Source organism: Salvia splendens, chromosome 4 (assembly GCF_004379255.2).
Source record: "Salvia splendens isolate huo1 chromosome 4, SspV2, whole genome shotgun sequence".
Classification (NCBI taxonomy): domain Eukaryota; kingdom Viridiplantae; phylum Streptophyta; class Magnoliopsida; order Lamiales; family Lamiaceae; genus Salvia; species Salvia splendens.
Genome location: NC_056035.1, coordinates 10,180,427 through 10,318,749, shown reverse-complemented (window position 1 = coordinate 10,318,749; position 138,323 = coordinate 10,180,427). Strand labels below are relative to the sequence as shown.

At 38.4% G+C, this 138,323-nt stretch overlaps 11 protein-coding genes, 3 non-coding genes and 1 pseudogene across 22 annotated transcripts; 10 read left to right on the top strand and 5 right to left on the bottom strand.

Moving 5' to 3' along the window:
- The first annotated feature begins 26,271 nt into the window (after nucleotides 1-26,271).
- Nucleotides 26,272-29,513, top strand: LOC121798494 (F-box protein SKIP14-like). Its single transcript, XM_042197531.1, has 2 exons — nucleotides 26,272-27,828; nucleotides 28,539-29,513. Exons 1-2 carry the CDS (start codon nucleotides 27,070-27,072, stop codon nucleotides 29,064-29,066), a joined length of 1,287 nt encoding a protein of 428 aa, XP_042053465.1. The 5' UTR covers nucleotides 26,272-27,069; the 3' UTR covers nucleotides 29,067-29,513.
- Nucleotides 29,514-29,808: 295 nt separating this feature from the next.
- Nucleotides 29,809-31,859, bottom strand: LOC121798491. Of its 2 annotated transcripts, none has more exons than XM_042197528.1 (2): nucleotides 31,655-31,859; nucleotides 29,809-30,913 (listed from the first exon to the last, which is right to left on the bottom strand). In XM_042197528.1, the coding sequence occupies exon 2, from the start codon at nucleotides 30,897-30,899 to the stop codon at nucleotides 29,970-29,972; it is 930 nt and encodes a 309-aa protein (XP_042053462.1). In that variant the 5' UTR covers nucleotides 30,900-30,913; nucleotides 31,655-31,859; the 3' UTR covers nucleotides 29,809-29,969. The 2 variants fall into 2 exon arrangements, with proteins under 2 accessions (XP_042053462.1, XP_042053463.1); XM_042197529.1 differs by lacking the exon at nucleotides 31,655-31,859 and adding an exon at nucleotides 31,480-31,570.
- Nucleotides 31,860-32,257: 398 nt separating this feature from the next.
- Nucleotides 32,258-36,465, top strand: LOC121798490 (trihelix transcription factor GT-4-like). Of its 2 annotated transcripts, none has more exons than XM_042197526.1 (5): nucleotides 32,258-32,903; nucleotides 34,442-34,480; nucleotides 35,456-35,590; nucleotides 35,761-35,985; nucleotides 36,127-36,465. In XM_042197526.1, the coding sequence occupies exons 1-5, from the start codon at nucleotides 32,372-32,374 to the stop codon at nucleotides 36,327-36,329; spliced, it is 1,134 nt and encodes a 377-aa protein (XP_042053460.1). In that variant the 5' UTR covers nucleotides 32,258-32,371; the 3' UTR covers nucleotides 36,330-36,465. The 2 variants fall into 2 exon arrangements, with proteins under 2 accessions (XP_042053460.1, XP_042053461.1); XM_042197527.1 differs by having other exon boundaries at nucleotides 35,761-36,020; nucleotides 36,127-36,269.
- A 1,227-nt stretch (nucleotides 36,466-37,692) lies between these two features.
- LOC121801464 (40S ribosomal protein SA-like) lies at nucleotides 37,693-39,751 on the bottom strand. Its single transcript, XM_042200962.1, has 5 exons — nucleotides 39,551-39,751; nucleotides 38,820-39,082; nucleotides 38,523-38,720; nucleotides 38,245-38,446; nucleotides 37,693-37,970 (listed from the first exon to the last, which is right to left on the bottom strand). Exons 1-5 carry the CDS (start codon nucleotides 39,681-39,683, stop codon nucleotides 37,864-37,866), a joined length of 903 nt encoding a protein of 300 aa, XP_042056896.1. The 5' UTR covers nucleotides 39,684-39,751; the 3' UTR covers nucleotides 37,693-37,863.
- Nucleotides 39,752-60,034: 20,283 nt separating this feature from the next.
- On the top strand, nucleotides 60,035-65,958 carry LOC121798488 (putative ABC transporter C family member 15). Of its 2 annotated transcripts, XM_042197523.1 has the most exons (10): nucleotides 60,035-61,034; nucleotides 61,393-62,816; nucleotides 62,910-62,996; nucleotides 63,137-63,733; nucleotides 63,811-63,975; nucleotides 64,097-64,391; nucleotides 64,513-65,033; nucleotides 65,121-65,184; nucleotides 65,268-65,507; nucleotides 65,589-65,958. In XM_042197523.1, exons 1-10 carry the CDS (start codon nucleotides 60,143-60,145, stop codon nucleotides 65,702-65,704), a joined length of 4,401 nt encoding a protein of 1,466 aa, XP_042053457.1. In that variant the 5' UTR covers nucleotides 60,035-60,142; the 3' UTR covers nucleotides 65,705-65,958. The 2 variants fall into 2 exon arrangements, with proteins under 2 accessions (XP_042053457.1, XP_042053458.1); XM_042197524.1 differs by lacking the exons at nucleotides 65,121-65,184; nucleotides 65,268-65,507; nucleotides 65,589-65,958 and having other exon boundaries at nucleotides 64,513-64,727; nucleotides 64,810-64,979.
- A 474-nt stretch (nucleotides 65,959-66,432) lies between these two features.
- TRNAV-AAC lies at nucleotides 66,433-66,506 on the top strand. Its single transcript has one exon. It is a non-coding gene; the product is annotated as a tRNA-Val (tRNA).
- A 4,940-nt stretch (nucleotides 66,507-71,446) lies between these two features.
- LOC121798489 (glyceraldehyde-3-phosphate dehydrogenase, cytosolic-like) lies at nucleotides 71,447-73,687 on the top strand. Its single transcript, XM_042197525.1, has 9 exons — nucleotides 71,447-71,582; nucleotides 71,704-71,804; nucleotides 71,895-72,010; nucleotides 72,114-72,213; nucleotides 72,461-72,668; nucleotides 72,762-72,859; nucleotides 72,944-73,086; nucleotides 73,167-73,340; nucleotides 73,425-73,687. Exons 1-9 carry the CDS (start codon nucleotides 71,447-71,449, stop codon nucleotides 73,468-73,470), a joined length of 1,122 nt encoding a protein of 373 aa, XP_042053459.1. The 3' UTR covers nucleotides 73,471-73,687.
- Nucleotides 73,688-74,621: 934 nt separating this feature from the next.
- On the top strand, nucleotides 74,622-74,695 carry TRNAV-AAC. Its single transcript has one exon. It is a non-coding gene; the product is annotated as a tRNA-Val (tRNA).
- A 412-nt stretch (nucleotides 74,696-75,107) lies between these two features.
- TRNAS-UGA lies at nucleotides 75,108-75,189 on the bottom strand. The gene has a single exon. It is a non-coding gene; the product is annotated as a tRNA-Ser (tRNA).
- A 1,975-nt stretch (nucleotides 75,190-77,164) lies between these two features.
- On the top strand, nucleotides 77,165-80,070 carry LOC121798487. Its single transcript, XM_042197521.1, has 2 exons — nucleotides 77,165-78,428; nucleotides 78,677-80,070. Exons 1-2 carry the CDS (start codon nucleotides 77,751-77,753, stop codon nucleotides 79,958-79,960), a joined length of 1,962 nt encoding a protein of 653 aa, XP_042053455.1. The 5' UTR covers nucleotides 77,165-77,750; the 3' UTR covers nucleotides 79,961-80,070.
- Nucleotides 80,071-83,605: 3,535 nt separating this feature from the next.
- LOC121799585 lies at nucleotides 83,606-85,458 on the top strand (annotated as a pseudogene).
- Nucleotides 85,459-91,119: 5,661 nt separating this feature from the next.
- LOC121800627 lies at nucleotides 91,120-92,025 on the bottom strand. Its single transcript, XM_042200156.1, has one exon. It carries the CDS (start codon nucleotides 92,023-92,025, stop codon nucleotides 91,120-91,122), a length of 906 nt encoding a protein of 301 aa, XP_042056090.1.
- A 4,488-nt stretch (nucleotides 92,026-96,513) lies between these two features.
- LOC121798314 (3-oxoacyl-[acyl-carrier-protein] reductase 4-like) lies at nucleotides 96,514-111,044 on the bottom strand. Of its 2 annotated transcripts, none has more exons than XM_042197243.1 (11): nucleotides 110,745-111,044; nucleotides 110,457-110,599; nucleotides 109,746-109,799; nucleotides 109,153-109,233; nucleotides 109,025-109,070; nucleotides 108,852-108,946; nucleotides 98,180-98,212; nucleotides 97,706-97,840; nucleotides 97,526-97,619; nucleotides 96,994-97,076; nucleotides 96,514-96,850 (listed from the first exon to the last, which is right to left on the bottom strand). In XM_042197243.1, the coding sequence occupies exons 1-11, from the start codon at nucleotides 110,905-110,907 to the stop codon at nucleotides 96,818-96,820; spliced, it is 960 nt and encodes a 319-aa protein (XP_042053177.1). In that variant the 5' UTR covers nucleotides 110,908-111,044; the 3' UTR covers nucleotides 96,514-96,817. The 2 variants fall into 2 exon arrangements, with proteins under 2 accessions (XP_042053177.1, XP_042053178.1); XM_042197244.1 differs by having other exon boundaries at nucleotides 108,894-108,946.
- A 4,333-nt stretch (nucleotides 111,045-115,377) lies between these two features.
- On the top strand, nucleotides 115,378-121,589 carry LOC121798485. 4 transcript variants are annotated; one of them, XM_042197517.1, is made up of 8 exons: nucleotides 115,378-115,844; nucleotides 116,137-116,182; nucleotides 116,273-116,470; nucleotides 116,571-116,676; nucleotides 116,977-117,097; nucleotides 117,204-117,935; nucleotides 118,663-120,502; nucleotides 120,865-121,589. In XM_042197517.1, exons 3-8 carry the CDS (start codon nucleotides 116,275-116,277, stop codon nucleotides 121,281-121,283), a joined length of 3,414 nt encoding a protein of 1,137 aa, XP_042053451.1. In that variant the 5' UTR covers nucleotides 115,378-115,844; nucleotides 116,137-116,182; nucleotides 116,273-116,274; the 3' UTR covers nucleotides 121,284-121,589. The 4 variants fall into 4 exon arrangements, with proteins under 4 accessions (XP_042053451.1, XP_042053453.1, XP_042053454.1 ...); XM_042197519.1 differs by having other exon boundaries at nucleotides 116,259-116,470; XM_042197520.1 differs by lacking the exon at nucleotides 116,137-116,182.
- Nucleotides 121,590-122,039: 450 nt separating this feature from the next.
- LOC121798484 (ATP-dependent DNA helicase Q-like 5) lies at nucleotides 122,040-131,878 on the top strand. 2 transcript variants are annotated; one of them, XM_042197515.1, is made up of 19 exons: nucleotides 122,040-123,208; nucleotides 123,297-123,350; nucleotides 123,548-123,660; nucleotides 123,783-123,995; nucleotides 124,092-124,170; nucleotides 124,319-124,372; nucleotides 124,480-124,554; nucleotides 124,664-124,717; nucleotides 124,937-124,981; nucleotides 125,095-125,189; nucleotides 125,287-125,416; nucleotides 125,710-125,808; nucleotides 129,525-129,580; nucleotides 129,676-129,778; nucleotides 129,910-130,038; nucleotides 130,471-130,640; nucleotides 130,930-130,954; nucleotides 131,029-131,144; nucleotides 131,230-131,878. In XM_042197515.1, exons 1-19 carry the CDS (start codon nucleotides 122,042-122,044, stop codon nucleotides 131,315-131,317), a joined length of 2,865 nt encoding a protein of 954 aa, XP_042053449.1. In that variant the 5' UTR covers nucleotides 122,040-122,041; the 3' UTR covers nucleotides 131,318-131,878. The 2 variants fall into 2 exon arrangements, with proteins under 2 accessions (XP_042053449.1, XP_042053450.1); XM_042197516.1 differs by lacking the exon at nucleotides 125,710-125,808.
- The last annotated feature ends 6,445 nt before the right edge of the window (nucleotides 131,879-138,323 follow it).

Genomic DNA, 138,323 nt, shown 5'->3' with positions numbered 1-138,323 from the left:
ACGTTGTCCAAATACAAGAGCTGCAGTAATTCGTCTGGGGTTGCACATAATGTACATTTTGTATAATATAATGCGTAGTTTATATTTTGTAATGCATTCTTTGTGATATGTAATGAACATTTATCCTGACCCGATTAATTTATGTTGTGCCGTGTGTCATTGTTTGGTGAACGTTTCTTGTTTTCCCTAAGGGTTTGACAAGCATAGGGGCTAGGGTGTAGTATGTTCTAAGTCTAAAAAACGTTGTCCAAATACACGAGCTGTAGTAATTCATCTGGGTTTCCACATGCATAACGCGTAGGTATATTTTAAAACAGATATACATAATGTACATATTGTGTAGTATAATGCGTAGTTTAGTTTCTGTAATGAATTATTTGTGCTTGGTAATGAACATTTATCCTGCCCCGTTTAATTTAGGTTGTGCCGTGTTTTGATGTTTAACGCACGTTTCTTGTTTTCCCTAAGGGTTTAACAAGCCTAGGGGCTAGTATGTTCTAAGTCTAAAAAACGTTGTCCAAATACACGAGCTGCAGTAATTCATCTCGGGTTGCACATGCATAGCGCGTAGGTATTTTTTAAAACAGATACACATACTGTACATATTATGTAGTGTAATGCGTTATATAAGTTTCTGTAATGCATTATTTGTGAAATATAATGAACATTTATCCTGACCCGTTTCATTTAGGTTGTACCGTGTTTCGATGTTTGACACACGTTTCTTGTTTTCCCTAAGGGTTTAACAAGCCTAGGGGCTAGGGTCTAGTACGTACAACAGCAACCACGTGATACCTAAAACATTATAAATATTGTATTCAAATAGCCAAATAATATACAGAATCAGTCAAGTAATTAACATACAAATATTGCATTCATTCTTAGACTCATGTACAACATTAGTCTAATGATGCATAATACAGGATAACTAATGCATAGAAATAGCTAAATAATATACAAATAATGATTCACTCCTTGCAATTCCTACTGGCAGTATATCATCGACCGCCTCGTTGATGTCCAATTTTAGCTGCTTTGATGCTGTACAACATACAGAATAATAACATACAATTAGTTACATAATGTACAGACTGAATAAAATAATGTGGATAATTATACTGCATTCACTTATACACCCTTGCACAGAAGCATCAAAATAATGCCTAAAAACTGATACATAATGCATTTTAATAATCAAATAATGTTCAGAATAAATCAACAAATGCACCATGAATATTACAATCACCCATTGTCACATGTCCAACTACAGTCACATAAAACATAAACCATGATAAATACTGCACTAAAATAACTAAATAATGTACAGATTCGGTCAAGTAATAAACATACAAATATTACATTCACTCTTTGACACATATACAACAACAGTCACATGATGCATAAAACAGGATAAATAATGCATTCAAATAGCCAATTAATGAACAAAATCGCTCAAGTAATGAATATATAAAAATATTCCATTCACTCTTATACTCATGTACAACAGCAGTCAAATGATGCATAAAACATGATAAATAATGTATAGTAATAGCTACATAATGTACAGATTCAGGCTAGTTATGAACATAAAAATATTTCATTCATTCTTTAACACATGTACAACAGCAAGCACTGGATGCATGAAACAGGTATATAATGCATAGAAATAGTTAAATAATGTACAGATTCATTAACACAATTCACATATAAACATTGGCTTCGCTCTTCGAAGGCTTTACAGAAGCATTCATATTATGTATAAAACATGGTAAATAATGCATTCAAACAAGCGAATAATGCACTGAGTAAATCAAGTAATAAACATACAAATATTCCATTTACTCTTTGACCATATACAACAGTCACATGATGCATGATACATGATATATAATGCATAAAAATAGTTACATAATGTACAGATCCATTCAAGTAATGGCCACACAAACATTGCATTCAAGTAATGACCACACAAACATTAAAACATCTTCTATGTTCATCCTCAACTGCTTTGTCCCTGTCCAGCAGCACCAACATGCATCAAGAAATGTGCAATATAAGGAATACCAAATAGATATATATTGTAGAAATAAATGTACCAAATGAACATTAAAATTACAACAAAAAAATTTCCACTGCCCAGCAACATATATAATGTACTCATTTAGGTAAATACTGCAGTGACATATAGTTATATTAAAAAGAATGTAACAATTACTTCCTTTACTCTTTGACTATACAAAACAACAAAAAGGAGAAAAATTAAAAAAAATGAGGAATTCATATCAGTATACTAAACCTGCTTGAGCTCAGGTTTCGCTAAACCTGACATGGCAAAGAAACTCGTCGCGTCATTTCCAGTTAACCGGCCATCTCGATCTGTAAACACAAATGATAACTGAACTAAACGGCTAATATTCCATAGACGGAAACATTTCAACTTGGAAATAAAAACAAAATTTGAAAAAAAAAGGAAAGAGGCAACAACCTGTATCTGCAAAGTTGAACCAAGTTTGATACATTTTGTGTTGCTCTTTGGAATACAAGTTTATGCCTGAATCGATTTCCATTTCTCGGCGAGAATTTGAATTGCTTCTGTATGCAGTGCGCTAGTGATAATATTGTTCAAACCAGGAAGGGTTATTGGAAATCAAGGCAAACCCCGGTGAATTTCCGAGAAAACGGCTTGATTTTGAGTGGCTGCGGGTAGGGTTTTTACAGGAATTGGGAAGACGCGTCGAGAGAGAGAATCGGGAGAGATATTGTGAGTAAATTTCGCACAATACGTTTTCATCAGTTTTGAGTACATAAAATGACTACTTCACCCTCATGATGCACGAAATTGGTCAAATAATGAAGTGCGGGATCATAATTATGATTTTAATCAAGAACGTCCATCCTCCTGATCCAACGATCCAGATTGCGAAGAAACTTAAATCTAAGGGGAGAAAAGGAGTTTAACACTACCCTATATATATATATATATATATATATATATATATATATATATATATATATATATATATATATATATATATATATATATATATATAGGGGTGTGATAAAATACAAACTCTCTAAAATACAAACTATACAAACTTTAATCATACTCACTTAATACAATTAATCAACGGTTAATATAAGAGATTTTTCTAATGTCAACATTTTGACATCGAAAAATCAGAATTTGGACACCCCCGTCGACAGAATTTGTACAATCCGCACATCCCCCGGTGACATAATTTGTACATTCCGTTGACATCGACCCCCGGTGACAGAATTTGTACAGTCCGTTGACATAATTTGTACACTCCGGTGACAGAATTTGTACACTCCGGTGACATAGTTTGTATAGTTTGTATTTTAGAGAGTTTGTATTTGATCACACCTATATATATATATATAGAGTCTCATTATTCACAAATCTAGTCTTAAAGACCGAACTAGAGACCAAATTAGGGCCCTTAGATCTAGTTTTTAGTGGATGAGATGAGATGATGTAGTGAAAATTTCCGTAGTTCATTACATACACAAATTACTTCAACACGGGGGTATTTAAGTCATTTTATAATTAGGGTAAAATTTAGAATTCGTAGATCACAAAAAATTCACTCATTTCATACCCCGCCTCTTCTTCTCTCAAAACCTCTCTGAAAACCTCTCTGAAAAATCAAGGATTCTTCATCTTCATCGATCAACTCTGACCGATTCAACTGAAATCGGTGACAACCATCCCCGATTCAGCATCTCCATCGGTCGATTCAGCATATCCATCGATCATCTCCGGCCGATTTCAACTGAAATCGACAACAATCATCCCCGATTCAACATCTCCATCAGCCGATTCAGAAATCTCCATCCGCCCGAGATCGACATCTCTTCAGCCTAACCTGAAATCGGCGTCAATTCGAAACGGTTGACACACGCAAATCGTCGACCGAAGGTGAAGGACGCCTATTACATTTTGGTCGTACGTCTGGTTCAGGTAATACACATTTGATTTTTGGCTTTGATTTTTCTTTAGGAGAGATTACTTCAACATTTGATTGTTGCATAAATCGATTACTTTAGGATAGATTACTTCACATTACTTCTCTGATAATTAAGAGAAATATATCAAAAAGTGTGGCTACAGAAATCATCGATTTAGTTCATTTCATGAGGATATTACTTCATTTCATGAGGTTATTACATCATTTCATGAGGCTATTAATTTAGTGTTTGATTTTTCATTTTTTTCGAATTTATGTGGTTAATGTGTGCTTCTAGCTCATTTCTGGACTCATTTGAATTATGTGGCATAAAATGATATGCATCTTCTAAATGTGATTTATTACTTTATAATTTGGAAACATTGCTTCATAACTCAGATTTCAAAGCACAATACTTTAGCCGCTGATTTTAATGGTTGACACAAGAAAATCGTCGATGGAAGGTGAACGACGGTGATTGCGTTATGGAAGAACGTCTGCCTCAAATAATACACTCTTTTGAAGCTTTATAGTTTTTGAAATTCTAATTTACTTCATCTGTTTGTAATTTGGTTTCTGATTTTCGTCCAATTATTTCATGAAGCAGAGCGGAGGAAGGTCAACGTAGGCGTCAAATATACTCGTAGGTCAGTAGCTAAATCACAACCGGTGGATAAATCAAAACACAAGAAAAGTTCGTTTGGTGTTCAGTATTGCAAGCCAAATAAATCCATATGCCAGAAGGTAAAAATAAATTTATGACCTAGTCCTAATTCATGAGATGAAGTTAATTGTGTTGTATGAATTTTATTAACTGTGTTATATGCATATTTTGTGAAGAAATAACAGTTGAATGAACTAACTAACCTATTTGATGAAGTAATAACCTCATGAAATGAAGTAATATAAACTAACGTGTTTTGTATGCATATTTTGCTAGGAAATAAGATTGAATGAACTAACTAACTAATTTGATGAAGTAATAACCTAATGAAATGAAGTAATATAAACTGACTTGTTTTGTATGCATCTTTATAATTACATTGAATGAACTAAATAACTTATTTGATGAAGTAATAACCACATGAAATGAAGTAATATAAACTGACATGTTTTGTATGTATATTTAGTTGGGAAGTATACTTGTAATGAACTAAAGAACCTAATGATAATGTTACAAACTATTTTAATGATGATATAAACTATGTTTCGAATGTTGAATTGTTGTTATGTGTTTCTTATATATAGGTGAAGATAACACAGGGGAAAATCCTCTAACTCACAACGGGGTGAAAAATCAAATCGGAGGAAAGGGATGAAGAGTTTCGGAAGATGTAGTTGAGGCATGGTGACATGGTGATAAGGACATTTGTGCAATCACTGGATGGGTCGTCCCCACGCCCTAACAAATGGGCGGTGCCCAGAATCACGGCTCAGCCCATTGAGATGAGTTGGTGTGTCAAATTTGGATGATTTCTTGTATTGGACAAGTTTGTATTTTTTTCTCTTTTTTCAAATGGAGAGTTTGTATTTGGTTATGGGGTTTATACAATGAGGATGGTGTGGTTTACCAACTTTCTCCTATAGTGGAAATAGTTGTCTATTTTGGAGAAAATTCAAACGATTTTATTCACCATAGTAGTTTAATGAATAATAAACTACTACAATGATGTAATGAACCTCCTGGGATGAACAATAAATACTAATAAATATTTGATTACTAAAACACTTTACACAATCTATTCAATTTAAAGTTTGCCAAAAATTTAAACAAATTCAAATTCAGAGTGTGATGAAGTAATAAAACACATGGAATGAAGTAAATAAATACAATAATGAATTACGAAACCTTTTTACAAAATTTGAATTACTTCATTTCAATAGTTAATTACTTCATTCCAATAGATTATTACTTCATTCCATTTTGAATTTGAATTTGTTTAACCTTTTTACAAAATTTAAAGCGAATAGACTGTTTGAAGTGTTTTCAGTTTATTACTTCATCTAGTAGATTAATTACATCATTCCAATAGATTATTACTTCATTCCACTTTGAATTTGAATTTGTTTAACTTTTTTACAAAATTTAAAGCGAATAGACTGTGTGAAGTGTTTTCAGTTTATTACTTCATCCAGTAGATTAATTACTTCATTCTAATAGTTAATTACTTCAATTTAATAGTTAATTACTTCATTTTAATAGTTAATTACTTCATTCCAATAGTTAATTACTTCATTTCAATAGATTATTACTTCATTCCACTTTCAATTTGAATTTGTTTAACCTTTTTCAAAATTTAAAGCGAATAGACTGTGTGAAGTGTTTTCAGTTTATTATTTCATCCAGTAGATTAATTACTTCATTTCAATAGTTAATTACTTCATTCCAATAGATTATTACTTCATTCCACTTTGAATTTGAATTTGTTTAACCTTTTTACAAAATTTAAAGCGAATAGACTGTGTGAAGTGTTTCAGTTTATTACTTCATCCAGTAGATTAATTACTTCATTCCAATAGATTATTACTTCATTCCACTTTGAATTTGAATTTGTTTAACCTTTTTAAAAAATTTAAAGCGAATAGACTGTGTGAAATGTTTTCAGTTTATTACTTCATTCAGTAGATTAATTACTTCATTCCAATAGTTAATTACTTCATTCAATAGATTATTACTTCATTCCACTTTGAATTTGAATTTGAATTTGTTTAACCTTTTTACAAAATTTAAAGCGAATAGACTATGTGAAGTGTTTTCAAAATGAAGTATTTATTCTTTATTATGATGTATGTCAATGTTGATGAAGTTATAACCTCATTTAATAAGGTTAATGGACTAAAGTAATAACTCAATTGAAGTTCAATGAAGTAAAATCCTATTGGGATGAATTGGCATAGTTGTTGAATGAAATAAATCAATATCATCACTTTTCACTTACTTTCAAGCAGTCGCTCAAATATTCTAAGTCAACAAATAAAATGATTGTCACTTTCGCTAATTTCTGAAAATAGAAAATCCATGGCCACTACCGGAACTGCAGCATTCGCCGCCGGTATTTGTCCGTTGACCACCCGCCGCGATGACCCTGAGAATCAGTCAAATCCTCAAATCCCAATAAGAATTCTGAATACTTCTGCACTCACATCATCCAAATGAACTATTAATTCATTATTGACTATTACTAGTACATTCTGTTGAGTTATTGCATTAATTCAGTAAATGTTTCATGCATATGCAAGTTGATCACATCAATAATCATTTCATTATAAACAACATACTGTTCGTACCTATTAGTTGAATAGGTTGTGCCAACGATACTATATCACCGTAGAGATGGAAATTCTTCTTAGCAATGGGATCACACCAGAAAAGATGAGTGAGCCTATCCTTAGAGTTCACCTCAAAATCATAGGTGAATGCTGGACAATTCTTGTTCTTTCGGCTCATCCCATTAAGTACCATTTGTGCATCTACCCCACTAGTATATGCTCTCAAGTCGCGCCTATAGTTTCTAACTTCTACAACCGTGCAACCAACATAATCCAGCCCAGCAAGAACTTCATTCAGCAACTTAAAAGTCAATGTAGGGCCTATGTTTGCACTTGCACAATCTAGTATAAATTTCTGATGCAATAGGTCAATGTTGCGATTCAGCCTAATGAATCGCTTATGGCATAACTCCACCATATCATGATTATGTATTTCATCAAATTGATTGACAACATAACCAATTCCTTTACAAAACTTAAAAGCAATTTTAGCAACGTCTACGCTTTGACTCATGCCCTTGCATTTTCATTTTCCTCTGACCTTCTCTACTGCACACAACATACAACCATGTGACATGATCCCCCTTCTTTTTTGATCCATGTTTACGAGTGACAAACCCAACATATCGTGCACACTTATTATAGAACTCAATAGCATCATCAAGTCTAAGAAAAATCTGTCCAATGTAAGGCTTCAGCTCGGATGGACAATCAGGTAAGTATGACACTATTATAAAACATTCAAACTTCTGTTAGTGGAAAATTTAAACAAAACAAAACAAAACATATTCATTCAACAAGCATATAAGTTCATTCGGTTGTATTACAACTTCATTATAACCTGAAATTAGTTCCTTATGTGTCGTATTGATCGCATATAAACTACTGCTAGTGGAAAATGAAAACTGAACAAAACATATTCATTCAACAAGCATATAACTTCATTCGGATGTATTACTACTTCATTAAAATCCCATATTAGTTCATTATGGTTCATATTGATAGAAGATTGCGTGAAGATTGTATGAATTGAGAGAAGGAAAGAGATTCACGTTTTTTATGAAGATTAATAAACTAATTTCCGAAAATACCCCTCGGTATGTTTTAATTGAATAAATAATTAAATTAATTGTAAATTAATCATAACCACAAGATTAAAAAAATGGAGGGCCCTAATTTGGTCTCTAGTTCGGCCCTTAAGAATGGTTCGACATTGATCACATCCCTATATATATATATAGGGAAGTGATCAATGTCGAACCAATTTTAAAGACCGAACTAGAGACCAAATCTCATCCACTCATTAATCACATCTAATGGTTATTAATAATTACACATTATCTAATTTTTTTATTAAATTAAATTGGTAAAAGGGTATTTCCGGAATATGCAACTCTTCCTCCCTTCCCAAATCTAACCCACTTCTCTCTCTCTCTACAATTCTCTCTCACCGTCCCCGACCCCAATTCCCCTTTCACCTTCAGCATGTCTATCTGCAAGGACAGCCCCTCCGTCGCCATCGCCGGAGTCACCGATGCTGTCAGTCAGGAGTTCCTCTCGTTATTTCAGACAGAGACTTCCCTACGGATCCCTCAAGTTGCTCGCCTCCAAGCACTCCGCCGGAAAATCGATCAATTACGAAATCGAGATTACATCTGTCACGACCGCATTTTCTAAGGATAGAAAACACGGTTGATCGCGACTAGGGGAGGATTAAAGAAGCGGGGAAGAAAGGGGAAAACAACACAAACCGACCATAGCTCGAAACAAATGGGAATAGCTCGAAATAAAATCAGAGTTTTGAACAAAATAGACTTGAGTCTTTTAAGATGCACAACGGAAGCAAATGAACGCGGTTTCATGTATGAAGACATGAACCTCCGAGAGTCAAAATCTGACTGAATTAAATGTCTCGTCTCAATAGCACTTCCTCCACCACTTCGCTGCTCAACCTGCACATTTAGAAATATATGCAGGGCTGAGTACAAAAAGTACTCAGTGAACACATTGCCGAGAATACAAATATACTTTTGAAAATATTGTCAAGCCATCATCACAGTGACACCCAGGGGTTTTATTTAAAAGACCTGAGCTTACTAAAAATCTTTATTCGACTGCGCAGTCTAAGTTCTTTGCATTCTTTGCCATATCTGATCACATTGTGCCGTGGAGATGGTGTTCTCCCACGGTCACCTTGCATTCATGTGCCGGGAAGGTGGCCACCTTCCTCGGTCACCTGCTCTGCCCAACATGACAGAGGTAGCTTGTGCCGGGAAGGTGGCCACCTTCCTCGGTCACCTGCTCTGACCAACATGTCAGAGGGAGCTTGTGTACACTAGTCCGAGCGGGAACACCACCCTCACTGGGACCCGAATTCGTCTTATATCATCATTCATAATTCACTTGGCCGTAGCCAACAGATAGGCATCATACACAAAACATTTATGGCAAGACAACATCACTTGAAACAGCAACGAACATAGGTTCGAGTTTTCATAACACATCACCTCAAAATAATTTGCATTTTTATCCACATTAGTATGTAGGATAAGAAAGTTCACCTTGATCGCTTAGTTTCCTTAACTTGAATCTTTCGTTCCGACTTTACTTGCGAACGAAACCTTTTTGAAAACTTCATGATATAATAATACACTAATTAGAATCAAAGACAAATCTACTTAAATTAGAATGCATGCCTCATAATAATTCTCATTTTCTTACTTCACTTATCTTTAAGAAATTTCTTAAACTCATATATTATTTGATGCGTCTTCATTCACTATTCGGGCTTCTATTAAATTGGATCTATGTATCTTTTTACTTTGAAAATTTTACTCTTAACCAAAACTCTAAAATAAATTGAAAGATCAATTATTTTCGCTAGTTATATTAATGGAAGAAATCATAAAAAAAAATTAACTAAAGATTTAATTAATGAAATCTTATTTTAAAACTTAGGCTAAAAGTTAATATAAATTTTTGCTTTCAAAAGATATCATTCTCTATTTCTTTTAGCCCAAAAATAGTTAAATTTCGAAATAGGCTTAATATTTCCTATGCATTGCAGCCCCAAAATAATTTGAGGTAGTTGGGCTCTCATTTGTAGTTGGGCTCAATTAATTGTATAACCCATTTAATAAATTCATGAGCCCAAGTTTAGAAAACCCACATTCAAAATACCCTACTATTGTCTTCCTCTATCATTTCATCAATTACGCAGCAGCCTCTCCTCTCTCACTTGGACTCCGCCGCCACCAGCCTCTCCGCCGCCGCTCGCCAGCGCCAGCCTCAGCACCACAGCCCGCCGCCGTCTCCTCTCTCTTCTCCCCCCTTTCTCTCTTTCACTCTTCTCTCCCTCTCACCACCGGCATGCAGAGGCAGCGGCTTCGCCGCCCTCCTCCGGCAGTCCGGCCGTCTCCGGACAACAGAACGGTGCTCCCTTCCTCCTCGTCTCTCTCTCTCTTCGCCGTACCGTCGCCACCACCGCTGCGGATCCGCCTCAGCTGCCGTCGCCGAGAGCTTCCCCAGCCGCCGTCCACTTCCTCCAGTTGATAAGAAATTCATCCTAGTTTCTCTAAATTCTTACTTTGTTAATTTATACATATATAAGGATCTTGGTGTTTGAAACATGTAGATGGGTGAAAGTTACGATTTTGGTGGTCGATTTGGGGTTATGGAACTGTTTTTATCGACGACGGAGTGCCGAAGCTTGCTGCCGGAAGTCGGGCAGATTCATCTTCTAAGATAAGTATTACTAGCTGTCCTTTGTTAGTTCTATTGTTCAACAGTTTGGGGAAAAACTTGGTTTTAGCTTGCTACTTGTAAGTTTTGGTGAAATTTGGAGCATTTGTTGTGTTATTGAGAGTCTTAGATGTAATATGTGGTATGGTGGTGCCTAGCATGTGTGTTTCCATTTTCATTCCTACTGTAAATGGATGTATATGCATAAAGAAAATGAAAGGAGGCTTGTGGTTACCTTTTTGATGTGGGGACGAAGAAGTGTTGTTGGATTGGGGAACTTGATCCTACAATTATCTGCAACTCTCCTTCCTCTATTCTATGTGGAAACTTTGGAAAGCTTGATTGTGATGTGGGTGGTGAAAGTGATTGTGAAAAAGAGCTGCCGAATTTGCTTCCTCCTCTTGCTTCAGCTTTGTTGGGAGATTGATGTGGAGTAAAATGTTTGTGTGGGGGGTTTTGTGAAGGGAAAAATTATGACATCCGATGGTGATGTCTTATGGTGAAAGAAAGTGATTTGCATAAATGTATCTATACATAAAAGATTGCAAGTGGCGTATGTTGCAAATATTTTGTCAATTTCTACTGCAAATCCATTAATGCACATTTAATGTTGTATATGATAAGGTTCACATTTAATATTGTATATGATAAGGTTCATTAATGCACATTTAATGTATCCGATAAGGTTGATCCTCTAGGATCCGCCCTCTCCCTTTTAATTTTATTTTATTTGCTTATTAATTTAATTATTTGAGTACTTGTTTACTTATTCATTTAATTTGGTGTAGGAAAATAAATAACATTCATAGTCTTCCCTGATGATGTACCGGACTTTCTTGGAGTACGAGCACGACCGTTGAACGGGCTGCGTGAACTTTTCCCTAATTGTAATAGATAGGGATTTTATAAATTTGTATAATAGTGCCAGACATTATAAATTTTTATTTGGTGTTATATATATATTTTTTTTTCTCTCTCTTTTTTTAGTTGTATTTGAAATATTCGTTTGAGAACGAAGCAACGATTATTTATAATTTATCTTTTGGCTAATAATAATAATAAGGTACGAAAGTTCGGGTTGTTACATTCTACCCCTCTTAAAAGAAATTTCGTCCCGAAATTTAGAAAGTATCTAGGCAAAAACTCGAGATATTTTTCCTCCGTTTTCTCTTCTAGTTCCCATGTTGCTTCTTCTTGTCCGTGGTTTTTCCACAAAACCTTCACTGTAGTAATCGACTTATTCCGAAGCTGCTGCGCCTTTCGATCTAGTATTTTTACCGGCTTTTCTTCGTAACTCAGGTCAGGTTCTAGAGCGATTCCTTCGTGACGAATCACATGTTTTTGGTCGAACACGTACCTTCGAAGTTGGGAGACGTGGAATTCATTGTGTACGTTTCCAAAGTTGGGTGGTAATGCCAAGCGATATGCTACTGGGCCCACTTCCTCTAGAAATTCATAGGGTCTCCCGCGAGGAAATATAGAGTTGATCTAACCGTTTTAACTTCGATAGGAACTGAATTTGGGATTCCAAGAGAAATATTCGAATCGTTCTTGTTTGTGTAGGCTCCAGGGTAGCCATGAAAATAAAACGATTATAATTATTTCAGTTACGTGAGTGTTTGGTTCACCACAACTCTCACCAGTAGCTTGCAACAAAATTTTCATGAAGTGCAAAGACTAGGCTCAATTGGGCTCATTATGCTCACTCCCAGAAGAGAAAAGATACAACTTCAAAGGGCTTGAGCTATACCCATAGAACTTGAGAATTTCATTGTGGGCAGAGCTTGCCAGATGGAATAAATTTCGAAAGTGATGGTATGATGAATAGAATGTAGATGTCAATAATAGGTTGCCAATAATATTCAAAATGAACAATCAAGTAGAAAAGTTTCAAGTATCCCCAGGTGGTAACAGGAAAACCTGAGATGGTTGGTTACAAATGGATTTGAAAAGAATAGAAAAGACAAACAATTGCAATTTGCTCAACAACACTGTGATAGAAGATCATATCAACGAAATTTTTAGAGTTTATAAGCAGTTCAGGGAAACTGACTAATAAAGAGGGCAACAAGAGGAAACTAGCCAATGGAGAAGTATTGTGCCAGCTTTAACATGAAGCTTGCAGAAAAGCTCAAATCAAGAGACAACAGTCATATTTGAATTCAGAAGATGAGAGTACTCATGTAAAACAAAGAGCTTGTCAATAAGTATGTCTGAAAACTCAAAGGGTCAAATTAAAAGGTTTAAGGTCTCACCAGATGACTGCTCCAATATAGTAAAACTGAAATTGATTGGGATCAAGTGGATTTGAGAAAGAAGAATAACAAGGACTACCCTTTTGGGTCAACAACATCGTGATACAATATCACGTTAATGAATTCACAAAGTTTATAACCAGATCACGGAAATTAACTAGTAGAGAATACAATCAGAGCAAACTAGTTTGGGAAGAGAGCAAATTACTTTAAACTTGGAGTTGCTAAAGAGCTCAAAGCATGATGGAATAATTATAGTGGGATTAAAAAGAGGTGACTATTCCTTATAAATTAATGAGGGTCAACAAGCACATTTGAAGACACTGAAGATCTACTAATGATCTTTGAAGAATATATTATCATTGAAGAGACAATAGTTTAGGGAAACATGGTCATTATGAAGGCTATAAATAAAGCAGCTCTGAGTATAGGAGTTTGGTGGCAAGAATTCAGAGAGTCAAAGTATTGCTTTTATACAGATTGAGTAAAGAAGGACCTTAGTCACTGGAGGTTATCAGAAAACATGAGGGAGCAAGCTCAAAACTGAAAGTGATTCACAACCTTGACATAGAAGAGGGAAAATAATGACACATTACCTTGCAAAAGAAGTCATTTAAGATCTTAATTCAACAAAAGTATTTTGATCAGGGGGATTTGAGAAAATGGAATTCATGGGAATCCAAGTAAGCGTTGCTGATGAATCTTCTTGGTTAACTACAATGGTGGTACTCCCTTGTTTAATTCTTTATAGAGAATGGTAAATGAGTTATGGGAAACTTTGGTCACAAGCTACTTGCACCTTACGATCACGTCAGATGACCATATGTGGCGATTACGACTCTCTGGTACTCTTGGTTCGTCATAACGCTCATCCTCGTAACACGTCGTTTCTGTTTACTTATATTGTAAAGCTAGGCTCTTTGTTTACATTGTAATCATATTCTCTTGCTATGTATGTGTACATCGCTTAGTTGGATCAAAGGTATGATTCTTTGGAGTGATTGGATTGTCCAGAAAGACAATGGTTAACCCAGACTATTCATGTCATTGGGACGTAGAAACATCGTTTTGTTCTATGTTGGATTACTATTCTCGTGACGAAGTTTCTTTCTTATCGCGCCCTTTTCTTTTCGTCGCTCGGGAAAGCGAGAAATGTTCATACTGTACTTCTAAGTTCGAGTTCATATTGTGTTCTAGAAGGAACGCATAACTAAGTATTCTAAGTTCTTGGAAATTTCGATTTCCCCATACTAGCAATATGATTCAATGACCAACTCAAAAAGAGATGTCATTTCACCAATTGGTGCCAGACTCGTATACTTTATACTTTCATATTTCAGTACCTTTTTCCATTTAGGAAAGATACTTCTTTTATTCATACATTCACAGTCTTTAGCCAAGAAAAGACATACTAACTCTTTCTTTAAGCACGCTACCAAATCAAGAAACATCAACTCTTTCTTTAGACTTAGTATTTTCATCTGTTCACTCAAATTAACTGCATGAGTTATTTCTCAATTTCAAACTTTCAAACATCTTGACTTTCTTTTGAAAAAGGGACAAGTTACCTTTTTTTTCCTCGTTGAGTGCGATTGGTGGGAGTGCTAAGAGCATTTTCATCGATTATACAGTCTAGTGGAACAAGGCTAGACCAAAGATTTTCAAAAAGACTCTCGGGTTCAGAGCGAGAAAGAATGCTCTGATACCACTCTGTCACGACCGCATTTTCTAAGGATAGAAAACACGGTTGATCGCGACTAGGGGAGGATTAAAGAAGCGGGGAAGAAAGGGGAAAACAACACAAACCGACCATAGCTCGAAACAAATGGGAATAGCTCGAAATAAAATCAGAGTTTTGAACAAAATAGACTTGAGTCTTTTAAGATGCACAACGGAAGCAAATGAACGCGGTTTCATGTATGAAGACATGAACCTCCGAGAGTCAAAATCTGACTGAATTAAATGTCTCGTCTCAATAGCACTTCCTCCACCACTTCGCTGCTCAACCTGCACATTTAGAAATATATGCAGGGCTGAGTACAAAAAGTACTCAGTGAACACATTGCCGAGAATACAAATATACTTTTGAAAATATTGTCAAGCCATCATCACAGTGACACCCAGGGGTTTTATTTAAAAGACCTGAGCTTACTAAAAATCTTTATTCGACTGCGCAGTCTAAGTTCTTTGCATTCTTTGCCATATCTGATCACATTGTGCCGTGGAGATGGTGTTCTCCCACGGTCACCTTGCATTCATGTGCCGGGAAGGTGGCCACCTTCCTCGGTCACCTGCTCTGCCCAACATGACAGAGGTAGCTTGTGCCGGGAAGGTGGCCACCTTCCTCGGTCACCTGCTCTGACCAACATGTCAGAGGGAGCTTGTGTACACTAGTCCGAGCGGGAACACCACCCTCACTGGGACCCGAATTCGTCTTATATCATCATTCATAATTCACTTGGCCGTAGCCAACAGATAGGCATCATACACAAAACATTTATGGCAAGACAACATCACTTGAAACAGCAACGAACATAGGTTCGAGTTTTCATAACACATCACCTCAAAATAATTTGCATTTTTATCCACATTAGTATGTAGGATAAGAAAGTTCACCTTGATCGCTTAGTTTCCTTAACTTGAATCTTTCGTTCCGACTTTACTTGCGAACGAAACCTTTTTGAAAACTTCATGATATAATAATACACTAATTAGAATCAAGACAAATCTACTTAAATTAGAATGCATGCCTCATAATAATTCTCATTTTCTTACTTCACTTATCTTTAAGAAATTTCTTAAACTCATATATTATTTGATGCGTCTTCATTCACTATTCGGGCTTCTATTAAATTGGATCTATGTATCTTTTTACTTTGAAAATTTTACTCTTAACCAAAACTCTAAAATAAATTGAAAAATCAATTATTTTCGCTAGTTATATTAATGGAAGAAATCATAAAAAAAAATTAATTAAAGATTTAATTAATGAAATCTTATTTTAAAACTTAGGCTAAAAGTTAATATAAATTTTTGCTTTCAAAAGATATCATTCTCTATTTCTTTTAGCCCAAAAATAGTTAAATTTCGAAATAGGCTTAATATTTCCTATGCATTGCAGCCCCAAAATAATTTGAGGTAGTTGGGCTCTCATTTGTAGTTGGGCTCAATTAATTGTATAACCCATTTAATAAATTCATGAGCCCAAGTTTAGAAAACCCACATTCAAAATACCCTACTATTGTCTTCCTCTATCATTTCATCAATTACGCAGCAGCCTCTCCTCTCTCACTTGGACTCCGCCGCCACCAGCCTCTCCGCCGCCGCTCGCCAGCGCCAGCCTCAGCACCACCGCCCGCCGCCGTCTCCTCTCTCTTCTCCCCCCCTTCTCTCTTTCACTCTTCTCTCCCTCTCACCACCGGCATGCAGAGGCAGCGGCTTCGCCGCCCTCCTCCGGCAGTCCGGCCGTCTCCGGACAACAGAACGGTGCTCCCTTCCTCCTCGTCTCTCTCTCTCTTCGCCGTACCGTCGCCACCACCGCTGCGGATCCGCCTCAGCTGCCGTCGCCGAGAGCTTCCCCAGCCGCCGTCCACTTCCTCCAGTTGATAAGAAATTCATCCTAGTTTCTCTAAATTCTTACTTTGTTAATTTATACATATATAAGGATCTTGGTGTTTGAAACATGTAGATGGGTGAAAGTTACGATTTTGGTGGTCGATTTGGGGTTATGGAACTGTTTTTATCGACGACGGAGTGCCGAAGCTTGCTGCCGGAAGTCGGGCAGATTCATCTTCTAAGATAAGTATTACTAGCTGTCCTTTGTTAGTTCTATTGTTCAACAGTTTGGGGAAAAACTTGGTTTTAGCTTGCTACTTGTAAGTTTTGGTGAAATTTGGAGCATTTGTTGTGTTATTGAGAGTCTTAGATGTAATATGTGGTATGGTGGTGCCTAGCATGTGTGTTTCCATTTTCATTCCTACTGTAAATGGATGTATATGCATAAAGAAAATGAAAGGAGGCTTGTGGTTACCTTTTTGATGTGGGGACGAAGAAGTGTTGTTGGATTGGGGAACTTGATCCTACAATTATCTGCAACTCTCCTTCCTCTATTCTATGTGGAAACTTTGGAAAGCTTGATTGTGATGTGGGTGGTGAAAGTGATTGTGAAAAAGAGCTGCCGAATTTGCTTCCTCCTCTTGCTTCAGCTTTGTTGGGAGATTGATGTGGAGTAAAATGTTTGTGTGGGGGGTTTTGTGAAGGGAAAAATTATGACATCCGATGGTGATGTCTTATGGTGAAAGAAAGTGATTTGCATAAATGTATCTATACATAAAAGATTGCAAGTGGCGTATGTTGCAAATATTTTGTCAATTTCTACTGCAAATCCATTAATGCACATTTAATGTTGTATATGATAAGGTTCACATTTAATATTGTATATGATAAGGTTCATTAATGCACATTTAATGTATCCGATAAGGTTGATCCTCTAGGATCCGCCCTCTCCCTTTTAATTTTATTTTATTTGCTTATTAATTTAATTATTTGAGTACTTGTTTACTTATTCATTTAATTTGGTGTAGGAAAATAAATAACATTCATAGTCTTCCCTGATGATGTACCGGACTTTCTTGGAGTACGAGCACGACCGTTGAACGGGCTGCGTGAACTTTTCCCTAATTGTAATAGATAGGGATTTTATAAATTTGTATAATAGTGCCAGACATTATAAATTTTTATTTGGTGTTATATATATATTTTTTTTTTCTCTCTCTTTTTTTAGTTGTATTTGAAATATTCGTTTGAGAACGAAGCAACGATTATTTATAATTTATCTTTTGGCTAATAATAATAATAAGGTACGAAAGTTCGGGTTGTTACAACATCATAGAGGAATTGACAGAGAACAACTCCGACGACGTCGACATTATCGGTTTAGCACATGGAAGATTGTGAATAAGGAGATGCAAAAGGAGATAATTGATAAGGTCATGGGGCCATAGGGAATGGGTTGGAGAGGATGTCGGACGAGCTGCCATTGATGGCTAAGAAGAAGAAGCTGCAAGAGCAGCGTGGAGAAGGCTGATTGAAGGTATTCCAATGGGGAAGAAGCGTGGAAATCGTCATTATTTAGATTTCTATATTACTTCATTTGATTAGGTCATTACTTCATTTTATTAGGTTATTACTTCATTTGACTAGGTCATTCACCTATGTCACAGATTTAGGGCAAACAACAACTATGATGTAGTTTTACATCTACAGTTCTCGATTGTTTGCAGATTATGAAATTTGTTTGCTTAGACTCATAATGAACTAATCTTTGATTATAATGAAGTAGTAATACAACTGAATGAACTTATATTTTTGTTGAATGAATATGTTTTGTTTTGTTTTGATTTTCCACTAACAGTAGTTTGTATGCGACAATAGTTTGTATGCGATCAATACGACTCATAATGAACTACTATGTGATTATAATGAAGTATTAATAGAGCCGAATGAACTTATATGCTTGTTGAATGAATATGTTTTGTTTTGTTTTGTTTTGATTTTTGTTTTGATTTTCCACTAACAGTAATTTGTATGCGATCAGTACGACTCATAATGAACTACTATGTGAGAAAAGAAGTACTTGGTGAGGGAAATGTATTGTCCATAAGTGAGACAGATGATTGAGAATTTTTATGGCTCACAATTCCCTAGTGAAATAGAAGTTCATCCACCTGATGTTGTCAGCACCAAGGGTTCTGGTCGACGTCTTTCACACCTTGAGAAACAATTAAGAGAGTTGTCCAAGCTTGGTCGAAAGTGTACCAAATGCGGCGAGGTTGGTCGGCATGATTCAAGGAATTATGACAAGATACAGGAGGAGAAGAAAAAGAAGAAAAAGAGGAAACAACAATGTTGAGGCTTGTTGTTCTGTTCTGTTCCAGTAGTTCTGTTCAATTGTTTATTACTTCAGTGGGATATGTTCCGCACTTCATTCTTTAAGTTCTGTACTTCAGTCCCGTAGTTTCTTATTTCATTTACACTTTGAATTTGAATTTGTTTAAACTTTTTGCAATCTTAAAGAGTATAGACTAAAGTGTTTTTATAATGGCTTATGTTGTTCTTTATTATGATGTTTTTTTATTGTTGAGGCTGAAAATATTTTATAAGTTCTATAGTTTAGTTTATTAATTGACATAAAGTAAAATGTCATTATTTAATTTAGTACACAAATAATTTCATTATAGCAATTCAGTACTTCACTACATCTAGGTTATAGTTAATATGAAAACAGATCATTTGCATTACCTCATCACATGAGGTTATATATAGTTCATAATTAGAGTATGTTACTTCATTATTAGAGTCCGATACTTCAAATTTGTAGTTTGTTACTTCATTCTACCAATTTACTACCCAATGAACTATATCCATTACCCAATGCAGTATTTAAAGCTAATAATGAATAACATTAAAAAGCGTGGTACTTTATTTTCAATTGCTCAAAACAGATGTATGAGTATTACAAAACTTAATCTGCTAAAATCATCATTTCTTCTTTAAACATGCTGCAATCATTTTCTCAACATCTATTACATGGTGTTTGTTTTCCTCCTCGTAGTATGTTGCTGTAACGTGTTTTCTGTTGAAGCTTTCATGGCTGTTATTTGCTAACATCAACGCTGAGCAATATTTGGCCCTCAAGCTCTGGAGCACACTTAAACTTGATTTTTTAAGCCACGGTTCCAGCAACCTCCACGCCCACCCTTGTATATTTCCATGTGGCGCATTAGAAATACTCCACAGTCTTCAACATTATCAGAAGTTCTCCATGGCATTTTGAATCTTTGTATTTTAGCATTGGATATTGTCTTGCACTGTGTATGAAAACCAGTTTGGGTGAGGAAGTGACAAAAATATGATCTATGCATGTATAAAACAAATATATGTTATTTTTAGTTGTGTATCAATTTCATATGGAAGTCTAATAAAATTCAATCATATGAGAATAATACAAACCAGCGTCTCTGGAATGTCACCATAATTGATGGTGAGATCATTGTTGTTGCTATTTCCAGAGTTATCTAGTACAACAATTCCACTTCTTTTTGAAGCAAAAGCAAATACCATTCGCACATATGGGGAAGAAGACCTATGTAAAGAAGTAACAGACCACACGAATGAAGTAATAAACTGTGAGAATGAAGTACAATAAAAAATTTAGGAAATAGAATATTTCAATTTATAATAATAATATTACTCCATCAAAATATATCATTGCTATAGTACTATGTGCATATACTTCATATAATTTCATATAATAAGTACAACACTTCATTATCTTAATTTATTATTTCATTTTAGTAATAAACCCTACTGTATAAACATGTCATTTATATTACTTCATTATCATAATTTATTACTTCATCTTACCAATTTACTAATTCATTAAAAAGAATATGTAGTTCATTTTAATGTGGAAACAACACAGTAGTTAAGTTTAATCCTAAAACCCTAAACCCATACAACACAGTAAATAGATAGTTCATTTTTAGACTCTGTTACTTCATTATCATGTTTTATTACTTCATTTTACGAATTTACTACTTCTTAGCTTTATATAGTAGAAGTAGGGCTTTAACTTCATTACTATCTATTTACATGTGCAATAGATTATTACTTCTAAACCTTTTACTTACATCCAGTCAGTGTATATTACTTCATTTAATACATAGATAACTTCATTATATCAATTCAATACTTCACAACAACTAGGTTATAGATAATAGTAAAACAGATTACTTGCATTACTTCATCACATCAGGTTATTATATCATAAATTAGAATATTACGTTCATTTTTATGTGGAAACAACACAACAGTTAAGTTTAATCCTAAAAATCATATTAAGACTAAAATCATATTCCAAGTTAGGAATTAGATGACGTAAATTAAGACTAAGAACTTTGCAAAGCTTCAAAGGTGTATTACCTTCACCAGAAGATCGGCCAAAACGCAAGTGGAGGCCAGAATTTTCGGTCGAACTTTTTCGAGTATCAACCATTTTGAATCTGTGGATTCGATGTAGATACTAAATCTACCGATTTAAATGCTGAACAGATAGATCGAAGTGCTGAATCGTCGATGAATGTCGTCGATTTCAGCCGTTTTTGCTGGAGATGACCGATGAAAATGAAGATTCTTCGTCGGATTTTAGCTAGGTTAGTGAGAGAAGTTTTGAGGGAGAAGAAGCGTACAACTGAAGACTCGTAAGCGGGACGAGTAAATTTTTGGTGATTTTGATTTTTTACCCTAATTATGAAATTACATAAATACCCCCGCATTGAAGTAAATTGAGTATGCAATGAAGTGCGAAAAATAACCCTTGATTATCTAATCTAATCCATCAAATTTAAGATCTAAGGGCCCAAATTTGGTCTCTAGTTCGATCTTTAAGAGTGGATTTGCTATAGTGGGACTCATATATATATATATATATATAGAGGGTAGTAATCAAGGTATAACTAATCTTAAGTGTATAACTAGAGAACAAATCTCAGCCACACATTATCTTAATCCAATGACTAAAATAAGCATACATTTTTAACTCATACAAATTGCATAGGGACATTTTGGGAAATCAAACACACACACCATTCCTGCATATACACACACCATTCTCGTAGACACACTATGCTCTCTCTCAAAGGAGGTGACGGAGCACGACTCCACTTCCTCTCCGGCGACGGGATGAAGAATTAGCCGGCGGCGCCGGCGTACTCCATCTTGGACACGAGCTTCGACTTCTCCAACTACACGACCGTCACAATCCCCACCGTGTCGTTCGCATTCGGCGGCGGAGTGAAGATCGACCTCATCCCGTTGGGGATACTGATATCGGTTTGCTCCACGGTGGCGTGCCTTGCTTTCGCCGGAAACGGAGACGCCACAGACACCGGAATCTTCGGAAACACGCAGCAATTGACATTTGAAGTGGTGTATGATGTCGTCGGAGGGAAGCTGGGATTCGGTGCAGCTGGATGTTGATTCATAGTAGTAGTTTCTTACATTAAAAAAAAGCATATGAATTTTCTCCAAAGAATGGAAATATGTTAGTGTGATATGTATATGGTATGATTTCAGAAAATTTTAAATAAAAAATTGTGTTTCAAGAAACAGAGGTGAACTGTTGGAGTGATTGTCAAATTGAATTTGTGATGCACGATGTGCGTTCAATTACATCCTTGAACGACATTTTTCAATGTCTTTAACCCGGTAACAAAATACATCACTCTTAGCATGATTTTACTTCACTCTTGTTTACAAAACACATCACTCTTAGCATGATTGTACTTCACTCTTGTTCACAAAACACATCACTCTTACTTAGATTTTACTTCACTCTTGTTCACAAAACACATCACTCTTACTTAGATTTTACTTCACTCTTGTTCACAAAACACATCACTCTTACTCAGGTTTTACTTCACTCTTGTTCATAAAACACATCACTCTTACTCAGGTTTTACTTCACTCTTGTTCACAAAACACATCACTCTTACTCAGGTTTTACTTCACTCTTGTTCACAAAACACATCACTCTTACTCAGATTTTACTTCACTCTTGTTTACAAAACACATCACTCTTACTCAGATTTTACTTCACTCTTGTTTACAAAACACATCACTCTTACTCAGATTTTACTTCACTCATATTCACAAAACACATCACTCTTACTCAGATTTTACTTCACTCTTGTTCACAAAACACATCACTCTTACTCAGATTTTACTTCACTCTTATTCACAAAACACATCACTCTTACTCAGATTTTACTTCACTCTTGTTCACAAAACACATCACTCGTAGCATGACTTTACTTCACTCTTGTTTACAAAACACATCACTCTTATTGTGATTTTACTTCACTCTTGTTTACAAAACACATCACTCTTATAGTATAAACAACAACAAAATAAGTAATGAAATCATTATAATAATAACATCAAAATTGGTAAGAACTTACGGGCAATATGATTTGGAGAAAATGGCAATTTTATACTACTTATCCTAATTAACATCAAATGCACAGTATGAATATCTAATAGTGTGATACACACTGTTAGAAGTCACACATAAAAATGTCGAATGAATATTACAAACCGAAAAAGAATTTCAAAAACCCCAAACACAGCAATTCAACTGATCCAAACCCCCAAACACCGCAAATCAATATATATTACATACACACTCCGCCATATAGCCTAGAAAGGAAAATAAAAACTCAGGTGCTGAGCGCCGCGCCGACGACGAACGAAGCTACGGCTACGGCGACGGCGACGGCGAGCGACGGAAGCCAGTGCAGGTGCGGGACCTTCCTGCGCGGCTGAGCTACCGATGAGAGCGAAGACGGTTTCGGCAACCGCCATTGTCGCCACCAAAACTCTCTTCTGCGACACCGCCAACTGCGACGAGAAGAGGAGAAGAGAGAAGAAGAGAAGAAGACGCGACACGGTTTGAATTCAATTTTCAAAATTGGATTTAATTCGCTGTGCAATGACCAAAATACCCCTGACTTGTTATTATGGAGTAAATTTGTGATTGGGGGAGCTAATATCTCATTAAATTCGAAAATTAATATTAGCCCTTGATTTTTTTGATCTTGTGGCTATGATTTGTTCTCTAGTTATTTGCTTAAGGAGTGTTTGCCATAGATCACTACCCTATATATATATATATATATTGAAATACAAAATATGGTATAAATTGATTAGAAAGTAAGTGTATTGATATATTTAATTATGTATATTGGTATTTGTGGTTCATGGTTTTAAAAATTCATTATACTATATGATTATTAGACCCATTGGTGGGTCGACGAATATTTGATAATTTCACCTAACTCCAAAGATATTTCAGAGCAATTGTATTGATATGTGTATACATATAAAATATGGTCTACGTAGTCACAAATTCACAATACAAATTCACAATACAAATTAGCAGTTAACGATGATATTGGATGGCTAGTCCTTTAATTAAAAACGCTACGTTTAGTGTATAAAAGGCTACATGTGTAAAGTGTAATTAAACTCTAATTCTATTAATCAAATTAAATTTCGTATAGTTAGACTTTATGCCGAGTAAATGCAAAGGCGGGCACAATCAATATAGAGAGCTTCTTCCATATTTGCATCATGTATATGTCACAATAAACACATTTAACGATCAAATTAGCAAACACATTAATAGACATGCTTCGATAAATTTGATGTATCTGTCTTGATTATAAATAAATACTAAGTAGAAATTGAAAATTCATAATATAAATATTAATTGAATAATAAATATATGCACCAGATATTCAGCGTACACATAATTGTGATGTTGAATCAATTTACCCTTTGCTTCTCGATAAGGGGAAACTCAGATAAGTGAAGTGATAGTGTTATTTTATTATACTTGTGCTCCGTTCTAAAAAAAAACTTCTAGAATATACACTAGTTTAGTTAGTCATCTATTGATGAAAAAAAGTCAACACTAGAAATTGTAGAGTAGTTAAAAGAATCCTTCTTACATTATACAGAGATAAAATCCTTGAATTGGTGTGAGGCTTATGAGTACATAGTGTCATAGTGACAAAGTACGAGTGGTATTACTATTATCTACAATATCAATTGTTAACCAATCATGAGTATATTATTTTTGTAAAATGCGGTTATTTTACAACTCCTACTAATACAGAATATTGAGCAAATTCCTTTTTCTCTATATAGACTACATCACAAAGCCTATCAATTTTTTTTCTTCCTAATATATTTATTTCTGATTATAAACAATGCCAAATTTACAAAAAAAAATATTCATTATATATTTCTACCCCAGTTAAAAATAACACCCCTTATTTTATGATTCAGTTATTCTAACAACACCGGAAAATAAGGTAAATTTAGAGCATCCACTATAGGGGCGGCGCGCCGGCCGGCCCCAAACCGCCGCCGCCGCGCCTACCTATAGCGTGGGAAGCATCCGCCCCGAGGTAGACGCATTTTTTGGGGCGGAAGGCACATCGGTGAGAAGACGCCGAGGAAGCGCCGGCGGTAGCCGAACAAATTTTTTTTTCTCGATTTTTTTATAAATACCACTTCCACACACACAACTTCACAGACTCTCCAAACTCCATCCATTTATTCACTCTCTAAATTTCAGTATTACCTCGTTTTCTAATTATTTACAGTCCGATAATTTTAATTATAATTGAACTAAAATAAACAAAAAATAAAATAAAATGAAAAGTGGCTAAAAAATAGTGTCCTGCAGACACTTTTTTTTATGAGCGCGGATAAATAAGAAGTGTTTGTGGACAAAAAAGTGGCGGGACTATTAGAAGTGTCCGCTTTATTGTAGGGCTGGCAATTTTCGACACGACACGATAATCCGACACGAATCCGCACGAAATTATTGGGTTGGGGTCAAGTCTTATTGGATCCGTGTCCTTATCGGGTTGACCCATTAAGAACCCGATAATTTCGGGTTGGGTTCGGGTCGGATGCGGGTCGGATACGGGTAACCATTAAGAAATAATATTATTATTTTTATTATTATTTAAAAAAATATATATTACTTTAATGTTTTAATTTCTTATAAATTAGGTTTAAATAGTATAAAACGAATTTTAATTGTGTAAATTAGGTTAAAAATTAAGGTTTAATCGTGTAATATTAGGTTTTAATCGTGTAATATCAGGTTCGGGTTGTTATCGTGTCGTGTCAACCCATATTATATCGTGTCGATAACGGGTTCGTGTCGGGTGCAGGTCGTGTTCGGATTTGAAGGTAGCAGGTCGGGTTCGTGTTCGGATTTACAGTTTCCTTAACAGGTCGGGTTCAGGTTAGGCCTTATTGGGTTGGGTCATTATCAGGTTGACCCGATAACGACCCAATCCGCACGACTTGCCAGCCCTACTTTATTGTGGATGCTAGGGGTGGGTAAAGGTATATATCCTTTCAGTTTTTTCGGCTATTTTCCTCTCCCGCCGCCACTTTCCACCCGCAACCACCGCTCAAAACCAATTTTCGCCCCCACACGTGTCGGCCGCTCCCCCTTCTACCTAAAATTGTACCTTCACTCCCCCCATTTTCCCCTCCACGAAGTAAATTTCCTTTTCTTCCCACTATTCAATTCATTCATACTCACATTGCAATTTTCTTTTTTTTTTTCTTCTAAATTTTGCAATTCCCCCCATCAATTCATTTTATCCATGTTCATGCTAAAGGTTTCATTTTGAACCCCAATTCAAGGACCCCGTATCTCTCTGTGGTATATAAAAAAAGATAATAGAAAAGAGAAAGGTTTTTGGGTTTTGAAGAAATAGATCAGGTGTTTTTGTTTTTCGCCCTTTATAATTTGATCGTTCTTCAATTATTTCTTAGTGTCATAAATTTTTAGCTCTTCCTCTGCAAATATGGTGTGATTCTTTCAAATCCTAGCTTTTTTTTAGTATTCTCTTCAAGCTCTTTTTATTTATTAGCCACATTAGGAATTCTTTGATTCTTTCTGTATATAAGGAACCCAGTTATGGTTGACAAAGGTCATATCCTTGTAGGATTAGTTGCAGGATCAACTCTGTGATATTTTTGGTGCTCCGTTTTAGTTTGTCATTGAAAAGTTGAGGGTTTTCTTGTCTGAAATAAATTTAGCACGTCCAGTCACCTAGAAAATAAAAAAGGAAGCAACTTTAGTTGGTTGGAGTTTAGTGGTTTTCATCTCCTATTCTTTTAGTTTATTGGGATAGTGAAGATAGAGAAGGAACTGATTTAGTTATTGCTGTAGAAATATTGAAATGGCCTTGAACTTCAGCTGTGAGAGGGACATATTTGATTGCAGCTCATCGGAACCTGCATCAATGGACATCGTTGACCGTTTGCCATCTGATCCTTTTGGGATGGATATTGAAACTACTTTCAGTGCCATCACTGGGTGGTTGGAGGACCTGCAGGTTGATTATGGTGGTTTCATGAGGAGAAATAATGACATGTCCTCTCAAGAAGGTTACCATTCATCTGCAGGATGGAATATAATTTGGAATAATTCTATTCACGTAGAATCATTTCCACGCAGTATTCAATTGAATGAGAGACTGAGTGCGGGTATGCAGGATTACATACCCAATGGCTTTCAGTTTGACCACGATCTTGATGCAGCTCTTACATTGAGTACATATGAGAACATTGGCTTCAACAATGGGAGTGCTAGCTGCAGTCATGAGATGGGATCTGGAGGGGAAGTGGAGGGTGCATCTGCATTTGAAGGAGCACCCCACGAAGCTTTTAATTATGTTCTTAGCTATCTAGGAGTGAAGGACCTTTTGTCTGTAGAAAGGTCTTGCAGTTTCTTGTCGTCTACTGTCCGAGGGGATCCCTTGTTTTGGAGGACTATCCACATTGATCAGCCTCTAAATGAAAGGATCACGGATGATGTTCTCGTGCAATTGTCTGGTAGGGCTCAGGGTAAACTTGAAAGTTTGAGCTTAGTGGAGTGCCCTAAAATCACTGATGATGGTTTGAGGCGAGTGCTTGAAGAAAATCGACGATTAACTAAGGTTAGTGGTCCAATCATACTCAATTATTCACTTATTTTTATCGGTGTTGTATTTCGACCATTCTATATTCATGATTGGTTTTCGAAACATGGACTATTCTGATGTTTTGTAGCGGGAGGGTGGGGTTGAGGTGAAGTTAATCAACAGAAGATGTTTTTTAAATGGTTATTGAATTTGTGGAAGTTTTGCATGCATGATCCCTAATGATGTACGACTAGGAATATGATGATGCATTGTCATGTGTACTAAAGGTTATTTGTCCTCCAATATTTTGGCATCATGGGACCTTTTGCTAGGTTATATGAATCTGGTAAATTTTTTTTGTTGTCTAAATCCAGATTTTGAGTGCTTCAAGTGAACTTTGGGATCTTTTTATTAAGGTAGAACACACAATAGATGTGCCGACTCCACCGTATTTATGACTTGAATCTCTCCATGAGGACTTGCTCACTAAAGGCTTGAAGTCTAGGTACTTAATTAAAAGCAAACACTTCTAGAGAATATAGTAGTACCACTCTCCATGTGTTTGTAGAAGTCTGACGTCTTTAACCATTGACAAACCTGGTAACAACATCTACATCTCTATGCTGTCAGCAAATTTTATGAGATATTTTTGGAATTATAGAAGTGGTATGATCATGTTTTTTTAAGTTTGTTTGACTTATTTGATGGGATATTTAGCAGTAAGCTAATGCGTTTGTATTTTGTAGCTGTCTGTTCCTGGATGTACAAGGATCAGTATAGATAGCATAGTGAATTGTATCAGAGCCTACAACTGCAATAATGAATTTGGAGGTATAAAACAAGTTAGAATTGGTGGCCTCTATGGTGTGAGCCAAGAGCATTTCAAAGAGTTGAACTCATTAATGGGTTCCATGGACAAGAAGTTTGAAACTGCGCACAAGCCACATTTCTATCACCGAGGGAACTTTTATCTTCCATATGATGATGATCGAACAATCGATATTGAAATGTGTTTGAAATGCGAGAAGTTCAGATTGGTTTACGATTGTCCAAGTGAAGGCTGCAGGGCCAAAGATAAGTCACCTGAGGTTTGCAAAGCTTGCACTCTCTGCATAGGAAGGTGTGCTCAGTGCGGCCGATGTATTAATGATACTGAATTTGAGGAGACGTTCTGCCTAGAATTGCTATGTTCGGACTGTTTTAAGCAGCTGCCCTCTTACCAGGACAAGCTTGATGAGGAAGACAACTTTATGGAGCTTGATGATGCTGTGTAAGTTATCACTTCCATCTTCCATTAGTATGTGGTCTTTAAATCTAGGAGCAAGAGGATGCCGGGTAGTCCGATTCAATTCTCTACTGCAGAGAGGATGGTGATCTTGTTGGGGTGAGTTGGATGCTCTACGGCAGAGGGGATGATGGTCTTGTTGGGCTTGTAGCTTTTTCAGTATTGGTACAAAAAACAGAAGCCAAATTGGGAAGGATAAAAAATGAAAAAAAGCATAAAGAGTATAAACTCTTGAAAGAATAGATGGCTGAAAAACTAGAGACAGAATCTGTTGACATGGATAATAGCATTGGAAGCTAATGTTTAGTTGTTAAACTTTTCACTATGTGAAAGGCATTCTCTATAATCTTGTTAATGGTTTTATTACTGTATCCTGTAAAACTCAAGATTTTATGCATATTGCAACTGTTGCAGTTCTTGGATGTATCTTGGTGCATATGCTGGTGTCGTGCATAATTATTTTATACACTTGAAATTATAAGAAATTTATTTTGCTGTAGTTGAAAATCACATCTGGGCAATTTGGCATTGATTTGAATTGTGTTAATTCGTTATAATTAAGAGCTTCTTCTTCTTCTTTAAGAGGTGTCCTTATTTCACCTAAATTTCACCCAACATCAACATAATATGCGTGTGATATCACGTCACGACCACTCAAAATCGAGACCAAAAATATTTAGGCTAAGTGTCAAAATAAATGGACAATAATAGTCTACAATATGGCAAGACAATGCTAAAATGAAATTTCCATTAAAAATAAGCTGAATGATTAGCACTGGAGCCAATATAAATTATCAAGATATAAAATATCGAAACTAAAGAATGACAGATGAGCCAATCTATCACCTGCAAGAACAACTCTGAATATTCTTTGCACTCATCGAAAAACCACTTAACGGAAGAACTCCACGTGACCTGCTATCTCCCGGCACAGCAACTTTGCTTCCCCGGCTAAATTTAAGCTTTTTGCTATGATAAGTCCTGTTAGTTTGTGTGTTGATGTTGGCTCGAATGATTTGGCTTCTTCCTCCATTCCCAACACAAGGGCTTCCCTTGCTGGCATGACGTTCTCCCACCAAAACTCTCGTAAAACTCCGTGCATCAATTGCCAATAGCCACGCTCTCTATAAATACGAAATATAGTGCTTCCATTTGGAGTCCAACAATACAAATCCACCCAATCCCTGTCTATCACCTCCATTTGACCTTGTATCTGAGGCATGTAGTAAAATGGAACAGTCTTCCATGGCAACATTGTCTCTGGCTTCCCTTTGTTGAACGGGCATTTCACTTCAAGAACTCCACCTCCCTGAAAGGATCCAAGCAGCCCGTCTGGGGAAGCTCCAATCCAATCCAATCGGTCCTCTGAATGGATGGCAAAGCTCAACGAGCTGACATCCCGGCCAGTAATGCTCTTGTACCGCTCTATAGCTGCAGCTTCATTAAGAACACCCCATTCCATAGCGCTTTTTTTAGCTCCCTCAGCCGCCTGCACGCTCGAAGGGAAAACTTTTTCTTGCCATAGCTCATACCGACGTTTGCCTTTCCACATTCCCAATGCTGTGCTGAAGGTACTCGTTGTTAGCTTGTCCTTGCGTAGTGCAAACCATTCTTCAGAGCGTTGCGGAGTATTTGATGCTGCGAGTTGGGCATTTAACACAAAAGCAGTAGGGGTATACACGGCATATGATGATGAACACACAAATGGTGAAGCACAGGTTGAAAAGTCTCTTGTAAATGCTATTTGGAACTTTCTCCTACGAGGAAGTGGCAACACTGCTCTGTTAATTCCACTAAATCTAGCAACAGAAGCATTTGTCATAGCTTGACTGCCACCTACAAACGAGTGCCATTAAAAATCAGACCAACGACAACAAGATGGGAAATTTATAGTAATTCAGATTATCTTAAGATGCATACTACAGCAAAACAATATAAAGAACAACATGATTATAAAAAATCATCTTAAATACAGGTATACTATCGAATATTAAAGCTAAATTGGAGTAATAGCCAAGGAGAATATCTGAAATTTTATTTGGAAAACAATAGCCATCCTCAATATGCAAATTGCTTCTTGTGTTATTCTAATATATAGACAAAGGATAGACTTTGCTATCATTCAAAACCAGCTTATGAACTTGAAAAGATGAGCAAGCAAACAAAATTACAACCTCTAGTGCTATCTAAATCTTCTATGTGTCTAAAGCGATACAACAACTTCAAGAGTAGGAGAGTCTAGATTCCCAATTAACTACAAAGATAACCAAAAGTTACAGCTTGTGAGGAAAGATTCATGATTTTATCCATTATTTCTCAGAAAAGATTCAATCTTTAAACCAGATAACACTAACATATGAATGCGCCGAATTGCTGAGAGCTATTGGAACAAAAACACATACTTGGTCAGGGAAATAACATAAAATGGGAACGGACAAGTAAATGCTGAAAAAATCAATTGATAAAACTTAAATAAATGGGCACCAATAATAATTGAATGGAGTGAATGAACGACAAAGATGTGTAGAGTTTAAACCCAACACAAATACTGCACACAAGGTGCTTGTGCAAACGTACCTTAGAGACGAAACGGTGTTTTACTAAGATGAAAGAATGGTCCGTTGAAACCCACCAAAACACACAGCATGAAATTGATAAAGATGGTCTCGAGTAGGCTACAATTGGATTCAAATTCAGTTGTGTGTGTTGTTTTTACCGCAAAAAGTTGAGGGACGGTGGGGGTGGAGGAATGGGGAGGGATATTGAGACGATGAGGAAATAATGTTTTGTTATATCCTTTGTTAGGTCCTTCTACTTTGATAATTTATTTATTTAGATCCATGTATATTTTTTTTGTGTTAATCAAGAAATCCTTAATTAATGGAGCAATCAAATTTATTAACTTTGAAGGTTAAGAATAAGTTGGAGAAGAAACCTGTGATTTTTGATTATGTGTGGTTTTTTTGCAGAATGTATATTAGTTTTATTTAATAATTCTATGTCAATGAGTTAAGTAAGATTGTCTAACAAAACTAAAAATTGAGTGATCTGCAAATACTACTACAAAAACAGAAGCACTTTTTAAAAAATTGTCTAACAAAATAAATGGTAGAAGTAGAGGGACGTCAAAAGAAATTAGTTTTTGTATACGTTAATTAAAAAGAGAATCGACAAATGAAAATAAATACTCTACTAAACGAAAATCAGATTATCTGAGAGGCCTGAGCTACACTTCACATCGCAAAATCTCAATTCCCCTCAATTCCAATTTCAGTTTCAATTTCAAAAGGAAAAATGTTCTCTGAAAAAGAAGAATCCGCCATAGATTTCTACAATAGCAAGCATGGGTCACCCAACGAAAACAAGATGATCATCCAAATCAGCGACGGCGGCGGTGAAGATCCCTCTATCGCCGCGAACCAGAACCCACCGCCGCCTTCACCCGCTCCCAAGAAACGGGCCGAGACATGGGCTCAAGAGGAAACCAGCGCCCTCATATCTCTCCGCAAAGAAATCGATTTCCTGTTCAACACATCCAAGTCCAACAAGCATTTGTGGGACAACATATCGATGAAAATGAGAGAAAAGGGTTTCGATCGATCGCCAACTATGTGTACGGACAAGTGGAGGAATTTGCTCAAGGAGTACAAAAAATCCAAGCAGAACAATCCTGATACGAACGGGAATTGTAAGATGAATTTTTATAAGGATATCGAGGAGATTATGAGGGATAGGAGCAAAAATGGTAACTGTTGGAAGAATTCTGCAACTTCTAGTGATGCCGCGGGTTCTAAGGTGGAGTCGTTTATGCAATTTGCTGATAAAGGTCGATTCCCCCTCTCTCTAAACTTTCATCTTTTTCACGTGCTAATTTGGTTAAGGGAAGCAGGTGATTTGATTTTTCTATGGGTTTCTTTGTTTTATTGTGCTTGCTGGATAGTAAAATGTGGGCAATGTGGAAGCATATAAGTGTATTTTATTTGTGCTTGATTTTTGGTAGTGCTAGGGTAAGTAGATGGGCCAAAATTGACTTTAAAGAGCTAAATTGCTGCCTCGTGCCATAGTTTAGCAGGGAATTATATCACTTCATTTTATTTTTTTGGTACAAGCTTGCAAGGGGAGTTAGTTCCAATGGGGTGCTGTGATGGTCTTCATCGTCAGCAGATGAGTTCTATTGCATCAACAGAGACACTTTATTGTCAATGTAGGGTGGGGATTGGCTAAATTCTTTCGTAGATATATGTAATTGTAGAGTCTCCTTCAATTTTTTTGAGTGGCTGATCCATCTTAATTATAATTGTTGAAGTAAGTGTTTGATTACGATTATGTGTCCACAGAATGAAATGACAACAGTAGATGCATTATGTAATACAGTATATTTATTTCGCTGTCTGTTCAAAATCTCTTATCCACTTATCTCCACCCATCCTGAATACCGATTGTCCCTCTTCTTTGTGACCCCCACTGTGGTGGTGACTTGCAGGCCCACATGTCCACAAAAGCAATAAAACCTAACTCGATTAGATGGAGTTTTCAATTTATTTGGTTTTTGTAAAATGAAGAGTTTATGTTATATGTTGGAATGTAAGAGGGTTTAATTGGATTGAAAGAGTTTGGGGGCTTATTGTTCCCAATAAAATAAGATGAAGGTGTAACTTTACCTCTCATCCGCAATCTAGTCTCTCCCTTCCCGGCCACCAAAGCCACTTTGGTGTTCTTCACTAGGGTATATATAGTCATATGATCCCCTTCTTCCCTCTGCTGCTGGACTTTTGTGGGACAGTAGGAGAGAGTTGGTTAGGGTTGATGAACTACAGCATAGGTGCTGTTTTGGTGGTTTCTTCACTTAAGTAATATGGAAAGACAGAGTCTAAGTATGATATGTTTGTATAAATGTTTTCTCAACCAAGGTCTATTTGCACTAATCTGCCTATGAAGAATTTTAGTCGAGATGGAGTTGAGCATTGCATGAATGTGTTGATTTTGTTTGCTGTGTTTATAATATTCTCTTGTATACTGCTCAGTTTGATATTGTCGAGGGTTGTGGTAGTGGATATGCAAGTTCTTTGACATACTGACATTTTGTGGGCTTTGATTGATGGTCATTGGTTTTTCATCATGGATAAATGATGACTGCTTCTGAAATCTGAATGATGACTGCTTCTGTAGTATAGTTGAAGCTGTACATCTTAGAAATTCCTCACTGCCTAATTGTGTTCTATTGAGTCATTAGTGCCACTGTCTTCTATGTTTTCGCCTTTATATGCCCACATATATATGATAAACATTTGAAGTAGATAGTCTCTAAATCAAATGCTTCCATCTAATCTGCATTAAATTTTCAATTCTACTTGGCCTATGCAGGTATTGATGATGCTAGTCTAACTTTTGGACCTGTGGAAGGTATGTGTATTGGCCATAGAATCTTTGCATGCTCTTAAGTCTGATAAAAGTTGGTTTAATCAATTTATACACATACATCCTGGTAGAAGCCGATTGTGTGTTGGAATGTGTAAGTAATGCATAAAGTTGCTGATTAGATGGTGCTATTTCTTCTTCATTGTGCTTTATTTGTTGCTTAGGAGCGCTGGACAATTGTTGAGGGAACTTATCTGACTGGAATGAAAAGATGCTAAAATATGGGTTCTAACTCACCCCATGAGTGATCTGTTGCTAATTTAAGCGTCAAACCAAAATTATAGAATATCTGTTGGTGGCATTGAAGGAATCCAATTTGGGAGTTACCCTTCCACTACACAAGCATAGGCTGGAAAGATTATACCATTCTCTGACGTAATGCTGACAGCTGAATGAATGATTTTCGAACTAGTTTACTGGAACAATACCTCTTTTCATTGGCATACACCAAACACTACATTAGCTACAACTTTGCTCTGGGCTTTTCTTCTTGTGCTATTGTCCATGTCCCTCTATGATGGTTATATATCTCAACACACACATAAACATTAATAATTCTAGTAATGTCTGTTCATATTGGTGAGTGTCAACTTTAAGTTCTAGTCAGTGGTCACTCTAGTTGATCACAGTCCATTACTAAGAAATCGAACCCACATTCATCATCACACTTTTGGTTGTGAAAATTATATTGCATTAATTTATGTGGAATTGTCATTGTTATCATGGAGTAAGATAAAGAGGCCTGAAAATCTTATTTTATTCCTCAATGCAGAACGTGTAAAACTAAAACATGTTATCATAGCAAAATTTTGTATGCCCCCTTTCTTATTAGGAAATCACTATGTAGCGTTCTAGGGAGAATGTTGCCTATGTTTATTCCATCACTCTGTAAAAATTTGTAGTCTCTCTTACTAGCAGCATTGATTCATTTATTATGCAAAATATATCTTCGGCATACAGGGAATGGAAGATCAGCACTTAACTTAGAAACGCGTCTCGATCACGAGCCACATCCTCTTGCCATCTCAACAGCTGATGCAGTTGTAGCTAGTGGAGTTTCTCCATGGAATTGGAGAGAGACTCCTACTGAAAACGGTTGGTCCACATTTTGTTTTAGAATACAATTTGGTTCAATTAAGTGATCTACCTTTATTAGTGGATCCCCTCCCACGTCCAGCCACCAATTTTGTCTATGACATGAATTTTGTTATATTTAAAACAACTGTAATTTCTTGCATAGATGATTGGCATTCCATTTTCTGCAGGCGAGGATAGAAACACTTTTGATGGGAGGGTAATAACAGTAAAATTAGGTGACTATACAAAGAGGATAGGAATTGATGGCACTGGAGATGCTATAAAGGAAGCCATCAAATCTGCTTTCCGGTTGAGGACAAAACGTGCGTTCTGGTTGGAAGACGAAGATAATGTTGTTCGATCACTGGACAGAGAGATGCCTCTGGGGAACTACACTCTGCATGTTGACGAAGGTACTGCACCAAACGTCACATTAATTACTTATAAGGTGATTGCATATTGAAGTTCCCTTGATCATGTCCTAATGTTAGCATAAATAATGAACCTGTGCAAGGGCACCCTTGTTATCTTGAAAATGACAACCCTGATTGCAGGATTGACGATTAAAGTTTGTTTGTTCGATGGGCCAGAGCACTTGCCAGTGCATACGGAGGAGAAAACCTTTTATACAGAGGATGATTTTCGTCAGTTCCTCTCACGACGCTGCTGGACTTGTTTGAGAGAGTACGATGGCTACCGGAATATCGACAGTATGGACGAGCTCTGCCCTGGAGCTCTATATCGTGGTGTCAATTGAGGACATTCTAGTTTAAAATTTGTGTGTTGGTTGAATGCTTAGTTAGATTCTTGTGACAAATTGCCATTTAGCCATTTTCAGCTGTAAAACACTGAACTTTTCCAATATACGGGAGACCACATTTCTTAACTTGAAAGTCGAAGCTTTCAATCCACGATTGTACAAATTACTATACAAAAATTATTTCTCAACTAATATTTTGTCTCTCGTCCCCACAAACTCAATGCGCGAATATAAATGGAAGATTTCAAGCTACACTCTCACTACACACTTTACCTGTAGCTGCATACGAAAAATAGGTTATTAGTTGAAGATCTAATGAGAAGAGGGAAAGCAGAAACCTAATTAGAAGAAGAAAAAAAAAATAAAAACTGAAGAATTTTTGTAAATTTTAAATAGAAGAAAGAGAGTGCATACAAAAAAAATCTAACAATTGTAGAGTCTGTAGTAGCAGTTTTTCACGCCATAAGTCTCGAGAGTTCTATTCCTTTCTCAAATAGTGATGACATGAAAGTTGGACTCGTTTCTGCTTTGAACAATGGACAAATTTACCAACTCGATTTGAAAAAGCAACAACAATTTTGTAACGGATTCTTCCATATTTTTGTCTGAAGATATAACGACATTTAGTTTTATAGGTTTGGTAGAAAATTCATCACATGTAATCTCAATCTTCCTGAACGATCAATAACATTGGAGATTATGGAGTAGCCACTCTCGTGCTCTACCACCAACATTGCATTTATCTACAATTCGTACCCTTTTAAATCGTTAAATGATTTGCTTTTTGGATAGTATTTTCAGAAACCACCGACAACAGCATTAATCATCACTTTCTTGGCTAATTTCCGTTTCTTCCTACAGGATTTCCAAAAAGTATGAAGAAACAAAAGATGTACACTAGGCACATTGCAACTTCCATACAACACAAATTATGCTTTGCCATTTCAAAGGCTAGAAAAATACTCTGTACTTACTCCCTTCGTTCCTCTATGGTAGATGCGTTACTTTTCGACACGAGATTTAAGAAATTGCGTTAAAAGTGAGTTAAGTGAATGGAGAATAAAGTAGGAAAAGAAAAATGCAGAGAGACAAAGAAAGAATAAAGTAATAGAAAAAAATTTGGTATTTTTTTGCCAAAATAGAAAATGACTTAACTACACTGGGACAATCAAAAAATGAATACAACTCAACTACAGAGGGACGAAGGGAATAGTACAACTTCCGTTGCGCAATAGTGGAAGCGTTTCTTTTCAGCACACGACTTAAGAAAAATTGTGTTAAGTAAGATGTATCGAAAACAAAAACAAAAACAATATTTAGTGCATGAGAGTTGCATAGGAATAAACATCTAGGCAAAAAGTTGAACCAGAAACAAGTGAAATCTCAATCCATAAAACTAGACGAAAACAGCAGCTGCTAAAACATTCTACAAAAATTCAGGACTGCCAAATAACAATTATAGTATTTCCGTAGAGAAAAAAAAAGCACAGTTGTTCAAAGACAGGTTAAATGAGCATGAGGCACAGCTCTTTCATTCCCAGCCAGATGGAGCAATGTCAACGGGAGCAGATGTCGGGGCAGCAGCAACTGGTGCATCACCAGCAGGTGGAGCCACAGCTGCATCCCATCCATCAGGACCTACACATGCAATTCAACATAAATGTTTATTTCCAACCAGATACACTTTTGTAAATCAAAAATCAAATTAGTTGCAATACAAAAGCTGTCAAATGACCAGTTATCGAACTCATCACTTCAAACCAGAGCTCAATTACTTGTGTTTTGAATTGAAAACATATCTAAGGAAATTGTTTCTGAACAATTCAGCTTGATTAATTTTAAAGTAAATCTTCCACCTGCTACGCATATTTACATACTACACAACCAACAATATCATAAAAGAAATGCTAACCTGCATCAGCAGCTGCCCAACCACCGGCAACTGGTGCAGCTGCAACAGCCAATTCAGGCGCCCATTGGGCATCTGGGATTTGAGCACTAGACCAATCACCTCCAATTGCAGCAGCGCCATAATCAGCATAATCCAGAGCTGGAGCTTCCTCCTGTTCCTCTTCCTTGGCCTCTTCTGGCTCCCTGTAGAAGAACAGGTCAACCTGCCAGAAAAAGATATGTTAGTGTAAATCAACCTGCATAAGAATTAAAAATACATAATTTCCTTATGAATATTACCATGATATCCCATTTATGACCAGGAGCAATAACCCCACGCATCTGCAGCACCATCCTAGCCAAAAGCCAGAACAGACAGCCAATGCTGTGCTTTCCCTTGTTGTTAGCAGGGATTCCAATATCCACATATCGCATAGGTGAGTCAGTATCACAGAAGGCAATTGTGGGGATATTGTAAAGAGCAGCTTCTTTGATAGGCTGCAGAAAAAATTAAAAATATTAGAGCCATACTGTATGCAATAACCCATACAGCACCAATACACATTCACAATATGCAACAAGGCTACTAAAGCTTGCCTGATGGTCAGTCCTTGGGTCTGTTAGAATGAGAAGTCTTGGCTCACTGAATGTTGTCTGAAGCTGGTTGGTGAATGTTCCAGGAGTGTGACGCCCGGCAATTGCATTAGCACCGGTATACTGAGCAAATTTCAGAACAGCTCTCTGACCATAAGGTCTGGCAGATTGCACAATGATATCTTGAGGATTCTCAATACCAACAATAACTCGGGCAGCCATCTGCAACTTTTCCCAGGTCTTTCCAAGATTGATGATATAAATTCCTGGTGAAAATATTAAACTGAATTACAGCCAAACAATAGAGCAAAAACGAATGACATTATGTATAAAATGTCAATAAACTAATTAGTGGATTACGCTAACCCAGAATTACAGCGAAAATTCATCTTAACGGATAAGCATTGCTCACAAAAGCAGAATGAAAGGAACTCCATAAGGCAATTTGGCGATACCCATATTAACGGTTGTAAAAAAACACACAAGAAATACAAATACAGTTTAATTAAATTCCTCAAAGTGAGTACGGGTGAATCAATACGCAAAATTCGAAAAACATTGCAAAAACATAATCTAAAGACCATTAAAACTAAGAAATAAACTAATATATCGTGTAGTTACATTATGAGGCAAACAAAACACAGCCGCGCTTCAACAACAGAAAAAATAACACGATAAGCAGCAGATCTAATTACGACAGTGAAGTAGATATCTAGAGCTAGTAAAAAGCGTACCATCGTTGCGGCGCTTGAAGACGTATCTCTCCATCTGGAAATCGCAGTTTTTTGTGCCGAGGTGGACTTCGGCAGCCAGCATAAGCTGAATGTCGGTCTCCTTAGTCGTCAGAATCCTTTGAGGGGTGGCCATGATTGAATCCTTCAGCCGTTGTCTCCTTCGCGACAGAGATGAGTTGCAGAGAAGGAAATTGGTGAAATGCAGCCGATTATAAGGAGTATAAACCCTAGATGAACTTCTCGTTGTTGGGCCTAAACAGACATGTAATAATTTTTTGTGTTGGGCTGTTTAAATAGCGGCTTACCAAAAATAGTACTGGGCTGGCCCCCAACTGCAATTCTCGTCTCATTTGTTGAAAAACTAAATACAAAAGCTTTTATAGAAAATTTTCTTGATTGTTACTAATATATACTGCCTCCGTGCCATAGTAATGGAGACGTTTCTTTTCTTTTCGGCACGGAGATTAAGAAAAATTATGTTAGGTGAGTTAAGTAAAGGGAGAATAAAGTGGAAAATGAAAAAAAATTAGAGAGATGAAGAGAGAAAAAAGTAAGAGAGAGTAAAGTAGGTGTAGAAAAATGTGTTGACTTTTACTAAAAAGGGAAATGACTCTATTATTCCATACCAAAATGGCAAAACAACTATATTACTATGGAACGTAGGAAGTAGTATACTCCATAAGAGATGACAAAGCTCACCTCGTTTGCTAACATATTTTTCTATTAGCCAGTCAATTCGAAGTTCTAATCATTTAGAAAAGAGCGAATAAATATTAATATACATGTGAATTTCTTCTATTAGTATTTTTAATAGATGCAAGATATTGTATGTATCCAATGGCATATATACATAAACATCTCAATTAATAAGTCTTTGAATGTATATCCAACCCTACTATGTGATGCTCAACCTTTATGGAAGAGGCAACGGCAAGGATTAGCTGAATGGAGAACATATGATGACAAATAGAAGTACAAATGTTATAGTGCTTGAGTGAGAGAGAGAGAGTTAGTGAGATGAGAAGAAACGTAAACATACACTTATATATGAATTGGGCTGAGTGAGATGGGTCCGTTGATGTACCCTTTGTCTAACATGTAACAACAAAAAAAAAGTATAATTTTCGACCAAAGTGTTTAGCAAGGCCATCCATCCACAGTGGGACGGACGATAGCGCGTCCGATGCACCACTATGGCTCCGCGGACGACGGACGATGCGTCGTCCGCGCCCTACGCTTAGTCCGCGGATGAAGAGCGGACGATAGGGCATCGTCCGCGCCATCGTCCGCCCACTGTGAGCGCCGCGGACGATGCAACGCGTTTTTTTTAATTCAAAATTTGTCTATTTAAACCTCAATTGCCATTCTATTTTTCATACGAACATTTCTCGCATCTCTCATTTCTCTCATATCTCACGTTTCTCCATCTCTCACAAACCAAAATGAACGACATGGTTGAAGAAGTGTGGGCCCGTAACCGCCGTCGCTGAGTTTGCATATTTTTTTTGTAATCCGTATTGTAATGTATTAATTTTATAAATGAAATGAATGTTTTTCCCAATTTTTGTAGTTATTTAAGTATTCAAATAGAAGAAAATGCTTAGGGCGTCCCACTGCAGGTGGAAGGGCAGGAGGATAAGATGTTGACGTGCCGGTGCATAGGGCAGGCTTTAGGGCGTCCCTTAGGGCAACCCACTGTGGATGCTCTAACTGTAGATGCTCTAAGCTTGATCAAAATTTAAAAATTTAACCAATTATGAGCTTGGAAATTAAAAGGAAAAATTAGTTAAAAGTAATGTAAGTATTTTGCTTGCACTTAAACCAGCCCATTTACTCCTCTTACTTCTATTTGCTTAATATAAGTACAAGACAAAGATAGTGGTGAGGAGAGGCAACAACGAAATAAAAGCTCCCACTTTCCAAACTTGACGCTGGTGGTAACGACATTCAACAACTCATTTCTACTTGCTTTATTTTCGACCTCGACAATGACTAACTTTTACTCCTCTTACTTCAATTTGCTTATTTCTAAGCTCAAATAATAACGAATCCATGACGATATATTTATTGTGTTTAATTCCCCGAGTTTCAATTTTTAGATATGTCCATTTGTGTTATGAATTAAAAATGAAACTCTCACTTGTCATGCTTACAAAGTTTGCAGATGCAAGCGGCAAACCTGCAATCGTCAACTCTTATTATAAGAGCATCCCCATTCATACTCTTTGGCCTCATCCATGCTCTTGCCAAAGAGCATGGATGTGGGCCCGGCCCCATATTTATTAATTTTTCACTCCTTACTCTTCCTAAGAGCATAACACCCATATTCATGTTCTTCCGTAAGGACATGCTCAAGGGTCTCACCATTCTGTTCAATTTAAATTAAAATATTTCCACAATATTAAAATGCATTAAAAATATCCAAAATACTATTACTAATTACTAAAAAATTAAAAATTACATAATTAAAAGCTTAAAAATTGTCGAAGGGCACAAGTACACTTCTGCAACTCCGAGAGACTTTGTCGACCGGTTGCGTCTCTACGTGATTGAAAGTATTCAACACGATTTATATAGTTTGATCAAATTGTACATTTTTATTCCCCTAACTTTACATGATTTATATAGTTTGATGCTTGCAAAAGTAGGTTTTGTGGTGTAGGAAGAGAAGTAAATGGTGAAACAAAGAATGAAGCTCGGAGGGTGAAAAGCTGTGCAGAAAGCTCTCAAAAGTGGCCACCCGGCCAGGTGTATTTTATGCCTAATAATCCACCCGGCCGGGTATGATGTTTAGAACACGAAAATTCCAGCAAGTCCTCAAAATTGGTCACCCGGTCGGGTGAATTTTGTGCCCAATAATACACCCGGTCGGGTGGATAAATTATAACTGTAATTTTGCAGTTAAAGGCGGCGGTTTTTCCTTTCCCAAGGGAAAAAGTGGCAGCTTAAAAGATGGAAAGGGAGGTGACGTGAGAGCATCTCCAGTAAGACTGGACGTCAAAATAGCCCTCACATAGCCTTCACACTGCCACATCATCAGCACTACAATTCTCTTACCACATCAACTGGACATCAAATAGCCCTCACATAGCCTTCACACTACCTATCCACATCACTAATAACAATTATATAATTTAATTTACACTCGTATCAACATACAGAATTTAATTTACGAGACAAATACATTTAAATTGAATAATACTATTAAATTTAAAAAAGTACAATAATTTTAAAAAAATACATTTAAAAAAATTACATTTAAAAAAATTCCATACATTTACATAAAAACTAACACCTTGCAATCCTCCGCGCCCACAACTCTTCAACTAAATCCTTTTGGAGTCGAATATGAGCCTCTGTCTGACGCATGTCAGCATGTGCTTGGAGGAGAGCTTCTTCATCGTGAGGTACCCCACCTCGTACGTTGGCGGTGGCGACATCGTGGCTTGGACCGGCCTCATTATCGTCGTTGGCCCAATCAGTCAGTTGTATACCTTCATCTTCGACAATCATGTTGTGCATGATAATACAGGCGTACATTATATCAGCAATGCAGTCGACATTCCACAAACGCGTTGGTTCCTTAACTTCAGCCCATCGAGCCTGAAGCACACCAAATGCGCGCTCCACGTCCTTTCGCGCCGACTCCTGCCGCGTCGCAAAGTAGGCCTTCTTCGCATCTGATGCGCACCGGATCGTCTTCACAAAGACGGGCCACCTAGGGTATATCCCATCCGCCAAGTAGTAGCTCATATCATGCTGGTTGCCGTTGGCGACAAAACTGATGGTCGGACCGACGCCCTGGCACTGCTCGTTGAAAATGGGCGACGAGTTGAGGACGTTTAGGTCGTTGTTCGAACCGGCTATCCCAAAATACGCATGCCAAATCCACAACCGGTAATCAACTACGGCCTCGAGGATCATCGTGGGATTTTTTCCCTTGTAGCCGGTCGTGTAAAACCCCTTCCAGGCAGCGGGACAGTTATTCCACTCCCAATGCATACAATCTATGCTGCCTAACATTCTCGGGAACCCATGCTGATCCCCGTGCATCCGCAGCAGATTCCGGCAATCTTCGGGGGTAGGCTTTCGGAGATACTGATCACCGAATACTTCGATCACGCCCTGACAGAAAATACTTCATACATTCGATGGCAGTCGTCTCACCGATGTGGAGGTATTCATCCCACATGTTTGCCGCGGTGCCGTAGGCCAACTGCCTGATTGCCGCAGTGCACTTTTGAATAGGGGTGTGGCCGGGTCTGCCAGCCGCATCGTGCCTGAAGCGGAAATACAGATATCGCTGCTCCAAAGCGTTAACAATACGCATAAACAAGTCCCGCCTCATCCTAAAACGACGCCTGAAATGGTTGGCGTTAAAACGCGGCTCCTCTGCGAAGTAATCTGTGAACAGGCGCTGATGTGCAGCTTCATGATCACGATCAACCACTTGTCGACGGTGGACAACTGGTCGTGGGCGAGGTGCCGCCGGCTGCATATAACTCTGCATCCATCGATCAACCTCACGGCTCGTATAGGCATCTAGCTCTTCGTTCATCATACGCTCGTACTCATCTGCATCCCCACCACTACCACCGGCATTACTCATTTCTTAAATTGATCTTGTACAGAAAAGTAAGGTAGAGAGAGAGTACTCGTTAAAACAAGTGGTGCGAATGAAAATGACGTTCAAAGCGCGTATATATAGTGTTTTCAAAAGAAAAAAAAATAAAAAATAAAATCTGACGCCAGTTTGACGCCGATCTGGGACCCACAATGGCGCCGTGAGGATCGGCGTCGGAACCGGCGTCATCGCGCGAATCGGCATGGCCACGCCGATTTTGACGCCGATTTCGCCGACGCCGGTTCCAATGGTTCGGCGTCAGAACCGGCGTCGGCGAAAAATCGGCGTCGCGATTTTGACGCCGGCATTGGAGATGCTCTGATGGGAGGAAAAAGGAGGACAAAGGGGGACAGAGGAATTAATTAAAAAGCAAGGCATGAGAGAGACGGCTGGTGACAGAAATGAGAGAAAGAGAGGAGGAAGAAGAGAAGGAAGAAATTCCGACCAACATTCCGACGATCCATCTCCATAACTCCATTCTACTCAACAAGAGCAAGCTTCCTACGGTTTTAATTGTTATTATTACCATGTGCTTAGGCTAAACTCTTACGTTGCTCCTAATGTGTGAAAGATGTGAATGACTTTTGGATTCTATGGATTAGTATTATTCTATGATCTTTTCTACGGTGCTTTTTACGTTGAATTATAATTCCGCCTGATTTATGATTCAATCTTGTCTTTTAGCCAATGTCTCTTTAACTTGGTTAAAAGGTGGAAACGTAGATAAAGAGTTTGAGATTTGTATCGTGTTCAGCATATGAATCTTGGATAAGTTGATTTACATGTCGTTACAATAATTTGTGGACATTTACTATGCGTCTGTAGGAATGTTTAATTGATTTTGTAAATGAATCATGTACGTTGGAACGTAGAAGTTGGATTAGAGCTTACTATGTGTCTGTAGGAGTGATAATCCGACGAGTACGAATTTGATCTTAGTGTTCAGCAAGGTTAAATTCAAGCATCTACGAACATGTTCAGTGTGAGTAGAATGAACGAGTTTATTACAACTTTCATTAGATTAATCTTTAATCCATAGGTTAATTGGTCAATTAAGTTAATTCACATCTGGAGCATATTAGGAGCAATGTTCTCAATCTCTTGAGTTTCTCCATTTCCATACTTTAGTTTTTAAATTTAGTTTATTAATCTTGTCAATTCTTATTAAATAATCTACGCCTCCCTGTGGTTCGACACTCGAAGTACTAAAGCTGACTTTGTACTCTTGCAGATAGGTTGTAATATTAGAGCTATTTAATTAAACTTGTGTGTTTTTAATCCATTAATATAAAAGCTCGAAAATTACACATCAAATACACATAAACAACAGTTTTGACATGCGAAAACGGCGCCGGAAATAATCTTCCGAAAACCGCGGCGAGTCGGAAAAATAGTCGGCAAGAGCCTTTCGTGGGCTCCCTCCCGGTCACGAGGGATGTAGCGGCGATTTGATCTAGTTGGTCGAGGAGGAGGAGCGGGGGTAGCGGAGGCGACATAGGCTTCATAGGCGGCACGATATTGTTCATAGTATTCTTGTTCTTCGCGCTTCGCTTCCACAATGATATCGTTCATATCCATCTTTGAATTTAGAGAGTGTTTGAGTGAAAGAGGAAGATGTAGGTGAGTTGTATGAAAAAATATGAATGAGAGATAATTTAATGTGAAAAATGGATGATGAATGTGTGTATCGTTATAGATGAAGATATTGTTCAAGTATCACAGCCGAGCCGGGGCCTTCACAATGTTGAATCGGGCTTGAAGGACCCCAAAGGCTCTTTCGACGTCTTTCCCCGCGGACTCTTGACGCAGCACAAAAAGAACCCGTCTCGGGTCTTGCGGGTTGCTGAGCGTCTTCACGAAAGTCGATCACCTTGGGTAGATACCATCGGCGAGATAGTAACCCATGTGGTATGTATTTCCGTTGACGGTGAAGTCGATCGCCGGTGCTACACCATTCAACACATCATTGAAGAGGGGTGAAGAGTAGAGCACGTTCAAGTCGTTGTTAGATCCGGCAACGCCGAAATATGCATGCCAAATCCATAGGCGGTAGTCGGCAACCGCCTCAAGGATAAGTGTTGGGCCGCCTTTGTGGCAGCTTAAGTGTTGCCCCCTCCAAGCAGTCGGGCAATTCTTCCACCTCCAATGCAGGCAGTCAATGCTGCCAAGCATTCTGGGAAAGCCATGGACTGATTCGTGAAGACAAAGCAACCGTTGGTAATCATCGGTGGTGGGTGCCCGAAGGAATTCATCACCGAAAGCTGTACGAACGCCCTCGCAAAAATTTTTAAGACAAAGGATTCCCGTGGACTCACCGACATGCAAATACTCGTCGAAGAGGTTGGCCGTTTGCCCAGTAGCGAGTTGTCGGATGACACACGTACACTTCTGCAACAGCGTGATACTTTTTCGGTCGGCTGCATCTGGACCTGTTTGGAAGAATTCAACACGGGCGGACAATGTGTTGACAATACGCATAAACATGCGCTTTGACATGCGAAAACGACACCCGAAGTAATCCGCCGGAAACCGCGGCGGATCGGCAAAATAGTCGGCAACGAGTTGATCTAGTTGGTTGAGGAGGAGGGGCGGGGGTATTCGCTGCGACATATGCATCATAAGCGGCACGATATTGTTCATAGTATTCTTGTTCTTCGCGCTCCGCTTCCGCAATAAGATGTTGGTGAAATCCATTTGAGGTTTTGAGTGAGAGATGAAGGTGTAGATAAGTTGTATGAAAAATATGAATGAGAGATGATTTGATGTGGAAAATAGATGATGAATGTGTGTATTTATAGATGATTTTGGGGAAAAAATAAAAAAAATAAAAAAATACAGAAAAACGGGCAAAAAACGACCATTTTTTGGGATTGGAAAAACATTTTTTTTATTTTTAATAAGTTTTTATAATTAAAAACTGATTTTTTAAAAAAATAAAAATAAAAATATTCAAATGCAACGGCATAGCCGTTGCCCAATCATCGAGCAGCGCCATGCCAGCGGCGGACGAGCAGCGGCACGGACGGACGGACGCCGTCCGTGCACCGTTGCAGATGCTCTAAAAATATCGACATTTTTTACTTTGTTTCGTCTCATAAAATTAGTCCATTCTACTGTTGGTAACTTCCTTCTTTCTAATGAGGTAGGCCTCATTATCCAACAACAATATTTCAATTACTTTTTCTTTATATATTTTAATTAATAGAGTATTACTTTACTAATTGTTCATTAAAATTTGTGACGTTACAAATGTCTATTTTTTATGGAAGAGATATTTTTAATATTTTAAAATTAAATTAAATATATAAAATAAAATAAATAACGTTAAACATATATCAAATGAGGATAATGTTCATATAAGATATGTAACATATTATTTTCCTAAAAAAGAATATCATAATGCGAAAAAAATATCACAATGATATAGTTTAATTAACACTACAAAAAAAACAAGGTTTGCCGAGCACCAAAGTGCTCGGTATAAAGTAAAAAATGCTCGGAAAATCGTGATATACCGAGCACTCTCCGAGCATCGAGAGTGCTCGGTATTTGCTTCGTCGGAATTTTTATGCCAGCATCTTATTGTGCTCGCTAATCCGAGCACCAGTTTGTGCTCGAAATTTTCCAAGCATATATCGGTGCTTGGAAATTTCTGAGAACTTTGGGGAAATGGAATAGTTCCGAGCACTTTGGGGCAATGGAATAGTTCCGAGCACTTTGGGGCAATGAAATAGTTCGAGCACATTGGTGCTCGGCATTCTGGTTTTTAAAAATTTTATATTCTATATTTTTTTGTTGAATTATTAATAAACTATATTTCAATTTATTGTATTTTCCTAAATTAGCAGTATTAATTAAATAAATAAAGTAAACCAATTGGAAATGACATTTTATTGAATTAAATTAAATTGTTTTACAGTGCATTTGAATTGAAATGCAAAAAATTTATGAATTTTAATACAGAGCATGATCCTGGGGACGTGGACGATCACTAAGCCCGGGTCAAGACCTAGAATCCAAGCCAGCGAAACGTTGCTATGCATCTCAAACGGTAGCGCTTCAACGTCTCATAGTGCTAGTGAAGTAACGAAGAAAATGAGTGTGGTAATTGATATATCACAATCCCACAGGGCCCAGAGGATTCGCTAGATCACAGGGTCTAGGAGATCGTGGAAGCTTCAGAATTCGGTCGTTGGACACACACTTTTCCCGCTTCAAAACCTCAATCCACTACACTATTGGCTAGTATAGGGAAGTAAATGATCGATCCCACGAGAAAGGATGTGTTAGCACGCATTAAGAGGGTTTTGGGAGAGTTTGGCTGCTGCCACGCAACAAGTGGGTTGAGAAATTAAACTATTCGACTTAGGAAATCAAAAGCAGGTTACTCCATCTACTGGAACTAAGAAACAGAAAGAGAACGTAAGCATGCATGGGTACAGAAATGGTGATTTAACTAAAGAAACACAACGACTAAGCTACTTGACCGGGTAAGCTGGTTTCCTAAAATGGCTAACAAAGCGTGAATATGCAGTGGGGACCATTTTCTCGAATTACGCAGTACGATGAAAAACTGCAAAAAGTAAACAGCACAGATGACAGATCCGACTACTAACTAACTCCTACCTTAATCTTCTCCAACAATTGAAATAACATAGCTGAAAACAGAGTATCAAGCATACGAAACAGAGCAATCACAAAACCTGTTGCAAACATTATGATCGAACACGAACGACTAGATCTAAACTACTAGGCCGAGCAAACAAGCAGAAAACAGTAATTATCCATAACCATGCAAAATTCAGAATGTCACAACTCAGATCCACAACTCCTCTTAACAATTCTACTTACATCAACGGAGAAAAACTCTCCAATATGTCAAACCCATACTCCTCAACTCCGATTCAAACAATTCAACGACAAACCAACTTCGATCAACCCGATCTACACTCTGACTCAAACATCAGTTGCGAAAAGCACCCAAAACAGTAAATACCAACAATCAAACATCAGAAGCAGCTAAACATAAAACATGAAATTCCATAGCAACGAGTCAAAGTTCAACACAGAAGCAATAAACGCCGAGCTTCTAAAACGGTGAAGTCTCGGCTTAAAGCAATGGAAAACAACAGAAAATGATAAATTGTATCTTCGCCCTTCACGAGGACGGTGTTACACCACAAAATCCAAGCTAGACCACCACGAATTCCCAAAATTTTACCCCATAAGTATCTAAGTGTGCAGAGAAATGATGTGTGTGAGTGATGAGCTAAGAGCGGAAGGTGAATGATGATGATCTCTCTTCATGTTATCTCTATTTATAGTTGAGGCTCGAACTTCTAAGGTAGTTCCTCTACTGAATTGTCGATTTTGCTCTCCTAGAAAGTCCTTTAAACAAGACACTTTTATGCTCACAACTGCTTCCTTGTTCTCCTGGATCAGATTGCAACTGGCTTCTTCACTCCACTTTTCCTTCAGTTTCCTTTGCCTGGTGGATTTTTCCTTCTGTTCCCTTGAACTGGCAAATTCTATGCGCACTTGAACTTGAAACATATATTAGTTCACAGAAATCATAGAATTTAACCTCATAACCGATGCATGAAATTGGCCTTATCAGCTAGCCATACACGTACTTGATGAAGAAGATGGCATCAGCTATCAGGTACCGGGCCTAACCACCTTGATCGACCTTGAAAAGCACAGCAGAAAAATGCATGCATTCCACCACGAGCGCAACAATCAACAGGAGGAAGATCCACTGACAGTGTGGTGACAAGCATATGACCACGACGATAGTGGTACCTGTTGGTACAATAGGTTGTAGAGATGACGAAATCAGATGGAATATATCATTATTATCAATATTTTCTCAAACAAGAATAAACAAACATTAGAGAATCCACGAGCGGGGGTATCATGGCGCTATCGCACGACATTTTAGAAGGACGATTATTTTTTAGTTTTTAATATATTTTCTATTTTGAAGTACCGTCATTCTTCTTATATTTGTATTTTTAAAATCATATTTTGTTTTCAATCTATGTTACATATTTCCGAGCACATGTAAAAGTGCTCGGTAGTTTCCGACCACAAGGAACGGTACTCGGTATTTTTTGAGTACCAGTAAGAGTGCTCAGTATTTTATATAAATGATTTATAATTGTTGGTATAGTTGATATGATTGCGTTCAATACCAAGACCAACTTTTTCAATGAAACTAATCATTCTCTCATAAACTTGAATCAATTAATTTGTTTATAATTGGTATCAGCCGTGCGGGCTGCCCACGAGCGGGGGTATCACGGTGCTATTGCACGCCATTTCAGAAGGACGATTTTTTTTTAATTTTTTTTAGTACATTTACTATCTTTATGTACCTCCATTCTTCTTCTATACTTGTAGTTTTTAAAATCATATTTTGTTTTTAATCTATATCACAAATTTTCCGACCACAAGGAACAGTACTCGGTAAATTGCGACCACATGTAATGGTACTCTATTTTCCGAGCACTAGTAAGAGTGCTCGGTATTTTATATAAATGATTTATATTTGTTGGTATAGTTGATACGATTGCGTTCGATACCAAGACCAACTTTTTCAATGAAACTAATCATTCTCGCAAAAACTTGAATCAAATAATTTGTTTATAATTGGTATCAGTCGCGTGGGCTGCCCACGAGCGGGGATATCACAGCGCTATTGCACGACATTTCAGAAGGACGATTATTTTTTAGTTTTTAATATATTTTCTATTTTGAAGTACCTCCATTCTTCTTATATTTGTATTTTTTAAATCATATTTTGTTTTTAATCTATGTTACATATTTTCGAGCACATGTAAAAGTGCTTGGTAGTTTCCGACCACAAGGAACGATACTCGGTAATTTCCGACCACAAGTAAAGGTACTCGGTATTTTCTGAGTACTTGTAAGAGTGCTCAGTATTTATATAAATGATTTATAATTGTTGGTATAGTTGATATGATTGCGTTTGATACTAAAACCAACTTTTTCAATGAAACTAATCATTCTCGCATAAACTTGAATCAAATAATTTGTTTATAATTCGTATCAGCCGTGCGGGCTGCCCACGAGCGGGGGTATCACGGTGCTATTGCACGCCATTTCAGAAGGACGATTTTTTTTTTAATTTTAATACATTTACTATCTTTATGTACCTCTATTCTTCTATACTTGTAGTTTTTAAAATCATATTTTGTTTTTAATCTATATCAAAAATTTCCGAGCACAAGTATACGTGCTCGGTATTTTCCGACCACAAGGAATAGTACTCGGTAAATTGCGACCACAGGTAAAGGTACTCGGTATTTTCCGAGCACTAGTAAGAGTGCTCGGTATTTTATATAAATGATTTATAATTGTTGGTATAGTTGATACGATTGCGTTCGATACCAAGACCTACTTTTTCAATAAAACTAATCATCCTCGCAAAAACTTGAACCAAATAATTGGTTTATAATGGGTATAAGCCATGCGGGCCCATGATCGGGGAGTTTCGTGGCGCTATTGCACGACATTTCAGAAGGATGATTTTTTTTTTAATTTTTAATATATTTTCTATTTTTAAGTACCTCCATTCTTCTTATATTTGTATTTTAAAATCATATTTTGTTTTTAATCTATGTTATATCTTTCCAAGCACGTGTAAAAGTGCTTGGTAAGTTGCCGAGCACGCGTATACGTACTCGGTAATATCCGAGCATAGTTAACTGTGCTCGCTGGTGTGCCGAGCACAAGTAAATGTAATCGTTGGTTTGCCGAGCACAAGTAAATATGCTAGGTAATTTTCCGAGCAAATGTTAAAGTGCTCAGTATTTTCCGAGCACTATTATGGTGCTTGGAAAGTGTTGGTCGGCAAACAGTGATTTTTTTGTAGTGTAAGTGACCTTATTATTTTAATTTACATTTTAAGCATTTGATATTATTAGAGAGACCGTTTATACCATATGGAATTTTCTAATATTCTCTATGTCCATAAAAATAATCCGGTCCATAAAAAATAATCCGATCTTTTCATTTTTTTCTATTCACTAAAATTTGTCATATACTAAAAATGAAAAGTTACTCTCAATATATTACTCACTTTTTATCATTCATGTTTTATTCATGTTTTTTTATCTACTTCTCATGCTTTACTCACTTTATATTTTTTTAATTATACTTTATTAATTTTATAAGTACTACATTAAAATGTGACTCATCCGTGATTATTTTTTATTTAATTTGCAATAGAAGCAGTTTGAACGCTAGCAAAGGTGACCGCATACTCAGTGGCGGATCCAGGATCCGAAAATGACCGGGGCAGAACTTATATTTAAATATTAAATATTTAATTTAATATCATTTTTAATAATAAAATAAATAAAGATTATATAATATTTAAGTAGCACTAGCTTCATTAATAAAATATAAACATGCTTCAGCTTGCAAATATGTATTATTCATTTTAAAATAAAAAATTATATAAATATAAACATGATTTAGCTTGCAAATATGTATTATTCAATTTAAAATATAAAATTATTGTAAATATATGTACATTTAAAATCACTGTAAATATTATATACAAAAGTGATATAAGTATAGCACAAAATATTTATACTTCAAAAATATTTAAAATGTTTATTTTGTTACATAGAGAATAATTAAGATGCATGGATCACATTATAAGTACTTTAGGATAAAAAAGACTTTAACACAAGATTAAAAATGATTTTAACTAAAGAATAAATATAACAATATAATATATGCTACTTAGTAAAAGTTTAGATTACATAAAGTATTTAAAGGTATTATTTCGATAATAAGAAAATATGAATTCATAAAATAAAAAAAAAATGAAAAAAAAATGTTTTTGTTGAGGATTGAACCCTAGACATTTTAGTTAGAAATCCAACAACCAAACCATTGGACTACTACATTTTATATGACCTTTATTGAAAATAAAAATATTTTTACACTCTACAGATGGGGCGGATATGCTATTTTCGGTTTGATTCAATGAAAAATTTAGGCTCTCCGGACGGTCGGGTAGGGGCGATCGCCCCCTCTTGCCCCCTGGATCCGCCGCTGCGCATAATGCGTTCGTAACACATATACAAATTACTTAATCATTTAGGTTGACTATTCATAAATCATTAACTTGAAATGGTCTCCGTCTTTGCTGCTTCGCCGTTCTTCCACATTGCAAACCCAAAAGAAAATTCTCGTGAATGGTCATAATTATTTTTTGTTTGATAAAAGAAAATTTTCAGAAACCGAAAATGAGACACCGCGTGGTTTCGTCTCACTTAAGTGCGGGCCACCACGTACTCCAACCTTATCACAATTCGTCCATACGATTATATGCACGAAGCTTACATACATTGATTCAATGATACACATTGTAATTTGTGATGTAAAAATGTGGCACCACTTGCATTATAGTACTAGTAATTCACTAAAATTCATTCCATATGTTGAATCAAGAGATTTACGATCCCCTTATTCGAACAAATCTTAATTTGTGATTGATCCAATATTCTTGAATTAAAATACGAGACGTTTCTTATTGGAAAAAACATCACATTTTGAGTTTATCACATTTTTGACACGTCTTCCATGATTTGGCTTGCCAGTGAAAGTGATGATGATCATAATGGCAGGGCCGGCCAGGTGGGAATTGATCAAGAAAGTTCATTGAATAAAACCCGTGGAAAAGTAATAAAGATTACAAACACATTATTCTTGTTATGAATCAAAAGCCAAACATGATAAGTAATCATGCCCACTCCACGTCTATGGAATTAGTTTTGTCGGACCCCGTTTCACACATGTTACAGACTCTTACAAATAAAGATTAACACTCATTTTGTTTAATCAAATCAAATTCATATCAGCCTTTGGATCTGGCTCAAACATCATATGTACTGTCAATTATTTTCAATATAAGTTATACTATTAACATTTTTGTGAGACCACTATTAGCTGTGGACTCTGGGGAGTCACACTTCCTCAACACTGATTTGGTTCAATCCTAAAATTAATTGGTGATAAGAGGAGTGACTCATTAGAATTATATAGTGGAAGTCTATGTGAACACCGATGTGTGATAGTTGTAATATACTTTATATAGAAATTCATGGGTTCCATCCTAAAACTAATTGGTGATAAGAGGAGTGACCCATTAGTATTATTTTAGTTTCAATTGCCAACTCCCTCCCCCAAACCCTTCAAGGTGAACCTTGGAGGGGTTTGACTTTTTTCTGATCGATTGGACGACTTGTCCAAAAAAAATTTTCTGATCGGTTGGACCACTGGCCCAAATTTTAAGCTCAGATATACTGCTGGGTCAGTCATTTTTCTCGGTTTCAGTCCAGATATACTGCCGGATCAGTTAAATTTGATCCATGAGTTCCATCCCAAAACCAATTGGTGATAGGAGAAGTGACTTAGTAGAATTATATAGTGGTTTCAAGTATACGTAAACACCAATGTGAGATAGTTGTAATATAGTATTATTTTAGTTTCAATCATCAACAAGTTTAATAAACACAACAAAAAATTCGCTATTTAGCGACGGAAAATCAACAAATTTCTTCACATAACATGTTTAGTGATGGATTGAGTATTGATAGATCCGTCAATAATTAGCTTGTCACTAAAAATGTTAGTGACGGATTTGTCCGTCAATAATGTTACTAAGCAACTCAATGACAGAAAACACAGGTAGTAAATTAGTATTAGTGACGAAATAATATATCACTAATTAGTGACTGACATATTTCTGTCAATAATCCGTCACTAACCATTGAGCTTTTGGCCCACTAATATGCGATTTTTTTTTGTAGTGATACTTACTCCTCGTTATCCAGTCAAACTAGCTAGGAGCGGAAAAATTGATATTGGTGGAATTTAAATCTATATATTTGGAATTTAATATTTTATGTCAATCATGGTTGGGCATATGGCCCGTATCATTGGCTTAAAAGGGGGGATATATATATAGGGATATAGTACGAATCTAGATATATGTTGAACGGCAACGCTAATGAAATGGATAAATCCAATGGATTTTGATATTATGGGATGCAGTTTCATAACCGCTGTCCAATTTTTACTGCTTAATTTTAGTTAACGTTGGAAGGGGTGAACAAATGAAAGATCTAACCAAAATTATTAACGGCAGTGATAATCATACATAATTGTGCATACATAATCTAACTTTTTTTTAACATTTTATATTGAAAATCAATTTATAAACATTAATGGATTTAAAATAAATTTTATACTAATCATTTTGCAACACTTTCAAAAAAATTTGAAATTTTAACTTATATATTTGTATACTTAAGAAAAAAATTATTTTTTTACTAAATATTATATAATGATTTCAAATCAAAAATAACAAAAATAATTTTTAAATAAATTCACTCCTTTCTATATCACTCCTTTCTTATTGCTACATATAATACAATAAATAACAAAAATAATTTTTAAATAAATTCACTTAAAATTAAAAATTTAAGGATATTATGTACATGTATAATTTAGGTACATTTATGTTTTCTCAATTACTAATCCACTGGCTAAATCTGAATTCCTATTAAATTTTGCTCAGAACTTGTGTTTGTATAAAATAAACTTCTGTAGACATTAGGCGTGTTTTAGTTAATTTGCATAAATTATGTAATTATAAATAATGATACATGTTTGAGTAAAAGTAGGTAGATTCTCCCACTATTGTTACATAAGTAAATTTTGAATTAGTAGTTAGAGCATCTCCAATGGCGGACGTCCGGTCGGACATCCGCCACGGGTAACCGGGACGTCCGCCATTGTAACGAAGGCACTCGGATACGGATGTCCCGTATGGACGTCGCATGTCCTCGGACGTCCGGGCGACGGGCGGGCGGACGTCCGCCATTGTGGCATGGGTCGGACGTCCGGGTCGGACGTCCGGTATTTATTGTGATTAAATAATTGTGATTTTTTTAATTGCGGGAAGTCCTAGTGGGAAGGGCGATGGGAAGGGCGGATTGTGCAGGGGAAGTCCTAGTGACGTGGCAGGAGGTGTTTTTGAGAAGTTCTAGTGGATGTCCGAGTGGGACATCCGTGCATTGGAGATGCTCTAATAGCATCAAAACAAAAGGGTTGGTTGAAGATGTGTGAATCACCTGCAAAAGTAATTGAATGATTCCAATGATGTGAAAAAGGAGTAATTAGGTATACCCTTTAAAATGTAATCACATCCTAATAGAGTAGTGAATAAAGCAACTACCAACTTGAAAGATGGCAAAATGAAAGGCCCTGAGAGGACTGGAGTGGAGCACCATTCCAAAAAGCAAAAACCATAAAAATGTGATAGTGATAGTAGTCGTACAAGAATCAAAAAAATAAAGGAGCACCACACCACAGCAAGTGTAAAAAGTAGTGGGCGATGGCCATGTGAGTGTGAAGAGTGAAGAAGAAGAAGAGGAGGAAGCCTACAAAGCTAAAGTAACACCAAAAACATTATATAGAGGCAGAGAGAGGCACCACGCGATCGCCACGACCCTACACTACTCCTCCTGCTACCTCAATTCACAATCACGCTTTTCCTCCAACGTCGTAAATATTCACTCCATTGCCTCTCCTAATTTACACACACCCACACACACATCTAAGCGTGCGGTGCTTAAAACGCACAAATTTATAAACTAAACGCAACATTTCTGCCACCTTTTTTTATGTTTTATTCACTTCGTTTTAAACACTTATTTATACTATTAAATTGTGAGACTTGAAAAGGCGTTTGCATATATAAGTATTTTATTATACATGTTGACTTTAATTACTAGTGAATTTAAATGCAAGAATATAATTCATAGTCTCTCAAAAATTGACAAAGTTGTGAATAACACGGGTTTTAATAAAAAATTAATAAAGAGAGATGGAGAAAAAAATATTGGAAGTAGAATTAGTAGATTGTGGGGTCCACATTATTAGTGGCGTGTGTTTGTTCAAAACTTTCTTTAGTTAGACTTTGTCTAATTTTAGGGGACGGTCGAAAATAGAAAAACTAATCTATTTTTTTGGAACGGAGAGAGTAGTTAACTGGAGTATTTATTTTAATATTCGCATCTTTTTAGATATTCGCTCCATCCCAATTCAAGTGATTGACTATTTTTCGGTACGGGTTTGGCGAAAATGAAAATAAATAGTTAAAGTGGAAAGAAAGTAAAGTAAAAGACAGAATAATGTATAAGAAATTTACTAATATTATTTTCTTAAAACAAAGGCAACATAGAGAATCAATCACATGAGCTTGGAACGGATGGAGTACCTCTTCCTAGTATTTTAAATTCTAACATACTTTGCACTTGGAAATATTTGTATATATGCTTTCTTTAATAATTATATCCTTTTAATTTTTTTGGATTAATAATTTCAGACGAGCTAGAGTTAGTGTTATAATTTGGTTTAAACTATTTTTATACCTAATCCTTTTGTTTAAGGAATGATGGTCATAATTAGTTATTAATAGTAGTTTTACTTATGAAAAAGAATAAAAGAGATAGTGCCAAAATACTCAACAATCCTATATGATTCTATTATAAATATAGGAACTCCATAATTCACTTGTAACTAAAGCGTAAAATACTCTTATATGCAAACGCCTTTTCAAGTTTCACAATTTAAGTAGTATAGAAAAGTGTTTAAAACGAAGTGAATAAAACATAAAAAAAAGTTGGCAGAAATGACTAAAGCGTAAAATACTCTTATATGCAAACGCCTTTTCAAGTTTCACAATTTAAGTAGTATAGAAAAGTGTTTAAAACGAAGTGAATATAACATTAAAAAAAAAGTTGGCAGAAATGTGCGTTTAGTTTATAAATTTGTGCGTTTTAAGCACCGCACGCCCTGCTGGAGCATGGGATCCTCCCCCCGGAGTGTGGACAACTCTTCTTCTGTCTCTCTCACACAGACACTGACACACACACATTATAATTTTTTATAACATTTCTAAATTTCTAATTGGAGGGTAGAATTTGTAGTGAAATAAGGCAACCCAAAATTCATCACAGCTACTGGATTTGTGGTCACACAAACAAAATAAGCAATGCCTCGGTTCAAAATGAATACACCATATTTGAAAGAGTACTCAAATCTACAAAGAGCTTTTTAACATAGATTTTAACCTTTATGATGGTCATTAATACAGTTTTTGTAATAATAGTACTAATACTAAACGACATACACTCACATTTTGCTAATTATGCATTAAAAGAAACAAATAATGCCAGTATTAATTTTTAGAAAATTAGGAGCCTCTTTTGATACCTTATTAACGTTGAAAATTATAATATGCATGTTCTCGGCAAGGGCGGTTGGGGGTGCAGCCCTTCTTCCTCCTGTTTATTAAAGTAAATACAAAAATGGTGGGTTCAGACTTATCGCTTAATTCTTTTCCATACATGTAGGATATTAATATTAGGTAAAAAACAAAAATGCTGTGTTTATGCTTATCTACCGCTTTTGTAATTCATATATATCTATCTATAAGTAGGATAATAATCATTTTAAAATGACGACATTGCATCTCTGACGAAATTGTTCAGAGTGGCCACATTAAATAAAAGAGGGAACATCATTTTAGGTCTACGAACTTTGCCAAAGTATCATTTTAGGTCCGTGAACTTTGAAAATCTTATTTTAGGTCCGTGAACTTTGAGTTAGTATCATTTTAGGTCCTTTTTACTATTTCCAAGTTTTTTAGGACGAAAATACCCTCAATACCTTAAAAAATATATATTTTTAATAAATTTATCATATACTCATATTTTTTATAAATATATTTACAATATATTTTTGACAAATTTTCTAAATATAATTTGACCTTAAATATTATCACTTAATTTTGTGACATGCAAGTAAAATTGCTTCTTCAATTTTTTATATTAATTTTTTTTTAAAATTGAATAAAGAACTTTTCTTTAATAATAAAAAAATTGAATAAAGATCTTTTTATAAATATCTTTACAATATATTTTTGACAAATTTTCTAAATATAATTTGATCTTCAATATTATAATTTAATTTTGTGACATGCAAGAAAAGATCTTTATTCAATTTTTTTTATTAGAGAAAAGTTATTTATTCAACATTAAAAAAAATAAGATAAAAAATTGAAAAAGCAATTTTACTTGCATGTCACAAAATTAAGTGATAATATTTAAGGTCAAATTATATTTAGAAAATTTGTCAAAAATATATTGTAAAGATATTTATAAAAAAAATTGAGTATATGATAAATTTATTAAAAATATATATATATTTAAGGTATTGAGGGTATTTTCGTCCAAAAAAACTTGGAAATAGTAAAAAGGACCTAAAATGATACTAACTCAAAGTTCACGGACCTAAAATAAGATTTTCAAAGTTTACGGACCTAAAATGATACTTTGTCAAAGTTCGTAGACCTAAAATGATGTTCCCTCTAAATAAAAAGCAAAATTCAAACTGGGCTCTGTTGGGATTCTGGTCCCATTATTTTTTCGCCTTATTTGCAGGATAAAATAAAATAAAATAAAAAATGAAATCACAGGTTAAGGAACGTGATAGTCTCCAAACTTACTCAAGATTCCTGATGTGATTGCATTTGTTCAACATTTCAAATTTCACCAATTTCATTTCATGTGATATATAATAATTCTATGTAAGAATACAGGCAGAAAGCAGCAGCCTATTTGTCCCACCATCCTCTAAAAGGTTGGATTCCATACCACTGTTTCACCAACCTTGAACTGCCCACGTGCTATCTTCACATTTGCTCCAGTTTTGGATATACATTTCACCATTATAGTATGTACCCTATTTGATATGAGTATTTGGTTTTCACAACTACTCCACTTGTGCTTAAAATGGAATTTTAGTTGCTCTACTCTTTGTAACTCTGTTTCTAATATATATTTTTTTTGTATTTATGAATGCAATTTTTGTTATTGTTTCAGGTTTTTTTGTTGCGGTGGAGAAACTTGTTGATGAATTCCTTTATGTTAATGGATGTTAATCTGAAGTTGGTGGATGTGGCATTTTGCCTGCTGTTTTTGGTATGGATTTTGTGGGATTCATCTGGGAAAAGAAAAGAAGCTGGCGGTGATGAACATTTTGTGCGTAGAGAGAGGTCATCACTCTCTGCCAAAGTTAATGTTCTTTTGAGCTGTGTAGTAGGAGTTTCTTACATCATCTACTTGCTTCATGAGTTTTGGGAGTCAGTGAATTTTCCTATTGATGACATCTTCTCTGCTATAGCTTGGTGTTGTGCATGCATGTTGGCTGTTTATTCTGTGAGCATAGGAAAGAAGAGGTGGCCTTTACTTCTCATTCTGTGGTGGGTTGTTTCGAGCATTTGCTCTTCGGTTGCAGTCTCCTTTTACTGTCTCCGTCATTTTAGACACGTAGTTGAGCCTAAGTTTGTCCCAAAAGCCAACACGGTTGATTTTGCTGCTATGCCGTTGTCATTGCTGATGTGTTTGAATGCTCTACTTAACAATACTGCCAAGAAAAAGAGCGATGCAGCGAGACCTTTGCTTTCAGAGCTGGAGAGTGACTCGGGATGTGAGAGTGATCCTCCTTTTTCCAGTGCTGGGATTTGGAGTCTCCTCACATTCAGGTGGCTTAATCCTCTCTTTCACAAGGGCCGTTGTGAGAAGCTCCAAACGGAAGATGTACCACCAATTCCTCAATCAGAAACTGCAGATGAGGCTTCTTGTTTGCTCGAGGAGTTTTTCAGGAAGCAGAAGACTAGCATGCCCTCCCTTTCGAATGCCATACTCCACTCGATCAAGACGCCCCTCGCCATAAATGCGGTTTTTGCAGGTATTCTTCCGCCTTCAATCCAAACTCGTTGATACTTTAAAATGAAATAATTAGTAGTTATGTTTATGTCCTAGCAATGATTTTTATTTTTGGTATTCTTCTGCCTTATTTCAAACTGGTTGATACTAGAGGATGGAAAATATCAGCCACTAAGTGTGACAGCCTACCTACCACTTTACATGGGCTAGGATGTTCTAATCAATAGTTTTATGAACAACTTTGATTGTCCTTAGTGAAGTGTCATATAATCTTGTCGAACTTTTTTTGTAATGTTGACATGATAAAAATTAATTTTATTTTGAACATGACTTTCTATTTTTAATTTTCCTAATCTGGTGTTTTGCTGATGGTTTTTTAGGAGTCAATACAATTGCTTCTTATATCGGTCCACTACTAATTACAACATTCGTAAACTTTATGTCATCAAACGATGAAAATTTGAAATGGCATCATGGTCTGATTCTTGCACTGCTCTTCTTCTTTGCGAAGAATGTGGAGTCACTATCTCAAAGGCAGTGGTACTTTGGTGCTCGTCGGCTTGGCATCAGGGTGAGGGCAGGTCTGATGGCATTGATATATAAGAAATCTCTGGCCTTGAAGTATGGTGGTACGAGAAGTGGTAAAATCATTAATTACGTTAACGTTGATGTTGAGAGGATTGCAGAGTTCTGTTGGCACTTCCATGGAATTTGGTTGCTCCCGTTTCAGGTCACCTTAGCCCTGGGCATCTTGTACAGTAACTTAGGGGCTGCTCCCGCTCTTGCTGCTTTCTTCACCACCATATTTGTGATGATAAGCAACACGCCGCTTGCCAAAGTGCAAGAGAAACTCCATACAAAGATAATGGAAGCCAGGGATTCGCGGATAAAAGCTACTTCAGAGTCCTTGAAGAGCATGAGAGTCCTGAAGCTGCATTCATGGGAACCGACTTTTCTGAAAAAGCTATTCCATCTCAGGGAAACAGAAAGAGGTTTCTTGAAAAGGTACCTCTACACAAGCTCAGCTGTGACTTTTCTTTTCTGGGCTTCGCCAACAGTGGTTTCAGTTGTCACCTTTGGGGTGTGTGTCTTGTTGGGGACGCCATTAACATCAGCCACAGTTCTCTCAGCTTTAGCCACTTTCCGAATTCTTCAAGAACCTATCTATAATCTGCCAGAGCTTATTTCGATGGTGGCTCAGACTAAAGTCTCAATTGATCGGGTGCAAAGTTTCATTAGAGAGGAAGATTCGATGAGATCTATGCAAAGCCATACTTCAAGTGCACCGGGTGTTGCCATCGAGATTGAAGCTGCAGAATTTGCATGGCAAGATAGAGATGCAAAAAAACCAACCATCAAGATAACAAAGAAGCTTAGAATCATGAAGGGGAGCAAGGTGGCTGTTTGCGGTTCAGTGGGCTCTGGTAAGACGAGTTTTCTATGTAGTATACTCGGTGAAATACCTAGAGTATCTGGGCCAAGTATCGAAACTTATGGATCAAAGGCTTTCGTGCTTCAAAGTGCTTGGATACAAACTGGTATTGTTCGAGACAACGTACTGTTTGGTAAGGATATGGATAGATCTTTTTATGAAAATGTGGTGGAAGCATGTGCACTGAACCATGATATTGAGATGTGGGCTGATGGTGATTTATGTGTCGTGGGCGAGAGGGGGTTGAACTTGAGTGGAGGGCAGAAACAAAGAATTCAAATGGCGAGGGCGTTGTATAGCAACTCGGATATATATCTGCTCGATGATCCTTTTAGCGCTGTCGATGCACATACTGGGGCTCATATGTTCAAGGTATGTGATTTTTATTAATCTTCATCCCATCCCATCAGTGAAAACATTCCTTTCATGATAGGACTGAGTTCCTTCTTTGATTGATATATACAGAAATGTGTAATGCAACTCCTGCACGACAAGACTGTAGTCTATGTGACTCATCAGTTGGAATTTTTAGATTCCTCCGACCTTGTATTGGTACGTTTTTTGTACAGATTCATAGCCTAAACTGTGAGTGATTTGTATGTTACCAGATTCTTTATGAGAGATGTATGTATAGTTGTAATGGTTATTAAAAAAAAACTATATTCTTATCCTAGTTTATACATTTGTAACAGGTCATGAAAGATGGAAGAATTGTGGAATCAGGAAAGTACAATGATTTAATTTTGAATCCTGATGGGGAACTGATGAAGCAAATGGCAGCCCACCACAAATCTTTAGATCAAGTGAACCCTTCCAAGTCGAACCCCCCAATGAAGCACCGCCAGGCTAACAGCATAGAAGCTTGTGAAGTAAAATTCATCGACCTTAGTAGAAGCAACCGGGTTTCAAAGATGTGTCTGTACGAAGAAGCGGAGAGTGGGAGGGTAAAATGGCACGTATATGCAGCCTTTGTGACAGCTGCATATAAAGGAGCTCTTGTTCCAATCACCATGTTATGTCATGTGCTTTTCCAGTTGTTGCAAATGGCTAGCAACTACTGGATTGCGTGGGCGTCAGATAAAGAAGAAATCGTTACAAAACAACAGTTGATTAATATGTTTGCTTTGCTCTCTGGTGCAAGCTCCTTGTTTGTTTTGGGAAGAGCATTTCTCTTGTCGACTATTGCTATAGAGACCTCTCAGTGTCTTTTCGTTCGAATGATGAAATCGGTGTTTCGTGCACCGTTGTCGTTCTTCGACTCCACCCCTTCAAGCCGGATCCTGAACCGAGTAAGTTGATTCACAGTGCTGCTATTTTCATTTTCAGTACATAAATTGTTGTTTAAAATGTTGTTCTTCATTACCAGTCTTCAACAGATCAAAGCATAGTGGACACGGATATTCCATACCGGTTAGCTGGACTGGCCTTTGCGATTATCCAGCTATTAAGCATCGTTGCGCTCATGTGCCAAGTTGCCTGGCAGATCTTCTTCCTCTTCCTCGTGGTCTTTGTTGTCTCCATATGGTATCAGGCAAGCACTATTTTCATTTTTTAAGTGCAGTCATCACTACAAACTAGATATCAATAGATGCAATGAGTTAGCAGCAAGCAATGTGTGTCAACTACTAATAATAATATCTTCTTTGGTGCAGGCATACTATATCAGCACCGCGAGAGAGCTAGCCAGAATGGTTCCAGTTCAACAAGCTCCGATTCTTCATCACTTTTCCGAATCAATAGCTGGAGCAACAGTAATTCGGAGCTTTAACCAGGAGGGCCGATTCTGGAAGACTAATGTAGATCTTATAGACAACTACTCTCGCGTTGCATTTTACAATGCTGGTACGATGGAATGGCTTTGCGTCCGGATCAACTTTCTCTTCAACCTCGTCTTTTTTCTCCTCCTCGTCATTCTAGTCAGCCTTCCGCGGTCTGCCATTGACCCAAGTAAGCACTTCAAATCCTCTATGTTTTTATATCTTGATAATCTAGCAGTAAAAACAGCTTTTTTATCCAAAGAGCCAATACATAGTTGAATATCTAAGTGATCTGTTTTTCTCGATCGCAGGTTTGGCTGGACTAGCAGCTACATATGGTTTGAATCTAAACGTGCTCCAAGCATGGGTGATATGGAACCTGTGTAATGTAGAAAACAAAATGATATCCGTGGAGAGGATCCTTCAGTTCACTGGCATACAAAGTGAAGCTCCTTTGGTCATCGAAGATCACAGACCAGAGATGGATTGGCCTTGCAATGGAGAGATCAACGTTGAGAATCTCCATGTACAGTACAACCCCGTTCTTCCTAAAGTTCTCAATGGAATCAGCTGCACCTTCCCGGGTAATAAGAAAATTGCTGTTGTAGGAAGAACAGGAAGTGGCAAGTCGACTCTGATCCAAGCACTCTTCAGAGTGGTCGAACCTTCACAGGGACGTATTCTGATAGATGGAGTCGACATTTCAAAGTTGGGCCTACAAGATCTGAGATCGAGATTGAGTATAATTCCTCAAGACCCGACTTTGTTTCAGGGAACGTTGAGGATGAATCTTGATCCTCTGGAAGAGCACACGGACCATGAGATATGGGAGGTAAGAAGCCACGCTGAGTTTCCCTTGCCAGCATTCTAATGAAAGAATTCTTAACTTATTCCTGTTGCAATGTTCTAACTTTCCCAGGTTATACACAAATGTCACCTTGCTAAAAATGTCAAGCAAGACGAAAGGCTTCTAGAAGCACCAGGTTCCATTTCTTCCGCTGCCTTGAATGGGTATATTCTTCTTGTTATCCGTGTAACACAAGTATGGAAATTATATTTTTTGCAGTTGCTGAAGATGGAGAAAACTGGAGTGTGGGACAAAGGCAGCTTGTATGCTTAGCTAGAGTGTTGCTGCAGAGGAGAAGAATACTAGTCCTGGATGAGGCCACAGCATCGGTAGATACAGCAACCGATAATTTAATGCAGAAGACGATAAGAGAGGAGACAAATGGATGCACCGTTATAACAGTGGCCCACCGGATTCCCACGGTAGTGGACAACGACCTCGTTTTGGTTCTTGGTGAAGGTAACAAATGATCAAGAAAATGCAACTAAAATCCCTTGTGTTTTATTGTCTGAGATACATATGATGTGCTGTTTCTTGCAGGTAAGGTTGTGGAGTACAACTCTCCTTCGGAGTTATTAGGCGACAGCAGCTCGGCCTTCTCGAGTTTGGTGATGGAGTTTCTACGGAGATCATCTATAAAGGACGACTACCAATGAGACAAGTTCAGAGGTTCAATTTAGGTGGCTCTTTGCACACTTGTATAATAACTAACTAGCAAAAGGAAATCATAACCTAGCAGTAGCAGTGACTTTATAACTTAAGAAGAATAGGTAGGTAGTTCCATTCACGGCTTAGAGAATCTGCATTTGGAGAGCGATCAGTATTGTAAATATAGGATAGAAACTATTTCATGCTAGTTGTATTTTCTACTCCCATCTTTACACAATGACTAGTAGTCCATTTTGAGTTATCCACAAAAAATAGCACCTTTAATTTTTTGTAAGTTTTTTTCTCTCTGACAATGCTACAATCAATTTTTTGTTCCCTATACCCCTCCTACTTTACCAATTTATGGTAGGGGATTAATAAGAGCACATGTTCACTTTACTACTTCCAAAGTTGCAGCAAAAAAACTGCCTCTGTGAGTTGGATCCCCTCTGAAAATTAATGCATGCAGTGCAGCATCATATTCTCTGCTTAAAGTAGATAACCTTTTCCAGATTCTAATGATTATATAGGAGTATGATATACTAGTTGATAACCTCTTCCACCTTCATTAGTGTTGTGGTTTCGGGCATTGCTATTTAAACTAACCATATAATTAGCTTGTTAAAGTTACAGAAGAGGTGTTAATCAGGTGATGTTTTTTATATAATCAGATGGACTAACTTTGTCTGGCTTTCAGAGTTGTTGAATATTCAGGAAATAATCGTAGTGAACAAATGGTTTTGTGGTGTAGTTGGTTATCACGTCAGTCTAACACACTGAAGGTCTCCGGTTCAAACCCGGGCGAAGCCAATTTTTTATATTAACTTTTATTTAAATCACACTTTTTCGTTTCCTATAGTATTTATGTTCAATTTTCGTGCAACAGAGCCTTAAAAACATAGTTTTGTGCCTTACATACAAATATACAATTTTATTTTTACAAATAAGTGTGAAATACATCGTAGCTATGACGTCCACTCTCATGCCTCCCAAAATTGCCATTTAAATTTCTCGTTGACATTTATTCAACATTATTTTATTTTCTAAAAAAAGTCTTATTTGGATTAGTATAGTTATTCTCACAATATAAATATTGTCCAATTATTATGTAGTATAATATTTTTTTCTTTACCAAACAATAAAAAGCAAATCAAAGCCAAAATTTTATCAAACTTAAAATCTACTCCTCATATAAATACTTTATTTAATTGATATTATATATTGATATTGATTTATAAGATCGTCAGATTATTGTTTGACATCAACATATAAAAAAATCAGTAATGACCTCATATAGTTGGTATCAGAAAATGTGGTGGACCACGTTTTATGTTGTTATGCATGCACCATAATTGGTCAATACTCCACTATTCATTGTCTTCTTTTTATTATCTTTAATTATTTCCGTTACTGTTCTTCACAAAAAATTCAAAAGTAGCGAAACCAGAAGATTGAAAAGAAGCAAAAGGAAAAACAAAATTGGTGTACTTGTATTGAAAAGTGGCATTTGAAAATTGGAGGTCATGAATTGTTCCTACGAATATTCCAATAGAAACAATCGCTAATAAACGAGTATGTATAACTTTTGATGACAGCCATAATAAGTGGAGTCTAATAACTAGGAGTATATATTCTCAATCAATTTACTGCACCTTGCAAAACTGGAGTAATTGATAGTAATACGTAAGAGAAAAAAAAAGAAGACTGAGTATGCCCGGAGCCAAATGTCTCGAGTTTGAAGGGCGCGGTTTGTAAATTTATATTTATTTATTCATAAAAAGAATTGATTCATCTTCAATGATTTAATTGAGGGATTAAGCATTACTATCTAATGTCTATTATTCCATCAGTCTATTAAAATTGTTTCATTTTATCATTTCGGGATGCCCATGATATAAAATCTGATTTGCTTTTTTTCCCCTTTTCGGTAACAAACACACCATTTAATTAAACCATTATACTCAAATTCTATTATAAAATCTAGGTATAAAAGTGAGTCATATTTCATTAACTCGTACAAAGTTAAACAATTTCTTGAAACCATGCCGAGTCAAAACGAGATTATACTCTATCATAGTTGTACTCTAGAATGACAAATCTTGATTCATATTATAAATTAGATTCAGTATAAAAGTGTTTCAGTAATATTTTCAAAGTTTTAAATTTGACTATTTTACGTTTTGCTTTAATTTGATTGAAGCCTTTTAAAAATCATTTTTCAAAGTAGTTACTATCTCTTATTCAAAAATAGATTTACCCTCCATAAAATGAAATGTTTGATCCAAATCAATAATAGTATATAAATATAAAAATAATTTAATTTTGAAAATGAAAATATAAGAAAACTAGAAAGAAAAGAAAAAAATGAAAAATCAGATTATAATGACAAGACACATTATATCACGAAATTGGGAAACTTCATCTTGAATAATAGGGTTGATTGACGTCTTGATTAGGAATTTAGGGTCTACTCAAAATTATGCTGGACATAGTCAATAATAACGATGATGTATTTCTATTTGAATAAATAAAAGTATAGAGTAATGTGAAATGATAGAGAGAAATATGCATAGAGAAAATGAACTTTGAAATATATAAAAAAAAGGTTCATGCTCATAATAATAATAATAATAATAATAATAATAATAATAATAATAATAATAATAATAATAATAATAATAATAATAATAATAATACTCCCTCCGTCCCGGACTACTTGCACTTATTTCATTTCTGGGCGTCCCAAGTTATTTGCACTCTTTCCATTTTTAGTAAAAATTATCACCTGCAGCCGCAATTGTTGACTTTGCTATACACTCATTCCTTAATCTCCGTGCCGAAAAGGAAATGTGCAAGTAGTCCGGGACGGAGGGAGTAATAATAATAATAATAATAGTAGTAATAATAACAATACAATAAAATTGGAGTACTCATTGTCAAAATCAGGCGCAGCCCGTATTGTATCTCATTTCTTGTATCTCATTTCTTGAAAAAAAAATCAATACTATTCGAATTTTCAAAAGAGTAAGAGCATCCATAATAGTGGACGAGCCGGCGGACGAGCGACCGGCGAGCCGCTCGTCCGTCGCGCTCGTCCACTATTGAGACCGGCGTCCCGCTCACGGACGAGCCAAACGGACGACCCCTCGTCCGTCGGTTTTTGTGCTCGTCCGTCGCGGTGTCCATCGTCTCGTCAGCTATTGTGGGCGCCCGAGGATGACCGCACGGACGAGAGCAATTTTTGATTCTTTTTTATTTAAAAAACTCTATATATACGGTTCGTTTCGGTTCATTTTCATTTGCACCACTTGTATTAACGAGTGTCTATCTCTCTACTCTCATTTCTATTCAAGATAAATGGAGCACCATGACAGCGACTCCCCAGCCACTAGCGAAACACAAACACCCTCGGTCCCGGTTGGAAGTGGAACGGGCGTCCAGATGCCGGGGATGATGCCCCAGATGTCGGGGGTGATGCCGCCACAGTACTATAACATGTACGCTTGGCCCCAGATGGCAGGGATGATGCCCCAGATGATGCCCCAAATGGCGGGCATGAGTGCCGGCACGGCCCAGATGAGCGGGATGATGCCGGGGATGATGCCCCAGATGATGACCCATATGAGCGGGATGATGTCTATCGCCCCACTACTGGGTCACCTGGGACAATGTCTATCGCCCCACTATTGATTTATTTACCGGAGCATCCCAGACCTGTACTCCACTAGAGTCTTAGTACACTTCTGCTGAGACTTTCTCACTGGAGAAGTTGGGTCTATCTCCGATTAGGGTGCCTCCCACTGAGAGTCCACCGGCTGCAGGCCGTCGGGGTGGTTCGAAGAAAGGCAAGGGTAGAGGCAGGGGCCGCGGCAAGGGCAAGGGGGTGGCGGGTGAGTCCTCGCAGTCGAGGGCTGGGGCGGAAGAGGCGGGGGCTGAGGCGGATGACGACTACGAGGAGACACGGCGGACCGTGTGGAGTGAGGAAGAGTGTGTGGCTTTGTCAAAAGCCTGGATCAATGTCTGCGATGATCCCATTCGCTCGAGCAACCAGAGGATCGACAACATGTGGAAACGTATCTCCCAAGCCTACTGTTCGTTTAAACCGGCAGATGGAAGGTATCACACGCCTGAAGAGTGCCGGACCGAATGAAGACCGCTGTCTCCCGATTTGCCGGCCTATACGAGAACAACGACTGCATGCTTACCAGCGGCCAAACCATGGAGGATGCGAAGCGAATGGCGATGGCGGAGTTCCCCGAGCGCGACAAGCACGACATGTTTAACCACTGAGACTCCTATGTGGTGCTGATGGAGTCGGCAAAGTTTCGGGCGGGTGTCGCCGCTGGCTGGCCGTAGCGGCAGAAGATCAACTCCAGCGGCGACTATAGCAGTAGCGCCGGCTCCACCGACCTCTCCAACGATGTCGAAGATATCCCGAGTCCTCCCTCGTTTAACTGCCGCCGTCGCCGCCCGATTGGGCAAAAGACGACGATGTGGGCGTCTAGGGGAGGCGCCAACAGCGGGTCCCAGGAGGTCTAATCGGCAACCCCTGCAGCATTCCAGCCGACCCCCGAGTTCTCCCGTATTGCCCATATCCAACATCATACGAACATGATAGAAACCATCAAGGAGTGGAGAGCGACCGATGACCCCATACACAAGGAGATGCTGCAGGGGGTCATCGACTCGATGAGGCGTGATGCTGGGCTCCCACCCATCAGCGGTGGGGGAGCATCTGGGGACTCCGCCGCCGCCGCGACTGGCCTAGGGGACGACGAGGAGTGAGAGGGGGCAGCGTGTGTCAAAGCTTGGGGATCGTTTTTTTTTCTCTTTGAACTATGTATTTTTTTTATTTCACTATGCATTTTTTTTAATTATGTATGTTTTTTTTATATAAAATGTTCACATTTTCTCCGTATTCGTGTCGAAATTTTAATTCCGTATTTAAATTTCGTATATAAAATGTGAAATTGTGTTGTTGGGATGTCCTAGTGCTAGTCCACTATTGTGCAGTGAGAAGTTCTAGTGATGTGACAGTGGTGTAGGAAGTCCTTATGATATGGGAGAATGTGATTTTGGAAAGTCGTAGTGCTAGTGCGTGGGGAAGTCATTGTGGATGCAGTAAAGATTCAAAAATAGCAAAAGAAGAATTCGGAAAGAATTCAACGCTCCGAAATTCTATGGGTGCTAAATCTATGTACTCGTCTAGAGTTGAGCATAATTCGAGGTGAATGATTTCATTTGTTTTCCCTTTTATATTTCAAAACATTTCTTTTTCCCCAAGACAAGAAGTAAACCGCTCTTCCAATTTCCAAACCACCAGTTTTGACTAAGAATAAAGTGATGCGGCGACGTAATGGCCATCCATAAATTAATTAAATAATAATATTTTTTTTTTTTCAAATTTTTAATTTAATACTACTTGATTTTACTTTTATATCATCTTCATTATATGTTGCTCAACATGTTAGTGTTGCTCTTTCGTAGTTTTTGCTCAACTTATTACTACTGTCATTTTTTGATTGTTGCTCAACGTATACAGTAATTCGTGATATTAATGTGTTTTACGTAATGGAATTCAAAGATAAGTATCAACTCACAGGTCCATTCACACACATATAACTTTATATCGATAATTCTAATTTTTTTATACATGTAAATGAACTAAATCAACTCTTTATGGTCGGCCATGTCATGGCCATTTAGCATCACCCTTTGACAAAACCGGGTTTTGCAACACACCTTTAAATATGCCCCCCAAACGCTCATTTCTCTTCACTGCCTTCTCACGAATCGCACCACTCTCTTTTCTCTCATACACCAGCCAAGTTTTCAGTTCTCGTTTTACTAACCAGCAAATGGCCAAGATCAAGATTGGAATCAATGGTATATCACTAGATCTACACTTCAATTCTAGATTAATTTCTCAGTTGTTTCAGTTTTTGCTCAGCTTCATCTGCGTTGTTCTGATCTGTTGATACTGATTGTTTTTATGTTGTTTGATCAGGATTCGGCAGAATCGGCCGTTTGGTCGCGAGAGTAGCTCTCCAGAGGGACGATGTAGAGCTTGTCGCTATTAACGATCCATTTATCACCACCGAGTACATGGTAAAATCTCATTTATTGACAAAATAATACTAGTAGATTTCGCGATCTGTTTCTCCTTGAGAATAACGGTGGTTGATTTATTTCCTGCAGACATACATGTTCAAGTATGACAGTGTGCACGGCCACTGGAAGCACAGCGATGTGAAGGTGCAAGACGAGAAGAGCCTTCTCTTCGGCAAGAAGTCGGTCAGAGTCTTCGGATGCAGGTACTAGTTTGTTGCATGTTGTTGACTATGTTAAGACTAATTTTTGGTATAAAAACATGAATCGAATAGCGAAATTGATTTAATCATGGCTGTTGGTTTGAAGGAACCCTGAGGAGATCCCATGGGGTGAAACTGGTGCCGAGTATGTCGTGGAGTCTACTGGAGTCTTCACTGACAAGGACAAGGCTGCTGCTCACTTGAAGGTAGGTCTTTATTCTCTTTCTGGACCAATTTTATAGCCTGTATATTTTCATTCGTGCTTTCTTTTCGTTACTGTTTGTTTTAACTTCAAATATGTGTATCTTCTTAAGATCTGAATTTACTATGCGTTGTCAAATGAATTAATGATTAGATCTTAGACTTTTGTGATGCCTAATATTTAATTCGGATTTGCTCCATGGCGTTTAAGTTATTGATTGAGCTGCTATTTGTTAATTTTATGGGGATCAGGGTGGTGCCAAGAAGGTTGTTATCTCCGCCCCTAGCAAAGATGCCCCAATGTTTGTTGTGGGTGTCAACGAGAAGGAATACAAACCCGAGTTGGACATTGTTTCCAATGCCAGTTGCACTACCAATTGCCTTGCTCCATTGGCCAAGGTTATCAACGATAGGTTTGGCATTGTGGAGGGGCTTATGACTACCGTCCACTCCATCACTGGTACTTGGTTATATATCCTGTTTGCTTATTGTTTATAGCTTGAGATTGTATTTAGTTTGTAATATGTTTGTTAACCCAATACTTGTCATTCAGCTACCCAAAAGACTGTTGATGGTCCATCAAGCAAGGACTGGAGAGGTGGAAGAGCTGCCGCATTCAACATCATCCCCAGCAGCACTGGAGCTGCCAAGGTATTGTGTTCACTCAAGCTTATCTACTCATTTGATTTGATAGAACATTGTAGAGATGTATTTGATGTGTCCTTGTTTGTGTAGGCTGTTGGTAAAGTGCTTCCAGCTCTTAACGGAAAGTTGACCGGCATGTCCCTCCGAGTCCCCACCGTTGATGTCTCAGTTGTTGACCTGACTGTCAGATTAGAGAAAGAGGCCACTTATGATGAGATCAAGGCTGCCATCAAGTGAGTTATTGTTTCTAACAATGTGAGTTTGGAGTTTGTTGAGAGTATAATCTAATGTTGGTTGTTAATGTTATTCACAGGGAGGAGTCAGAGAACAAGCTCAAAGGCATCTTGGGATACACTGAGGATGATGTGGTGTCCACTGACTTCGTTGGTGACAGCAGATCGAGCATATTTGATGCCAAGGCTGGAATTGCATTGAGCAAAAACTTTGTGAAGCTTGTCTCGTGGTATGACAACGAATGGGGATACAGGTATGTAAAGATTTCATTCAAGCTTTCCTAATCTTGCGAGTTGAATTGGTTGTTGTTAACATGAATGGTGTTGTGGTGTTGCAGCTCAAGAGTGATCGATCTGATTGTTCACATGTCATCTGTTGCATGAAGATGAAGGCATATTTTCCTCTTGGAAATGGCGACGCTTTAGTTTCAGCTTCCGGCTTTGTTTTATGGCATTTTCCTTTCTAGTTAAAACTTCAGAGTCGAGACTAGTAATAATTCCTGTTGTCACTGCTACTCTGTGTTGCAGTTATGTGTGTCATTATCTTTCAAAGAATTTTCCCTGAGATTCAATATCAATATATCACCTCTTCTTCTACTAATGTTTCTCAGCTACGGCTAGTGTTATTTATAAATATTACTGAATTACTTTGATTTATTCATCTTGAATACACACCAAATTTTGGTTCTTCCATGTAATTTAATTTTGTTGGAAAAATTAAAAAATAAGAGACTTTAAGGCTAAAACAAAAAATGGAAAATGGAAAAGTCTAGTATATCTAGTTATTTATATTAAATTCAAATTTATTATAGTGTAAATTCAAACTTATTTTAGTGTGAATATTATTTACTCAAATCATTTATATTAAATTTGAATTCAAAATAATATTTTCTGTATTATGTTTTTTTTATTTATTTATAAAATTTGAAAAAAGTTTTAGGTTTGTTTTAGTTTAAATTTAAAAATAGTTATATTTACTCAAAAAAAAAAATACGACCAATATTATTAGAGCTAATTATGTACTCTCCCATTTTAGATTATAGTGTATCATTGGAGATATCTAAGAACCATTTTAGATTCCAGTGTATCATTGGAGATATCTAAGGACGCACATGTTAGCATTAAAAACATAATATTGATACTAATATTTTCAATTGAGTTAGACAGGCTGGAAATTTTCAAAACATAAATAGCGAGATTAAAAATACCTCGTATTAAACAACAAATTGAGTAGTAAACTAAATTATTATGATATTATTATTATTATTATCAATATAGTAATATAGAATATCTAATTATTTAACAGATTGATTATGGATTGTAAATACTTTTTCACACCCAAATACCAAATTTATTACTCCATTTCATATCCATCATAGGCAAGAAATAATGAGTTAATAGGTGATATACTATATACTCCTTACAAACTAGAATTAAATGGCAAACGAAATACGCAAGTCGGTAGTGCCTGTGTTGTTTGTTGTGATTTCTAGTCTAATCGATACTTATATCATTCTGAAAAACATTAACATTAAGGTTTCGTGGTGTAGTTGGTTATCACGTCAGTCTAACACACTGAAGGTCTCCGGTTCGAACCCGGGCGAAGCCAATTTGTTGAGTGTCGTATATTTTTGCATTACAATTTTATATCCAAATGGGCCAAATAATCAAATATACGACCGACTTTCACATGTTCTGTAGTGGATTATTTGTTAAAATCTTCAAGGATTCTGAATTTTGACATTTCACATGAATGTTTGAATTTTAAATATGGCATCTACAAACTTTCTGCAGAGTTTAAAATAACATTGTGGCCTTCTTACACAATAAAAAAATATCCATGTGGACGAGAGAAACTATTATGACATAGTAATAAAACCCAACATATTTGAATCCAAGCACATCCTTTTTTCATTAAGCTGTGGATGAATGAAAACTAAAATTTTATTTATATGCATCACCACCATAAATTAGTTTATCCATAAAATAAAAGGTTAAGAGAGTAATACAGAAAAAATGAACGTCGACAGCAGGGTTCGAACCTGCGCGGGCGAAGCCCAACAGATTTCAAGTCTGTCTCCTTAACCACTCGGACATATCGACCTGTCGAGTTCTAGTTGGAGTTGTATATTTACTATACAGATAACTAAGAATGAGTTGATGATTTGTTAGTACAATTGGTCACTGTGCAGCAATCCTGCTTTAAATGAACATTGAAGAATGTAATATTACTCATTAGTTTTCACCATTCTAGTGTTGTATTTCGACATGTGGTATGTTTGCAGCAGGTATTTTATATGCAGAAAATTTGAAGCCAAAGACAAAAGCATCAACTTCATGTGGAATGTTTGGCGTTAAGTTCAAGGGTTGGCATAGTTGAAGATTCTCACCCCCAAAATACTACCTTCCAAAATCCAAACATACTATACATACCTCTTCATATGTTGACAAACAAATTACTCCATTTTATTCATTTCGATTTGGATTAGTGCACCTCTTTTCTTTGCCAATTGGAGCAACTTTTTTGGATTATTCTTGATCAGCAATTACTTCCCAAAAGCCACATCAAATCTCTTTTCACTTAATTTGAATATTATAGAAAAACCGCCAAGATTTGTTCCTGACTAACTTCAAAACTCAAACGACCCAGAGATTAAAAATGAAGAAAGATAAATTATAGACAAGTAATACATTTTTAATTTAGTTCTATTTTTAGGATATAATTTCATGTCTAATATATCAATATTATATAATTTTGGATAATTTTTTTTTATCATTATCATTCTAGGAAAAAATCATTGATTTAGATTATAAATTAATTATGGTATACACACACTACATAATTGAATTACTATATGTAATTGTAAAATAAAAAAAACAACTTAATATAACACTATATATTTTTCAAATAAATTTTCATTTAATTATTTTATGGGAGTATAGTTTAATTTCCAGTTTTTGTCTTTGTATTTAATGTAATTCTCCCATAGCTTGTTTTTATTTTTATTAGATTTTATAAAACAAATCATCGTTTATAAATCATCAATGTAAGAATGAAATCCTTTGTCTTCATATATGATTTTTTAAAAATATTTTCCATGTTGAAATGTGAATTACTAATAAAATAATATATAGTCAAAATAATTAAACATTTTTCTTAACCCAAATTTTGAAATGTCAATCCTATTTTGGATGTCTCTCTTATTTTCCAAGTAAATAATACTTTTTTTATAGTAATAAGTCCATAATAAGATAGCTAAATGCTATATTAACAACGTTAATAACTTTTAAATCTTCGTGAAAAATACGATCGCACATAATCTGTGGGCCGTGGAGGGAATATTTTTTTAAAGGTAACATGCACAATTTACAAATCTAAATTTCATGTATATACAATTAAAGACTATAAATATTAATGTAAATTACCTCTTTTATTTAGAGTTAAGATTCTCTAGTTTTGAAAGCCTGTTTTACACTGTATTCCTAAAACCAAGCCAGCTATACGTAAAGATAATTACAAATACAACACAGAAATTAACAAAATTTACAATCTACAGAGTCAAATCACCCAAAAATGTTATACTACCATTGTTGCGTAATTTTTGTTGACTTACATATTTGTAATGAAATGTGGTCTATTTTAATTTCACATAACCCAACTACTTATCTAATCGTCCACATTTGGTCAAATCAAGCCAGCTATACGTAAAGATAATTACAAATACAACACAGAAATTAACAAAATTTACAATCTACAGAGTCAAATCACCCAAAAATGTTATACTACCATTGTTGCGTAATTTTTGTTGACTTACATATTTGTAATGAAATGTGGTCTATTTTAATTTCACATAACCCAACTACTTATCTAATCGTCCACATTTGATTACTTGGAACTTTTCGGAGCGTTTATTATTCTTCTCCTAAGAAATTTTCGAAAAGCAATTATAAATACTTATATTCAAGTACAATTCCCCATAATTAATGCTAATAATGGAAAAAATTCTACCTACCTTGCCAAAAAAAGGCATAAAAAACGTTAAGCAAAAGTAATTTTCTTCACCAGTTGCTGTATGATGATGTGCACGAATACAAGATGAATCCGGTGATTCTTCTTTTTATTACAGCACTAGTACCTTTTCTTTTTATTACAGGACGACTGAGGAGACACGATAAAGAAGAATTTGTCGCAAATCCTAGCAAAAAATAATACTCCGCCTCACCACAAACGTTGTAATCTCTCTCCTCTCTCTCTCTTTCTCCTTAATGTGTCTGTGTACTGAAGCCTCGACATCTATGGCCACTCACGGGATGAATTGAAAGGGAAGGAATCTTGAACTCATGCTTTCCATTTTTCTCTGTCCACAAAAATACAGAAAAATTAAAACCCAGAGCCAGACCCAACTAACAAATTTGTGGTCTTTCATCTCCTCTGCCTCACCTCCCATCACTTCACACAATTAACTCTGCTCCTGCTTCCTCCTCTCTTCTTGTCTTTCACCACGAAAAATACTATTTTCAATCTCTTGATGATTGAATTTATGCTTTTCTTTTGCTGATCCCAAGAATTACCATCCCTTTATTGAGAAGTTTCTGCTGATCCAACAAAAAACAATCAATTTCTATAAACTTGGTTGAGCTTCAACTGCAAATTGTTTGATCAAATGACTCATCCAACATACTTCCCCTTGAGATGGGAGACTACAGGAGATCAATGGTGGTTCGCTTCTCCAATAGATTGGGCTGCTGCAAACGGCCACTACGATCTAGTCAGAGAGCTTCTTTACATTGACACCAATCTTCTCATCAAACTAACATCCCTTCCAAGGATCCGGCGCCTCGAGACCGTGTGGGACGACGACGCCACCTTCGCCCACGTTGCCAAGTGCAGGTCCCAAGTCGCAAGAAAGCTCCTCCTCGGGTGTGAAAGAAGAAACGGCCACAATTCTCTCATCAGGGCTGGCTATGGAGGCTGGCTGCTCTACACTGCTGCCTCAGCTGGAGATATGCCTTTTGTGAAAGAATTGCTGCAGAGGGATCCTCTGCTTGTGTTTGGAGAGAGAGATTACGGCGTCACTGATATGTTCTATGCTGCTGCCAGGAGCCGGAATTCAGCGGTCTTCATGTTCTTGTTTGATTGCTCCTTCTCTGCAAGGGGGCAGGCCGCGCGGTCGTCTGGTTTTAAGGCGGAGATGGTGAATAGGTCTGTTCATGCTGCGGCTAGGGGCGGCAATGTGGGGTTGTTGGTCGAGCTTTTGGGAGATGGCGCCGATGTTCTTGGTTTTAGGGATGTTAGAGGCTCCACGCTTCTGCATACTGCCGCTGGGAGAGGGCAGCTTGAGGTGAGATTCATGAGGTTTTCATGCTGTTGTTTCTCTTTATTGGTTGAGTGCGTCTGTTTTAGTACTTGAATGATTAATGATTTCCAGATAATTTATGCTTCTCTGTTTTACATGCTGCTGTTGTTTAGTTTAATGTGGATTGAATTCAAAGATGCTTATTTCAAGTGCTTCTCTGTTAGGCTGGTTTAGTTTGAGGTGTGTTGTGAAGTTATCATGTAGAGTAAGTGTTTGGTGGTTCTACAATGCAGGTAGTTAGGCATTTAATATCCTCGTATGAGGGGATGATCGAGTCTGTGGACAACAGAGGCAACACGGCCTTAAATATTGCGGCCTACAGGGGCCATCTGCCAGTGGTGGAGCTTCTTACACGCGCAAGGCCTAGCACCGCGTCTCTGACAAACAACAGCGGGAACACGTTTCTTCACATGGCAGTGTTGGGCTTCCTCACCCCCGGCTTCAAACGGCTGGACCGACAGCTGGAGCTCATGAAACAGCTGGTTTCCGGGAGCTTTGTTAATATGGAAGATGTTGTCAATGTCAAGAACAAAGAAGGCAGAACTGCCCTTCACATGGCAGTCATCGAGAACCTTCAGTCCCAAGTTGTCGAGCTGCTCATGTCTGTGCGCTACATCAACCTCAACATACGCGATTCAGATGGGAACACGCCCTTGGATCTGCTCAAGCAGCGACCACATTCAGCTTCTTCTGAGATTCTGATCAGGCGCCTGATTGCAGCCGGAGGGATTGAGAATTCTAAGGATCAAACGACAAGAAATGCTCTCGTCTCACATCTGAGGAGGCATGGCATTGGAGGTAGTCCCGGGACTTCTTTCAGGATCCCAGATGCTGAGATACTTCTGCACTCTGGAACGGATGACATTGGCCCCTCGAGCTGTGATTTGACTAGCTCCGAGCATGGCTACTCTGGTGAAATCGAACGTGTTGCATCAACCTCCTCTAAATACAACAAGATGGCCACCATCAACAGTGCTGCCAAGCGTTTCAAGAACCTGCTGCTGAAGAAGGCCAGGGATGGAGATGCTTCTGACATGGAAGACGACTATTCCATTGGATCGCCTAGGTTAAGCTCGGGTAGCAAGAACAGCCCCATCTCGCTTAGGCAGCAATTCTCGAAGCAATCTTCCCTCCCAAACAACAAGAGAACACAATATTCTTTACCAGCTGGTACTCTTCCAAGTCCATCCACTAAGAAGAAGTTTGCTGCAGGGCTATCACACGGCGTGCTGCAGCTGCTGCCAAAGTCGTACGCTGGCTCCCCCTCGAGTGCCTACTCTGAGTCGTCGTGGTCATCTCCACTATCAGCTGATAAAGGAAAGAGCAGTTATCACCACAGTGGGAGTGATGCACCTCACTCCCCCAACTCGGGCAGCCTTAAAATGAAGCACAAGCACCCGTCATTCAACTTGAAGCTGATGAACAACTACTTCTGCTTCGGAGCGCAAGGCTTGGCCGTGGACAACTCCATCACCTCGCCACGGCCGAGCCAGAGTCAGCATCGACTAGCTGCCTAGGTTTGGTTTTGGAGAAAGAAAAGTTGTGTCTAGTTTGTGTTTGTATGACTTTTGGTTATGGACCAATAATTCACAATGTAAATTATTGAGAGGCTATCTTTCTATAGCAATTATACCTAATTTATTCGAAATTTGCTCACTGTGACGCCTTGCGTTCGAGTAAAAATTCTATAATACTTCCATACCAAGTTGGCATGGTGATTTAGTATACCTCACCAATAATTTATTGATAAATAGAAATAAAAAAACCTTCCATGCCCCATCAATTACACACCAATTCAATAAAACTTAACTGCACAAAATAAACGTCCACTAATCATGGAAAGTAACATTTACTACTATTAAATATTGAGACATTCATATAATAGGTCCTACAATATGTAATTATGTATGTATATTGACTTCTTAATGTAATAATATTTCACGTAAAAAAGTAATCATATTATATGTCAAGAAAAAAAAATCACATTACAACTCTTTGATAGTACTATTTTAAGATTTTATTAATGAGACCTTTTTTTCTTATTTTATATTTATGCATATTAAAAAAATTTACACAAATAAAATTTATGACTATACCTAATATATTTTGTTAGCATATTGAAGTAGCTGGTAAGAGCGTGCACAATTGATGTATCACAATACCCTAGGTCCAGAGGATTCACTAGATCACAGTGTCTAGGAGATCGTGGAATATTCAGAATTCGGTCGTTGGACACGCACTTTTCCCGCTTTAAAACCTCAACCCACTACACTATTGACTAGTATAGAGAAGCAAAAGATCGATCCCACGAGGACGGATGAGTTAGAATGCATTTGGAGGGTTTTGGGAAGGGTTGGCTGCTGCCACACAACATGTGGATCGAGAATTTTAAATTACTGGGTCACGAGAATTAAAAGCATCAAGTACTAGACCTAAGAATAGAGACACAAAAACACATCCATGATTCAAGAACTTGAAATTAACTACAGAGGGTTCATCAAACTACTTGGTCTAGTAAAAAGGTTTCCTAAAATGGCAAGATAAAAGAGCACGAGGAAGCAGTGGGACAAATTCCTGATTTAGCTACTGCGACAGGTAAAGCTGCAAAAGCAAACAAACAACGGATCTGGATCTAACTACCAACGATCTTCATCTTCTTCAGCAAATAAACATGAACATAAAACGAAATAGAGTATAAAAACAGAGCAAATTCAAACCGAACGTCAAACATTACGATTAAGCAGAAAATCATCAGATCTAAAACTACTGGGTCGAGTAATCGAAAGCAACAGTAAAAGTAGCCATAATCATGCAGATTCAAATCACCACGTATCAGATCCACAACTCCAACTCGCAATCCACTCCAGATCCAACCGATCCAAACTCAATAACATCCAGATCCATATCCATCTACTCCGATTCAAACAATTCCACAACTAACCAACTCAGATTCAACCAATCTCAACTCCAATTCAACAGTCTATTGCGAAAAGCATCCAAAATTAGTAAAACTCACATCAAACATCAGAAACCAAAGTAAAACAGAAAATAGAATTTGCCATAGCTACGGAAATAAGATCCAGAACACAAAAGCAGTCGCCGAGCTCCCGGAAAGTAAGTTCACGGCTAGAATAAACGACAGAAAATAAAAACAGATTGTATCTTCGCCTTCGTGAGGACGGTGTTACACCACAGAAACTAATTATCGCCAAGCTTGCCCAGAATTTCCCATCGGTGCCAAGTGCGTGTGAAGTGAGCTAAGACTAGAAAATGAAACTAAGGAGACTAAGAGTGAAAGATAAAAAGTGATAAAAATCTTCTCCTCTTCAAAAGGGGTAGTCCCTTTATATAGGCACGGATCCCTAGGGCACTCCTTTTTCATAATTTGTTTTTTTGCCCTTGATCCTTATACTTGCTCCTTGCTCCATTTTTTTATATTCTGCCAGCATTTCTTTTCATTTCCTCGGTCTGGTTAATTGTTGGCATTTTTCACTTCATTTTCCTCCTTTTCCTCTGCCCTTGGTAATTTGTATGCGCTTCCTGGGTTCGGCAGATTTTACACGCATCTGAACTTACAAACACTTATTAGTTCATTGAATTTACAGAATTTAATCCCATAACTAATACATGAAATGAGCCTTATCACATATTATCTAATCGGTTATGATTTTCAATATTTTCTTATTACCAGGCAAAAAATATCAAGAAATATATTGACAGTTATTGAAAATATATAAGAAAATATAAAAAATTATACTTAATTAGTTACTTAAGACTTAGATTATGATAAGAAAATATAATATTATAGTCATAGTTGTTATTTGTATAAAATTTTCGAATATATATTTAAATATAAAATAAGAAAAAAAGGTCTCACTAATAAAAACTCAAACTAGTACTATCAAGGAGTAATTTCTTTCTTTACATAAAAAATAGTATAATATGATTACTTTTTTATGTGTAAATATTACTCCTATTATATTAAGAGGTCAATATACATATATATGTCTAGTAATATTGCACACCTATTATATTTGGCAATTTCTATAGTTAATAGTGATATAATGCTACTTTCCATGATTAGTGAACGTTTATTTTGTGCAGTTAAGTTTTATTGAATTGATGTGGCATGAGGGGCTTTTTTATTTCCATTTGTCAATAAATTATTGGTGAAGTATACCAAATCACCATGCAAACTTAGTATGGAAGGATTATGGAATTTTTACTCTTTTTGAAAGAGGATTTGCTACTCAAGAATCTTGATTTGCCATTTTTGTGTTGAGTGTGAGGGATGGCTGCCAGAGAAGGAGAATGTGACCAGAGAACAGAGGAGTGTTGGAAATTATTTATCATCATATATTCAATAATGTATTATTGAATATGAATAAAGCAAGATCTTCGAACATCGTGTATTTCACGTATTAACCATAAACATAATGGATCGAAAACTTACATTGACGATCCATAGCGGAAGCGATTGGGGAAGACGGAGAGAACTTCCTCGGACTTTCTTTGGCTTAGTGGCGCAACTCCAACTCCAAGGATTTGTTTCTCTCTCTTTCCCTCGTTTATGTGTTCTCTGTAATGTGTGTGATTTGATGGGATCACCACACTTGTATTTATAGGCAGAGAGAGGACAAACCCTAATTATCAAACCTTAAAGCCCTTTCCATCAAAGTGGCTATTTAATTAGAACGTTTCTTTTTGACCAAGTAATATCAAAATCAAATTAAATAAATGATCATAATAATTTGATTTGATTTTGATAGTCAATAACATAATTACGGTCAAATTCATGACAATCAAAAGCATATATATTCTTGACTAAATTAATGCTAATCAAGACATTATTATATATAAATATCCCAATTTCCTTAATAGCAATACACTAATAGGAAACATATATATTAGTCAATAATTAATGACTAATAAGGAAACGTCCTATTTAAATCAATATATTCAATTGATAGATAATTAATTAGGGAAAATGTGTCTTATACCAAATTCATGTATTATATTAAAGAATCCAATTCTATTTAGGATTCTATCACATGTCACATATGTGAGACATAAAACTTACAAGGAGGAGAGGCCAGAGGGCAATCGATGACTGGCTTCCGATCACGTCCTCGAGGACGGCCAAATGGTGGTACTCTACTTTCCACAATGTGACTGCCATGGTTGGAGCTGCTGTTCTCAGTCTTCCATATGCCATGTCTAGCATGGGATGGTACACTTTCATTTCTAAAAAATCCCCTTTTATACAAACAGATCTTTGGAATTTGACTGTAAATATGTTGTAGAGTCAAGGTGAAAAAAATTGATTTTTTTTATGTAGTCTTGAGGAATTTTTTTAGTTTTGCTTGTACAACTTTGACAGTAAAACAAACACCTGACTTGATTATTCAAATAATATGCAATATAAAAAGTATTGTTCCATTAAGGGAAAATGAAGAGTGGTTGTGCAGGGGAGCTGGTGTGACAATGATGATAATATGATGGATCATCACCCTCTACACACTATGGCAAATGGTGGAGATGCACGAGATGGTTCCCGGGAAGAGGTTCGACAGGTACCACGAGCTAGGCCAGCACGCATTTGGGGCAAAACTCGGACTGTACATCGTGGATCCTCAGCAAGTGGTGGTCGAGGTCAGCACATGCATCATCTACATGGTCACCGGAGGCAAATCCTTGAAGAAGACACACGAGTCCTTGTGCCCCGACTGCAAGGAGATCAAGCTCACCTACTTCATCTTGATCTTCGCCTCTGTCCACTTTTTCCTCTCCCACCTCCCCAACTTCAACTCCATCTCTGTTGTTTCCCTTGCAGCAGCTGTCATGTCTCTGACGTACGTTCAACGTTGCCATGGCTCGATCTTTCTTGATTTATGTGTGTTGTAACTTGTTTGTTGATTTTTTTGTTCCATTTGTGGTATGTGTAGCTACTCTACTATTGCTTGGACAGCTGCACTTGCAAAGGGAAGTGACGGTCATGTGGACCACGGGCCAAGGGGCAAGAACACGAAGGACAACGTGTTCAACTTCTTCAACGCGTTGGGAGACATAGCCTTCGCCTATGCTGGACACAATGTGGTGTTGGAGATCCAAGCAACGATCCCATCTCCTTCCAAAAAACCTATGTGGAAGGGAGTTGTGTTTGCGTATATTGTTGTCGCCCTCTGCTACTTGCCCGTTGCATTCATCTGGTACTACATTTTTGGGAACGAGGTGGAGGACAACATCCTGCTTGGGCTCAACAAGCCAGAATGGCTCATTGCTGCTGCTAACATCTTTGTGTTTGTACATGTTGTCGGAGGCTACCAGGTTAGTTTTTGGTGTATTCAAGCAAGGTCGATATCTGTGTCTATATTGTTGATGTTTTGTACTGTTGGAAGGGTAGATATATGCAATGCCGGTTTTCGACATGTTGGAGCCGTATTTGGTGAAGGAGATCAAGCTGAAGCCTAGTTTCTGGCTTCGTTTCACTACTCGTACCATATTCGTTGGTCAGCTTATTTATCATCATCTTCTTAGATTATTTTTACCTTTCTGTTGTGAGGGAAAACACATTTTTGAATCCATTTCTTGTGCAGCCTTGACTATGTTTATTGGTATGACATTCCCCTTCTTTGGTGGACTGGTTGGATTCTTTGGAGGATTTGCTTTGGCCCCTACTACTTACTTTGTTAGTCCACTCTCTCTCACTCTCAATATCTATCTCTTATAAGAATATGAATCTTTATTTTTTTTTTTTTGGTTGTAGCTTCCTTGCATTATCTGGCTAATTGTCAAGAAGCCCAAGAAGTTCAGTTTCTCCTGGATGATTAACTGGGTAAGTCATCTTCTTGTGATATAACAATTGAAAGTTTCTTGAAATTGTATGATTTTGAAATATTATATGTTGAATGTTCAGGTGTTTATTATATTGGGTTTGATACTAATGACATTGGCGCCCATTGGAGGGCTAAGGAACATCATTCTAACAGCCAAGACCTACAAGTTCTACCAATAAATTTGTTTACTTATTTATCAATAAGATATGTTTCCCCATCTTTGCCTAGATATCAGTTATCGATGTTGACAAAATTGACCTAACGAATTCACCTTCTTAGAGCATCAGCAGTGGTGCGGAATTCCCAGCGAAATTCCCAAAACACCTCCTGCCACGTCATATGAACTTCCCACTGCACTGCCACGTCATACGGAATTCCCACTGCACAGTGGCGAAATTCCCCGCGGAATTCCCTACGGACTTCCCACAATAAAAAAAATTCACAATTTCACAAATTATACAAGTTCCGGAATTAAACAATTTACTGAATTAAAATTTCGACGCGAATACGGAGAAAATGCAACCACTTTATTTAAAAAAAACATACTTCATTATAAAAAAATACATAATTAATAAAAAAAGGAATCGAAAAAAAAACATTTAATGAAAAAAAGCAGAATTTCGCGAGCGTCAACACAATGGCGGACGTCTGCACGGAATTCCCCGCGGAATTCCGTATCCGTGTATGCCTTGCACAATGGCAGACGTCCGCTACGGAATTTCCGCACGCCGGTGGGAATTCCGCGTTGACGTCCGCCACTGCTGATGCTCTTAGGCTATATATCAAGTGTTATTTGTTGTCAGCAACAATTTGTCACATTTTATTTCATTTCATTTCCTACCCTTATTCTGTTAACCAAAATTTTCAATTGTACTATTTTTTGATGTGTCATATTATTTTGGTGTGTATAGTTGTCGTTTGATTGTCATGACTATTTATCATATGATAAGAGTAAGTTATGAGATTATTTTAGGCAGAAGCGAATGAATATGAATAATTATTACATGATTATATACCTAGGATTAGATTAAATTATGAGCTTCAATCTCATGAACTAAACACACTACATATTTAATAGAAGTAGTCGTAGTAATAGTAGAAATTGGATTGTTACAAAGACCCAAGCTTCATTTATGTCCATGAACAAGAGAGAAAAATTGAAGAAATCGAAATTGCAATGGATGTCAAAACCATTATTCTAGCAAGTTGGTATCTTCATTTGCCTCCTCCAGTTTTCTTACAATATTCACATATAAAGAAATGGCATGAATCAACAATTCATAAAAAAAATTAAAGTTAAAAAAATGTAGTTACAATGATAGATTTGGTAATTCAAGTTGTTAACATGTGTTTTAAGTCTGCGGCTGTACAAGTGAAGCCAGAGATGAAGAACCCACAAAACGCTCAACCCAATCCCCGCCGCCATCCCATCACAACAATCCAAGAAGCCCAACCCCACCTCGGAATCCCTCCACCCAATTCACTCTCCCCAAATAAAACCCCAATCCTGTACACATACAACGGCCAGAGAATCCCCCTCACCACGCTGTAAAACCCATAGAAAACCCCAATTCAGAACTATTAATGCTGTGGTCGAGGACTAGGTTTTGGATGGCCGTGTTTGGGGATACAAATTCGGATTGGGATTGATAGGATTAGTGCCGGGGTGCCGTGAGCGAGGCAGCTTGAGGCTTCGCCTCGCTGGTTTTTGGCCCAGTTTTTGAAGGCGAACAAGTATCCGATGAACCACGCTGTGAATGCAGCCACGGCTTCCATTGAAGCAGAGCTTCCAAATTCATCAAATCTGCTCCATGTCTCGTCTATATATTCACATAAAATTATTTTAAAATCATAATATTTGTAGAATTGGTAGAAATATTCACTCTTTCTTATTCAAAAGATGTACAAGACTAGAGACATTATATAGCTAGATTATATCTATACATGGTAAACCTAATACACATTTAATTGCATTCTATCTATGGTATGATTTGATTCCATATCAATCACACATATTACATTCCTGATTTTGTGTGATCTCCGTGATCTCTTCTCAACACTCCCCCTCAAGTTTAGTAACGGGGATTTCCGATACTCAACTTGCCTAGTACTTCTTGAAACGACTTCGAGTTCACTGCCTTCGTCAGAATGTCAGCCAATTGATCTTCGGACTTGACGTATGGCATCTCGACTATTCTTGCTTCGATGTTCTCCTTTATGAAGTGTCTATCTACTTCAACATGTTTAGTTCGATCATGCTGCACCGGATTCTCCGAGATGCTAATCGCCGCCTTGTTGTCACAAAAGAGTCTACACGGTTGGACTGGACACATGTCCAATTCGTTCATGAGTTTCCTTAGCCACAATACCTCTGTCAACCCACTTCTAATTCCTCGGAACTCTGCCTCTGCACTGGAGAGTGCCACCACTTTCTGCTTCTTGCTTCTCCACGTAACCAGGTTACCTCCAACAAAGGTAAAATATCCCGCGGTTGACTTTCTGTCGTTCGGATTCCCTGCCCAATCTGCATCAGTGAATCCATGTATCTCCATGTGCCCGTGTTTCTCAAATATGAGCCCGTGTTCAGCCGTCCCCTTTAAGTATCGAATAATTCTCAAAACTGCCTCCCAATGTTCTTCTTGAGGAGCATGCATAAACTGACTCACAACTCCTACAGCATAGGCGATGTCCGGCCTTGTGTGGGAAAGGTAGATTAGCTTCCCAACTAGTCTCTGATATCTCCCTCTATCTGTTGGTTTGGCTCCTTCCTTCATTTGTAGTCCATGATTCTGGATCATCGGAGTGTCTGCTGGCTTGCAATCTAGCATCCCAATCTCGGTTAGCAAGTCCAATACATATTTTCTCTGATTTATAAATATCCCTTTCTTCGACCGTAGGACCTCTATTCCCAAGAAATACTTCAAAAGGCCCAAGTCTTTCATCTCAAATTCTCGAAACAAATTCTTCTTTAGCTCGGCTATCTCCTCTGTATCGTCTCCTGTAATGATCATATCATCGACATATATAATGAGGCATGTGATCTTACCATCTTTCTTCTTTAGGAACAGAGTGTGGTCGGAGATGCTTTGTTCGTACCCATACTTCTTCATCACTTCGGTGAATCTTCCGAACCATGCACGTGGAGACTGCTTCAGCCCATACAATGTCTTCTTTAGGTGGCAGACCTCTCCATCTCGGAATTCCTCCGTGAACCTAGGTGGAGGTTCCATATATACTGGCCTTGGTAATTCTCCATGAAGGAAGGCATTGGTCACATCAAACTGATGAAGTGGCCAATCCTTATTTGCGGCAATCGAGAACAGAACTCTTACGGTGTTGATCTTTGCCACTGGGGAGAAGGTTTCATCATAGTCTATGTCGTACGTCTGGGTGTACCCCTTTGCCACAAGTCGGGCTTTGTATCTTTCTATCGTTCCATCTGGCCTTCTTTTAATAGTAAACACCCATCTGCACCCAACAGTCCTGCCTCATTCGGGTAGCTTCCCTTTCACCCACGTATTATTCTTCATCAACGCCTTCATTTCAGTAAACATTGCTTCTCTCCAGTGCTTAATTTTCATAGCTTCCTCGGCTGACTGTGGGATCTCTTCCTCTTCATACAATGCAGCCTCAAATGCTCGGGCCATTTTAGTTAGATTTCCTTTCACAAAATTTGCCACTCCATAGCGACTCTTCTTGCCAATCTTTTCTGGGGAATATCGTTTTGGTGGTACTCCCCTTGTACTTCGGTAGGGAAGTGTATACCGTCCTATGTCTCCATCAATAACATTGTCCTCATCTCGAGGTTCAGTGTTAGGTGAGTCAGTGGAAATTGATATAGAACCAGGATCGGGCTCAGGATTTACCTCGGATATCGTCGGAGGAGAATTCTGAGGTGGATGAGTGGACTCTTGTGGTGAGACCTGCTCGGCGGTAGTGACAGCGGGTTCTGGTGGATCCTCAATCGAAGAGGTTGGAACTGGCACAACCCAACTTAGATAGTCTACTGTACTACCAGGATCACTCTTCCCCTGACTATTAAGGTGGGTTTGGTGGTAAAAGAATTCGGTTTCCAAAAAATTGCAATTTATGGTGGTAGTGATCTTTTTGGTAAGAGGATCATAACAACGATAACCCTTTTGGTTCAGCCCGTACCCCACGAAGACACATTTGGTAGCACAAGGTGATAGTTTAGACCTTTCGTGTTTTGGGATATGGACGTAAACAGTACATCCAAAGACTTTGGGTGAGAGATTTAGGTAGGCTGGAATTTTGGCTAACTTGGATAGGGTATCAAGTGGAGTTTTCATGCTAAGGATTCTAGTAGGTAAGCGGTTTATAAGGTAGATAGAGGTAGCAACTGCTTCGGGCCAGAAGTGTTTTGGGACTTTAGATTCGATCATTAGTGCTCGAGTCATTTCAAGTATGGTTCGGTTTTTTCTTTCGGCAACCCCGTTCTGTTCAGGTGTATAGGCACAGGAAGTTTGGTGGATTATTCCCTTGTCTTTGCAGAATTGGGTCATGGCACTGTTAATAAATTCCCTCCCATTGTCGGACCTAAGGGTTTGAATGGTAGTATGAAACTGTGTTTGGACAAGTTTGAGAAAAAAGACAAATCTATCGAATACTTCAGACTTATGTTTTAAAAAGTAAATCCATGTCATCCTAGTGCAATCATCAACAAATATCACAAAATATCTAAACCCATTCCCACCAATAATCGGGGCAGGCCCCCACACATCAGAATGTACTAAAGAAAACATGGAATTCATTCTAGTATTTGTAGGTTTAAATGACTGTCTGTGGCTCTTGGCCAAAACACAAGTTTCACAAGCAAAGTCAGAAGAAATAGACATGTTTGGGTAAAGAAGTTTAAAATAACCAGGGGAGGGGTGTCCTAGTCTTAGATGCCAGAGCCAAGTCTCTTGTTTCGTGGATCTGTGAGCCAGCATCGCACTACCAGTTTGAGCTATCTTGTCCACGTAGTAGAGTCCATGCTTCTCAGTGCCACGCCCAAGAATCCTCTTCGTCTGAATATCCTGCAAGATACAGAAATCTGGATGCATCAGAAGAGTACAATTCAATTCCTTGGTCACATGACTAATAGACATCAGTCGTTGAGATAATGTTGGGACATATAGGCAGTTCCTAAGACGAAGTGTAGGAGATATCTCAATAGTCCCAGAGCCCTCAACAGTAATTAAGTCACCACTAGCAGTCCGAATAAATGTCTTAGTAAATTCATCATTAAATTTAACAAAATCACTCTTTTCCGGAGTCATAGTATCAGTCGCCCCACAGTAAAAAATCCACCCCCTCGTATAAATATCAGTCATATTTTCAACATGGAATGCAGCGGAAATCTTTTGTAAGGGTGCAAAGTGGTTTTCTGACACATAATTACATGTATTGGGGTTCATTCGGATTTTCTGCCAAGGTTTGGGGTCATTTTTATATTTCAGAAAATCAGGGGGACGACTTTGCAAAAATGGGGTCCCTTTTCTAATATTTCAAACTTGTGTTGTGTAAAGTGTAAAGAGTGAGACTTATTAGGGTTTGGGCTTCGACCAAACCCTTTACCTCCTTGTTGATGCGCCGTCGTCCATTTTTCGCCATTTCTGAATTCCGTTCGCTCAGCGAGGTTGCCGGCGCCTCGTACGCCGCCGCCACCGGAGTGTCCTTCCTGACGGACTCCTGAGCCTCCGCCACCTGCTGGTTCCCTCTGATTTCCGATATCGCCGGGTCGTGACTGACCCTCGCCGTCGCTCATTCCCGCGGCGAATTTCGCCTGATGCACCCCTTGCCTTCTGTCGCTCCTCCCACCACTCCGGATATCCCAATCATTTGAAGCAGGTTTCCCATGTGTGTTTTTGTCTTCCACAATGAGAACACCATAATTTCGAAGTGTCGGGGCGGTGGTTTCCAGGTCGGCCGGTGGCTGTGGTGGCTGCGGGGCGTTGCGGTGGCCCGTTCCGGTGCGGTGGGCGGTTGCTCTGTGCAGCTAGTCCATGTCCGATTCCCCCAGATGATGAATCGGCTTTATTGCCGTCGGCATCTACGGTGGGTGCGGCGGATGTTGGTGGCATGATTCGACGTCGAGCCGCATCCGTCTTCACCCACCCGTAGGCAGCCTCCACTGATGGGTAAGGATCTTCCTTCAAGATTTCTCGTCTAATTGAATCATATTCCTGATTCAACCCTGTTAAGAACTTCACCAAGCGTTTCTCATTCGAATGTACTCTGTATTGGTCGATGCCTTTGTCACAGCAGGTCACGGGTTGTCTCTGGCATCGATCTATGTTGATCCACAGCCCGTGGATCCTCCGGTAATATGTCTCTAAATCCAGATTTCCCTGTCTGATTGCAATTACTTTTTCCTCTAGATCGTAAATCAAATACTTATCTGCCTTGTTTTCATATGTCACGGCGAGGCTATCCCACAACGCCTTTGATGTTTGGTGGTGTGCGAAGTCGGAGATAATGTCGTCCTCAATATTATCCACGATCCAGGAGAACACTATAAGGTCATTCTCCTCCCATTCCTCAAAGCCCTTGCTCTCGGGGCTCGGAGGTTCGTTTCTGATGTAGACATAGGCCCCACAGCCTCCTATCTTCACTTTGATCAATCTCGACCATAAAGGGTAGTTTCTGCCGTTCAGCTTGAACGCCACTGTGATACTCTTACTGTTTCTCAGACTCGTTGTCTGATTTGGATTGTGTTTGGTTTCTTCTTCTGAATCTGACATGGTTCTGGTTGTAGGGTTCGGTTTCTGGACTTGGTTTTTGGCTGAAAACGGTCGAGAATTGGTATTTTTGGGCTATGATGAAGCTTTTCTGAGCCTAGGTTCGTTTTCCTGCTCTGGTGCCATGTAGAATTGGTAGAAATATTCACTCTTTCTTATTCAAAAGATGTACAAGACTAGAGACATTATATAGGCTAGATATATCTATACATGGTAAACCTAATACACATTTAATTGCATTCTATCTATGGTATGATTTGATTCCATATCAATCACACATATTACATTCCTATTTTGTGTGATCTCCGTGATCTCTTCTCAACAATATTGTATGTTAGGATATACACATGCGAAAATATATCTGTGAGTGTCACACCATATGAAAATACTATATTATTAAAATATTATTGATTGATATCATGTGGGAATGAAATACTTTGTTCTTGGAGAATATTCTCCGTCATATGTTGCTTGTGTTTATTGAACTAATAACCTTTATTGAAAGTCTTCTTATTTCAAGCAAAACATAAAATATTAATGTGGTGGGAGAGTTTTTTGCTTTATAGTGAGTTAAGTGGAAAAAGTCTTTAGCTTAATCTTGTAACGCAACCTGTCTATGGAAGATGGATTGTCGCTATAAAAACAAAGATGACTCAACATGTCAATCTTTTGTGTGTGAATGGAAATTGGGATTCAAGATTTACGTGAATATCGACTTGAATTAAAAGGATTTATCATAGTAGTAGTATTAATTAGGTGGAACTGGAACACCAATCGTATTTCCACGTTGGAATGATGGGTATTATCTAATGGAGCAATGAAATTGGATAGTATTAATTTAACAAGGTTACTTTGGCTTACTTTATTTTATTATGTTTAAAACTTAATACTAATATCGTATTTTGGCGTCAACCGATAGACTTGGAAATATTTTAAGCTATGGTTGGATATACTAGTTTTTAATTTATTTGGATATTAATTGAAGGAATCATCTTTATGTTGGTGAAGCAGCCTAGCACTCCCTTCGTTCATCTGTAGCTGAGTCGTATTCCTTTTTTTGGTTGTCCCACTATAGCTGAGTCATTTCCATTTAGAGTAAAAATTAGGGATTTTAACTACTTAATTAATGATCCCCTTATTACCATTTAAATCTAATTAATTCCATTTTAATTAAATGAGTAAGCCGCCCACCAACCCCATCCAAAAACAAATCATTTCAACTAAACGTCTTTCTCTCTCATCTTTACCATCTCTCTCTATCCTTTTTCTCGGCATTGAAGGAGAATTGAAAAACCCTAGTTCTCACTTTCAATCTTCCGCCGCCTCTCCTTCTCCTATGCCCCCCAACGTTTACCCCTTCTCTCCTTCCACTTTGGTTCATCTTATGTATTGATTCTCATAACGCAACGCTCTGTTTTTAATTGGCTCGAGAACGACCTTAATGCGGAAAGTTGGGTTGAGCCTCGCCGCCCCCTCACACCAACGCCGCCCCCACCGCGATCTGACCCATCAGATGTCGCTAAAAATACCGCTACGCCAACCCAACCCGGACCTTACCTCAACACCACCCCCCCCCCCCGATCTCATACTTCCGGCGATAGATGGGTTGTGTGGATAATGCATGTGTGACTTGATCTGTTGTTGTGTGGACCTAGCAGATGTTGTTGGTTGAATTTGTGCATTGTTTGAGGCTGATTTTGTGCATTACAAAAAATGATTTTGCATATGTGAGTGACTTTATCTGTTGTGTGGATCTAGCATATGTTTATGTCTGATTTTGTGCAATGTTTGTTGCCGGTTTTGTGCATTATTTGTGACTGAGATTGTGAGTTACAAAAACCTTTTAAAAAATGATTTTGCATATATGGATGGCTTGATTTGTTGTGTGGATCTAGCACATGTTTATGGCTGATTTTGTTCAATGTTTGTTGCTAATTTTGTTCATTGTTTAGACTAATTTTGTGCATTACAAAAACCATTAACAAAAATTGACTTTGCATCTACTTATGCATTAAAAAGGTTGATATTGCATATATTTATGCATTACAAAAGGTTGATTGCATCTACTTATGCATTAGTACAAAAGTTGTTATAGCATCTACCTATGCATTACAAAAACTATTTGCATATGCTGCTTTTGCATATACTTATGCAGTACAAAAACTGATATTGCAGCTAACTTATGCTTTACAAAAACCATTTACAAAAACACAATGCATGCATCAACTCATGTCTTCACATATCTATACCACGGACAATCCTATCCATTCCTTCACCACAACCTTCTTCCACCAGATAAGAAATATATTCATTGACCAGCTCTTGTGGGACTTCTAAGCTGTCCGCAAGTTTTGCACTTCTTCTTAATGCTGCTTTCCCTATGTGGGGAATTTTGTGGCGATTATGTCCCTTCACCTTCATTATCTCTACCATACATCCTTGTAATGTGTGGAATACATTGTCCAAAGTAACAGGACTTAAGTCATTGAAATACTTCTCCACTACCTTAACTAACTCATCTAAGGTTTTGCATGGAGTCTGAAACTGCAATGATTGTATTGCTCTGAACCAACCCAAATCGTTCACATTAGTATCAGGCAAGTTTGCTGGTTGCTGCACTAACTTAATATTGAAACCATTTTGAGTGACAGCGGCCCTAAAATCCGCGTCATGATTTGCTAAGTGAGGCTTTGCATTATCTTGTTGAATGTTAATAAACTTACTTGCCCCCTCAGACCATTTTTCCATTATGGCAGGAATGATCTGAAACCATACAAAAATATGCATTAAAACAATACTTGTACTAATATGCATGTGTTTTCAGTGTTTCATAAAATGTTGGAATATTGAAATGCATACAGGTTTGTGCATATATAAAATGCATGTATATTGCATACATTCAAGCATTTATTGCACAAATATGCAAACCTTTTTAGTGATTCATCAAATTATTGAATAATTGAAAGCGTATAGATTGTGTATACACATAATGCAATTATTAAATGTATACATTACCTTATTGATTAAGCACTCTTTAGTCACCTCTTTGGTAATGCTTTCAATAGGCTTAGTCTCCATTATTCCTGCCGGTCAATTTTTGATGTTTCTTTGAGCTGGGACCTGTTTTGTGAAGGGGAAAATTCCAATTTTTCCATCAAACAAAACCTGCCCATTGTCCCCAAATATTGGCCTTGTAACTGCACACATAAACATGATCTTGGAGATGTATTTTTTGTTTTTTACATGTTCGATGGGGCTCACTTTCTCCAGGTGCCAAATATACACGTTGGGAACCTTGAGTGATGTAGAACCACTTCTCATCTATGTGGATGGTATTGCGCATGTTCTTAAACACAATCTTGTTTAAGATTATGTCTAGTTCTATGGCTTGTAGAGTGAATGTCAAGCGTAGAAGCTTATTCGGGGCTGTTAAGTCAGGCCGTATTGCTGAAGTATGTGACCTAATTAGCCCAACATTCACCCATCTCCAAACTGTGGTTTTACCACATCCTAATGCAACAACTAAACTTCTAATATTGCATCTTTGAGAGAAATACAAACCTTGCAGAACAGTCATATCTAGCTGAATAAATTTTCTATGGTATCTAGACTTTTTAGAATTTACTAACCTTATGGATTCACCTTGTTGTTGTTGTTGTTTTGCAACATTCCAATATCTTGTGATAGTCTGTCTCGACACGCCGAATTTCTGTTGAGCTTCTTTGAGAGTGCCACGAGGAGGTTTCCCATTCACACACTTTTGGAGGATGAATTGAACTATCAGGGTTTTTCTTTTCTGGTGAATTTTCAATATGTTTTTCCATATTTTGAATGTTGGACTAGAGTTGAAGCAATGGGAGTATGAATCGATATTTATAGACTTAGTTAATGCATTTTGTATTGGCGGCAGATGTATCTTTTGACATAATTTCATTTGCCGCCACTTTAAATTTCTAGGGGTAGATGGTAATGTAACTAAACAAGAGTTATCCACTGTATTTATTGCAATTAATTTTAGTTGAATACAACGTGTTAAATTTTATAGATTGTCCATTAAATTTATTGCATTTAATTTCAGTTACTCTTTTCGGATTTTTTAATTTTGTTGTGTAAAATCAGATTGTAATTATTCCTTTATTACATAGACTTTACCATAATATATAAAAAACATGAATTAGATTGCATTAATAATTTAATTAAGTCCTAAAGAAATCAAGTTAAATAAATGACAGTTAATTGGAATCAAATTATTACAATAAAAGAAAAAAGAAAAGCATCATATCACTTTATCTACTTTATTACCAATCCCACTTAACCACTAAACACTCCTTTCATAATCTCCGTGCCAAAAACTTATGCCCCTACTATAAGGGGACGGACGGAGGGAGTATTTTTTTTAAGGTCTATCAATATTAGGTTTTCCAAAAACAAAACAACAAATTGAATTCTCCTTCTTCACGCCTTAAATCTTTAGTACTGTAAGATAATTTCTTTAAGAGCGTAATGACCTTCTTACCCAAATACAACTTTGTTCTTGAATACAACATTGTTCTCGTAATACTTTTAAATAAATTACAAGATCTTTTCTAAAGAGCTTTGATAAACCATTAGTACAGTACAACCACCGGCTTTCAATAAACTCAAATCTTGTTTTTTCTTTTCATAAACTCAAATCTTGGTCACACCAAATTCTTTCACTATAATATTTCAAGGCAAAACTTGATATCAATGCATATAGGCGAGTCGACTCATTTGGAGAGAGGAATCTAGAGCAATGGTGAATATCAGTAGCTTCTTACATGATCATACCTCCATCAATGGTTAACACCTGCACAACATAAAAATTACATGGTAAACAAGAGAGGCTCTGAGTTTAGCATTATGAAACTCATTCCCAAGACAGATTTTGTGGGTAAACAAGGTGTGTGCCTTATTAATGCAATAAGGCTAAGTGGTTGATTGGTTACAAACCTGTCCAGTGATATAACTAGCGGCAGGGCTAAGGGCCAAGAATTCCACCAATCCGGCAACTTCCTCTGGTTGCCCATACCTTCCTGAATTTGCATAGGGAAGTAGTTAGTAAAAGTAAAATATTTGCTCAACATATGATTATCAATATGACCTTGAGCAATTGCAGTTGGCATGCCAAGATAAATGTCCCCCTAACCAGAGTGCAGTATCAGTAGCACTACGTACAGATTAACTCTGGGAATTTCATCATAGTAGTCATCATATTATGTTGAAGAGATTCACTAAATTAACCTAACATCATCGAGTAAAACATAAAAAAAATGATCATCTAGGCAATGTAGCAGGAGAGGTATCATGGTTACCCATAAACATGTTCAATGTGGCCATGACATAGATGGAAGTGGCCAGAGTTAGTTACAAGTTCAGATGCAAATGGGCACGATTACCAGAGGAAGACAAGGTCCAGATGGCTAAAAGCTTTTTCAGCGAATGACATGTATGACACTGATTATGATCAGAGAAATTAACTGACCCAATGGGATGGCGTCCAATATCTTTTTCTCAAACTCTGCCCCAAGCTTAGAAGTCATATCAGATGCAATGAATCCAGGAGCAACAGCATTCACCTGTCACATTAATTTTTTCAAATTTCAGAATGCAGATGCATACAATTTTCATAACACATAAAGGTAAACCTTTTCAGCAAACTCACAGTAATGTTTCTGCTAGAATATTCCTTGGCGACTGTCTTTGTTAGTCCAATTACCCCGGCTTTTGCAGCACTGTAGTTGGCTTGTCCAACATTTCCAACAAGACCAACTACAGATGAGATATTAATAATCCTTCCCTATAGATTAAAAAATAAGATATTAAGAAACCTTCTTCTCTAAAGAAGTAAAGAGTGAAATTATATTGCATAAGAGAATTGAAAAGAAACTGCTGGACGGAATTGCAACTAAAGAGTCACACAATTATTTAGGAAATTGTGAATGCAACAAAGATATAAACAAGGAGTCATCACATGTAACTTCACAGGTTCTAGTACCACCACCCGCTAGCATAATACCACTAAAGAAACAAGAAAACAAAGAAGAATGTGCTCATCCAGAAACAAAGAGAATATTTACAACGAGAAATGAGCTCATGAACATGATCCAACCATTAAGAAACTAAGCATCGTAGTTACCTTTTTCTTCCTCATCATAACCTTGGCAGCTGCCTGAAGAGAATGAAAACATCAGAATTAATTTTTGTATAAGTTTGGTGATGATTTAGCGAATTTTTTATGGGAATAAATGCAAGTAATAAATGAAGATCACAACACTGAGAATTACGTGGTTCGATTTACTGAGGTAAATCTACGTCCACGGGAAGAATAGAGGGCAAATTTGTATTGCTTCTTCTAGCTTACAGATTACAATACTGCTTTGCTATATGAGATTCAGGATCTAGAGCACTTAACCCTTGTCTATCTGATCTCAGTTCTATTTATACAATTCGAACTAAGATCGTGGTTTACAGCCCTGGTAGGGGGGTTGATAACTGCTTCATACCACTAAATAGATCGTGGGTGTAATAGAGGTCGTGGAGATCGTGGGTGATGATGTAGGTCGTGGAGATCCTGCAGGGGTCCACTATCTCCTTGTTCGGTCGAATACTGAGACCGAACTGCTGGACTTTGCCGATCAGCTTTTGCCGATCTGAGAGTAGAACTCGATTGGTCGGCTTTTACCGAGCTATAGGCTGCGACCGAACTCTTTGGTTGTGCCGAACTGATACTTTTTCTTGGATTTTGGGCTGATGGGTCGTCACTGCTATTGGGCTCGCAATTAGGGTTTAGTTGTTTAGTTCGTATCCCATCACCACCCCCCCGAAAAGCGAAGTAAATCACTTCGGCATTTTGTAAGGGGGTCAGGAGGCGTGCTCTGCACGTGTCTGCATTAAATGTGACAGCAAATCCGGCCAGAGAATCCAGAAAAAGTGGGATTTGAAACGGTGCGACGAATTTGAAATGCCTTTGCGAATCTGATAAATATTTCCTCTCTTCATCATTGGAATACTTTTGCGATTATTTCTTCTGTATTCTCTCTCTTTTTCGTAAAATTTTCTTCCGCTTCTTCAAGAATTTCTTCAGAGACTTTCGACCATCAAAGAGTAAGAATCATGTCTTCTTCTTCTGAATCTGTTTCTGAATCAGGTAGTGGTAGGAAGGGGGGTAAGGGGTCTTCTGGCCGGAAAAGGTCCGGGGAGAAGACGGTAGAATATTTTCACAGCATTTTGAGTAAGGATACTGTGATATCCTTACACGGAAAATATTTTCTTCCTGGGGGGTTAGTGGTGATTCCCGACGACATTCATAGGGCTAACTCGCCGCCGGAGGGTTATGCCACCGTTTACGAAGCCTGCTTAGAATGCGGGCTTCGTTTCCCTCTTCCCCCTGCCTTTGTAGAGCTTCTTGATTTTTTTCAACTTCCTTTAGGTCAGGTGACTCCAAATTCTTGGAGGCACTTATCGGCCTTTGCTGCCGAGCTGCGTAGACTAAAAAAGGATCTGTCTCTGAGGGCAATCCTTAATTTCTTTCAGTTTAAGAGAAAGGGATCCTGGTTTTACTTGATCCCTTTACAGCCCTTCAGAGCATTCTGTAAAACCAAATGGCCGAAGTGGCAAAATCGTTTCTTTTTTTACAATAGGACAGCGGCTCCGGACTTTTCCTGGAGAGGGCCGAAGTCCGTAATTCCTCATCCTCGGGTAGAACCGTTGGACGAGCTCGAGGGCGAGCTCAATAAGATTCCCATGATTAGGAAACAGTATTCGGAATCTGAGCTCGTCAAGGGTGACTTCGTGTTCGATTCCTCGTCTTCGGACGAAGAGACTGAGGGTGAGGATTTCTTTTTTATGCTTTACTGCTTTAGCGGCGAAAACTAACTTTGTTTTCTCGCTTTTTGGCAGTGAACATGCTAAGCAGGCTAGGTCGCAAATCCTCCGAATCCAAGGAGCCGGAGAAACAGAGAGCCACCAGCTCGGCGTCTGATGCCGAGAAGAATCCGAAGAGGCAGAAGACCTCTTCGAGTCAGTCTTCGGATCCAAAAAAGCCGGAATCGACTTCGGCAAAGGGGAAGGCGAAGACTCAGAAACCCCCAAAAGCGCCACAGAGAGACATTGTCCTGGGGGGTTGTGGATCCGGAGCGGTTGCGGCCACTTCGGAACATATCTCTGAGCCCTTTTTATGGCCAAAGGACTTTGTGGAGGTGAATTTCCTTCTTGATTTTCTGGTTTTGCTTCTTTCCTATATTTTTTGTGGCCCCTCTGTTGACTTTTTTCCTTTTTCCATTTTCAGAGGAACAATATGCTCTGCAAGCTCGTCACAGTTGAACTCTCTAAAGCGTCCAGCGATTATGATGAGATGAAGAGGAATTTGAATGCTGCTCGTCACCAGGCCGAACAGGCTCGGGCAGACTTTGAGGAGGCAAGGGCCGCTAGGATCTCGGCTCAGGATGAAGCCCAGCGTGCCAAAAACCAGCTCATCATCCAGAGAGAGCAGTCGAAACAGAGGGAGGCTGCTGCCGTGGTTGCTCAGGGGGAGGCTCTCCGTGTTTACATGGAGAAACTCTTTTTGAGCAATCAATTTTCGGCCCTTATCGGCGATCTGCTGAAATTGATGACCGATAACGCTGAGCAGGAACCCGAAGTCGTTTTGCCGCTGTATGGCCGAGAGATTGCAGCGCGCCTCCAGAGTCTGCCGCTCCTTGAGGAGCTTGCGTCTTCATCGGTCCTGCTTTCTGCTGAGCGAGTCCGTAATTGCCGTGCTGACCGTGACGAGAACATGGAGGCCATCTTTGCCTCCTTGGGGCCTGTTTCACCCGCTTCAATTTTCAAAGAGGGTGAGCAGGAAAATGAGGCCGGCCGGGAGACCGAGCAGGAGGATCAGCAGACCGGCGATGGGGGCGCCGAGCAGGAGGGAGGGAGTAGGGAGGCCGAGGCTGAGACCGAGGTAGACAAGGAGAAAGAAGCTGAAACCCACAGAGAAGCCGGAGACGAAACTGGCGGAGTATGATTTCGTCTCCCTTCTCTTAGTTTAGTTTCTTTCTATTTGTAAAATGGCCTTGAAGCCCTCCTTGTGTAAATTTTTTCTTTGAATGAAAAAATTCTCCTTTCTACACTCGTGTCTTCTTTATAGCTTTTCTTAATCTCTTTTACTCCTATTGTGGTTTACTGCCTGCTCGGTAAACTGAAATGCCGAACTGACATAGCTGCTTCGTATTCTTTACTCTAAGGAGCTGGAGGTACTTCACTGGAAGCGGCTATACTCTTCGGCTTTAAATGAAGCTGAGAAAAAAGCTATAGATGACCAGATGAAGTATGATGAACTCTTGGCTCGTTTAGTGGAGCTGGAGTCCAACAATAAGGACTTAGAGTCCATAAGGAGAGATCTAGAGGCCGAGCTGAATACTGTCATCGCTGAGAGGACTGCATATGAAGACTTCATCAGCGGGCGCGGGGGAATGACTATATCCGAAGTTCAGAATCAAGTTGATGAACTGTGGGAGAAGCTTCATGTACTCCGGAAGAACAATGTGCTGGAGAGCTCGGCTTGCCAACAAGTTGTGAAATCATTGCGGCGCTTGGCTTCTCTGTACGACATCATTCTTTCCCGGCGTCCCGCGATCGAGAGATTCCTTAGCCGTTTCCCGCTAACAGACGCTCACGCTCCAACTCAAACCTCGGATCCACTTACTCAAACTTCTACTCCAAATCAGCACCGGACTCAGGAGCAACCGGAAACGTCAAGACAAGAACGTACTCCAAGTCAGCAACGGACTCAGGAGCAACCGGAAACGTCAAGACAAGAACCTACTCCAAGTCAGCAACGGACTCAGGAGCAACCGGAAACGTCAAGACAAGAACGCCCTGAAGTTCGTAGAGGAGTGGTGAATATGAGTGAGCAAGATCAGCGAATGCTTCGTGAAGAGACTCTTCGCCGCCGAGGTGCTAGAACTTCCCGGACTCAGAGAAGAGGCGGTAGGTCGATCAGAGCATCTCGTCCACCTACTGATTCTTCAACTGCTCGGAACGCCCGAACTCAGCATCATGAGGACTTTTTGGATAGGTGGCTCAACTTTAGCAACCGTAGACAGTAGAGTAGTCCTTTGTAATGGTGTAACGCATTCTCGTAGGGCAGCGGAATTGTATGCCCAACAAGACTTAGTAAATGAAATTTTTTCATTTCGCTTCTATCACTGCGTATTTACAGTTCAGCGATTTTTTATTTCATTTATTGTACTCGTCCTCGGTCTTATGAAGTAAACTCTTCTTTGACCGGACTTAGTTTGTGTACTCGTCCTTGGTCTTATGAAGTAAACTCTTCTTTGACCGGACTTAGTTTGTGTCCTTATTTGGCGAGTTTTATCGCTTGGATTGGACTTTCCCTAGTTAACCGAAGTGGTTTTCGGCTTATTGCAGTTCGTTTCAGACGAATTGCTTGTTTCTTAAGCTGAATTGTGGAGTCTTGTATCTTCCTTAGAAGCTTGGACTCACAATTGTCTTTAATAATTGATCTAAAAAGGGGATCAGCCTTTAAAGAACAATATACCTCAGTAACATTTATAAGAGACAAAACGCACATAGAGAGACAAAACGCACATAGAGAGACAAAACGCACATAGAGAGACAAATAAAAAGGACGAAAAAGATTTTAATCTTTTAAAAACGACAAGTATAAAGAACAATACAAATATGAAAGCACATACCCCTAGGACCGAACTAGACACGAGACTGACCGGACCTTGTCTCTTACAAATAGAACTTCTTGAGGTTGGAAATGTGTCATGTTCGGGGTACTTGTTCTCCTGACATGTGAGTCAATTTATAAGACCCTTTTCCCAGTACTTCTGACACCCGATACGGACCTTCCCATGTGGGTTCAAGTTTGCCCAGCTTTTCTGCTCGGCTTACTTCATTGTTTCTCAATACGAGATCTCCCACTTGAAACTGCAGCTTTTTCACCCTTTGGTTATAATACCGGGTTACTTGCTCCTTGTACTTGGCTGCTTTTATGCAGGCCAATTCTCTTCTTTCTTCGGCAAGATCTAGTTCGGCTCTCAGTCCGTCGTCATTCAGTTCTGTTGAGAAATTGAGGGTTCGGGGGCTGGGTATGCCGATCTCAACCGGAATTACGGCTTCAGTGCCGTACACTAGACTGTACGGAGTTTCACCGTTGGAGGTTTTTGGTGTAGTTCGGTAAGACCATAGGACTTGAGGAAGATTTTCTACCCATTGTCCTTTGGCTTGTTCTAACCGAGCTTTTAATCCTTTCACCAAAATACGGTTTGTTACTTCCGTTTGTCCGTTTGCTTGTGGGTGAGAGACCGAAGTGAACCGCTGTTGAATATTCAACTCTTGGCACCAATTCTTGAATGTTTTGTCAGTAAACTGAGTCCCATTATCCGAAATGAGGATATGGGGTATGCCAAATCGGCAAACTATGTTCTTCCAGACAAAATCTAATGCCTTTGAGCTCGTTATCGTAGCTAATGGTTCAGCCTCCACCCACTTTGTGAAGTAATCCACGGCAACGATCAAGAATTTCATTTGCCGGGGAGCTTGTGGTAGTGGTCCTACTATGTCTATGCCCCATTGCATAAAAGGCCAAGGGCTTTGCATAGCACATAGATCAGTCTGCGGCATCCTTGGGATATTTGCATGGATTTGGCATTTCGTACATTTCTTAACTAGCCGTACTGCTTCTTGTACCAAAGTTGGCCAATAATATCCCCATCTCAGAACTTTTTTAGCTAATGCTCTAGCTCCGATGTGGCTACCGCAAGATCCTTCATGAACTTCTCTAAGGATGTAATCCGTCTCTTCTGGTCCTACACATCGCAATAACGGTTGAAGGTAGGACTTTCTATATAGGACTCCTTCATGAAGTTCATACCGACGTGCTCGGCATGTGATTTTCCTTGCTTCTCTCTTATCCTCGGGCAGTTGTCCTTGATCTAGATACTTTAATATTAGCGTCATCCAGTTTGGTGAACTGGTTACTGAGTGTACTTCAGCTTCATCAATGCTTCTGTGCGGTAATTCCTCCACCCTTGAGCTCGGATATGAGGCCAACTTACCTAAAGTATCTGCTCGGCTATTTCCCGCTCTGGGAATGTGGATTATCCGAAAATAAGAGAAATTTCGGCTAATACTTTGCGCTTTGTCCAAGTATTTTTTCATCCTTTCACCACGGGCTTCACTTGTACCCAGCATGTGATTCACTATGACTTGTGAATCACAATGAATTTTGAGAGATTTGACAAGTAGACGTTGCGCTAACTGAAGTCCGGCAAGAAGGGCTTCGTATTCGGCTTCGTTATTAGTGGTTGGGAATAAGAACCGAAGTGAATAAGTTACTTCGTGTCCGTCGGGAGCGATAAGTAGAATACCAGCTCCACTTCCTGTCTTATTCGAAGCTCCATCCACGAATCCAATCCAACAGTCCGGCGGCTCTACTTCGGGTTTCTGGGGCAGTGTTAGTTCATCATTGGTAGGATTTTTCTGTTCGGCAATAGTAGGGATTGCCTGATCGAACTTTACCTCTACAAGAAAATCTGCCAAGGCTTGTCCCTTGATGGCTTTCCGAGGTAGATATTCTATTGAATGTTCTCCCAACTCTATGGCCCACTTGGCAATTCTGCCCGATGCTTCGGGCTTAGTCAAAACTTGCCGAAGTGGAAGATCGGTTAAGACGCACACTTTGTGAGCATAGAAATATGGCCGCAGTCTCCTTGCTGCATTTACTAATGCCAGAGCAATTTTTTCCAGAGGTTGATACCTTGTTTCGGGACCTCTTAATGCTCGGCTTGTAAAGTAGATAGGACGCTGTTTTAGGCCTTCTTCTCGTACAAGCACCGCGCTAATGGTTTGATCTGATGCTGCTAAATATAAGAATATCACTTCGGCATCTGTTGGAGCAGAGAGAATAGGAAGTTCGGTTAAATAACATTTGAGTTCGTCAAAAGCCTTCTTCTGTTCGGCTCCCCACTCAAACTTTGGTGCCTTCTTCAAAACATTGAAGAACGGCATTTGCTTCTCGGCTGCTTGGGAAAGGAATCTATTCAGTGCGGCTAGACATCCAGTTAGCCTTTGCACATCATGTATTGACTTCGGCATTACCATGTTCTGAACAACTTGAACCTTTAGGGGATTTGCCTTGAGTCCTTCCTTTGAAGCCCAACAACCCAGAAATTTTCCCGAATCTACCAAAAAGGTACATTTTTGGGGATTGAGTTTGAGGTTGGCTTTTTTGAGCACGTCGAGAGTGGATTTGAGATTGTTTTCGTACTCCGAAGTGCTTCTGCTTTTAACAACTATGTCGTCAACATATACTTCAACCTCTTTTCCGATCAGGTGCCGAAATAGCTTATCTACCATCCTTTGATATGTGGCTCCGGCATTCTTTAAACCAAATGGCATCTTTTTATAAGCAAAAATACCGAAGTCAGTAATGAAAGCCGTTTTTGAAGCATCATTCTCATCCATTAAAACTTGGTGGTATCCTTTATACAAATCAAGAAAACAGAAAATTTCGAAGCCTATCAAAGCTTCTACTTTTTTATCTATGTTGGGAAGGGGGTAGCAATCTTTAGGACAGTGCTTATTTAGATCTGTAAAATCTATGCACATCCGCCATCCTCCTTCTTTTTTCTTGATCATCACAGGATTGGCCACCCAAGAAGGATATTTTACTTCAAATAATACATCCGCTTTCAGTAATTGGCGGACTTCGTCATGGATGACTTGATTTCTTTCTGCCGCAAAGAGTCTTTGCTTCTGTTTTATAGGCCGGACTGAAGGATCAATATTTAACCGATGTGTAATTACCTCGGGAGACACTCCAGTCATGTCCAACGGAGACCACGCAAAGACATCTTTGTACTCTTTGAGGAGCTGGATGGTCTTTTCCCGGAGTAGAGGTGTTCCCGCGAAACCGATCTTGACCGTTCTGGATGGATCGTCTTCGTATAACTGAACTGGTCGTGAGTTCGGCTCCGGTGTGACTTCGTTCATTTCGCCTGCCTCTGACTCCGGCTGCTGTGATTGCTATGCTTGATGGTGCCGATCTGATTGTTCGGCACTTTTAAGCGCAATCTGCAGACATTCTTTTGCTCTCTTTTGATCACCTCGGATGACTGCTATCCCTCCTTTAGTGGGGATCTTGATCGTGAGGTGATAAGTAGAGCAAATGGCCCGAACTGTGTTGAGCCAGTTTCTTCCCAGTATAATGTTATACGGGGATCGAGCTTTTACCACAAAAAACTCGATCATCGTACTGGAGCTAGTAGGCGCTCTTCCTACCGTAATCGGAAGGCTGATAATACCTTCAGGGCAGGTGTCCTCCTGGGCGAAACTTTTCAGAGGAAGTGGGGCCGGACTGAGCCGAGCTGGATCCACTTCCAGTTTATCAAAACATTCTTTAAAAAGAATGCTAACCGACGCTCCTGTATCCACAAACACTCTGTGGATCAGTTTGTTTGCCACTCCAGCTTGAATGACAATAGCGTCTTGATGAGGAGAAATGGCCGGGACGGGATCTGCATCTGAAAATGTAATTACTTCCTCCTTCTTCAGCCTTTTATGTGTTGGCTCCTCTCGATTGAAGCCTCTGCGCTCTGATTTTAGAGACGATTTAGTCTTCCCGGCTGGGAGAGCGTCAATAGTCTGGATCACTCCATCATATTGCGGCTCGTCATCGTCTTCGGGATCCTGTTGCCTTTTAGGATCCTGAGGAGCGCAGTTCGCACTTCTCTGTTTCTTATTCTTTTTCGGCGGCTTGCTTTGGTATTTTTTTAACGTCCCTGCTTTCACAAGAACATCAACATCTGCTGCCAAATTTCGGCACTCCTCGGTATCGTGACCGTGGTCTTGATGGAAGAAGCAATATTTATCCTGACTTCGGCGCGTGGCCGATTTCGTCATCTGCTTTGGTTTTTCGAACATATCAGAATGCAGTTCGAAAATTTCCGCTCTCGACTTGTTCAATGGTACGAACTGAGCGGGGGGTTTCTCAAGATTGAGACGTGGTCCCAACCTGTCTTGTACCGGTGCCCTTTGAATTCTTTCAAAAGGAGTTCGGCGAGGATGCCCCTGATCGCTATGATCGGGCTTCCTCTTGTCTCCTCTGGAAGAGCTGTCTAAAGACCGTTTTCGACGGTCTGCCTCATCAGCCCGAGAAAACTGGTCCGCAATGTCCCACATCTCTTGAGCTGTTTGCGGACTGCATTCAACGAGCTTTCTGTAGAGAGCTCCTGGCAGAATTCCATTTTGGAATGCCGAAATGACAAGTAGATCATTGAGATCATCTACTTGTAGGCATTCCTTGTGGAATCTTGTCATGAAGTCGCTAATCTTTTCATCGCGACCTTGACGTATAGAAAGCAGCTGAGCCGAAGTGATTCGGGTTTCCGCTTTCTGGAAGAACCTCCTATGAAAAGCATCCATTAGATCTCTGTAAGATCTAATGCTGCCTTGAGGGAGGCTATCGAACCACCTTCTTGCGTTCCCGATGAGCAGCTCGGGAAACAGCTTACACATATGAACCTCATTGAGACCTTGGTTCGCCATATTATACTGATAGCGTCCCAGGAAATCATGAGGATCCACTAACCCGTCATAAGTCACTGACGGAGTTCGGTAATTCTGTGGCAACGGAGTTCTGGTGATATCATCCGAAAATGGAGTCTTCAGCGCTCCATACATAGCGAATCCGACATCTCTCCGGTATGGTGGAGATGAAGTTCTCCTGTGATTTCGGTAACAAGGAGGAAAAGGAACATGTCGGTGGTGAGGATTCTTTCTCCTGGAAGATACGACACTACTGCGGTAGTGACTTTCATGTCTGGAGGGGGAGGGAGAATCCGCCGTTTTCTTCTCCGGCTTTTGGCTCTTTTGCAGGAATGTTAAGAACTCATCCTGCTTCTCAGCCAAGAACAACTTGACAGCCTCATTCAAATCGGGCTGCTGGGGAGGCTCGGTGCGAAGAGAACTGGAGGCCGATTTCTCCCGAGGCTGTTTTCCAGACCTACGGGCTGGACTAGCTTCCTCACCTTCATCACGGACGGAAGTATGGGTATTATGTGATCTGGTACGCATTTTTTTTGGTGGAAAAGGATCAAAAACTCGCTTTTATCACAGTTTTGGTTCTCTGTTTCCCACAGACGGCGCCAGTGATGATTTAGCGAATTTTTGATGGGAATAAATGCAAGTAATAAATGAAGATCACAACACTGAGAATTACGTGGTTCGATTTACTGAGGTAAATCTACGTCCACGGGAAGAATAGAGGGCAAATTTGTATTGCTTCTTCTAGCTTACAGATTACAATACTGCTTTGCTATATGAGATTCAGGATCTAGAGCACTTAACCCTTGTCTATCTGATCTCAGTTCTATTTATACAATTCGAACTAAGATCGTGGTTTACAGCCCTGGTAGGGGGGTTGATAACTGCTTCATACCACTAAATAGATCGTGGGTGTAATAGAGGTCGTGGAGATCGTGGGTGATGATGTAGGTCGTGGAGATCCTGCAGGGGTCCACTATCTCCTTGTTCGGTCGAATACTGAGACCGAACTGCTGGACTTTGCCGATCAGCTTTTGCCGATCTGAGAGTAGAACTCGATTGGTCGGCTTTTACCGAGCTATAGGCTGCGACCGAACTCTTTGGTTGGGCCGAACTGATACTTTTTCTTGGGTTTTGGGCTGATGGGCCGTCACTGCTATTGGGCTCGCAATTAGGGTTTAGTTGTTTAGTTCGTATCCCATCATTTGGTGATTACTATCAGCAGGCAAATAGAAGAGCTCTGGCAAATTGACCTGTGTGCATAGGAAAACTCCGGTAAGGTTCAGATCAATGACCTCATTCCATTGAGATGTCTTCATTCTCATCAACAAACCATCCCTTGTAATTCCTGAGATTTGTTCACATTATAAAAGAAAACAACAATAAATTGGGTTTACAACCAAAAAGAAGTGGATCCTTCAACTACCTGCATTGTTGATCAAAATATCTACAGTTCCCCATGCATCAACTGCCTGGCAGGAAAGATATGATTGAGACAATGATATACTCCATTCAACATAAGGTGAAAGTAACAGAGATGGGGAATTATCTCACAGTTTTTATCATTGAATCCACATCTGCTTCTTTGGAAACATCTCCACCAAAAGTAAGAGCCTGTCCACCAGAAGCCTCTATCTGCAATAAGTACCAGGTATACTTGTTATAACCAGCATACTCAATGTCCAAAACCTGGTGAGTGGTAACGTCATATTACACGGATTATTAATTATTTCTCTTGATAGAGAACAGGTAGCCAAGATCATGCATGTAGTTCACCAGGATGGACTGGGAAGAAGGGGATACAGACATGCAGTCCACTGATAATCAGCTACCAACGAATCATCTATATGAACTTGAGATTTTAACATGTGTTTATCCAAAGAAATAAATGGTGATATGGCCACATCATAGACTTACCACTTACCAGTCAATCATAATCTTTAAGAGGCCTTTGAGGTGGGATTGAGAATTTTGGATCCAAAAGTATAATAACTCGTATGATGAACTCAATAAAGATTTTACAAATACTACTACATTTAATAAATCTTGAGAGAGTTTGAGGATAAGATAGGAGTGACAACCCAGATCTCTGGTATGACAAATAGTTCTGAAAAGTACATTATGCATCTGTATAAGTGGTAAGTTACCTCTTTGCAAACTTCTTCAGCGTCACTTGATGACCTTGCATAATTAACTAAAATCTGCAGCACGTAATGTCTAATTAGTTCGAGAGAAGCCAAATTCTCACATAGCACCTATCACAATTACCATATACTCCCTCCGTCCCCAAAGAATATACACTTTAGGTTTGACACGGGTTTTAATACAAAATTGGGAAAGTAAGAGAGAGACAGAGAGAAAATATAATTAAACTATTGTTAGTGGAGAATGGGCATTACCTAATTAAAGTTAAAAGAGTTTTCAAAATTGGAAAGTGCATATTCTTGTGGGACAGATAAAAAGAAAAGAGTGCATATTCTTGTGGGACGGGGGAGTATAAAGCAAAGCAACATACAGGATTCCCCATTAACTGACTCAGTACTATATTAAATTAAACTAGATACTAATCGAGAATATTTATTCCTCCAGCTGGATGAAAGCCTAGAAGTTCCTTGCATTACAGTAGCTGGGCACACAAAAAATAAAGAAACTTTTAAAAGATAAAGATTACGTCATTAATTCTTAGAAAATAGCTTCCTAAAAACAATTCATTTCATTATATTGCTCCTCTGCTACAACACTATCAGAAGGCCATGTGAAGTATAATCATCAATCCATCTCATTGCAGAAAGGTAAGCAACAAAAACACACGAACACCTAAATGCAGACTTGTTTAGCAATAAAGTAAAGAAGGCAACCTTGCAGCCAGCTTTCCCGAGAGCCAAAGCAACAGCTTTGCCTATTCCTCTGGATGCTCCTGTGATAACAACAACAGGAGCTTCTACCTTCTGTGGCGTTTCAGTAGCCGCTTGTTCGATAGTTGCGATCTGCGCCTTTATGGCTGCATATGCAATTTAATGAGCAAAAACCATCAGCAAAACGATATTGAAATCATGCAGTAACCAATTAACACCTTTACATCTATTAGAGCTAAATGAGGCTAACAATAAAACGAAACATTCTGAGCACGAAATGGGAGGTGGTACCTGAGGAAGAAGCGGCGCGAAGAGATCGGCATTGCGAATCGATGGAGGCTGGAAACTTAAGAGGCATTGAAACGTGGCTAAAATTGGAGATTTGTTTGCGGTGGGAAATCCGTTGAGCGTTGAGGGAAAGGGCGGTGGATCCAGCGGCGGAGGCAGCAGACATTTTGGTTATCGCGGAGCGGAGGGGGAGAAGAAAACGAGAAGACGCCACTGAGGTAAAAGCACAAACTTTATTTATGCATCGCAGAGGTGGGAATTTCCGCAGAGGCGCTGTTGGCGTTGGCGATGACTACTATGCTATGTTCATTTTTTCCCATTTTGTTGGGTGGTTTATGGTTACGAATTTTTCTTCTCTTAAACCTTTTCTTTTCATTGTTTTTTTTTGGCATAAGAAATTATCTTCAATGTCGCGTTCGAGTGATCAATGGCTAACTCACTTTCTAATTGCTAACTAAATTAATTTAAAACCATAATATTTTAAAATTTTAGTGGTCTAAAATTTGCCACGTGTAATTTTCATTTTTATTAATTAAATCGAAATAGATAAAAAATACTACCAAATTAGGGTTTTGGATGAAAATGTCAATATAGTGTTTAGAAAATATCAACACAATGATACGAAAAAATTAAAATTTTTTGAATTTTTTTTCATATTTTGACATTCCACCAACTTTGTAGGAGATCCGCTCCACTTTTCTACCCACTTTAATTACTTCATAAAGTCAAACAATTTTTTAAAACTCGCACCGGTCAAATATGAGACATTTAATAGCGGACAGAGGAAGTAAGAAATTATCAAAAAGGAAAGAGTGGGGCAAGTAACTTGGGACGCCCAAAAAGGAAATAAGTGCGAGTAGTGCGGGACGGAGGGAGTATTTGGTAAACAACTCTTTTTTTCGATAATAGCCTACAAATCTATCCACAAGTAAACTGCAATGGAAAGAGTGGGTACGACTCACTTGACCTATATAGTCTTCATTCCCCCAATGAATAATCCACAAGCAAATACCACTACTATGTGTTTTCTATTTAATATATCCATCGAAACAGGGACGGAGCCACCTTATAAGAAGGTGGGGCAAATGCCGCTCCTCAAATATGTTTACATGTACTAATTTATGGTCCAATTTTGTAAAATTATTAAAATTTTCTTGTATTTGCCCCAACTCAAATTCTAAAATTTTCATCACATATAACTTTGCCCCCTTTCATTTATAATCCTGGCTCCGTCCCTGCATCGAAAGAAGTTGGACTTTGGACAATGGAGTAAAATGGTGAGCTATTTAATCTATGAAAGAATAATTAGGAGCTTCTTTTTCTAATTTTCAAAACATGAAGCTTAATGTTGGGTCCAAAGTGTGACGCTTTCAGTTGGGCCCCGAACTCCAATTATACTTAAATTGCATATTTTGCTTAGTTTCATCCTCAAATTATCAATGTGGGTTTGTATTCCAACTTTGCTGATTTCATTTTTTTAGAATGTGTTGTAGTACATGATATTTATAGTTTGGTTTTCAAGGTCCTCGCAATCGTGTACAAATACATCATCTTTTAAAATGGGCTGACTATACAGGTTGCATTTTGCATCCATGAGCAAAAATATACTCCCTCCATTCCACATTAGGATTCCCAAATTGAGACCGACATGAGTTTTAAGAAATGTAAAAGAAAGTTGGTAAAAAATATAATACACCGTGTCTCATTTTAATAATAGTTTTATTAAAAGATGTGAGTGAAATGCGGGATCTATTACTATTTATACAATGAGTGAACCGAGACTCCTAATATGAGATGGATTAAAATAGAAAAGCGAAACGAATAAAATATTATAGTTTCTATCCCACAAGAATAGTCAATTTGCCATGGTCATAATTCTCACAATAATGTGCAAATTCCTTTTCTAGAAACAACCCTTTATATACTTCATTTTACACTTCATTTTACAACTTAACAAAACCAACTGCTAATTTACAACAATACCAACGATAATACACCATTTTTATTCTTTACAATTGAAGTTGGATCCTTTTCCCACTTGGGACATTAGTAATAGTGGACAAAAAATCAGTCCCAAAATCCGCCACATTTTATTTTTCATCTGCCGCGTCAAAATTTTAATTTTAAATTCTAAAACTCCAAAATCTATAATAGCGTTAGCCCAAAATGCTGCACAACTTATTTTACTATTTTTTTTATATTTTGTTATTAATTTTTGTTTTAAAAAATAAATAACATAAATTAAAATACTACAAGTCTACAATGCTAGAAGAATGGGGTTATATAAAGATAGAATAATATATTAAAAATAAAAATAAAAATAAAAATATTTGCCCCACGAAAACGCCCACAATAGTGCTGCAGAACCCGCTGATCATCGGGTGAGTCGCCAGATGCTTCTCCATTTCCCACCTGCAACGGAGTCCTAAAAACTGCCGCATGCGGCCGACCGAATTTTGGGTTTTATTGTGGATGATCTAACCCACCTACATAGTACACCTGCAATAAAAAGTGGAACCGTTTCTCCACTCAAAACCCTTATGTTCCAAGGAAGATACCCATTTTTTGGGCGGTACGAGAATTTATGTCACTTTATTATATGTTAAATGGAGATAGTCAAGTAATAGAGAGAATAAATTAAAAAGTATAAAATCAATCACCTATAAATAGTAAGCACATTCGTATCCTGAGATTAAGTTAATAACGATTTTGATTAATAATTCATCAAACCAAACCTAACAAAAACAATCCAACGACATATTTTATGTTTTTGAATCGCGCTTAAAAACCTCTGAAATGATATATTGTCGAGAAATGTGAATATTAAATTTAATAATTTTTAGGTCAAATTAAATTATTGACTAGAAGTCGAAATGTATGGATGTTCATGTTCTCATTACAAATTTAATAATTTAATATAGAATGATAGTCCATCGTTTTAATAATAACGTAATGAATAATCCAAAAATGTCGACTTTATTAATTTATCAATCGAATCACAGTTGTTTTTGGAGACGCCAATAATGGCCGATTACAACTAGCAAATGCTAGATATTAGCAAAAGCCATGATTAATTAAATGCTAAGTAACAACCTGAGAATAAGAAAGGCTACTAGTTTATCCACTATGACCAAAGCTTTTAATTTAATCATTCAACAACCAATTAAAAAACATGATTTTATAGTTAGCCTATTTGAAGACAAAGTTAAGACAACATTTTCATCATTATATTTATCTTCCTGGTTGTTGGGTCGTGGTCCATTATAGACCTATAACTTGAGATATATTAAGCCTTTTTTATTGATTTTGGTGATGATCCAATTTCTGACTTGTAAATATAGCACTGAAAGTGAAACACATAGAGGAAAGGTTCATGTAACTCCAATTTAACATTGATTTGTTGTCACCGCCTGTCATTAATATTTAATGATAATAATGTAGTAATAACGTTGAGTTAATTGCTTATAAAATCAAGAAGTATAATATGTTTTGGTTCCTGAGCATTTTTCCAATTGTTGCAATATTAATTTTTTATTTTAGAACAAAATACACGTGTTACTAGTTTGAAGATCCCAATATTCCTACAACGTCGTTTGCGAGTTATATGCACATGTCAAGTTTTATGCAGATGTGAAAAAATCACATTGGTAATATATTTGCGTTGGTGATCAAAGCAAAAAATCATACTAGTAATTGTAAGTTATTTTAAACTGGTAATTAATTTCCAACTTGTACACTTCTCTAAGTTTGCCACATTAGGCACTATCACGTACTTATGTTAAGGTTCGTTTCAATATTAAAATATGGAGTAGCAAAAATAAATGCTACTTTGTGAAAGATCTTCAAAATTTTCCCGAAAAGTTGAAGAAACAACTGCTGCGAAATTCGCAAAACGAGCAAAATTAATCGCAATAGTTACATTAGTAAATGCCTATTCATTACACCATTAGAATGAGGTATTCTACAATAGTGATTATATAAATCATCTTTTTTGGAAATTACCTATTCATCAAAGTGTTGATTTTTTTCATGCTTTGTCAATTCAAGTTATTATCAAAGTTTGTTTATTTCTTGCAATACTACTAAAGTATTTGAATATTATTGCATTTACCAGCTTGACAGTTTTGTATGCAAATAAAAATAATAAAATACTACTAAAATAAGACCAAAATAACATTTAAATAATGAATTATTGGTGCATAAAAAGTTCCTGATTAAAAGTTAATTTAGTTCAATAAGTTTGGGATGATTGGTCCAAAGATTGTTAGATGCAACGAATAAAGTGCAACAGAAAAAAGGAATTTAGGTTTCAGAGTAACATGATATATAAAAGTGTAATTATCTATGTACATATTCATTTTATTTCACCATTGCTTGATAAAAAGTAGTAATAAGGAGATTAAACAACATAAAGATTCCACATGGAATAAAGTGCAGTAGAAGGGAAAGAGAAATATCTATAAATAGTTAAATGAGTTCAATTATTCTTAACTAATCCTTATGCCATTACCTAACTAAGCAGCGCAATGTTGCTATATGTTTTTGCTTAACTAAAGAAATACTAATAATTTTTTAAATTAATAGCCTTATCTATTTATTTATTATTATTGTAATTAATGTGTGTGTGTGCGAGTGAGAGAGACAGATGAACTGGTAAACTTATGGAGAATATCCAATGTAACTGAGAGTGACTGCGAACATAGTAAAGAAAAGCTCCATTAATAATGGTGTTTTTGTGATTTACTATTATTAGAGGCGAAAAACATAAACAAGGATAATTTTTGATCTTACCTGCTTTTCTTTTTCATTTTGATTTTTCTTTCGCTTCTGCTGTTGTGGTGTGGTGGTGGTGGTGCTGCCTGCTGCACATTTCCCTTTCTCACTTCACAATCCACCTCTCACGTGAACCATAATTACACCCTTTCTACATCTTTTGCTTTTTCCTGTTCTTCACCTTCTATTCTTAGGGTGCTCTAGGCATTACTTTTTCTGATCTCTGATTTCTTTTGATCTACTCAACCCTCTGTAGATCCACCCAACTTTATTGCTCTTGCTTCAGAAAATTTCGAGGGTTTTTGCAGGATAGATTTGAGCTCTCAAGGGGTAAGTGTACAATGAACAACACTGTGCACATGTTTCACACATTGGATTTTGCCCGTAGTGTGTGAATTTGAGTAAGCATTTTCTAAGTTGGAGTGGCTTTACAATTGGTTTAGGATTTTTAAGTGAAATTTGTTTTAATCTGTGATTTGGGTTGGGGTTTTGGGAAGTGGATGAATAATTGACCAATTTGATCCGGCTCTTATGTATCATTACATGACTGTATATGTCAAAGAAGATTGTATTTTTCTGGAATTTGATGAGAATGTGAAGTGGGATTTGCTTTTTATGGCAGCGTGGAAGGAAGTTGAGCTTCATAGTTCGGCAGCTGACTAGTTTCTGTGAGTTTCATAAATGTGTAGTTTTAGGTTTAAGTTTTTTTGAGGATTTGATTGAGATTCTGTAGGGTGTACTAAGTTTAAGAGTTTCAGATATGCCTCCATCGCCTGCCCTTAGAGTTTCCCCTGGGAGGGGGATGAAGGCAGAGAATCACAAGAGAGGCCGCAGTCTTGAGAGTGGGATTCTCTTTCAAGAGAAGGATGATGATCTTGCTCTGTTTAATGAAGTGCAGAACAAAGAAACAAATAATTTCTTGCTTCAGACGAATGATGACTTTGATGACATGTTTTGTAAGTTCTCCAGTCCTGTTCTGGCAATAGTGAAGTGTGCATTACCTGTGTTAAGTGCCCTTGCTGACAATGTCGTTATTCACCATTTTATGTTTGACAGCAACAAGGGCGAGGCACTTCTCCGATTACAAGCTTGGAATATCCATTCCTGCTCGAGGGGAGAGTAGTGACCTGCTCAATGCAGGAGATAAAAATGATTATGACTGGTTGGTTTTTCGTTGCTTATGAATTTTTTCCTTAACCGAGTTTCTAGTTCTTATGTTTTGGAAAGGCTTGTGTAGCTTAGTCAAGTTAGTTCAGATTCTTTCTTTTTTTGTTCTCTTTCTGTAATCACTTCGGAAAATAGAAGTGCTATTGAATTGTATAAAGATTAAATGAAGATAATTTATAAATAGATCCATGCTGATTTATATGTGAAAGTTATTCAATGCTGTATGGTGTTAATGATTTTTTGCCTATATTGCTACCTTTTATTTGTTTTTGACTAATACATGTTGCCCTTATAGGTTAATAACCCCTCCTGAAACTCCTCTATTTCCTTCTTTGGATGATGAGGCACCAGCAGTTAGTCTTGCTCCCAGGGGCAGGCCCAGGAGTCAACCTATTACAATCTCGCGATCATCCACGGTAAGATATTAAATATAGAAACAGCAATGATCTTATAAATGTCCCATCTTTTCTTGTAATTTCTTATTGATGTCTGCAAATGGTTTCTGAATATGTTCAATTTTAGATGGAGAAGGGTTACAAGAGTAGCAGGACTAGTGCGAGTCCTCGTCGCCTTAGTCCATCTCCTCGATCTGGTACTAGTACGTTGCAGTCTGGAAGCAGACCATTTTCTGCCACTCATTCTAGTCCACCTCCTGCTTTGAGACATTCTTCTCCATCAAGGGGACAGTCTCCCACACCAAGTAAGCAAATACCTGCTCCAAGGACTAGAACACCAACACCTAGGAGAATGAGCACAGGTTCAACTGGTGCTACTGCACCTTCAAGGGTGAGAGGTGCCTCTCCTGTCAAGACAAGTCAGGGTAACTCTGCTTCACCTAAAATAAAAGCATGGCAATCTAACATCCCTGGATTTTCCTTAGAGGCACCTCCTAATCTTCGCACCTCACTGGCTGATAGGCCAGCATCATATGTCAGAGGTTCCTCACCAGCATCGAGAAATGGGTCCAGATCTGCTAGACAGTCTATGTCCCCAACTGCCTCAAGAAGTGTCGGTTCATCCCATAGTCGTGAAAGGGATCAATTTAGTTCCTACAGCAGAGGTTCAGTTGCATCATCTGGTGATGATGATGTGGACTCACTACAATCCGTTCCTATCAACACCTCTGACAGCTCATATCCAAGAAGCATAGGTACTTCACCAAAAAGCAAGACTATGGGGCTTTCCAAGAAACCAACCAAAACTTTGTCAAATTCTGCTCCCAAAAGATCCTTTGACTTGGCACTTCGACAAATGGTAAACATCTTTCTTCTTTTATCCTACTTTTCCTTTGCTGATGGATGGAATATGGAAGCCTACTATTCTAGATTCTATTATTTATTCAACTGCTTTCAAGCTCTTGCTTCTAGACCTTCTTTTTCCTCATTGAAACGTGGGTCTTGTAAGAAATCAATTTTGGTTGCTCATGTGTTATAATTTGGAATATAACAATATTTAATTAATACATTGCTAAACTTATCAACTTTAAGGCTGGCTTCATTCAGTTGGTTCGCAAAAAATTGTTTATTCTACTGGTACCTACACAACATGCTTTTATCGAGTTAGATGGATTATTTTATTTGCTCCAGAAAGAGGTTTCAACTTACATAACAAAAATATCCACCTATATAGCTGACCTGACTAGAAAAATACATGGCCAAAATCTTTAAGAAGTATATGTGGCAAGAACCTATATAAGAGTAGTGTTTGTAATTAGGATTATACAAACTCAACCAGGCACATCCCTGCACGGAGTATTAATTATTAGGACTTGTTATCTCCTAAACTGAACAGATTACTTTGCATGTTTATTACATTTGAAACATAATAAACATATTAGTAGTAGAAAGAGTTCAGCATCTCTATAATGGTAAGACATAAGAACCTGCTACTTCCAAGTGAGGCAGGCTATGATTATTGAACTTATCATGACTGATTATGTACAAATTATTCATACTATCTTTATCTGATATTCTATGTGCAGGATAGGAAGGTTCCTCAGAATATGTTTAGACCCCTGCTGTCCAGTGTACCCAGTTCTACATTCTCTGCAGGGAAAGCAAGTACACATCAGCGTGCTCTGACATCAAGAAATTCTTCAATCACAACTAGCAGTAATGCCAGTTCTGATCAAGGAACGAGTGGGGCACTTGATACTGAAGAAAATGAGCCAAACCAGGATGAGGTGACCAGCAACTTTGTGAAGGGACGATACCCAACAATGCATGATGAAGTATTTTTCATGGATCATGCTGATGCTATAAGTGAAGCATTTGAGGTACCTGGTTATCAGGATGAGGAAAATGATAGCCCTGCTAGAGTTATTTCTTGTTTAAATACTACCGAGAGTAGCAGCCAACTTGAAACTAGCCCAGCTATGGCTTCTGCTGATGTAGTCTCAGATGGGAAATATGACAATTCCGGTGTTGATGGGACGTCAGATATGGAAATATGCTCTGGATGCAGTGACAGGTTTCCTTCAAGTGAATTGGCAAGGGAAGGTGACCTATGGTTCTGTCTGGAGTGCAGTAGTTTGAAAATAAATCCAATGGCAAGCCTCCTAGTGAAAACAGTAAAGAAAGATAAGGAAATTGCAGAAGACTTTGTTCATGATGAAGAGTGTGGATGGCTTGAGGTTTTGGACCAATCTGTCACAGTTCAAGAATTGGTACCAGTTAGGGGTGCTGGTGAAACAGAAATGCACCACCTTGACTCTACTGCAATTGATGATCAACAGTCAAAGAACGAGCCATGCATGGATCATGAAGTATTGCAATCTGAGAAGAGGGAGCTTATGGTCACCAGCCAGCAAGAGATAGTTAGAGCTGTGGATTGTGGCAACCAACAATTGCACCAGTCTGGTATCTGTTCAACTTCAGAAGCTGATGTTTCAGAAGGTACAGGTATATCATTACTTCTGAAGAAATCAAGTAGCAGTAAAGGACATCTCTTTCAAAGCAGGAGTTTCACCGCAAGTAACATTTGTTATGATGATTTCTCGTATGTGAGGGATAGTGTTAATAGTATGAGAAGCTCTGGGGGGTACAGTAATACATCTGTATCATCCTCCATTGATCTGGGATCTTCTAGGCAAAGTGAGGCACGCATTCATCGACAATCAAGTGGCCGGAGGTCTGATATTGAAAATCACAGATATGAAATTTCTACAAAGCACAAACGCTCCGTCTCCTCTATGTCTGGTGCATCAGCTCTTGGATCCCAGGTCCCAAGTACAACACCAAGTTGCCTAGGAGAGAGTTTTGAGCTAGTGTCTTCCAACAAAGATACGGAGGTTAGTGGAGTAACATATGCTGATCCTCCTAAACAGTCACTGCTTCCCGAAAAAGAAGCAGAAAGTACATGCACGGATTTAGAAAGAAGTCTAACATTCAAGGATGATGCAGAATTAGCGAGTGATTTGATGAATTCCCATTCAGGAGGTAGTCCACCGGAGTCACTGCTGGCTTTGGAAGAGCCAGTATCACAGGAGAGTGGTGAAAACCTGACAAGCGAGTTCAGTAATGAAGAAACAACATCTACACAGTTGCAGACTGCTACCCGAGGGGAAGACATGCAAAGCTCTTGTAATGACATTGTGGATGTCACAGAAGTTCCAGATCTGGGTTCTTTGAATGATATATCTGAAATGGATATTCAGAATTCTGGTATTGTATCTTGTGACTCACAATCTGACGCTGATTCCACAAATTCAAAAACATGGACTGATGAATTAGTGGAGCCTTGTGTCTCAGTGGAACAGAATGGTATTATGAGTGAGACTTCAGAAGAATTAGATATATCTGTTCCTGTAAATTGCTTCCTTGGTACGTGCATCTTACATTCTAAATGTTATGTGTTTTATCTTAGTCTTCCTCTCTTTATGCTTGAGCTTCTTTTCGGTGCCAAACTGGTCATATGAATATTATAAGACTTCTAAATTGTACCGACTGGATATGTCTTTATTCCTTATCTTTCATACTTGATATTTGTACTTTCAGTAAAAAAAAACTTGTGTTTCTTTGAAAAATTCCCAGAGTGTTTGGTTGTGCATAGCTTCTACTTCCTTGTGTCTTGCTTATTTTAGCTTCAGACACATGAAGATTGCAGTTATATTCTCATTTATATTTGTACATAAGCTTAACCGGATTTGCATATTAATGGTATCTCTAACTTCTGTGAATTTCAGAAGATTCTACTATTGTACTAGAAGACATTGTTGGAGCAAAATCTAGAAGCCTGACCCTCGAGGAAGCAACAGACACAATCCTCTTCTGCAGCTCGATTGTCCACAATCTGGCATACGAAGCTGCAAACATAGCCATAGAGAAGGAGAACTCATTATTGGAAGTCGCTAGACCAACAGTGACAGTTGTTGGCAAACCCAATCCCGACAGAAGGGAGATGCGTTCAAGGCCACTGGGGAAACGCAGTTCCAAGTCCCAGAAAGCTCGTCAAAGAAGATTGGAGACGGAGACAAAGCCACGGCCTGTGACTCCGGAAATGGAAGAAAAATGTAGTCCGCGCATTGTGAGATCTCCTAGCAAGGGCGGCGCCACGCATCCTCCTCCGAAACTGGAGTCCAAGTGCAACTGCACCATCATGTAAGCTGGAGATGGTAACGACGTGTGTTTAGTCGATTTGTTTTTGTTGATTCTAATTGTTGCCTAAGAATATGATATTTAGAGGCAATCCCTTTTGTAAAGTTGTAATTTTTATTACGTTGGCTGATAATAGGTGGGTAATTCTTATTCTTGGTATACGTTGATAGAAGGTGAAATCCGTAAATTCTTTTGTTCTAGGGCTTTAGAAGTCAGAACATTGACAATTATTCTTGGCCATTGTAATTGTAGCACTTGTAAGTTGTACCACTGTATAATTACTCATAATTAGTGCTATTTGTTTTGTTTGTAATGCCATTTTATTAATAAAGACGAAGGTGAAAAATGGAAATTAATATTTTTTCGTTTTTCAAATAAATGTTCATACACCTCTATTTGAGCAAATGTGGGGTGAAAAATATATATATACTTCTTCCATCCTATAACAATATATATTTTCTCTATTTTCAAAATAGACATTCCTGTCATTTTTGTCACTTTCATAAGAATAATCTATTTATATTTTTGATATTTTTTTTCTTTCTAATAAAGGGAGTCTCATTAATTGCACATTAATATTCATATTATTTAAAAAATCTCTATTTCGAAAATGTGCATCTCTGCCAATCGCTTTCTATAATCAGCAAATAAAAAAAATTAGTCTGGGTCGAGCGAGTTCGGATCGGGTTTGACCCAAGTGCGCCACATATTGACAAAAACACCCTTATAGCTAAAGCAGCCGCTTACAAAATCGGCGGGAAAATCATGTTGCCCCCCACTGCTCCTATGGAGTCCGATTCAGACTCCGGCGCCTCTCACATCTCTGCCACACAGCCTAATTCTCCGCCACATGCGCCGCTCCCTACGCGGTCAGCGTCGCGGCGCGCTGCTCTTCTCTCCTCCTCCAAATCAAGAACCAAAACCCCTATCTCCACCTCAACCACTGCAAGAACATTTCTTCAGCCCGTAATCTCCAGGAAAAAATCAAACCCACTTCCACAGGCGGTCCCAGACCCACACCCGGAACCGGATCCTTCACGATCCAGCCCGCCAATCACTCCTATCCTCTCCAACCTGCCATTCCAAATTAAGAAAGGCAACCTACAAAATGGCAAGGGTGCCTCCGATGGACTCCTTCATGGTGGCCACTGTGCTTCCAAGTTTGCGTCTTTCTTGAAAGCTCAGGATAAGAATCTCAACTTTGAGGCTGATAATGCAGTTGAGATGAAAAGTAGGACTTCGGTTGAAAGTGCTACTCCCGTAGAGGCAGTAAAAAAGGAGGTCATTGGGGAGGATTCGATGGTGAAAAGAATGCGGAAAAATCTTGGTGTGATTGGAGGTAGTAATTCTGATACTGTTATAGACAAAAAGGTTAAATGTGGTAGTGAAGGGAATTTTGTGAAGCTTAATATCAACGGCTATGGCAGGAAAAAGTTCAAGTTTAAGAATAAGAGGACTGGTTTTGGTTCTTCTTCTTCCAATAAGTATCGGAAAAATTTTAGACGAAGCAAGCGAAGTGAGAAAGGTGGAGGAGGGGGAGAAGAAGAAAATTGTGTTTTTGATGAAGAGGGATTGGTGGTGGATATTGGAATGGGGCAGAAAACGTTGAATGTTGATGCTGGGTCAATTGAAGAGGCTGTGATGAGAGTGAGAGACGATGCATCGGATGATAATTTGCTGAAGTTGTTGAAGCTTACACATGGTTATGACTCATTTAGGGATGGGCAGTTAGAGGCTATAAAGATGGTACTTTCTGGCAAGTCCACTATGCTGGTCTTGCCGACTGGTGCGGGCAAGTCCTTGTGTTACCAGTTACCGGCATTGGTGTTGCCAGGGATCACACTTGTGGTCAGCCCTTTAGTAGCTTTGATGATTGATCAGCTTAAGCATTTGCCTCCAGTGATTCGAGGTGGCCTCTTGTGCAGCAGTCAGGTTGCTTTTGTCTCTGTGTTATAACTATGTGCTTTGCATTTGCATTACCGATTAATTGATTTTTCTATCTATCTTGGCTGTTGTTTAGACAATGGAAGAGGCTTCAGAAACACTCCGGTTGCTGCAAGAAGGTTCCATTAAGGTTTATTTATGCCCTTGGTAGCCTCTGAGCCCCACCCCAAGCTCTCTGCACACTATCTCCAATGCTCTATATTTTGAATTAATTTGCATATATGAACATCTGCAATCAAAACTCAATTTTGTATTAACATTTTCTCAACATATTTGAGTCATATTTCAACAAGATGATACTTTACTTCTGTTTTACTCATGCTGTAGGTCCTTTTTGTTTCGCCAGAGAGGTTTTTAAATGCGGATTTTATTTCTATCTTTTATGGCTCTTCGGTGTTATCTACTGTTGTTGTTGATGAGGCCCATTGTGTTTCAGAGTGGTGAGTGCACATTTGCGTATTTTCTCTTTTACACTCACACATTACCTTTTCTAATCTTGTTTGGTGCCCTTTTCTGACTCATTGGTAGTAGAATACTTTAAATACTTGATATATTTTGGCAGGTCACACAATTTTCGACCTTCATATATGAGGCTTAGAGCCTCTTTGCTGCGTGGTAAGCTTAGTGCTGGGTGCATTCTTGCAATGACTGCAACTGCAACAAATAAAACCTTGTGTGACGTGATGCATGCTTTAGAGATTCCCCCTACAAACCTTATCCGGTCAACCAAGTTGAGGGAAAATCTATATCTGTCAGTTTCTAAAAGTGGGAATAGGTCTGTGCATGCACACTCTAGCTAAACCAATGTCTGATTCGGGAAACTTAATGTTAGTTTTGAATTTGGTATCAACATATTTCAACCACTTTGCAGGATGAAAGATTTGATGGCGCTGTTTAAATCTTCACCTTTTTCAAATATTAAAAGCACCATTGTTTACTGCAAATTTCAGGTATACTTTTCCTTAAATATTTTATGTATAGCCATGAGTTCACACTTTCAATACCAAATGCTACCGAGTTAACTTCAGTAGACATATATTATTATAAATTGTGCTTATTGGCCTTTATGTAACTCCTTTCGCTCAATTTTTTCTGCAGTCTGAAACTGACATGATAAGCAAGTATCTTTGTGATAACAATATCTCAGCGAGGGTTAGTGTTTTATTTGCAGGCTTCATTTGGTTGAAAGACCAAGCTGCTTCTGGACATTGTTTTAATTATTATTTTTGTTCAAATGAATTCATTATTTTTACGTGCAGAGTTACCATAGTGGTATTCCTGCAAAAGATAGGAGTCGTGTACAGGATTTGTTCTGTTCAAACAAGATTAAAGTGGTAAGAAGTTTGATTATTCTTGACTAGCTTGGTCTTTTAGGGTGTCTAGGTTTCATATTTTATACAATTTTTTTAGGTCTATTGACTTGTATGTTTCTGTTTATGGAAGGTTGTTGCAACCGTAGCATTCGGGATGGGACTTGATAAAAGTGATGTTGGAGCTGTAAGAGAATGTTCTGTCATTGTTTTTCCTTACATTTGATTCTACTTCACGTATAAGTCATAAGTCATGACTGTAGTGAGTAGTGATATTGAACCATTGTGATCTTTATGGTCATTCTGTAGTAACTTATACATGGACGCAGATAGTTCCTCTCGGCGCATTTTACATTATAGCCACACTTATGATTATTTTACTAACTCTCTAATTGTCCTACCACAGGTGATTCATTATAGTTTACCAGAAAGCTTGGAAGAGTATGTTCAGGTAAACTATTCACATTTATATCTTGTAAACACCGATAGTCTTCCCCTACTAATTTAGTTGAATGATGAGTTTACTGTCAAGCTGCTAGAAGTAAAACCACATTATTGTGTTAGGAAATTGGTCGTGCTGGGCGTGATGGTAGATTATCTTATTGTCACCTTCTCTTTGATGATGCCACATATATCAAACTTCGTAGTTTAATGCACAGGTAATTAATTGACTAGACTATTTTGAGGCCAGTTCCTCCCTTTCCTATAGTTTCTTGTCTAGATTTACTAACATATATTCTATTACTCAATGATCAGTGATGGTGTAGATGAATATACTATCAACAAGTTACTCTGTCAAATTTTCACAAGTGACAGACCTTCAGGGGAAGAAACATGTTCGATAGTCAAAGAATCAGCATGTCGTAAATTTGACATGAAAGAAGAGGTCATTCATATAGCTGTTTTTACTACAAGTTTGTCTATTCTTGCTCGCAAATCCCTGTCTACATCTGCACTATTGAGAATTTAAAGAAAAGCTAATTTTCCGATCCTTGGGAATTGTCTATGGCTTTAGTGAACAAATTGATATTGCTATTTGCTAATATGTTAATCTGTGATAAGTTCCAGTGATACCAATCCCTGAGTTTGGAAGTTAAAAAATGATTTGAAAACTGATTCTACCACTCTTATTTGGCTCAATATTAGGACGATTACCATTAACCTTTTCCTTGTTTGTAGGTAATTTTAACCATTCTGACGCAGTTGGAGTTGGGTGAAGTACGTTATGTGAAATTGCTTCCGCAAATAAATGTAACTTGTGTCTTAAATTTCCACCAGGTGTGTAGCCTAACCTTTTCCCAAAAGCAATTACACACAAGCGGATCATGTGGTTATGCTCTCAACTCTTATATGCAATTATAGTTTCTATGTAACTATCCCATGTCTGTTATCTCTTCTTGTTAGAATCACCCATAGAAATATATCTACATCCCAACTAATTTTGGTAAGAGTTCATCACATGCAAATGTGAAGCTGTTAAGTGTAGACAGAAAGGAGAAAATAATAAAGTGTATATTCACAGTTAGTGAGATTCCTATATATAGAGAGAGCAGAAAGCTAGGATTACTATTAGGTTAAAGTTATTCCTTAATTTCAGCTGATAAATAAAGAAAACCTAGATACAAAAGATATTATACATTATTCCCCTCAAGCTGGAGGATATCAATCATGTCCAGTACAAAGATCTGATAGCATTTCCCTATCAACGGTTTAGTTAAGATATCAACAATCTATTTGGACGAAGAAGTGAATGGAGTAGCAATGATCTGGCCGCTCAATACACTCATAAATAAAATGTCAGACAACCTTAATTTTTTGGTCCTCTCATGAAATACTGGGTTATTTGCAATATAGATAGCTACTTGGTTAGGTCAAGATTCTTTGAAAGTAACCCCCTATACCTCACACGAATTCTTTATCCCAATCATCTTAGTAGAAGTATGAGCCATAGTTCTGTTCTCAACCTCTGACAGAAGATCTAGCAATCGTGTGTTGTTTCTTACTTCACCAAGTTACTAAGTTTCCTCCCTAATATATGCGTTATCCATGACTAGAACAACAGCATCCCAGCAACAAGGTGTTAAGGATTCAGATCCTTAACGTGAAATCCACACACAAAATCAAGAAACGGTTGACGTCGAAGTCGAGCGCCCAACGCTTGGGTCGGCGACGTAGACGACAGAAGGGCGGCTGAGCGCGAGAGGATTCTCGTCGGCAGCCTGAAGGGATTGTTTCTTGTTTGTAAAGCTATTGAGCCAATGTATAATATTTCATAGATGATCGAATGATTACATGAAGGCTCTATTTATACTACTAAACCCTAACTTACCAAACAAGAAAATAATATATTGAAAGATATTCAAATCCCTAATATATCTAACTAGATGAAGGCTCGTATCAACTCCCCCACGGTTAAAATCCACCTTGTCCTCAAGGTGGGAACCACGAGCCACGGACAAGAGTTGAAAGAAAAAGCTTGGCGAGGCGTCTCCTCCTGGATCAAACACATACCGAACAACTGATCTTCTCCCTTCCTCACCTCCACCAAAAATCAACAAAAGCGGACGAATATGGTCGTCAAAAGGTGGGCATCTCCATTGGGACACTTCTGCATCCGAAACGTGTAAATATAGTTGGAGAAGTCCCAAGTTTTCATAGCAATTAAATTCCCTATCCTTGGCTCTACCGCTTGTGATCTTCTTCTGTCTAAAGAAAGAATAGGCGGCTCCCAACGTGCCACACACTTCTGCCACATACACCAAATTTTTCCTAATATCTTCTTGCACCACAGGATTGCAAATTCTCAAGAATGCAACAGCAGGCAGTGGCGTTGGTGTTATATCGTTCAAGGATGAAACTCGGGGGCTTTCGGGGCTCGCATCTTGATCCTCCTCTACTCCGTACTTATCACAACGCAAGGCAATCGGCTGATTCGTTACGCCAGCCACATCTAAATTAGATGCACCATGATCACCCACTGCGTCCACCTCTATTTCTAATCTGGAGGCCATGAAAAATGAACTTCCCGGATTGTCACTATGCTCCTCCACCATCTCATTCTTAAAAGAATAATTGAAATCTTTAGCATTATCAAATGAATGTTCCATATGAGCTTCCAAACGTGGTAAATCACTCATTTCTTCTTCTTGTTCCCTCATCTCATTCGTAAACGAAGCGTACCTCGACGAATGTGTATGTGAGAACTCGTTTTCACTAACTAGTGAATCTGTCCCACTCCGGCTCCGAAGCGAACAAGCCTCGCGAATAGCTTTCATCTCAGGAGCCGAACCCGTCTTCGAGCACCGGTCGACCTTCCGCAGAGAACTATTATGAGAGAAAGATGACATCATCTCGCAATATAGATCTTCACTTTCATCCCTATCATATGATATAGATCTCGAAAGAAAAGCTTCATCTTTTCTCATTGAGCTTGGGACAGGCAGTGCTGCTGAATATAGATGACGCGGCGGATACCGGCATGGTGGTGGCGGTGGCCAGCCAGTTGAGGGCTGCTGGTCGAGCCATGAGTAGTGGTCCGTGGTGGAACATCGGCGCTGCACATAAGAGTTTCGACTAAAATAGGACCGTGGTATTCTCGGGCAATCTGGCGGATAGCTCCACGCACGGTCTTGGCCCCTATCGAGTTCATGTTGGTAGCGTTCCTCCGGTCTATCCCAACTCGAACGCGGTCGATAACTATAGGGGTCAGTTGCTACACCCTGAGGCGCGAAGCTGCCCTCTCGCCTATGTGTGTCGCGAGCAGCGCCCCTACGTCGGGGGACATCCCCATCCCGGTCACGCCGACTGTGGTTGAAAAATCGGGGGACATCCTCGTCGGCATCCCAAACATCACCTTGCGAACGATATCCCTCCACATTCGCCTCGTCCCAAAAATAAGGCGGGTCTGGATCGAGAGCGCGCGGTGTCTCCAGTTTATCAAAGCGCCTCTCCGTCGAATTCAACCGGAATTCCAATCGGTCGAAACGTGCCATGATCAAATTCCAGTCTTGGGGCGAAAGATCGCCCGCCCCTGCAGCGGCGCGCTGTACTTTGCTGCCCTTCGGTGTATCGCGATGGGGCAGCCGTGGGTTGCTCTCGCTGCGTCGGCCGCCCGCCGGAAAACGCCGCGATGTGTCACCAATCAACACTTGAGTGTTGCCGTCCATGGAGAGTTCTTGAACCCTCCGTCCAACTCCGGGGTTCGTTCGAGGAGGCATGAGATCAAGATGAAAAAAGAAGGGTATGTATATACAATAGGAATTTTTGTGCTGCTGTTCGATGGTTTTTTTTTCTTTTTTTTTTGTTGAAGAGTTGTTGAAGAAGGGATATGGATGAACGCAGACGGAGGATGCTGAGCTCTGGATGAAAGCACCAGTTGTTAAGGATTCAGATCCTTAAGTTGAAATCCACACACAAAATCAAGAAACGGTTGACGTCGAAGTCGAGCGCCCAACGCTTGGGTCGGCGACGTGGACGACAGAAGGGCGGCTGAGCGCGAGAGGATTCTCGTCGGCAGCCTGAAGGGATTGTTTCTTGTTTGTAAAGCTATTGAGCCAATGTATAATATTTCATAGATGATCGAATGATTACATGAAGGCTCTATTTATACTACTAAACCCTAACTTACCAAACAAGAAAATAATATATTGAAAGATATTCAAATCCCTAATATATCTAACTAGATGAAGGCTCGTATCACAAGGACAGAGAGGATTGCAGCGCAAAAAAATGAAAAATCGATACCCACTCTGGTGCCATGTGAAGCAGTAAAGTGTGGACACATATAGGAGAAAAGAATAAATTGTAGTAAATTAACAGCTAGATACCCTCCTATATATAAGGAGTAGAAAGCTAGGGTTACTACTAGCTTAATAACAATGGATAAATAAGGAGATTCTAGATACAAAAGGTATTCACAATAACAAGCATATATTATCTGCCTATCTTTGCTCTAGTTTCTTTTAGCTTGAATCATCATCCTTCTTCATTTGCAGACTCCACCACCAGTACTTGCAGCTAGAGATGTTGCAGTTGCTGCAATTTTAAAAAAGTGAGAACTAATATATGGCTTAAACTGACAACTGGAGCAATTATGTTTTCCAAGTTCTTTTCACTTAGTTATATTATATGCACCTTATTACACAGGTCTGAGATGAAAGATGGGCAGTATGTGTTTCACATTCCTTCTGTTGCAAATAACATTAGAATGCAAGCTTCTGAGCTGTTAAATCACTTGCAGAATCTAAAGGTTAGTATTATTTAAGTTGTACTCCGTACTATAAAATTCTTAAGTTTCAGTTAATGGTCTGAGGATTTGTTGCACATTTTGTGGATGTGCTTGTAGACTTATTATGATCGGATTTCCCATTTCTTGACCAGATGAAGAGGGAAATAACATATGAACTGAAGGATCAAGCATTTTGTTATACAATTTTGGAGGTACCAAACGATATTTGTTCTTTAGCAGCTCAGCTAACTAAGTGGCTTGGGGAGGTTGAAACTTGTAAGGTGATTGACCTTTTTCCCATGTTATTAGTTGGTTTGTGTTGTCTTGCTGCTATTCACTTGCTATTTGTATTCATTAACTGGTTTATTGAAATGGAAATATGCATGTCATTTACCTACTATCTAAATTATGTAATAACATTAGGTTGCTTTCAATTTATTTGTTATAGAATGTCTTAACCTGCAGATGAAATCAAAAGTCTCCTTTTCCGTGTTAAGAATTAGACAAAAGAATCATAAGATCCTTGTTTTCTCTAGTTATTTAGTGCTTCTGAGAATATATTGAGATCTTTTTGGTCAATCTTTTGGTGAGAAAATAATTATGGCCAATATATGTTTGTAAAGAGATCATTGTATTTGTTTTCCAATACTTACTAGTTTATACCTACGCTACTAAATTGCAATCCAATGTCACATGCACTTGGCTCAACATAGGTACGGAAGCTAGACATGGTGTATAATGCTTCAGTCTTTGCCACAACAGCTTGTGACAAAGCTCTCGGTTGCAACAACGACGAACATACACCTTGTTTGCAAAGGAAGATTCAGGAGTACTTCAGTGGGGACTGTGATGCTGATACACATATTCAGATGGATCAAAACAGGTTGAGTACAAGCTGTCTGAAATCCAGCACATAATTTAAGAATGTTAAATTTTTTTGCTTGGAGTTGTACATATGTAACTGCCTAAAGTTATCAAATCAAATAAGCCTAACTAGATAGATTAGTGTATGAAACTAAATGCCAAGTTATATTGTTCATCATAAACCTGGAATAAGCATAATCTTTTATTCCTTATATGCATCATGTAAATAATCATGCTTCTAGTTGGAAATTATGTCATTGAGCATTCTAATACCAATAAACTAATAAAAATGTGCTTCCATTTTGCAGTAGATTTTTGCGAGCAGATACAAAGGTAAAATTCCAAACCATAGATTTTCACACCTGCTGGAAAAGAAGTTTATTAGGTGATACTTAATCTTGCATTAGGTTTTTCTCCAAAGCAACGCACAGGCAAAATTCACACCCAGAGCGATTGCAAGGATTTTTCATGGACTTGGCAGTCCAGCCTTTCCTTCTGCTACTTGGTCAAGAACTCATTTCTGGTAATTTTAGGGAAATGAGAATGTTTTTACGGGTTATGGTTTACTGTTCCTTTAAATTGGCAAGGTGTAACTGATTGAATTTCAGGGGACGATATGCAAATGTGGAGTTCAGGGCCATAATGGAGGCAGCAAAGGAAGAACTCGTGTATTTTGTGGGGAAGAACGTGACATAAACCTTTTCACTCCCCAAATTTCACCTGAAATTCCAGATCTGCTAATGGTTTTGCTAGTCATCAACCACAAAGAACAACGGATCATCGTGTCATAACGATGCTCAACTCCAGCATGAGGTTCCATCACGTTCGCCCATTGCATCACACTGAGTTATCCTTAGCTGCTGAAGCATCCTTAGTTGTATTATGAACCACGGAAACAGGGGATCATCGCGTCATGGAGAAACCACTGGGTGTGATGTAAAACGAGTTTGTGCGTAGTTAAGGAGGATTCTGCTTTTATTCCACCATTGCAGTCAATCTGAGTGAAGATTTCCAGTCTCATCTTAAAGCTGAAGGTAGGTCGATACAATGTTCTTGTAGTGATATTGCTGCTTTTGGAACTGTCATTCTTGTATTTTTCTCTTTTTTCTTTTACTTTTTATGCTTGTAAATCTGTGGAGACGGAACATTAGTGTTGCGACCACTGTCATGGGATAATTCCATATATATCGCTGTTTGGTTTGTTAGACAAAATAATCATGAGATGTAGTGTTTGATCGAGTTGTGAGATTATTTTAATTGAAGGGTGTGACTACGACTAATTATTACATGATTATCCATCTAGGCTCGAGTTGTGAGATTCAATCTCATGAACCAAATACAATAGTGCATATTTAATTTCGATATATAATCTTGCAAACTGAACAATAAAGAATAAGATGCATATTTGAGATTATGTTGTGATAATTCCTACTCAAGGATGATGCTTTAGGGCACCCACCAATGCATCCCTTAGTAGCCTAGTTTTTTTTTGGCCAAATAAGACACAATTCTAGTTTAAGATCCTGGCTTCCTATTTTTTTTTTGAGACAAAACCAAAGTGGAGTACAACAAAAAAGTACTACTCCTACATACCGTAATAGATAATTAGATATTAGTAGTACTGTGTTACATGCTTTATAAGGGCATAATTAGTGAGCACCACACTTTTATACTAGCATTTTTTGTTTTGCTTTATACGTTTAGTTTTTATCTTATACATTAAATTTTGTTATTGATATGATAAATTTAAAATTCATATAAAATTCAGAGTTTGATGTGTTATAATTTTATCCATTTATTTGACGTTATTGAAAAAATGAATACTAAACTGAACTTTATTTTGGATTAATTTATGTAATCAATGATAAATAATGATGCAATATTTCCATTGTGTACTTACAATGTTTGAATTGTGAATATAATATAAAAATTATTGATTGTTGATGCAATATTTTCTATGAATATAACTTCATCATACTAATATCATGATATTTATATTACGTTTTTACATAATGACTTAATGAAAAAAAAGTATGTATTACTATAATAAACATATAGTATAGTATCACAATACATGCATGATAACGCAACAATGATATAATTGTAATGGAAGAATTCTAACATCCATTAGTGACATTGTTAAGGGCTTTTCCCTTAACTATGATCGACGAGGATACTCGGCGATCGATAACCTCTCCGGCGTCCAATCGTAGGATCGGCGGAGGCAAGATTTGGCTGTGCGCGGAAACCTTTCCGTCGGGCAGCTCAAGATCAAGTTCAGATAAATCTGGGCGGCTGTGCGCGGGCTTCCCGTCGGGCCGCGGCGTCAGAAGTGAGAGAACCGTGAGACTCTTTAGGGCTCAAATAATATTGTATTTCATTGATTGCATAAAATGATAACATGCTCTCCTATTTATAATGCTAGAATACAGTATTAACCTAACTATTGAATAAGAAAACAAAGATATGGAAAAGATATGGTGAAATAAAATATAACTAAATAATTGTGATTTCCTAAGATATGGGATCGTATCAACTCCCCCACGGTTGAAATCCGCCTTGTCCTCAAGGTGGAAACCACGAAGCAACGAGGAGCTGAAAGAAGAAGCTTTGGCGATTTATCTCCTCCGGGATCAAATGTAAATGTGCACGGATGTTGTTTCAATCTCCAATGATCTACTATTGCATATTCGATGTACACCTCCTCAACGAGCATCCTCATAATCATAACCTGAAATGGTTTGTTATCAAGTTCCCCCATCCTCTTCACACCCATACGAGAGTATATGGACTTGTCTTTCAACCCATTAACAGTATCTTCGCGAGCATCCTGTAGCTCATCTTTATACCGATTATGGAGCTTCTCTGGTACTGAAAGAGACACGAGGGACCATGTATCCGCATTCACTCCCTTCACAGATGTCTTCGGAAGACAACCATCGAAATCAAATGTTGCAATTTTACTTGAATCACGAAGACCACCATCGGCATCAATTTTATCCACCTCTATAGCTCGCACTTCTTCATCTACTATGTGCTTATCACAAAGCAAGGCAATCGACTGATTCGTTACACCAGCCACATCTAAATTAGATGCACTATGATCACCCACTCCATCCACCTCTATTTCTAATCTAGAGTCCATTAAAAATGAACTTCCTAGATTGTCACTATGCTCCTCCAACACATCATCTTCGTCTGCATAACATAGGAGACGTTGTTTACACACGTGCCCCATTACCTATTTTTTGGGGCAATGCCAACACAATCCCAGACGGGAACGCTCGGCCTTCTCCGCCTGAGAAACCCGAATTAAAGGGGGGCGCTGCTTCTCCAGAGCCCGTCCTGAATTCCCCTATGTCGGCCCTGTACCAGGTGCAGACCGAGTCGGAGGTTGGTTGTTGGAGGTCACCGTTGTGCCACGGTTGTCCCTGTTCTGCCAAGGGCGACGAGTAGCAGCGGAAGGCTGGGGCTGAAAAGCCCTGTCTGCTTGGGAGTCAGCCAATTCTAACGTGAGAGCCATTACTGCGGCTAGGGACGACGGGCGATGAAGCTTCAGCCGCTCCTGCAAATCTGGTTTAAGACATGCCACAAATAAAATGAAGAGGTCCGATTCGGAGACTCCCTTAACCCGATTTAGATATTTTTGGAATTTGTCATGGTACTCCTCCACCGTTCCTGTTTGTGTGAGCTTGGTGATCAGGCCGTAATAATTCTTGAAACTCTGCCTATCAAAACGGTGTCGCACATCTTCCAAAAAATCTTGCCACATGACGAAGTCATTATTTGCACAATAATTAAACACCCACTCTGAAGCGGGGGGTCAAATAACATCACCGCATAGTGTAATCGTTGTGCCTCCGGCATCATCAAGTGATCAAAATAGTAATGAACCCTGGACACCCACTTCGTCGCATCTGATCCATCGAAACGGGGTGCCTGCATCTTCACCCGCTCCGTTTTGTCGTACCCAGACGCGTGTGATTGGAATCGCTGGGGGGATCCCAACAAGAAGTTGGTCTGGCAAATTGCTGCTCAAAACCTCTCCCTCTGCCTCGGTGATTTAGAGTACCCGGCGGATTCCAGCCACCACCAGCACGGCCTCGCCCGTCACGGCGACCACGATCCATCACTGGGCCCTCGCGAGAAAACTGGTTAGGGTTTCGTGTCTGATACCCTCTCTCCCCTGGATTTCGCCTGCGAAAACCCTCGTCCACCCAATAATCGCCGTCATCAAACCCTAAGGGCGGCTCCACATCGCGAGCGATCGCGGGTTCAATATAATCAAACCGTCGATCTGCCTCGTCCCTCCAAACTTCAAACTTGTCAAATTTCTCCATCAAGCGATCCAGTTTGTGGCCAACCGAATCATCGGGACGCGTCTCGTCCACGGGTCTACTCTCGAATTCACTGTCCTCAAGCTGCGGGCGTTGGTAATTTGCAAAATCGCGGAGGACAACAAGCTGTTGTCGACGCGAAAATCCGTTCGGAGAAGTATCAGAGCGATAAGCACCCCAAGACGCCTTTCTGTTGTTGTTAAAGCATTTCATGAGTTACACAGGATGAAAGCACCAGTTGTTAAGGGCTTTTCCCTTAACTATGATCGACGAGGATACTCGGCGATCGATAACCTCTCCAGCGTCCAATCGTAGGATCGGCGGAGGCAAGATTTGGCTGTGCGCGGAAACCTTTCCGTCGGGCAGCTCAATATCAAGTTCAGATAAATCTGGGCGGCTGTGCGCGGGGCTTCCCGTCGGGCAGCGGCGTCAGAAGTGAGAGAACCGTGATACTCTTTAGGGCTCAAATAATATTGTATTTCATTGATTGCATAAAATGATAACAAACTCTCCTATTTATAATACTAGAATACTATTAACCTAACTTATTGAATAAGAAAACAAAGATATGAAAAAGATATGGTGAAATAAAAGATAACTAAATAATTGTGATTTCCTAAGATATGTGATCGTATTAGACATTTTGAATAAAATGGTATTTATCTAATCAATTTAAGGGCTGAGTGAAATAAACATTCTATAAATATAAGATCCAAAGAGTAATAACTTGTCAATATATAATTGTCATAATCGATTTAATCAAAATGAGATAATCATATTGAATGAACATAATTATATAGTACGTCAATACATATTTATATAATTACGTGGCATATTCATATAGTATTTCTCACAATAGAAAAGGAAAGGAAAAGAAAAATAAATTAATTATCAACTGTCTGTCAGTTAACTTGTATACGCAGCTGCTGCTCTGCTTCCCCAGATCGACTTTGAATGCTTGCAATTTCCATCCAAATTAAGGACCCTCGCTGAAATTGAGAAGATAACAGTAGTTCGTGAAGCCTAGGAAAAAAAATTGATATAGAAATCAATAGTTACAACTAATCGGAGGAGCAGGAAAAGCGAGAGAGAAATGGTGAGGGCTGATTTGGGGTATCAACAGTGGGGTTAAGTGAAGAATCAACGGCGGCGGCAACAACTGGAATATGGACACCTTTTTTATCACAAAACAACAACTCCAGCAGCAACTCCCCTATTTATCACAAAACAGAGAACAGATTTCCACATAAACACACCAAAATGACACCCAAGGGAATCGATTTTCTATTGATAATGAAATAACGAAGAACAACAAGAACTCTCTGTAATACTAGGCACAAAATGAAAGGTAATGCTAGCCCTTGTGAACAATCACACACATTGCATGCCTAAAATGGAGTGGTCCTCTTTCCCTAAATAGATGACATCTCCTCTTTTGTTACGTTAACTCATTCCCTTTTCCGTCAATGCCGTTTAGAGCATCTCCAATGGCGGCGAACGGACAGGCTAGCCGATTCCCGACGCTGGCCGGTCCGCTCGCCGAACCATTGGAATCGGTGAGCGTCATTTCCGCGAAAAAATCGGCGACCCAACGCCGATTTTCGGGCGCTGGCCGATCCGCTCGCCGGTCGGCTGACCACCATTGCAGGCTCCCGATCGGCGAGCGATCGGCCAGCTCAATTTTTTTTAATTTTTCGAAACACTATATATACGCGATTTGCACGTCATTTTCATTCGCACCACTTGTTTTAACGAGTTTTCTCTCTATCTTAATTTATGTACAAGAGCAACAACGTGAAATGAGTAACGCGGGTGGTAGTAGTGGTGGTAGTGGTGGGGATGCTGAGGAATACGAACGGCAAATGAACGAAGAGTTGGAGGCCTATACGTCCCGCGAGATAAACCGGTTGATACAAAGGGCCTTGCAGCCGGCGGTACCTCGACCTCCACCCGTTGTCCACCGACGAGCAGTGATTGATCGGGATCACGTAGCTGCACATCACATAGCAGTGATTGATCGGGATCGGGATCGAGATAAATATTATTATTGAATTTTCCCATATCTATGTCGTAAATTTAATTCCGTATTTTGTGTGATTGTTAATTTTTTATTTTTTATAATTTTATTTATTGTGGCTAGCCTATTGCTTGTCGAGTTGTTTGTCCTGATGATGTGGTAGGAGGAGTTTTTAGTAAGGATGATGTGGCAGGAGAAATTTGTGGCTGGCCTATTATCATTGTGGATGCTCTTAGAGCATCCACAATAGCGCCTAGCGCACCGCCTAGCCGAGCGCTGGCGCTAGGCGGTCTATTGCAGCCGCCCAGCGATTTTCGCGAAAAAAAACCGCCTAGCGCTCGGCGGTTCCGTGGCGCTAGGCGGTGCGCTAGGCGCTATTGCAGCGTCCGGATCGCCTAGCGCAAATTTTTAATTTTTTTTTGTTTCCGAAACACTATATATACGCGACTTGCCCGTCATTTTCATTCGCACCACTTGTATTAACGAGTACTCTCTCTATCTTAATTTCTGTACAAGATCAACACCTAGAAATGAGTAACGCCGGTGGTAGTGGTGGGAGTGGTGGGGATGCTGAGGAGTACGAGCGTATAATGAACGAAGCGCTAGAGGCCTATACGAACCGTGAGATTGATCAATGGATGCAGAGGGCCTTGCAGCCGGCGGTACCTCGACCTCGACCAGTGGTACACCGCCGAGCGGTGATTGATCGTGATCACGTAGCTGCACATCAGCGCCTATACGAAGACTACTTCGCACAGGAGCCGCGGTTCAACGCCAACCTTTTTAGGCGCCATTTTAGGATGCGCAGGTCCCTGTTTATGCGTATTGTTAACGGATTGGAGCAACGATATCTGTATTTCCGCTTTAGGCACGATGCGTCTGGCAGACCCGGCCACACTCCTATTCAAAAGTGCACTGCGGCAATCCGGCAGTTGGCCTACGGAGGCGCTGCAGACATGTGGGACGAGTACCTCCACATCGGTGAGACGACTGCCCTGGAGTGTATGAAGTATTTCTGTCAGGGCGTGATTGAAATATTCGGTGATCAGTACCTTCGAAGCCCTACCCCCGATAACTGCCGGGATCTGCTGCGGATGCACGGGGAACATCATGGGTTCCCAGGGATGTTAGGCAGCATAGATTGTATGCATTGGGAGTGGAAGAACTGCCCCGCCGCCTGGAAGGGGATGTACACTACCGGCTACAAGGGAAAGAATCCCACGATGATCCTCGAGGCCGTAGCTGATTACCGGCTGTGGATTTGGCATGCGTATTTTGGGATAGCCGGTTCGAACAACGACCTCAACTTCCTCAACTCGTCGCCACTTTTCAACGAGCAGTGTCAGGG

Bases quoted from the DNA above. Each gene is read 5' to 3' on its own strand.
- LOC121798487 (XM_042197521.1), top strand. From the start codon at position 77,751: ATGACTCATCCAACATACTTCCCCTTGAGATGGGAGACTACAGGAGAT. The intron at 78,429-78,676 runs GTGAGATTCATG...TCTACAATGCAG, and splicing joins CTGGGAGAGGGCAGCTTGAG to GTAGTTAGGCATTTAATATC.
- LOC121798494 (XM_042197531.1), top strand. From the start codon at position 27,070: ATGGCCTTGAACTTCAGCTGTGAGAGGGACATATTTGATTGCAGCTCA. The intron at 27,829-28,538 runs GTTAGTGGTCCA...TGTATTTTGTAG, and splicing joins AAAATCGACGATTAACTAAG to CTGTCTGTTCCTGGATGTAC.
- LOC121801464 (XM_042200962.1), bottom strand. From the start codon at position 39,683: ATGGCCACCCCTCAAAGGATTCTGACGACTAAGGAGACCGACATTCAG. The intron at 38,721-38,819 runs GCAAGCTTTAGT...TTTTTTCTGCAG, and splicing joins ACCCAAGGACTGACCATCAG to CCTATCAAAGAAGCTGCTCT. The intron at 37,971-38,244 runs GTTAGCATTTCT...TTGCATGTGTAG, and splicing joins TTGGGCAGCTGCTGATGCAG to GTCCTGATGGATGGGATGCA.
- LOC121798491 (XM_042197528.1), bottom strand. From the start codon at position 30,899: ATGACAAATGCTTCTGTTGCTAGATTTAGTGGAATTAACAGAGCAGTG.
- LOC121798490 (XM_042197526.1), top strand. From the start codon at position 32,372: ATGTTCTCTGAAAAAGAAGAATCCGCCATAGATTTCTACAATAGCAAG. The intron at 32,904-34,441 runs GTCGATTCCCCC...TGGCCTATGCAG, and splicing joins TATGCAATTTGCTGATAAAG to GTATTGATGATGCTAGTCTA. The intron at 35,986-36,126 runs GTACTGCACCAA...CCCTGATTGCAG, and splicing joins CACTCTGCATGTTGACGAAG to GATTGACGATTAAAGTTTGT.
- LOC121798314 (XM_042197243.1), bottom strand. From the start codon at position 110,907: ATGTCTGCTGCCTCCGCCGCTGGATCCACCGCCCTTTCCCTCAACGCT. The intron at 109,800-110,456 runs GTTGCCTTCTTT...TACGTGCTGCAG, and splicing joins TCGGGAAAGCTGGCTGCAAG to ATTTTAGTTAATTATGCAAG. The intron at 97,841-98,179 runs GTAACTACGATG...TTTAATCTATAG, and splicing joins TTATGATGAGGAAGAAAAAG to GGAAGGATTATTAATATCTC.
- LOC121798488 (XM_042197523.1), top strand. From the start codon at position 60,143: ATGCAATTTTTGTTATTGTTTCAGGTTTTTTTGTTGCGGTGGAGAAAC. The intron at 61,035-61,392 runs GTATTCTTCCGC...ATGGTTTTTTAG, and splicing joins CATAAATGCGGTTTTTGCAG to GAGTCAATACAATTGCTTCT. The intron at 65,508-65,588 runs GTAACAAATGAT...TGTTTCTTGCAG, and splicing joins CGTTTTGGTTCTTGGTGAAG to GTAAGGTTGTGGAGTACAAC.
- LOC121798485 (XM_042197520.1), top strand. From the start codon at position 116,275: ATGCCTCCATCGCCTGCCCTTAGAGTTTCCCCTGGGAGGGGGATGAAG. The intron at 117,098-117,203 runs GTAAGATATTAA...GTTCAATTTTAG, and splicing joins CAATCTCGCGATCATCCACG to ATGGAGAAGGGTTACAAGAG. The intron at 117,936-118,662 runs GTAAACATCTTT...TTCTATGTGCAG, and splicing joins ACTTGGCACTTCGACAAATG to GATAGGAAGGTTCCTCAGAA.
- LOC121798489 (XM_042197525.1), top strand. From the start codon at position 71,447: ATGCCCCCCAAACGCTCATTTCTCTTCACTGCCTTCTCACGAATCGCA. The intron at 72,860-72,943 runs GTATTGTGTTCA...TTGTTTGTGTAG, and splicing joins GCAGCACTGGAGCTGCCAAG to GCTGTTGGTAAAGTGCTTCC. The intron at 73,087-73,166 runs GTGAGTTATTGT...TGTTATTCACAG, and splicing joins GAGATCAAGGCTGCCATCAA to GGAGGAGTCAGAGAACAAGC.
- LOC121800627 (XM_042200156.1), bottom strand. From the start codon at position 92,025: ATGTCAGATTCAGAAGAAGAAACCAAACACAATCCAAATCAGACAACG.
- LOC121798484 (XM_042197515.1), top strand. From the start codon at position 122,042: ATGTTGCCCCCCACTGCTCCTATGGAGTCCGATTCAGACTCCGGCGCC. The intron at 123,351-123,547 runs GTTTATTTATGC...CTCATGCTGTAG, and splicing joins TGCAAGAAGGTTCCATTAAG to GTCCTTTTTGTTTCGCCAGA. The intron at 123,661-123,782 runs GTGAGTGCACAT...ATATTTTGGCAG, and splicing joins GCCCATTGTGTTTCAGAGTG to GTCACACAATTTTCGACCTT.